General features: G+C 37.2%; 1 long non-coding RNA gene and 3 pseudogenes across 1 annotated transcript; all 4 read left to right on the forward strand.

Annotated features, from left to right (window-relative positions):
- The first annotated feature begins 50365 nt into the window (after nucleotides 1-50365).
- Nucleotides 50366-86528, forward strand: LINC03111 (long intergenic non-protein coding RNA 3111). The gene is made up of 3 exons (NR_186639.1): nucleotides 50366-50555; nucleotides 54833-54988; nucleotides 86304-86528. It is a non-coding gene; the product is annotated as a long intergenic non-protein coding RNA 3111 (long non-coding RNA).
- Nucleotides 74884-75740, forward strand: RPS3AP49 (RPS3A pseudogene 49; annotated as a pseudogene).
- On the forward strand, nucleotides 88900-89040 carry RNU4-17P (RNA, U4 small nuclear 17, pseudogene; annotated as a pseudogene).
- Nucleotides 121699-123804, forward strand: LOC342784 (general transcription factor IIH subunit 1 pseudogene; annotated as a pseudogene).

The raw sequence follows: 144179 nt of genomic DNA on the forward strand, positions 1-144179 counted from the left end.
TGTTTCTCTCTATATACACATTTGGCCCTCCATATCCACAGGATCCACATTAATGGATTCAACCTACTGCAGTTCAAACATATTTTTAAAAAACAATAAAATATATAACAATATAGGGGGCTTCAAGATAGGCGAATAGAGGGATCTGGTATTCGCCTCCTCCACAAACAAGAACCAAAATAGCAAGTAAAATAGCACTTTGAATGTGTCATCTAAGAGATAACATTGGAGTTCAACAGAGAAGTGACAAGAAACACCTAAGGAAAGGAAGGGGAGGGAAGCAAAGAAGCCTGGTTGGCTGGGATTAACTGGGAGCCTGGAGAGGTTCTCCAGTGTGGGGAAAAAGTAAGTGAGAGATCCCCAGCTGTGTACACCCCCAGCACAGACTCCTGCAATCCTAGCTACAGGAAAGTCCCTTGACCCTTGCAGGCTCTGAGACTAACATAAGGTGCTGCCTGGAGACCACACAAAAGCATTGCTGCAGACAGAGAACCCATGTTGGGTCTCACCCCTACCCTTAAGACCAAGCAGCTACAGCATGGCACCATGTTGAGAGCCAAGCCCCAACAGACTGTGTCCTGCCCTGGGGCCCAACAGCCCCTGCATCTCCATATCCCTGGAGCTCCATTGACATCCCTCACTCATAGCTGCTGCTGGCTACTGCCACTGGGACTGAAACAGAGCCACTGAATGTGACCCCATGGCCCCCAGAAATGGGGCTGCTGTGCCTTTTCACACTCCCTGAGAGCAAGCCCCCCTACTCATAGTCATCACTTCTGCTGCTGGCTGCTGCCCCAGGGCAGAAGCACAAGTTGCTGGCAACAACACCACCCTCTCCAGCAGCAGGGCAGCAGCACACTTGCACATGTACTGTGGGAAGCCTCCCCTCACCCATTGCTGCCACTGCCAGCCCCACTCAAGCACTCTGTTAGGGGTCTGAGACCTCTGCCCACCACAGCCAGTGCCCAAATGCACCAGCAGGGGGCCCGAGGAGAGGCCTGGCTTTGCCTCCCTCCCCATCTCCAGTGCCCAGGCCTGTCATCCAGGGACCTGCGGATTGCCCTCTCTACTACCATTGGCACCTGAGCACTCCTCCCAGGGGCCTGGGGATGGCTCTGCTCAGCCTGCCACTATTATCACAGCTGGCACCCACCAGCGCACACCACCTGTGGGCATGGGACTAGCCCATCCAGCCCCTTTCAAACACTGCCAACACCAGCATGAACCACCTGGGAGCCAGAGGGTTGTCCTCTCAATGATACTGCCATCGTCTATACCATGTCCACTTCCCAAGGGTGTACGAACCCATCTGCTCACTTGGACAACCCCTGCCACTGCCAGCACCCAACCAAGTTGCCTGGAGGCCCAAGAATTTGTCCACCTGAACCTGTAAACACTGGTGCCAGCATGTGCCACTGTGGGGCCCAAGGAAAGGCAAGCTTGGCCTACTGCTGCCAATACTGAGAAGACTGGCCCACATGGCATCCTCATCCCCAGCCAAACTTCATCACAGCTTCCACTAACAACTACATCCTAAGCCACCAAAGAAATCACAGACATTACTGATGTTGCTTACAACCAAATAAATTATACAGAGACTACACTACTGTGTGCACCCAAAAACAGAATAGAAGTGCCCCATCCAAACAACACTATAGCTGTATCTTCAGAAAAATGATGTCCCATGTGAAACAAATTCAAAAAAATGGAAGAAGCAACTGGTATACCAGATCTGCTTATGTCAACGTAAGAACACAAGAAACATGAAAAACAAGAAAATATGATACCTTCAAAGAAATATAATAATTCTCCAGCAACTGACTCCAGTGAAAAAGAAATTTATAAATGCCAGAAATAAAAACACCAATAGTAAAGAAGCTCAGTGAGATATAAGAGAGCACAAATAAACAATACAAAGAAATCAGACATGGAGTGAGGATATGAATGATAAATTTAGCAAAAATGATAGATATCCTAAAAAAGAACCAAACAGAACTGAAGAATTTATTAAATAAAATGAAAACTAGGCCAGTCAACAATATACTATATCAAGCAGAATAAGAAATTTCAGAACTTGAAGACATATCTTTTGAAATAACCCAGACAAAAATAAAAAAGAATGAACAAAGTATACGTCACATATGGGACATGATAAAGCAATGATTATATTTGAATTTTCAGTGACCCAGAAGGTGAAGAGAAGAGCAAAGGGATAGAAAACCAATTTGACAAAATAATAGCTGAAAACTTCCCAAGTCTATCAAGAGATTTAGATATCCAGATACGGGAAGCCTAGTTATCCCCAAATAGACACAACCTAAAAAGGCCTTCTCCATGGTACGTTAGAGTCAAACTGCTAAATGTCAAAGACAAAGACAGAATTCTAGAAACAGTAAGAGAAAAGCATCTAATCACTTACAAGAACCCTCATCAGACTAAAAGCAAGTTTCTCAGCAGGAATCTTACATCCCAAGAGAGAATGAGAAGATATATTCAAAGTGCTGAAAGAAAACAACTGCCAGCCAAGGATACCATAACCAGCAAAGTTATCTTTCATTAATGAAGGAGAAATAAAGTCTTTGACACACAAACAAAAGCTAAGGAAGTTCATCATCACTAGACCAGCCCCCCCGACAAAATGTTTATAGAAGTCCTATACCTGAAGCAAAAGGATGATGTTTACCATCAGGAAAACATATGAAAGTATAAAACCCACTGGTAGAGCTGACACACAAATAAGGAAGAGAAAGGACTCAAATGTTACCACTACAGAAACCACCAAACAACAATGGTAAAGAAAAAGAAAGGAAAAAAGACATACAAGCAATCATAAGTCAACTAATAAAATGACATGAATAAGCCCTCATATCACAGATTGAATGCATACAGATTAAACTTACCACTTAAAAGATATAAAATGGGTGAATGTATTTAAAAATGACTCAACTACAAGAAACTCCTCTCATATATAAAGACTCATATAGACTAAAGGTAAAGGATGGAAAAAGACATACTATGCAAATGGAAACCAAAATTGCACAGGAATAGCTATACTTCTATAGACAAAACAGATTTTAAGTCAAAAATAGTAAAAAAAAAAAGACAGAAATGATCATTATACAATGATGAAGGGACCAATTTAGCAAGAGGATATAACAATTCTAAACACAATTGCACTCAACACCAGATCACCCAGATATATAAAGCAAATATTATTAAATCTAAAGGGAGAGATAGACTTCAATAGAATAAGAGTTGGGGACTTCAACACCCAACTTTCAGCGTTAGACAGATCATCTAGACAAACAATTAACAAGGAAACATTGGATTTAAACTGTACTTTAGACCAAATGGACCTAACCGGTATCTACAGAACATTTTGCCCAACAGCTGCAGAATACACATTCTTCTCATGAGCACAAGGAACATTCTCCAGGATAGACTATATTATAAGCCACAAAAAGTCGCAACAAATTAAAAAAATTTGAAATCATGTCAAGTATCTATTCAGAACACAATGGAATGAAACTAGAAATTGGTAACAAGAGAAACATTGGAAACTGCATGGAAACTAAACAACATGCTCCTGAATGACCACTGGGTCAATGAAGAAATTAAATAAAAAATAAAAAAATTTCTTAGAACAAATGAAAATCAAAACACATATACTAAAACCTGTGGGATACAGGAAAAGCAGTGCTAAGAGGGAAGTTTACAGCAATAAATGCCTACCTCGAAAAAGTGGAAAGATTTCAAATAGAGAATCTAACAATACAACTAAAGGAACTAAAATATGAAGAACAAACAAAACTCCAAATTATAGAAGGAAAGAAATTGTAAGCATTAGAACAGAACTAAATGAAATTCAGGCTACAAAGTACAAAGGAGCAACAAAATGAAAAGTTGTTTTTCTTAAAAGATAAATGAAATTGATAAATCACTAACTAGATCAACCAAGAAAAAAGAAGGAAGACCTAAATAAATAAAATCAGAAATAAAAAAGAACATATTACAACTGATATCACAAAAATACAAAAGATCATCAGAGACTATTATGAACAACTACATGCTAACAATCTGGAAAATTAAGAAGAAGTAGATACAGTCCCGCTCACATACAACCTACCAAGATTGAATCTGGAAGAAATAGAAAACATGAACGGATCAGTAATGAGCAATGAGATTGAATCAGTGATAAATCTCTCAACAAAGAAAAGTTCAGGACTGTATGGCTTCACTGACATATTCTACCAAACTTACAAAGAAGAGCTAACACCACAATTCTCCTCAAACTTTTCCAAAATATTGATTAGGAGGAAATTATTCCTAACTCATGCTATGAGGCCAGCCTTACCCTGATACCAAAACTAGACAAGCATGCAACAACAACAAAAACATCTACAGGCCAGTATCTGATGAACATCAATGCAAAAATTCTCAACAAAATGCTAGCAAACTGAATCCAACAGCATATCAAAAAGATAATACACCATGATCAAGTGGGATTTTCCCAGGGATACAAGGATGGTTCAATATGCAAAACAATAAATGTTAATCACCATATCGACAGAATAAAGAACAAAACACAGGTGATCATCTCAATAGTTGTAGAAAAAACGCTTGATAACATTTAACATCCCTTCCTTATAAGAACTTTGAACAAATTTGGCATAGTAGGAACAAACCTCAAGATAATAAAGTCCATTTATGACAAACCAACAGCTAACATCATACTGAATGGGGAAAAGCTGAAAGACTTTCCTCTAAGAACTGGAGCAAAACAAGGATGCCCACTTTTACCACTCCTATTCAACATACCACTGGAAGTTCTAGCCAGAGCAATCGGGCAAGAGAAAAAAATAAAAGGCATTCAAATTGCAAAAGAAGAAGTCTAATTGCCCTTCTTTGCAGATGACTGATCTTGTATCTAGGAAAAACCTAAAGATTCCACCAAAATCTCTCATATCTGATACATAAATTCAGTAAAGTTGTAGAGTATAAAATCAAAATACAAAAATTGGTAGCATTTCTATACACAAATAGTGAACCAGCTGAGAAAGAAAACTAGAAATGTATCCCACTTATGATAGCTACAAAACAACCAAAAAAACCATAAGAATAAATTTAACCAAGGGGGTGAAAGACCTTAAAAAAAACTACAAAACACCGATGAAGGAAATTAAAGAGGACACAAAGAAATGTAAAGGCATCCCATGCTCTTGGATTGGAAAAATTAATGTGCTTAAAATGATTATACTACCCAAAGCAATCTACAGATTCAATGCAATTTCTATCAAATTTCCAAAGTCATTTTTGTCACAAAAATAGAAACACAATCCTAAAATTCGTATGGAATTAAAATGGAGCCCAAATAAACAAAGCAACCCTGAGCAAAGAGAACGAAGCTGGAGACATCACACTACCCAACTTCAAAATATATTACAATGCTATAGTAACCAAAATAGCATGGTACTGCTATAAAAATAGACACATAAACCAATGGAACAGAGACACTCCAGAAATAAATGCATGTATTTATAGCTGATTTTTTGACATAGATTTCTAGAACATACATCAGGGAAAGGAATCCCTGTTCAATAAATGGTGCTGGGGAAACTGGATATTCATATGCAGAAGAATGAAACTGGATCATTATCTCTCACCACACACAAAAATCAACTCAAGATGGATTAAAGACTTAAACATAAGACTCAAACTCATAAAATTATTAGAAGAAAACAGAGAAAACATTTGAAGACATTGATCTAGGCAAAAATTTTATGGTTAAGACCTCAAAAGCACAGGTAACAAAAAAAAAGTAGACAAATGGTACCATGCAAAACCAAACAGCTTCTGCACAACAAAGGAAATTATCAAAAGGGTGAAGAGACAACATGTTGAATTGGAGAAAATATTTGCAAACTATCCAACGAGGAACTAATAATCAGAATATACAAGCAACTCAAACTACTCAACAGGAAAAATAATCACATTAAAAAGTGGGCAAAGGACATGAATAAACATTTCTCAAAAGAAGACATACAACTGGCCAACAGGTATATGAAAAAATGCTCGACATTATTAATAATCAGGGAAATGGAAATCATAATCACAATGAGATATAATCTTACCTTAGCTAGAATGGCTATTATTAAAAAGTCAAAAAGTAACTGATGCTATTCAGGATGTGAGAGAAGGGAACTCATGCACTTTTGGTGGGAGTGTAAATTATTATAGCTACTATGAAAAACAGTATGGAGATTTCTCAGAAATGAAATCAGTATATCAAAAGGATACCTGCCTCCCTGTGTTTATTGCAGCACTATTCACAACAGCAAAGATATGGAGTCAACGTATCCTTCAATGAACAAATGGACAAAGAAAATGTAATATATAAACACGATGGCATACTATTCAACCACAGAAAAGAAAGAAATTGTGTCATTTAGAGCAAAATGAATGAAATTGAAATCTCATGTTAAATTAAGTAAGTCAGGCACAGAAAAACAAGTATCTCATGTTTTTACCATATGTGGGAATTTAAAGAGTTGATTTCATGAAAATTGAGAGTAAAATTTAGGTACCCGAGTCTGGGATGGATGTGTGGGTGAGTGGTGGGGTGGGAGCCTTGAAGAGAGACTGGTTAATGGGTACTATGGCAGAGTGGGGTGACTGTAGTTAATAACAATGTATTGTGCATTTCAAATTAGCTAGAAGAGAAGACTTGAAATGTTCCCAATACATAGAAATGATAAATACTTGAGGTGATGGATACACCAATACCCTGGCTTGATCATTACATATTCTATTAATGTAACCAAATATCACATGTACCCCATAAATATGCACAAATATTATGTATCAAAAATTAAAATCTCAAAAATTTTAGTATCCAAAGTGTATAAGACATATGTGTCATATGGAAGAAGAAACAGTAAATCTTAGCCAAAATAATAATTTGTAAGCTTCTTTTGGATAGGAATATTTTGTATTTTTCAAATCACAAACCTTCTAAGTCTCAATTTTCTCATTTAAAAAACATATGCTTGACTTAAATTTGCAAATTCTTTAATATTTAAAATACTATAAAAGAAAACAAATGTATAAAATTTCAAGCCAATTATCTCTATGGAAATTTATGTGGATGCCGCACACAGAAGGAACAAATCGAAGAAAAATCTTACAAGTAAAATTTCACTTATGTAATTTCCTAATTTCCTAAAACAAGCAGTTAAAATAGACATGAAATATCTTAATTTTCAATCCACAGAATAAATAAAACAATATAATTTTATTTTATAACCAAACAATTTTAATTTCCCTATTTTCTTCACATAATATTGTATTTGAAATGAACTTTTTCTATCATATGTAGTGCAAACACATAAGCGTACTTATTCAAGTGCACAGATGTTGTTTCTAGCAGGATTTAAAATTGCTATTATTGGGCAAACTAACATAAAAATGGACCTTAATGTTTGTATGTTGATTCAACAGGATAGAATTTAATGTTGCAAAAAGAAATGATAAGCAGCAGATGAAACAAGTTATTATCTTTGCCTGTATTGCCACATTAATCGTTTATTATTAGAACTAAAATTTTAAGCTTTTTTTTGTTAATATTAGTCATTATCATACATATGCATATACTTTCGTATAAACAACACAACTAATGTATTAGTGCCAGTTATTATCTGTGTGGCTATTAGCAAGTCATATAGTTTTCCTCATTAACAAATAGGCTACCTAAACCTCTGGTTTCTCATTTACAACAGGCAACAGAGTTTTTGAAGAAAAACAATTGGTGTTAATGCCTGGCATGGGCTTAGCACACAAATTCTCAATAAATGGTAACTTATTAACAGTTGATAGGTATTTGTATCTATTGTCAGTGAATTTCAGTATTTTTAAATTTTAAGACAATACTTAAATTTTGCCTTGTTTATAAAAGGAAAAGCCAATTTGTAATAAATTCTCAGAATCGTCTTAAGCTTAACATCTACTTTTCTTTGTTTTCTTTTATGATGAACTACAGCATCTGAATTGGCTTAATTAATTAGCAAATAACATTTTCTAGATTTATAAAGATAAATTAGTCCAAGTCATTTTTTCTTTAAAGGATATCCATTTTTCAACTATTTTTTGCATGGGGACTTTAGATTTTGGGAAAAGCCTTTTTGAGAAGTAGTATTTTAGATTCTATGATTTCTTAGACATACTGCTGGTAAATGGTTTTCTTTCATCTGTGCATGCTACATTGGGTTTCTGTGGGCAACAATCATGCCTTCTGTGGTTTTTGCACTCAGTAACTCTACCCCTTAGTGTGATCTTGCTTCGGTATTAGAGAGACTCAGGGCTGGAAGAGAATATCTGATGTTCTACCCAGCATGCAGTCCTCACCAAGTATCTCTTACAGATTCAAATCTTTTGGTATAACTCTCCTCCCACACACAAGGGATTCACTCTTTTTCAAGTAGACCTTGGTAAGTATATGACCCTTCAAAGATTGTAATAATCTAATTTATGATTTTTATTTAATAACTTGTTTGTTTATAAAGTTTTCTATTGTTTGAAGACACATTTAACTAAGATCTGTCTTCCTACAAGTTTTTACTGATTGATTGCAATTCTGCTCTCTCGCATTTAACAGAATTAAGTTTGGTTCAATTTTTCCCAAAGCTAATCCTTTAAATATTTAAGGAATCTATCATCTCACTATATATATTGTATTTTCTAAGCTGAACATTTCCAGTTTCTGTAGGTGGTCTTTCATATGATGAAATTTCTGAATTCTTCTTCATTCTGGGTGTTATTAGGTTTACCAACGTCCTTCTTGAAATGTGGTGTAAGAATTGAACAATCTTTTTTATTTATTTATTTTTTTTTTAACATTCTTTAGTTAAGATTTTTAACACTCTGAAGAGGCCTGAGCCTAGGGCTTTATTCTTTTGTTTGTTCAAGCTACACAGTTATATTAAGGCATTCTATCTTTATTGGTTAACAATGCAAGCATTTGTTACTCACTTTTTGTGAGTGTATGTGACTGCTGTTTGAAATCCGTTGTGATGTTGGCAAAGTGTCTTAATCATGCACAAACATAAGTAAGAATACTTTTGTTTTTCATAAAGTCATCAATATTCATTTAATTGTCTCTTAAATGTCCTAAACAATATGATTTTTGAGATGGAAAAAAATCTCATAATTATTTATTAAGAGCAATTAGATATTTAAGTTGGAGTAATGTTAACAAATTTTCTAGCATAGTAGTACATAAATGCTTTTTGAAAACATTTCCCTTAATTTAAAAAAATGGTATCTCCAGTTCTAAATCACACATTTACCCATGTAACAAACCTGCACATTCTGTAAATGTACCCTGGAACTTAAAAAAAATTAATTATTAAAAAAACTAAAAACAAAACAAAACAAAAAAATGGGGTGATTCAAACAAAGGTCACATGGTTTGTTATGCCATGTTGCCAATTAATCCATATTAATTATGGGTTATTAATTATGGGTTATTTCCTTGACTGAAAAAGGCTCCTGGCCAAGGGGATTTGCAAAAATAAACTTCTTTGATAGTATAATTCCTACTCGAGGGTATTTCTCCCTTTAGCCTGTGACTTTCATTGTTTGTTTATTAAATTCATGATGAAAATTATTCAGAGGCAGTAGTTCAAGCTTGCAGACATTCTGTAAAAATGGGTCAGCAAATGTTGAGACATACGATGTTTAAATAACTTCCTTAAAATCCAAAATAAAATCATTTCTCACTTTATGTTAATTGTAATGTAAAAATCATGAAGATTGATAAGGGTATTATTCTAACTTGCGTGGCAAATAAATTTAAACATTTATTGGCTCCAACAAGTAATCTAGACTCTGCAGTAGTTACTTTTTCTATCCAAAGTTACATTCACACTTACCACTTTAGGAGATTCACCATTCAGTGAGTAACCACATTTTAAACACCAGATCAAGGGAGAATGTTTTTTTTAAATCAGAAACTAATTTCATGCAGAACAGTGATTCTCAAACTTTAATGAGCATATGAATCCCCTGAGAATCTCGCTAGAATGTATGTCCTGATGGTGAGTCCGGCATGAAGCCTGAGATTTTTGCATTTCTAACATCTCCAGGTGATGCCAATTCTGTTGGTCCCTGGACAACAGTTCAGCTAAATGTTCCAAATTTTGATTTACCATCTCCTTACAGTCATTATTTCGTGTTGAAGCCCTTCACACTTACTTATAAACAGTTATCTTTTTATTGTAATTATTTTTATGTAACCAACCCCTTAGACTGTAAACCACTTCAGGAGTAAGAAGTTTTCATTTGAGCAGAGCTTACGTCGGTAAATAGCATATAAGAAAGAACTCAATACAAGTTTTTCACTGTATTAATAAAGTCATCTGCATTCACTACCATGGTATTTATATTACATAATTTAAAAAATGTTGTGTTAACACAAATCAACATAGAAAATGCTTTAATGTCATCAGTTTTTTAAGCTTGTTATTATCTATATGAATTTGATGAAATGTGCTTAGACTAAGTTTTTTGATAACTTACAAATGAATTGTAAGATAACTTACAAATTGACATTAATTTTAGTTTTACAAATATAGTCTTAAAATTATTTGCACAATGTTAAAAAATAAAATTACAGAAAAGTAAAATTAAAAAAGTGAAAGTCTTTCCTCAATTATTATTCTTTCAAGAATATCACTGCTAACAACTGGTATGTATCTGAATGGCAGATGCACCTGACAGCCATAACTTAAGCACACCTTGAGAATGACTCTATAGTCTAAGAAGAATGTGTGTTCGGAATTCTGAGCTAAGAAATCTGGGAGTGGCCACCCGGAGAGTCATTGCTTACCTAAGAGAAACATTTGAACTCATGGCCCATCCTGTGGAACACACACCATATAGGGAATCAAGGCCCTGTGTTTTGGGTTAAATGAAGGTGGCCAGGTGGAGACTGCTAGAAGGAGAGTGCTAAGTGAAAATGCTATGTAAACTGCATGCTTTTTATAAATGGTAGTTGTTGCTCTGTCCAGCCCACCACCACTGTGCTGCCCTGTATGTAAGTCCCCTCAATAAACCCTCTGTCTCATTTGCTGGCTCCAGGTCTCTTCTTTGGCCTCTTGAACATGGTGCCACTCCTATTGAAATCAATAAGGGTCCAGCACGACAGTATCTTCAAAGCCTTTTCTTCTAGATATACAGTGGTTTTCTTAGGCATAGACACATAGAGGCATACTTTATTTTTTTATTTCTTCCTAAAATTCAGATCATTCTGTAATACTCTTCTGTTTGCCTTAAAAAAACTTTCATGGCATGTTTATAGCTTAATACTTAGTGATTCTGTTTTTAGTACTTGGCATAGTTTTCAACACACGGTAAAACTACTCAATAAATATTGAAAACTACTGAATAAATATGCATTTGATAAGTATTGAATGAATGCTAAATCTAATTTCTGATCTCTGGATCCAAAAAAATTACAATTTGCTTGTTGAAAACTGTTAGCTTCTCACCTCCTCCAATGTTTAGCTACTACAAACATTGTTACAATAAGCTTTTTTTCATCTTTGGCTTTCGTGCACAAGTAATACAATTTCATATAAATAAAGTGACTGGGTCAGACTCTATGAGTTTTGACAATATTATCAAACTACCCTTCAAAAAGGGAGTAGCGTCCTATTCATTATTGCCAGTTGTCTAGGATGACTCTCTTGCTCAGACCCTTACCATCGCTAGAGACTAACAGTCTTTTTAATACGTGAAAAATACATATAATAACAATAAATTTTTATTTTGCTTTTTAATCAAAGTATCACTTAAAATAAAATGCATAAATCTTAAGAGCTGAATGAATTTTTTACATAAACACACACATGCATAATCACCACAAAGCTCAAGCTATAAAATATTTCTACAGAACATGAGTCTTTTGTCTGTCTCCTTAATAGAATGTCAGCTCCCAAGGTCAGAAATTCTTTTTTGCTCACTGGTGTTCTCCAATGCTTAGAAGAGTGCCTGACCCAAGGGAGGCACTCAGTAAATACTTGTTGAGGGAATTTGAACCTTCTCAGCGTGGGGTGGGCACAGCTTCAGGCTCCTATGCACTGTTCATGCTTTGACTTCGGTCCAGGTCTGCAGTAGGGTTGACGGGAGCTCTTCCACATCTCTGCAGTCTCTTCCACATCTCTTCAGTCCCTTCCCACTCTTTGTCTTGGGTCCCGAGGACTCCCTTGCCCCATGCTGTCATGGGAATCCATGGTGAGGTATAAGCTTCAGGCCCTGGACAACCTAATGTATTACAGTGTCAAGATATTAAGGATGTCTAGGATCAAGGTAGTCAAATTTAATGTTCCCCGAATTTTACAAAGGCATCATAGCTATGCTAGCTATATTGACTACAGCCATGACCACATCATCCAGCAAGGCCACGAGTGAATTTCAGGGCTAATCCGCCGGACTCAGGGATTACAGAGTGAGGCTGATGTTGTGTGTCTCCACGGAGAGCACGTTGTACCAGCTGAAAACGCTGATGGCCAGGGAAAGGAGGATGGATGCAAACCTGTAGTAATTCATGTTCAAATCTTAGCTGCTGGCACCTGTGACTGGATTCATAGACCTCCCAAGTCCAGCCTCTTGGGCCATACTTCAAGGTTCCCAAGTCAGGAGTGCGCCTTGCCATGTTGACATAATTATTTTTAACTTGCTTTTCTTGTCAGAGTTTGAACATCTTTTTATGGTTTACATCAGTCATATTTTCTCTCTATGATTTGCTAATTTAGATCCTTTGCATACCTTCCATTGTATAGTTTGCTTTTTTTCTTCTAAATTTCTTTTAATATATAGAGATATTACTTTGGATATTAATTCTATTATATAATACATTAAAATATTTTCTCCTAATTTCTGACTTATCTTTTAACTTTTTTTATTTATAAATCCAAATCTGTATTTCTTTTTATGACACACGGTTTCTATGCCATGCTTTGCAGCATCCCAATCTCTCCTCAAAAATTTCCATATTTGTTTCTCCCTTATGGCATTTACTTTTCTGTGTAGTTTTAAAAAATTATTTGAAATATGTTGGGGCTGTTATATGAGGCAGAGGTCTTTCTCTTTTATATTGGATAAGCTATTAGCCCTATTACATATTTTTCCACACTGATTTGAAAGGTCACACTTAATCTAAACGAAATTTTCTTATATTCAAAGCACTGGTTTTGGATTGTTATATCCACTGATTTATTTAAGTATTCCTATTATTATAACAAGCCTAACTATTAATAGTGTAGGTTCATTAACATCTTTCAACTATTTATGAAAGCTTTAATGTAATTATATTTGTAGCCTTTGATTTTTTTTAACCTCTTTTCCATTTTCTTTACATAGAAAAACAGTTCGATAGTTTCATCATGGCATCTAATTTATTCAAATTAACTGTTACAATGAATGTAGTGGCTTCTAGGTTTGAGGGGTATTTCAGAGTTTTTATTTGTGGGACCAAGTTCCAGTATCTCAAGAACTGAACTTTTCATTATCTCAATAAGGTTATTATTTTATCATTTATTTTACAAATAAATTGTTTCATTTAGCTTTCAATCACCTGCTCAGCAGTTGACGTCTCTGAATCCTAAGAAGCCCTGATAATTATAGCTTTCACTTTCAAATCTTTAATGATTTATTTGATTTTTATTGGCGGTAAGGCCACCTGGCACAGTTAGATGCTTTTGCAGGTTTGTGATGCCTGTCACTTTTCTCTGTGAAGTTCCATTTTGATGTCATTCAGTTTTCAGCTTATGAACCTCGGCTTAAGATTTATTATGATCCATGTGGAGCAAAAGGCAAATGACTGATTTCTTCTCCCAGGATTTGTGATTTTAAAATTTTGTATATTTTCTTTCTTTCTTTGGACTGCAAATTACATGAGTGCAGGGACTTCCGTTTGGTTCATTGCTTATGGCAATGACACAGTAAGCTCTCAATAAATATTTGTCACATGGATGAATGAATGAATATACTAAATCTATGACATTGGTAACATAATTAGGCTAGTGAATTTATCTCAAAGCAAAGTGGTAACAGAACTGTCAAATATAATTTTCACAAAGTTAAATAAAAAATCATTACTCTCCTAGATATAGAGAATGAGCGCATGTCAAACATTTATTTCATTTATTAAAAAGAGAATCAGCAGGATGATAATGTTGGTAAAAATGATAAGGAACATTATAAAGGACTGACTGTTAATAGGCATTTGATTTAAAATTTAAAATAAGTTTACTCAGTTAGATACTAAACTGGTTGCTGTCTTGTAGGCAATGTAATATTTGGGGTTATCTGTTCTATTGGACAGAAATCATTTGCATTTCTAATGGACAAAAAATTATTTAAAAACATAACTTCACAATCTGGGCCTCTGATCAATAGCAGATAAGGAATCCAACAATGACACACTTTCATAGATGATTAAATAATCCTGAAGTGCTCCTGTTAAACAAAGCACTTTGGGAGGCTGAGGCAGGTGGATCACGAGGTCAGGAGTTCAAGACCAGCCTGACCAATATGGTGAAACCCCATCTCTACTAAAAATACAAAAATTAGCCGGGCATGGTGGCGTGCGCCTTCAGTCCCAGCTACTTGGCAAGCTGAGACAGGAGAATCACTTGAACCCAGGAGGCGGACGTTGCAGTGAGCCGAGTTTGTGCCACTGCACTCCAGCCTAGGCAACAGAGCAAGACTCTGTCTCAAAAACAAACAAAAAACAACAACAAAAAAACAATGCTCCAATATATGAAAAGGACACACTACCCTCCGTTTGCCTTATTTCAAAATGTTGCATATTTTTCTTAAAGAATAAATGAGTAAACTGGAAATACTCAATTATTTTAAGTCTGGCCCTTGATTTGATAGCATTTTCTCCAGTCAGAAGTCACTGAAGTGATGTCATTTTTGCTTATTGTCCTCTTCTACATACAGGAATTTTCATATCTTTCTATCCAAAGCTAAAATTTCTGATAATGGTTAAAACATTAAAGACAACTTGGCATATAAATGCATCAGAACTTTTATATGCCTCTTTATATGTCTCTTGATAGTGCTTAAATCCGTAGTAAGATCTTAAGTGTTAGGAAAGAAAAATCTTCATTATGTTTAGAACTTTGAAATAAAAGGCAAAATTTACACCCACCTGATGAGGCATTGGCAAAGGCAGTTGTGGCCTCAGAAGAAATAGCAGGAACCTTCCACTGGTCAAGACTAGATTGGGTCCATTTGGACAAAATAAGAAATTCCTAGAGGAAGATATGGTTTGGAAATAAGAGAACAGACCTTCTAGACCAGATTAGCCACCTATAAGTGTAAATTTGGATTAGGCATAATCCCAATATTAGGTTAGACATTTGGAAGAGATAAAATGGATTCCAACTGTGAATATATTTAACTAAACAAGGAAATGCTTTTTAACGTGAATTTGTGTAAGGAAGTTTTTGAAATGTAAACAAATATTTTTGGCGACATGGTATAGATTATGACTTACATATTGCTATCAGTGAACTCATTACACACACACACACACACACACACACACACACTCCAATTTATAATGTTAATACGTGTATTTTGTTTTGGATCCTAAAAGGGTATTCTAATTTCCTGTAGAGGTCGCTTTTGGTATAACCAACACATTGAAGGAGCAGGACTCTGGGTGAAGTAAAGGGAACGTGTTTTCTCATTAACGCCGCTGCGAACCAACTCTGTGCAGTTGTTCTTCTTTTGCCCTTGGATAAAATTCTGCAAAGGCCCTGCTGCTTAGCTGATTGTTTTCAGATAATGGAAATACCTTTGAGCACTTTGTTTTCAGATAATGGAAATATCTTTAAGTACTTTGGTTCTCCAAAAATAGTCTGAGTTCCATAATTAATATGTCTATTTAAAACTCCTTTCCACCCGCCCGGAGCTCAAGGCTTCTGCGAGTGAGAAGCTTCATTGGAGAAGGGGGATGTGGTTGGCCTCATTTGTTTTTAACAACACTCCTTCTCGATGTGGGAAGCTGAGACTTCCAACTTCTCTGTGGTTGAACAGGGGAATGGGGAGAACTAATGGAAATGAAAATTTCTTCCTGACTGGAGGTGACTTTTTGTTGTTGCTTTTTTTTCTCCTTGGCAGTGAAACGGACTTAGGGCATTTTGTGTGTTTCTCAGAGACCCCACGTCACTGGGGGTTTCTCACCTCTGGTTTCCTGATACAGCCTGGTCCCTTAGACTCACCCCTTAGACTGCAAAAGACTCTCTGTTGGGATCCCATCACCTCTCCAAATGGTTTTCAGAGGCAAAATCTTCTTAAGATAGTTCCTGTTGAACCCTGTTCTATTTTTCTCTGCTACCACTTCTTATCCAACAGACATAGAATAATTATAAATTATTTCAGGGGCTATTTTTACTTTTTGGGGAAATATGTATTAAAAACATGAAAACATGACCATATAAACTCTCAAGGTCCTGGGGTATCCTATTTTGTAACCATCAGTACAGGGAACTGCTTGAGTATTAAGACACATTCCTATCAAAGGCTCAGGCAAGCCTCATTTCTAGAGTATACTATACGGCCTACAACAGGCACCCTCTGGGCTCAAGATCTAGAGGCCAAAGGAAGGGAGCATTAGAGCTTGCATCCCAGATCATGATCTACAAAAGGGGTCCTAAGATGGTAGAATGCCAGTTAATAAAGAGTGTCACTCTTGGCCTAGATTCTTCTCACAGGGCATGGCAGTGGGCTCACTGAGAATCTCACTATTGTCCACTTGCAATCTAACATTCACAGTGGAAATTTTATTGATTATTTTATTAGCAAGCATTCTTTTATCACTTGTTATTTGTCTAGGTCATGAAACACACAATTTACTGTAATAAAGGATATAACATACATTTAGGGGGGCAAGATGCATACAGAAGTTCCTTAATTCACACTGGGATTATGTTTACCTAAACTCATAGTAAGTTGAAAATATCATAGGTTGAAAATGCATTTAATACATCTAACAAAATGTCACAGCTTAGCCTTCCCTACCTGACACATGCTCACAACACTTAGATTAGCCTACAGTTGGGCAAAATCATCCAACACAAAGCCTATTTGATGGAACAGTGTTGAGTATCTCATGCAATTTATTACAAGCTGGACTGAAAGTGAAAAACAGAATCATTGTATGAGCACTTGAAGTATGATTTTTACTGAATGCATATTGATTTTGCAGCATTGTAAAGTTGAAAAACCATAAGTTGAACCGTCATAAGTCTGAGGCCACCTGTAATTATAAACTAATTATGATTTTACAATATGAATATTAAAGATGCTACTATAAGAAAGTGCTAAATTGTGTAATATGGATTATAAGTTGTGCATGAGTTCAGGGAAATTGTGGAAGATCAAGAAGACTCTAGCAAATGGCACTTTTCTGAAACTGTTCCACCAAAGCCTATAATTGCTTTCTGGTTGCAAAATACACATTCTTCCATATTCCCTTGTGGAAATATGTGGTTGGCTTCATTTGTTTTTAACAACACTCCTTCCTGAAGTGAAACTTGTGTTCTTGGCAATATTTGACACAACTGACCACTCCCTTCTTCAAACACTCAGCTTCCCTTGGTTTTGACTCTCCTGCCTCTGCCATTCCTCAGAAGCTTCTCATTCCTCTTTATGGACAGCTCTTTTTCCTCCCTCCCTTCCTTCCTTCCTTCCTCCCTCCCTCCCTCCCTCCCTCCCTTCCTTCCTTCCTTTCTCTCTCTCTCTCTCCCCCTCCCTCCCTCCCTCCCTCTCTCTCTCTTTTTGGCAGGGTCTCACTCTGTTGCCCAGGTTGGAGTGCAGTGGTGCAATCATAGTTCACTGCAGCTTTTAACTCCTGGGCTCAAGTGACCCTCCTACCCTTTCACCTCAGCCTCCCAAGTAGCCAGAACTACGTGTGTGTCACCATGTCCCATGTCCCAGCTCAATATATATATATAATGTTTGTTTGTTTGTTTGGTTTTGTAGGGTCTCACTATGTAGCCTAGGCTGGTCTCAAACTCCTGGCCTCATCTGATTCTCCCACATTGGCCTTCCAAATTCTTTTTTTGTTTTATGAATTGGTATGTTTCAGGATTCCACCACCACCTGCTTACCTTATCAGTCTGCACATTCTCCAAGGGCAGTCTCATTCACTAGCATTTATGCTGGTGGTTCAGATTTAAATCCTTTCTCCTGAAATTCTAAGCTTTCCCTCCAGATCTACTCACCTGGTCCTCTGCTGAACACTTCCATTTGGAAGTCTCACAGGAAAAAACAAACAAGAAACCCTACTCATTACATCCTAAACAGAACTTGTCACATTCTTCCCACCATATCTTTTCCTTATTCTCCTGTGGTTCTTTTCTGTTTAAGTGAAGTAAATGCTTGTTTTCTGGTGTAATTTGAATTTAAAAACCCTACTTGCTTTCAAATGTTTATCTTATTTTCAAACTTATACAGCTCTTAAAATTTTCAGCCTTGATCAATTTCTTTGGTTTACATTATTTTAGCCAGAGATTCTTTCTTAAAATATGTCACCTTCAGAGATAGAATTAGGTCCAGCAGCACCTATTTACAAAGAACAAAGCACACTAATCTAATTAAATATCAACTAATAATAATCATGATTTATTGAGTACTTACAGTGTTCCATGCATTTCACTAAGGGATTTTCATTGTATTTATTTCTCATAATAAATAAGTAGTTACTGCCATGTTAAACAAATAAGGAAGCTGAAGCATATGAAGTCTAAACAACTTTACCAATCTCTACTGGCTGAACTACATGGTGAAGAAATAACTAAAATGCAGATCCTCTGACTCCAAAACTCATGCCCATAACCATTTACTGTACTGAGTACACTGTCCTGGCAAGGAGAAAAACTTCAACAGAAAGTGAGTTAGGGCAGGTACATATTTTGAGACAAGAAGGCTATACAATGGCTTAGGTTCCAGGATGCTGGCCAATACCTTGTAAAGAAGAGAGATACAAGAGCTCTATGAAGCCAAGAGCAGGAGGGCATCTGTCTTAGTCTGTTTTTTGTTGCTATGACAGAATACCTGAGACTGTGCAATTTATGAAGAAAAGAGGTTTATTTTGGCTCATAGTTCTGGAGGCTGGGAAGTCCAAGATCAGGTGGCCACATCTGGTCAGCTTCCTGTGAGGGCCTTGTGCTGTGATATAATGTGGCAGAGAAGTGACAGAGAAAGTAAGCATGGGAGAAAGGATCAAAACACAAGGGGTGATCTCACTTTATAACAACCCACTCTCACAGTAATGAATCCAGTCCCGTGAGAATGAGAAATCACTCACTTCTGAGAGATGGCATTAATTCCATCATAAGAGTGGATTCCTCATGATCCCAGTGCCTCCCAAAGGTCTCACCACCTTTCAACATCATCACATTGGGGGCCAAACTTCAATATGAGCTTGGTGGGGACAAAATATTCAAACTATAGTAGCACTGAAGTCATATGAATGGTCAGAACTCTTGATATTTAAATGGTCTTTTTGAGGCAGGACCAATTAATTTAAAAATTAAGTAGGCATTAAGAACATTAGTAGTCCAGGGTTGTAAAGCTTGATAACACATTTAACTGTTTTCTATAGCTAAGAAGGAATACTGGTTTGATAACATTTTTATTTTAATTATATTGATGACATGATTAATAACATTAATATGTGCTAGGTAATTATAGTGCTAAACCTCATATTAGTGTAAGAGAATAGTAAATTTTAATGCGTTGGAGAATAAGAAGGCTGAAAGAACATTGCATAGGCAATTAATTATAGTCAATAATAGGTATATGACTGCATTAATAGATCATGATTAACTCTTTAAGGTTCATCTGAGAGTGTTTGAAGGATATAGTGAGAGCAGAAGAACCTGTGTGTTAGTCTGCTCAGGGTGCCATAACCAAATACCACAATCTGGATGGCTTAAACAACAGAGATTTATTTTCTCACAGTTCTGTAGGCCAGACGTTTAAGATCAAGGTGCTGTCAGGGTTGGTCTCTGCTGAGGCCTCTCTTCCTGGCTTACAGATGGCTGCCTTCTCACTGTGTCCTCACATGGTAAAAAGGGACAGAGTTTTAGTGTCTTTTCTTTTTCTTATGAAGATACCAGTGTTACTGGATTAGGATCTCACCCTTATGGCCTTATTTAACCTTAGTTACCTCTTTAAAGGCCCTGTATCAAAATACAGCTACCTTAAGGGGTTAGGGCTTCAACACGTGAATTTTTGAACGGATAAAGTTCAGTCCCTGATAAACTGAAATTCACAGATAAGCCAAGACTTCGCCTGTGCATTGGAGTCATTAGAAGCTAGGGCTCTAGGGCTAGACTGTCTGGATCCCAGTTCCACAAGAGAGAGTGCTACTGAAACTCCTCCCCTCCTCGGTCTTTTTTTTAGACAGAGTCTGTCACTCAAGCTGGAGTGTTGTGGTGCAATCAGGGCTCTCTGTAGCCTTGAACTCCTGACTCTAGGGATTCTCTTGATTCAGTGTCTTGAGTAGCTAGGACTACATTGTGCATCACCATGCCCAGCTAAGTTTTTAATTTTTTGTAGAAAGGGTCTCTCTGTGTTGCCCAGGCTGGTCTGCAACTCCTGGACTCAAACGGTCCTCTCCTCTAGGCCTCCCAAAGTGTTGGGATTACAGGTGTGAGCCACCTGGCCTGGCCTGAAACTTTCCTTCTTAAACACTCTCATGGGCTTTTACATGGAGGTGTTAATGACTGTGTCTATCTCACAGGATTGCTGTGATGATTAAAAGAATGAAAACATATAAAGCACATAACACAATGCCTTGCACTTGGGCAGGCTCAGAAAATGTTAGTTATTATTTTTATTGTTGTTGAATAGGTTTTAGATTTTGTCTAAATTAGGCAATGTGTTTTATATTAGAATTTGAAAAAATAATATAAAGCATTATTACAGGAAGGTGAAATTGACATCTGAGATATTAGAAACTTCTTGTGGAACAAAGAATTTATTTAAAGCATAAAGGTCAACTTGTTTACCTCTTTGTTCCTAAGAAGTAAAAATAAATTGTTAAATAATGTGAGAAAAAATTGACTGTGCTCATAGCTGCTTGTTTGAAAAATGTCAACCTTATGAAAAATTTACAAGGATACAATGACAATACATTAATTATATCTTGAAACATGCAAATAGAGGTCAATGTTTAAAAGTGTGAAATTTGCAATGAAGTAGAACTTTCTCATGAAAATAATATATTATTGTAATTTTTCATGAAAACTACAAAAATGCAATGGATATAAAAGCAAAATTTAAGAAAAACTAAAGTTATGGTATTGTAATCTGGTTTCTGATATTGTTCAAATCACAATAAGCTTCTACAGTAAGTTAATACTCTCTAATGAGGGAGATCATTAGAATATTCCTAGGAATGAGTTAAATGATTTGCAGGAAGGAAATATATTAACATAATATTAATATTATGTGAATGATTGAAGAGAATGAGGTGAAAGCCACAATGTCATCTGTGACCTTACTTTGAAGGTTATATACCATTACTTCTGTGATATTCTTTTTATTAGATGTGGGTCACTAATTCTAGCTTACACTCAAGAAGAGGGAATTTGACTCTGTCTTTTGAGAACAAGACTGTCAAAGGAATTTGCAGACCTATTTTAAAATCACCACAACATGAATTAACTTTTCTTATCATGCCCAATCTTTATCCCCTCAACAGCATAGTGTAAGAGTTAATGTATTATATTTTCAATAGAACAGTGCTCCAATAAGACATTGATTTAGGAAGTGGAAACAGGATAGAAGGAAGCTTGCAGAATCTGAATTCCTAGAGATCAACAGGGTGTGTATGTGTGTATGCATAGAGGAATGGGTGGGGACATGGATGATGTAAGGGAGGTAGGTGGGAACTGGATGCAGGAAGTTAAAAAAGAAACTAACTAGACAGCATCTCTCTCTGTCTTCAGAATTGGTATACTTCTAGTCACTGAACAAGTTCAAGTTAAATCCTATGATTTTAAGGGTCGTTGGTCTTTTCAGCTTTGTTTTGGCCCCAAGGTACATAAAATCTTCTTTATGTTGAGGTGCTCATATTGAATAGATTTGTTGGAAGAAACCAATTGCTTTTTTAGTGCTAGAATATACTCTTAGCTAAAGCCATAAGTCAGTATTTATTATTAGGGCTGAGAAGAGACTCAATAAAAGGAAAAGTTCAGTTTAATAATAGAACTAGAAATGTGTTTTGATGGTGACTGTGGGTTGATACTCATGAAGTATCTGATTTGCTGAATAAAACTGGACCTTCTCTTTTTGGGGAAGTGAGTAATGAGTTGTTACTGTGTGATAAGGCTTATGCAGGGCAATTAAGAGGGCTTGGCTTTTCATGGGCAGTTATTAGTTCAAATTTTCTCTCTTATCGTTCTCTTAATTACAAACCTATCAGACTTTGCATACTTAAAACATTTTATTTTTTAATTATTAAGGATACATAGTTGTATGTATTTATGGGGTACATGTGATATTTTGATACAAGCATGCAATGTGTAATGATCAAATTAAGGTTATTAGCATATCCATACCTCATTTATCATTTTTTTGTGTTAGGAACATTCTATTTTCACTCTTTTAGTTATTTTGAAACATACAATAAATTATTGCTAACTACAATTGCTCTATTATGCCTCTGAACATTAGATCTTATTTCTCCTACCTAACCATATTTTTGTACCTATTAATCTTATCCTCTTTATCGCTCACTCTTCACAACCCTTCCCAGACTCTGGTAACCATCATTCTACTCTCTAACTTCATGACATATATATATATATATATATATATCTCCCATATATGAGTGAAACATGCAATACTTCTCTTTCTGTGCCTGGCTTATTTCACTTAACATAGTGTCCTCCAGTTCCACTCATGATGTTGCAAATGATAGGATTTTATTCTTTTTTATGGCTGTATTGATTTGGGAAATATTGTCACTTTGATCTCTTGTGTTCCTTTTATCACACCTCGTTGAATTTTCAGTGTCTGCTGACTCTATAACAACATTGTTAAAGTCTTTTCACTGAGGCATGTACAATGAAGAATCAAAGGGCTTTTATTAATTAATATAAAAATATTTGTAAAACAAATGTTAATGTTTGTTGCTATGGAGCAGATATTTTCTTCTTGGTAGAAAGCAGAACATGGCCCTGGTAAAAATGGTGAGCATCTTGACTGCATGTGTGTTCCCTCATATCCCTGTGCCTTTCTTAACTCGTGCTGCTCTCTAGCTTTCCAAAGCCTACATTTCATTTTGCCATTTCAAACTGCGTGTTACTTTAAGTACCATCTGTCCCCAAATATTTCTCTTAGTCTACCATCTAGGGATTACCATCCCCTTCAACACCATCTTATAGCTTGATGTTAGGAGAAAGACAACACAGTTAAAGCAATTCACGAAGAATATGTATGATTAATAGCCTGCCACATCTTAAAAGTGGGTTTGCATTTGAAATAAATGCAGCAGCAAAACCAGTTGACCCAGATTAATCTCTTGATGATAGATTGCAGGCTTTGGGAAAAGTAATAAAGAAAAGTAATGAAATTCAAATCATGTAGATGACATGTTTGAAGTAAGAGTGGAGAATTAGAAAGAGTTTTTATCCTCCTCAATTTTATAGTTCAAAGTATTTTCTAGTCTATTGGATAGGTTTTCCTATTCTACTGCTTGCAGGCAGACTGCAAAGTTAGAATTAGAGAAATGAACTAAATGTTCCCGTCATTCACCCACCTGCTTAGGACAGAAACTTTGGAGTTTCATCTTTGATTCTTTACATCCTCCCGCATCCCATACTGAATTTGTCACAACCCTGTAGACTCATCTTTCCTGATGCATCCAAGTCAGACCACTGTGCCCCTCCCACAACTTCTACCCCTAGTACGAGGCACCATCCTTAAAACTCACTTTCCACTATGCTCTTTTGCTCACCACGTTCCAACTATGTCAGCCTTTCTGCAATGCCTGGAACATGCATTTTCCTGTGTCTAGGCATTTCGTTTTGCCATTCCTTCTTCCTCCTCCTTCCTCTTCCTCTTGGAGGGATATCTTTCCCCCAATATTGACATGCACCCTACCTCTTTTCAGCCAGATCTTTCCTCAAATGTCACATCACAGAATATCCTAAACATCCTATTTAACAAATCATTGCCCTCACTCTCAGCTATCTCCTTGCCCTGATTAATTTGTTCATAACCAACCCCCAACATTTGTTTACTGTCTTTCTACCTCCCTAGAGCCTATGCTTCCTGTGGCCAAGGACTTTGTGTTTTATTTATTGCTGTATTCCCAGGACCTACACACACAGTGCTTGATATATAGTAGCTGTTTGCTAAATATATTTGAATAAATAAATAAATGACCTTTTAAAAGTAAGCATGTTATATTTATATTTTTTGATAGAGAATAATAAAGTGAATGTGTATTTAATTACATTATTATTTTGTTATTTGAGGTGAAAAATCAGGACCTAGTGACCTAGAAATTACAGAAAGTAAGAAATAGCAAAAACCTATTGTTAAGGAGTTTATAAATAGGAGGAAATAAAAAGAGTATTGCCAATTCCGATAATGCCAAGTACTATGGTCTATATTTTAACCTTGACGTGTACCAGGATTTTCACACAATAGGATGAAAAATTATTAAAAAAATAACACAAGGCAAAAGAAACTGAAGAAAAATCAGGTAGTGATTGGATATTGATTATTCAGAGTTCTTTAGTTGATTTTTTATATATATAAACTTTTTCTGTCTGGGTAGAAAATGTACTGCTGAATTTGTTGAAATATCATTTCTCCACAGTTTCACTCATTTCTCTTGGTACAGTACTGATTTTTTTTCTCAGTATTCAATATTATTATTCCTCTTCGATCTCTGTCTCCCAGTAGTACAATGCTTCTTGAGGTCTGGCTGTTACAAATGCTAGTGGAGTATTAAAATGTTGAATATTTTAGGTTGTGAGCTCATTACAGCTGTCCTCTCAGAAGGTTGATTGCTCTAAAGTAACAACAACAAAAATGGTAATGGCTAATTTTCTAGAAATCTGAGAAGGTACAGCCAGGACAGGTGATGTTCCTGTCATCAGCTGCTCCAGGCAGTCCCATTTCTCCAAGCAATGGCATAAGTGATTTTAAAGAGGGAATACGGCAGTTCTATAATACAGGATGCATTATTCCACTAATGCTGAGGCTCAGGGCCACAAAAGAGAAATCCTTTTTTTTTTTTTTAACAATTCTAGCTGCTGAAAGCACTGGAAAGAATCAATTCAAGTCTATAGGAAATTCTTATGTGACCCTGAGGCGGTGTGATAAAGGGCTCCCTTTGTCATAAATGTCCCCATTTTAATTGCAAAATTGCTTCATTAAAAACATGTTGTATTTCATTTGCTTTCTTCCAGTCAATATATGTGACAAAAATCATATCATCGTATCACTTATGATATTCCTGAGTTAATGTTTTCAAAGTTGTTGTGAAAGAAAATGACAGCAGTTTTTTGCCTATTTGTTCATCTTTCTGCCACATTTCTGTTACTTCAACAAAGAGCAGCTGGCCCATTAAAACCAGCCATGAAAAATGGTGTTATATTTGATCCTGTGTTTATGCTATTTTTTCTTTTTCTGACTTTTTTTATATCTCTGCTTCACTATAAGTCCAAATGTAGAATTATATATACATACATATTTATTTTTTTCTATTCCACGAGTATTTGAATATCTATTCTTTGTTTAGGATTGTTGTAGTTACAAAGGAAGTACACATACCATTTTCATTGGTAGGCTATGACATTGCACACACACGAGAAAGGATCAGAAGAAAATATAAGAAAGTTGGTGGCTGAAAGACAAAGTAATGAAGATTGATAGATTTTTTTCACATAGGATGAGATATGTGTGAGATAAATATGGACCTACATAATTCAGTAAAGTTCTGTTGAGATTTCAGAAGTTAAGAAAAACCTTGAATGTAGCTAATAAATCATTTACATTGAGCTTTACTCTTTTATGCACATTATCTTGTTTGATCCTCACTAATACTTTATGATAAGTAAAGACAGTCATGGTTATTTTAAATATTACTTTGCAAAGAAGTTCAGCAATTTGCCTGAGTTAGTAAGTGACAGAAGTAGAACCCAGATCTCGGTCTCCTGTGTTGAAATGCTGAATGCTCTCCATTATACCAAAGTGAGCAGTAGAGGGACGTTGGGCAGTTTGCATTAGAGAACCAGTAGAGAGGCAGAAGTGATTGCGACATGCCTAGGATAAAGTGGATGTAATAAGATACTATGCTGGGCACTAGAGAATAATGTTAATATTCCAAAATAACCCATTTATTCAGCAGCCATAATAAATGACTCTTTATCCAGAATGGCTGGCTCTTTTAGATGAACAGTGTTCTCAGAATTAGGCCGGGATGTTGTATGTCTACACAATTTCTATTCAATACTTCAAATTCTTGCCTTTAAAAGTAATACCATCATCAAAGTCACACATTAATAACAAAAGCATAACAATGTCCTTGAAACTGTCTGTTACTATCCACACCAGCTTAACTGTGTCACCAGATGGACACCACGACATCATCAATGGGTCACTTAGAGCCATGTATAATTGTATATTTAGAAAACCCCATCATCTCTGCCCCAAATCTCCTTAAGCTGATAAGCAAGTTCAGCAAAGTCTCAGGATATAAAATCAATGTGCAAAAATCACAAGCATTCCTATACACCAATAATAGCCAAATCATGAGTAAACTCCCATTCACAATTGCTACAAAAGAATAAAATATCTAGGAATACAACTTACAAGGGATGTGAAGGACCTCTTCAAGGGGAACTACAAACCACTGCTCAAGGAAATAAGAAAGGACAGAAACAAATGGAAGAACGTTTCATGCTCATGGATAGGAAGAATCAATATCGTGAAAATGGCCATACTACCCAAAGTAATTTATAGATTCAATGCTATCTGCATCAAGCTACTACTGACTTTCTTCAGAGAATTAGAAAAAACTACCTTAAATTTCATATGGAACCAAAAAAGACCCACATAGCCAAGACAATCCTAAGCCAAAAGAACAAAGCTGGAGGCATCATGCTACCTGACTTCAAACTATACTACAAGGTTACAGTAATCACAACAGCAGTATACTGGTACCAAAACAGATATATAGACCAATGGAACAGAACAGAGGCCTCAGAAATAATGCCACACATCTGCAACCATCTGATCTTTGACAAACCTGACAAAAACAAGCAATAGGGAAAGGATTAAAGACTCAAGATGGATTAAAGACTTAACGTAAGACCTAAAACCATAAAAACCCTGGAAGAAAACCTAGGCCATACCATTCAGGACACAGGCATGGGCAAGGACTTCATGACTAAAACACCAAAAGCAATGGCAACAAAAGCCAAAATTGACACATGAGATCTAATTAAACTAAAGAGCTTCTGCACAGCAAAAGAAACCATCATCAGAGTGAACAGGCAACCTACAGAATGGGAGAAAATTTTTGCCATCTATCCGTCTGACAAAGGGCTAATATCCAGAATCTACAAATAACTTAAACAAATTTACAAGAAAAAACCCCATCAAAAAGTGGGCAAAGGATATGGACAGACACTTCTCAAAAGAAGACATTTATGTGGCCAACAAACATGAAAAAACCTCATCATCACTGGTCATTAGAGAAATGCAAATCAAAACCACGATTAGATACCATCTCATGCCAGTTAGAAAAAGTCAGGAAACAACAGATGCTGGAGAGGATGTGGAGAAACAGGAACGTTTTTATACTGTTGGTGGGAGTGTAAATAAGTTAAACCATTGTGGAAGACAGTGTGGTGGATTCCTCAAGGATCTAGAACCAGAAATATCATTTGACCCAGCAATCCCATTACTGGGTATATACCGAAAGGATTATAGATCATTCTACCATAAAGACACATGCACATGTATGTTTATTGCAGCACTATTCACAATAGCAAAGACTTGGAAGCAACCCAAATGCCCATCAGTGAGTAACATCTTCTTGGAGGAGGACAAGAGTGGTTCAGTTTGCCCATAGTTGGTCTAAGAATACAAAGGGGGACATAAGCCCTGTTCTCAGAGGACTTACCTTTTAGAGAAACGTGTTTAGCAATGTGCAGCAATGTCCTCTCAGAGTAAAGAGGTTTGTGTCAGTATTTTAAGGCCCTGTGGAAATAGTGAAATGCCCAGTACCATGTGGTGCTCGTTCATTCCAGGAGGGTAAGCCTTTCCGTAAACCTCTTTAGCCTTCTCGGAGATGTGTTTTTGCTTTGAATCCTTACCCCTGGCTTATTTCTCACAGTTTTCCTTGCTGCATCATTTGGATCAATGAGGCTCTCACTGCTCTTTGGATGAGTCCTGGCTCTTCACCCTGCCAATGTTCTTTGATGGGTGCAGTGCAGCGCCTGGAGTGTTGGTATAGACCTCTTTTAACCTCCACTTCCAACCTTTCTGATTTATATCCTGGGGCAAGTTATTTTCCCCCGGTCCAGTATCTTCATTTGCTGTAAAATGTAGGTTATCGTGTGTTTTCAAAGTTATTTGGAAAAATAAAAAAGAATAATCATTAGAAGCATTGCCTCCCTGTTCTATGCTCCAACTCCGCACAGCCTGATTTTAAGTCCCTATTTACTTTAACAGCTGCTGCTGCTTTTAGTAATGGTAAAGGATGCAAGAAAAAATGCCTATTGAAAGCAAGAATTTTTTTTAAAAAATCGGGTCTTCTGAATTATCCAGAATGCTCCTATTTAAATGTTTCATCTTAAGTATCACTTTTTATTTAATAGAGGTGGTCTCATTCTTTTGCACAGACTGGCCTTGAACTCCTGACCTCATGCAATCCTCTCAACCTTCCCACTTCTGCAGCAGCTGGGACTACAAGTGTGCACTACTATGCTGGGCTTACCTTTTTTTTTTTTTTAATTTTACTCAAGGTATGTTAGGGTTTATATATTCATCTGCAGTTGCCACTTTGAAATTCCAATGATAGCTACAGACCACAATAACTTCCTGTCCTGGCCAAGGTATGAACTTTCATGGTATCCATCGGGTGGTTAGGCAGTGGGTTCTTCTTGTGGGAAGGGATATACTATTTGGAAGTGTTACTTTCCAATGGACTTCTCTGGTGGTGATTACTGATAATCATTAAAACGTAGACAAACCTAAACTCCAACACAACTAGTGAGTTTTGACATATTGTCAGCTGCTATCCTCGCTGGGGTTATGGGTTGTGCCTGAGGAAGTGGATGGGGTGGGTGATGGGAAGTCGTTTGTGGAAGCAGTGATAGGGAGGGGGTGTAAAAAAGTCTAACCTAAAATATACATTATAGACTTTAACTCATGATATCCTTTTAATAAAGATAATATTGTCCACATTTTAAAGATGAGAAAATTGAATTTTAGAGAGCTTAGTTACTCAAAATCACACAACTGGATTCCTATTCAGGCCAGTCTGACTCCAAAATCCTTAAATACTGGGGCAGGGTGTGATTATGTCCAGCTGGTGAGGCCCACTTGGTCAAGGACTCTGACTTGGTCCTAGATCAAGTGGGCCTCAACCAGCTGGATATAATCTGTTCAGATTCTGACCCTTGCTCTTATACTCATTTTGGATGTCACATTCTCTCATTCTTATAATTCTCACTCAGGACTGTACAAACATGTGGTTTCTAACATGGCTCTCTTGGCCCACCCTTGACTCACTAGCCTAGAGCTGCCATGCATAGTGACCAGCGCTGAGCATTGCACATGGCACTAGCCAAGGCTCACCTCTCATCAAAATGCTTATGCAGAGAGGGTACTTCTAATACTCACAAAAATATTCTAATACACACAAAAATAGTTTTTCATATTCACTGACATAGCTCTTTCTACTCTGGAAGAGGCTAATGGTGGCCCAGAGGACTATTAGTTGTGTTGGAGTTTAGGTTTCTCTCTCTTTTAATGAATGAATTAGGGATGGCCGTTTACATAGTGGATATAGAAGAATTAGAAGAAAAGTTGCTGTCCGTAGACCTCCTCCTCTGCATTCATTAGGTAATGAGAATACAGACATCTTATCCAGAAAAAAAGGTTGTTTATGAGTAATTGCAACAATTCAGAGGGCTGGGGTTCTTAAAGTTGTCCCAGGACCAAGCAGCCTTGTTGTCACCTGGAACTTGTAAGAAATGCAAACTTCAGGGGCCCAGACCTACAGAATCAGAAACTCTGGAGTGAGGACCCAGTGATTTGGTTTAACAAGCCCTTCAGGTGATGCTGCTACCTGTTCAATGCAAGACCATGAGCCAGTTGATGAGATACTACTTAAGTTCTGATGTGTTTAACCTGTGTCAGGACTTGGACATCTTCTAGAGTAGTATCTACAGAAACAACATGTTGTGAACTTTGAAACTGTCATTGTCATACAGGAATAGTTTTAAGTAAGAATCCATATCTGTGGATGCCTTATACTTAGGCAACACTGTCAAAAATGAAATAAAATGAAATATCTGTACTTTGGAGCAGAAAGTATGATTCAATGTTAGTTACAGCCAGGGCTACTTACCAATCTTGGTCTTTTATCATACTTCACTACTTCTATCATACTTCACTACTAGGGATTTGGTAGTGAAGTCCACAAGTTGTGTGGCTTAGAACCATAGAAAAATTTATTGTTTCACAGTTCTAGAGGCTGAAAATCCAACATCAAGGTATTGGCAGGGTTGGTTCCTTCTGAGGGCTATAAAGAAGCATCTGTTCCCTGTTCCTTCCTTAGCTTCTTTGGTTTTCTGGCTGTATTTGGCATTCCTAAGCTTTTAGATGTATTACCTTTATACTCTGACTTCATCTTCACCTGGCGTCCTCCCTGTGTGTATATCTGTGTGCAAATTTCCTCTTTTTAAGAACAAAGCTGGAGGCATCATATTACCAGACTTCAAACTATATTACAAGGCTACAGTAACCGAAACAGCATGAGGCTGGTACCAAAACAGACACTAGACCAGTGCAACGGAATGAAAAGCCCAGAAGTAAGGCCACATACCTACAACCATCTGATCTTTGACAAAGTTGACAAAAACAAGCAATGGGGAAAGGACTCCCTATTCAAAAAATGGTGTTGAGATAACTGGCTAGCCATCTGCAAAAGATTGAAACTGAACCCCTTTCTTACACCATACACAAAAATTAACTCAAGATGGAGTCAAGACTTAAAACCTAAAACTATAAAAACCCTGAAAGGTAATCTAGGAAATACCATTCTGGACATAAGACCAGGCAACGATTTCATGACAAAGACACCAAAAACAATTGCAACAAAAACAAAAATTGACAAGTGGGACCTAATTAAACTAAAGAGCTTCTGCACAGCAAAATAAACTATGAACAGAGTAAACAGAAAACTACAGAGTAGGGGAAAATATTTGCAAACTATACATCCGATGAAGGTCAAATATCCAGAATCTATAAGGAACTTAAACAAATTTACAAGCAACAAAAAAAAATAGCCCCATTAAAAAATGGACAAAGGACATGAATGGACACTTTTCAAAAGAAGATATACAAGTGACCAACAAGCATATGAAAAAAGGGCCAACATCACTAATTATTAGAGAAATGCAAATTAAAATCACAATGAGATACCATCTTACACCAGTCAGAATGGCTACTACTAAAATTAAAAAAAAAAAAAAAAACGATGCTGGCAAGGTTGCAGAGAAAAAGGAATGCTTATACACTGCTGGTGGGTATGTAAATTAGTTCAGCTATTGTGGAAAGCAGTGTGGCAATTTCTTAAAGAACCTAAAACAGAATTACCATTCAACCCAACAATCTCAGTATTAGGTATATACTCAAAGTAATACAAATTGTTCTATCAAAAAGACACATGAACATGAGTACACAAGTGTCACACTATTCACAATAGCAAAGATATGGAATCAACCTAAATGCTCATCAGTGTTAGACTATATAAAGAACACATGATACAAAAAAGAATATGATCATGTCCTTTACAGCAACATGAATGGAGCTGGAGGCCATTATCCTAAGTAAAGGAACAGGAAACCAAATACTGGATGTTCTCACTTATAAGTGAGAGCTAAACATCAAGTTCATATGGACACTAAGAAGAGAACAATAAGCACTGGGGCCTACTTGAGGGTGGAAGGTGGGAGGAGAGTGAGGATTGAAAAACTACCTATCAGGTACTTTGCTTATTACCTGGTTGATTAAGTAATCTGTACACCGAACTCCCACAACAGGCAATTTACCTACAAAACAAACATGCCTGTGTACCCCTGAAGCTAAAATAAAAGTTAAAAAAAATAAAAATAAAAAAAAAACCCAAACCCCATTTCCTCTTTTTGGGAGGAGTCTGGTCATATTGAATTAGGGATCACCCTAATGATCTTGTTTTGATTATCTCTGTAAAGATGCTATTTCCAAATAAGGCCATATTCTGAGATATGGGTGGGGGGTAGGGCTTCAGTATATGTTTTTTGGGGGAAACAGTTCTACTCATAATATACCTACCCAATTGAAAACAGGGAGATGATTGTGAGCATAGTGCTGATAGTCAAGGTAAAGAACACTATAGACATTTTCCTAGAAGTGTTAGTCCAGAATTAGGTGACACTAATTAATAAGCAAAGTGCACTCATATTTAGAACCAGGCTCATAACCAGTATGACATCACTCATCAGTAAGGGGCAAGAATAATAAAGCCTTCGAGCTTTGGTCTACAATTATCTGGGAGCATGTTGCACGGAAGGAGTTGCTATGTGTGCATTAGCTTTCACCTGGGGCTGATACCAATCTGTTGGTGGTGACTACCTGGAGTACTGTCTTGTGGAGATCTGTGGCTCCTCCCAGACTCCATGGATATACTATTGATTTGAATTAATTTGAATTTGAATTAATCTATAATAGCTCAGAGGAGTGAGAGATGGCCTGGTGCTAGAATGGATATAGTTTCTTGTCTCAATAATTTGAGTCATTGATTTTTTTGTCTTGGCCTCAGGAAGGAAACTGGCAGAGAAAATTCAATTTATTAAACAATTGTATGCAAGGAACTCTGATAGGCATTGTTAACATGAAGACTCTGCTCTTGGCTTTTCTATTTTCATTGTTTTGGTTGGATACCTAAATTCTGGGTTTGATCTTAGGATGCAGCCATCATTTTTCATTGCTTGTGCCTGACTTGACTCTCATGAGATGGTCCATGCCTTTATTTCCTTCCCAGCGACCCATTTCTTTCTGAATTGGAATCTTATTTTTGGGCTTTGCACCCTATTCAGGAGATGTAGGACCTCAAAATCTGAGGCTGGGTCTCTGTGCCCTTCTGCCATTATCTCTCCATCATTCCAAGCTTCCTTCTGCCTTTCCCCAAGACTCTGTCTGCGATTTAGCATTAACCATCTGGAACGGCAACTGCCTGACTGCTGGGCTTCCTCATGTTTCCTGTTCTTTAGACTTTCTTGGCCCTTTTGTCTAGGCCCAGTGGGTCTGCTTGTCCTGACCCAATAATTCCTTATTGGGCCAAGCCTGCCACAAAACAAACCCTCGTTCTCACATAAAACCATCGGAGAAATTAAGAAATTAGGAGTTCTCAACTATCTTTAGCAAGATTAGATCACAATCACTTCAAACAAATCTTACACTAAATGCTATAACACATCGGACCTAATTATATTCTCACAGAACAATGGTAAGTAGTGAAAGTAATTTGGAAAAAGCAATGTCGGAGAGTTTTTTAAGAGAGAGAACATATGAGGTCACAAATCTGTGGACATGTCCAAGGGCAGTCTGCAGGTTGCAGGTTAGACAGGCAAGTAAACAATTAGAGAAGCAGAGCTTATAATGGTTGGAAATAATAAAGAATTTGTTCCTTTCCTATTATGACACTAGCTTAGAAAGCTTTGGTTTATAAAAATGAAACTCAAGCACTTTTTGTTCTGATGTCGTAACTTCGTCTATCATCTATCTTTAGGCTCTCAAATACTTTATATATTAGTTCCTCTCTGTTTCTTTGCTACAGTTAAATTGGAATGTTTTCCTGCTCTACTCTAATTCATATTGGGAGCCATGTAGAACACTTACAAAAGGCTTTAAAAATAATGTGTTGGAGAAATGCAAAGTCTTAAATAGAAAGTTTTTTTTTGTTTGTTTTGTTTCTGGTGTTTCCACCATATTTTAGTGACAGATATTCCAGGACAAAGATGCATTATTTACCCTTTTAGGATTATTATGTTTACTTCATTAGAAGGAAGTTTATACATGGATAAATAAGTACACTAACCTCTTAACCATTCATGTTACTATTAGTTAACATCATGGTGATTTTTTACAAGTTACTGAGATATGGCAATGAACAAATGATTGAATGTTATTTTCAGAACTTATCCAGAAGGCGGCTATCATCCTAGGTATCTGTTTAACATGTAATGCTAGACATAAATATACATGTCATTGGGGCAAATAGCAATATGTGGAATATACAAACAGAATTGTTAAAGAAAGTTGGATATCATAAAGTAAATCTATTGAGTAGACACATGAGAATTTCAGAGACTTTGAGTATTAGAATAAACATTTCCTAAAGGAAAAATACAACAGATTTTCAGTTTGTCAAATGCTTGAGCTGTGAAAAAGCCAGGCCAGAATAATCATATTATCTCAGATCAGCACAGATCCAGTAGAGGGGCTAACTGCTTTCCACTATGGTGCTACAAAAGCGAGAGTCATTTAATTTTCTTCTCCATTTGTTCACTTTTATTTTTTTAAAAATAAATTTTATTGTGTATATATTTTTTGAAAATCAATTTTATTGTGTATATTGTGTATATTTGTATATATTTGTGTTGACAACATGATGTGATGGGGTACATTTCTTTAGTAAAATGGTTGCTATAGTGACGAGTTAACATATATATAATTTCACATAGTTACTTTTCTGTGTGTCACAAGAACAGCTAAAATCTACTTATTTAATAAAAGTTCCTAATACAACACGATTGTATTAACTTTAGTCCTCATGTCGTACATTAGAGCTCTAAACTTGTTCATCCTACATATGTTATTTTGTATTCTTTGACCTATACTTTACCATTTCTTCTCCCCCATTTTAATTTTTTAAAAGCTTAGTTTAAGCTCAAAATTTTTCCATGTATTTTGCTTGTTAGTAGCAGTTTTAGTAGCAAGCTATAATTTAAGATAAAATTAGTAATTTCTTGCATATGGGCATATGGGATTTTGGCATTTTTGCAAATATTTTTACATTATTTTCTTGTCACAACACCAGTGTGAAGTATGAAAAGCATCATTATTCTTTTTGTTTGTTTGTTTTTTTGAGATGGAGTTTTGCTCTTGTTGCCCAGGCTGGAGTGCAGTGGTGTGATTTTGGGTCACTGCAACCTCCACCTCCTGGGTTCAAGCGATTCTCCTGCGTCAGCCTCCCGAGTAGCTGGGATTACAGACATGCACCACCACGTCTGGCTAATTTTGTATTTTTAGTAGAGACGGGGTTTCTCCATGTTGGTCAGGCTGGTCTCAAACTCCGGACCTCAGGTGATCTGCCCGCCTCAGCCTCCCAAAGTTCTGGGATTACAGGCGTGAGCCACTGCGCCCGGCCAGCATCATTATTCTTGTCATAAAACGAAGGAAACAGAGAATGGATTGTTCTAAGTTGTTTGTAGGTAAGTACATGAATCTGGGCTCCTCTGTCTGATCTTGGCTTTTGATGACTTCCCCAGGTTGAGGAAGCCATCTGAGGACAATAAAGAGGGAAAGGTTAACAAAAACATCCAAAAACAATCCACAAAACTTGGCCTGATTAGAATTGGGTTCTAGGGAATAGACCAAAGCCCAGCCAACTGCAGAGTCAGTGCTGCTCAGCTGATGTCCAGGTCGTGCCCTTGAGTGAGCATCCTCATTCACAGGCAAAACAAGGTATCTGCTTCTGTTTCTGACTTGAGTACCATCAAAAGCCATTTTACCTGTAAAAACAAACGAACAAAACCCCACAAAAAAATCACTGTTTTCTATCCTAGCATATTTTTATTCTTCATGTTATTCATTCCTTTGATTTATCCCACTATGGGTTAATGCCAAAATAACACTTTAGGAGTAAGAGATGAGAAATATAAAATTGTCACCAGATTCAGCAACTTGGCATGAATTAACGTTCAACATCAGAACTGAACAAGTTTATCTCATTCTATAACCAGTCACTCTCTAGGACACCCATAGAATGGGACATAAGGCAGGATGTTTAGAAAAGAAAGGGGAAGAAAGGCCAAAGTTGGAAGCAAGGGCATTACAGAGCAGAACCAGCTGGGGAGTTTAGGAAAAAAAAAAAAAAGAAAATTATCTGAAATCTGAACTAAAACAAACATGAAGTTGCTTAGTTTTGTCCAGACTCTGATTCCATTTGTTGTTTTCTAAAAAGCTACCATTTTCTTCCATCATCTGGCAAAGTGAAAAGAAAATGGGAAGTTTATATCTGTAAAGTCTAGGTATTCATTGTATAATATCAAGGAGTATGTTTTGTGTTGTTGCCGTAATTATAGTAGTTAAATAACTGTTTAATTATATTCATATACAATTAAATGATAAGCAAATATTTAGGAGTACAAATAATTTTAATATTTTACCATTACATACTTATTGAAGCATTGGTTTTATTAAACTTTCAAAGTAATATGGCAAAAAGGTGGCCACATACCAAATAGTATCATACATTTCTTAGAATCTCTCCTAGCAAATAAACCTACAATTAAATTTAGAGTATGAGTCAGTTGAAAAGACAATTTAATTTTTTTGCCATAGAATTAAAATATTTCTGAGAAGTCAGAGTGCTTTGCAATGTTTGGTGAATAATTTACATAATTCCGGAATAATGTCTCACTTATGGAGAATACACCTACCACTTCCTTCGGTAAACAGAAATAGAGTCTATGGTTTCTAGAATCACTTTGTTTTATCCTTTTTCATTCCTTTGCAAATTGAGCAAACCTGAATAAACAGTAGGTTCTTTCATAGTGCTTCATTTACAGATTTATGTGATATATATTTTCATCACATTGTAAAAACTGGAGAATATCTCATCTGTATATAGAACATAATTATCTGAGAGAATCTAAAGATCACAGCCTAACCTTATTTTTACAGGGTAATACTTCCTCTGACATCTTAAAGTTTGCTTCTGTGTCTAGGAAACTCAATTAATATAACTCCTGGATTCTCTTCACTCATTCCAGGATCATTTATTTTATTAGCAAATTTGGGAAAGAATAATTAGAGTTGTATATCATGTATTTAATGTTATATTTGAGAATATTTAATTTTGCACCAAAAACAAAACCCAGAAAAGTAATGGGATGGATGAAACTGATAGTCTCCATTTGTTACAAATTGTGAAGTTGGAAGCTTGTATAACCTGTCTAAGACAAAATAAGTGAAAGATGTGGGTCGAACATAGATGAAGAATGGAACAAATGAGAGTGCCGCCTGTAGATAGAAATGGAAGAACCAAGTAAATATTAAATATTAGCAAAGCACAGAACATGTTACGTCTACAGTGACAACCAAATCATTCCTAAATCAACCATTTATTGGTGACACAAAGTCTGGCCCCAACTGTATGCTGATGCGGAAATTCAGAAATAAGGCCTGGCTGCTCGGTAGGTTGTAGATAGCTACAGCTGTGGCCAAGCATACTTGCGTCCTCATTTCTCCAATACCACAAGCACGTGTTGGCTCCAGGCACTATCTACCTGTTGGGACCTGTTGTTCAGTCTCAACCCTGGTCTTTGTAATCACAGCATCAGCAGGAAAGGCTGATGTGGAGAGAAATAGGACATATGAACGTTGCATAATCCTGGACTCAGTAGTGTGGTCCTTCCATATCCACCATATCTTATCCCATCTTGTTCCTCTGCTTGTTTCTATATGTTTTAAAATTGATTTAATACATTGCATGAGTTGAGCATCTTAACATGATACATAAGACTTGTTGTTCTGTAACTTTTTAGATAGTTTGTGTGGTATTGTACTTGGAGACTACCATTAGGCAAGGTAAAATTTCTCCTAATACAGGTAGCTCACTCAGTCACGCTTTTCTTACTTTGGGGATCTAGCTGCTCAGAGAGAACAGATGTTCCACAGCTGTCCCCAGGAACAAGCTCTTCTGCTGCAACAGGGAGGCCTGCCAGACTTGACCCCTGAATAGGGAAGTCTGTCTAGTCCTTGCTCGTTTCATTCTCACACCAGCTAGGCCCTCTGACTTAAGCTTTATAGATAATAAAGATAATATTTTGACCTCCCACCTGTCACTATTTAATTTTGTTTTTCAATTTATTCAGCACGTGGGTACAAAAAAGCAATAACATTTGTTGGACCCATTTAGGCTTTCCAAGCTTTCCTCACCTTAGAATTGGGGTCACTGAGGCCAAAGTAGGCCAAGGAACATTTAGACTGTCCTTGTTACCAGGGCGGGTATAGTAGCATTCTTGTTTCTTTAAGATCAAACATGGAGGTATGGGCTCCTGCTGGGACTCTCTGTTGCTCTGTTGTGTTTCAGGTGGGCTGCATCAAATTGGGGCCTTAGTGGTCGCTCTTGTCCTGTATCCTCTGGATGTGGAAGGCTCATGCCCAACACATCTAAAGGACCTAACCCATGGGCCCCAGGTTATCCTGTCCTGGGCTTAATTATCTTCTCCAGTCTGCTCATGTGTCCTATGGCCAATTATGGCTGTATTTCCATCCAGACTTATGGAAGCTTATTTTTTTCTACCTCCTACATTATGTGAACACTGGCTCTGAGTTAATCCTGAGATTAACTGAGGCTGAGTCAAACCAGTGCCTTGTTTCTTCAGGAGCCAGCAGTATAATCCTTTGACATTTTCCTGTAGTTATGTAATCCCTTGACATCTCTCTTGTAGGTCAGTTTTATGCTAAGATGATAACACTTCACTTGTTTTCAAGTACATGGTCTCTCCTAGACTGCTTTCAAAATCTTAGTTTCCTGACTTTAAGATGCTATCCTCTCTGCTCTTTCTTCATTCCATTTCCTTCCACTCAAGGAAGTGGTAGAATTTTACTCCTGAGTTTTCTAGGAAAAAGCAGCTTTCCAAATAAAATGCTTAAAACAGTTTATTTACTAGTAACAAGGAAATTAGTACCTTCTCTTACCTTTAATTTCAGATCTATCAGTTACTCACCTCCAACATTACCCAATTTCTTTGTCCTTAAAGTGTTCATTTTACTTCAAAACCTGTTGCTATCAGTGAGAATAATGACTGCATTTTGCTTATTTATGGCTTCTAGGGCCTAGCACAATTCCTGGCTTAGTAAGGAGGAAATATATCATAGTGATTAAGAGCTGTTAGAGAAAATATATACCTATATATTTGTCACTCAATTTCTATTTTTCTTTTTCTAAAACAGCATCCCAATGTTTCTCTATGGGAAATACTATTGTCCCTGTTAAATATCATCTATTAGGGCTGTTATTCCTGGTGCCCAAGGTATGGTGTGTGCTAGGTCAGCTGTACACTCTCTCCCTGAATTTCAGAGATTTTAAAACCCCTGAAATTTGTTGGAGGTGATTGGTCACAGAGACAACACCCTATAGAGACAGTATACTAGTTCTTTTTCAACTTCATTGAGGTAAAATTTACATAATATGCAACTAACTATTGTAAAGTGAATAATTCAGTAGTATTTAGTGCATTCACAATGTTGTGTAACCACCACCTATCTCTAGTTTCAAAACTTTTTCATCACCCCAGAAGGTGACACTGCCTATTGGGCAATCACTTCTGATTATTTATTTCAGCAGTTCTTCACCTGTTGTTATTTCTGGTTCTTCTGTGTTCCCTCCACTGCTGTGAACTGCTCCAAATCCTTATGACAATTCCTCTTCTACTTAAGCTATTCAAAATCACCTTCTCTTGCTTGCAACAAAATAATTCTAACGAACATGAGATTATAGGTTTTGGAATCAGACAAGTTTCTTCAATGTAAATTGTAATTTTCAGGATTAAATGAGGTAATTTATGTAAGGCAGGTGGAATAGCCATAACGTAGAGTATATACTAAATAAATGATAGGTATAGGTATTAATATTATTATTATTAGGTACTAGATGGCCATTTAATAAATAAATTATGACTCAATAAAGTGATCTTCCCTATGGTGCAGTTACAGTAACTGAATTTGATCAAATCTAGATTGGGTAGGTAACAGGACTAGGCAGACCAGATATAAAAGTACTTGTGCTTGGCAAGGAAGATGAAGAAAGTGATAAAGAAATAAATACTACAGTATTTTTAAAGTTTCAGGTCTTACATTTAAGTCCTTAATCCATCTTGAGTTATTCTTATGTATAGTGAGAGATAGGGGTCCTGTTATTTTCTTTTGCATGTGCCAATTCAATTTTCCCAGCTGTTTATTGAATAGGTATCCTTTCGTTGTGTATATTTTTGTTGACTTTGTCTAAGATCAGTAAGCTGTAGGTATGTGGTTTATTTCTGGGTTCTCTATTCTGTTCCAGTGATCGATGTGTTCTTTTTTTTTTTTTTTTTTTTTTTTTGACGGAGTTTCGCTCTTGTTGCCCAGGTTGGAGTGCAATGGTGCGATCTCGGCTCACTGCAACCTCCACCTCCTGGGTTCAAGCGATTTTCCTACCTCAACCTCCTGAGTAGTTGGGATTACAGGCATGTGCCACCACACCCAGTTAATTTTTTGTAGAGATGGGGGTTTCACCACGCTGGCCAGGCTGGTCTCGAATTCCTGACCTCAGGTGATCCACTTGCCTTGGCCTCCTAAAGTGCTGGGATTACAGGGGTGAGCCACCGCATCCGGCATGTTTCATTTTCATACCAGTAACGTGCTGTTTGGGTTACTATTGCCTTGTCATATAGTTTGAAGCCAGGTAATGTGATCCCTCCAGGTTTGCCAGCTTTGTTCTTTTTGCTTGCGATTGCTTTGGTGACACAGGGTCTGTTTTGGTTCCATATGAATTCTATTTCTGTGAAAAATGACATTGGTATTTTGATAAGAATTGCATTGTGTCTGTAGAGTACTTTGGGCAGTATGGTCATTTTAACAATATTGATTCTTCCAATCCATGAGCATAGGATGTTATCCCATTTGTTTGTGTCATCTGCAGTTACTTTCTTCAGCAATTTGCAGTTTTCCTTGTAGAGATCTTTCACATCCTTGGCTAAATATATTACAAGATTTTTTTTTTTTTGTAGCTATCGTAGATGGAATTAACTTCTTGATTCAGTTCTCAGCTTGATTGTTATTGGTGTATAAAACTGCTACTTAGGAAAAGCTCTTCTGGACATTGGCCTTGGCAAAGAATTCATGACTAAGACCTTAAAAGCAAATGCAGCAAAACTGGACAAGTAGGACGTAATTAAACTATAAAGCTTTAGCACAGCAAAATAAATTGTCAATAGAGTTAACAGACATCTTGAAGAATGGGAGAAAATATTTGCAAACTGTGCATCTAGTAAAGGACTAATATCCAGACTCTAGAAGGAACTCAAACATTTCAACAACAAACAACAAAAAACAAACAAATAACCCCATTGAAAAGTGGGTAAAGGACGTGAATAGACATTTTTCAAAGGAAGACATACAAAATGACTAAGAAGCGTATGAAAAATGGTCTATATGACCAATAATCAGAGAAATTAAATTTAAAACTACAATGAGATACGATCTCATACCAGTCAGAATGGCTATTATTAAAAAGACAAAAAAGAGATGTTGGTGAGGATGCAGAGAAAAGGGAAGGCTTATACACCGGGAATGGTTGGTGGGAATGGAAAGTAGCACAACCTCAATGGAAAACCATATGGAGACTTCTCAACTAAAAATACAACTACTACTCAATCCAGTAATCTCATTACTGGAGATCTACCCAGAGAAAAAGAAATTATTATACCAAAAAGATACCTGTACTCATATGTTTATCACAGCATAATTCACAATAGCAAAGATATGGAATTATCCTAAGTGTCCATTAATGGATGACTAGATAAAGAAAATGTCCTATGTGCATATATATATATATATATGAAAGTTGGAGATATATATATATATGAAAGTTGGAGATATATATATATATTCCACACTATGGAATACTATTTGGCCATAAAAAAGAATGAAGTCATGTCTTTTGCGGCAACCTGGGTGGAACTAGAGGTCATTATTTAAGTGAAATAACTCAGAAACAGAAAAAGTCAAATTCTGCATGCTCTCATGTATAAGTGGGAGCTAAATAATGTAACACGTGGACATAGAGTGTGGAATAATAGACACTGGAGGCTGGGAGGGGTGGGACAGTGAGAAGGGGGTGAGGGATGAGAAATTACTTAATGGGTACAATGTTGACTATTTGGATGATGGCTTCACCACTATGCAATATGTCCACGTGAAAAAGCTACACTTGCTCCCCCTAAATTTACAATAAAAAAGAAAGAAAGAAAGAAAAAAGATATAAATACTCCAAAAAGTGTTGGGGAGTGTTGAGCATTTGTTTCTCCACTCCTGATGTTTATTTCCAAGTGAAGGGATATCAAATCCCTCCTGACGTCTCTCTGCCTGGTCTTTATTTAGCTGATAAGTTTAACAGCAGAAAGTGAGCATGCCATCGTCTACCTCTTCCTCTTCCTTTATCTTGGAAATGAGTTGCCTGTAGGAAGCAAAGGTCCTGCCCTGATGGTGGTGCGATTTGGGAATGTGGGAAGAACTGCCGTGGTCCAGAGGTGCTATGCTGAACGGGTGGTCTCCTTGTTGTACTACTGGATTCCTTCGGGTTCCTTATGACTGTATTACTTGTTTCATTCTTCTTATCTGGGGGATGTTTTAATCAGTAACTAGAGAAGAAAGATACTACTAAGACAAGGAGGAGATTGCAAGGTTGAGAGATAAGAAGAATAAGATTGGAGAGGACAAGGATGCTACTTTTCACCCAGTCACTGGGTCCTTGGGTGTTTATTTGCTGGAGTATTGATGTGAAAGCCATGTGCAGGTGAACCATGGAAAAACATACCTTTGTATAATTTAGGAAAGATAATTGAAGCAACTATATTTACCTGCATTTCTTGGAAGTACCAGAATTAATTTATGAAGCTATTACTACAGACTGAAGCTTAACTTTCTTGATAGTTTGATTTAGAGGCAATGGTTTAGTGCTTCTGCATGGCAAATTAAATAAAGTCAGCCTAGCTCTGATCCATTATTTCTCAAGCTACATTATTTTCTTACCAGAGAAAATCATTTATTAAACTAATGGGAAATAATTGTCCAAGTATATTAGAAGAGACATAATTTCTCCCAGAGCTAATACTTTGTTTAGGATTCAGTTTCAGTTGGTAAGCCTAACTTGAAGCACTAAGTAGGGGATAGGTCAAAAGAGGAAGCTATTCACTTAGAAAAAGTGGGTTTTGCAGAATAGAATCAATATGATGGTGATAATAGCATAGATAAACATAGTAATATATAACATCTTCACATCAGCTTTCTTGGAAAAGAATTATTTGGCTTCGGTAATACTTTAAGTAAGACTAATCACTCTTGTAGAGAAGGAAGTCTTTTTAACTCAACCAGTATGTAAGGAAAGTAAGCAAGAGCTGGAGAAAGACAATCATAAGTTGACATAGTACCTAGCATATCAATACACTCTCATATTGGAATCAATATACACATAGAATATATTAAATAAAAATTGAGCAAGGTATTGAATATACCTAGAATAAAGCCATAAGCATGGCTTTATTTCTCTGCATCTAATCCATAAGTTACTCTTTCCACTGTTTCCACACAGATACAAATTATGTCATTTGTTGTACAAAATGAAAAATTGTTCTTTATGGCTCTTACAAGAACGGTGCTAGTTTTAAAGAGCCGATAAATGTTGGTGACAAAAAAGAAATGCATGATGTAATTCAAGGTGAGTGAAAGACTAGAGACTTCACAGACTAAATTCTGGGCACACAGAGGGGGAATCAGACCTCACGTTGATTTCCTGGTGTTTTCTTGTCAACAGAAAGCCCAGAATCAGACAAGGCTTCCCAGTCCCAGGAGGCTCCTTGCTGCTGCTCATACATGCCCTGTGCTTGTCTGTGCAGCACTTGTAGTTTATGCTGTTCAATAGACTGAGAAGAGTTCTGGGCATTCAGTTTATTTAAATATTGGCCAGCATTTAAGACAAAGATAAAAGAATACCTCTTCCACGGAATCTTCCCTGAGCACCCCAGCAAGAAGGAATTGTTTCATCCTTTGATTGATTAGTTGTTTACACCGTTAGATTATTTACTGAATTTCATGTTATATTAAAGATATATGATTGTCCATATTGGGTCTTCAGCCTGAGTTTTCCGGAGTGACAGCCATAGTTTACTTGTCTTTGTATACACTAAAAATTCTTAGTGGTGTAATGTAAGTGTCATAGTCATTCAATAGGTGTTTCTCGAATGAGATTCTAGTATGAGTGAACAGTGTCAATTATAAGAGAGCAAGAATTTGTTTTTGTGAATAAAAGAAAAAGTATTACTCAGTGTTGGCAAAGATATGGAGGACCAGATGCTCTCCTAGAATGTTGGTGATATCTAAATCATTGCATCCTTTTTGGAAGGCAATTTTGCATTAGTCATTCAAATTTGTAGCACATAAACATTTTGATCCAGTAACATAACTTTGTATGAATAAGAAGAGTAAGACTTATTAGAGTATGTATACACATGAAAATGTTTCTTCCTATAATGTTTATAATAAAAAACACAAACTACCTAACAAACAAAAAATAAATCAATATCTATGTGGGGACATGAATAAGACTTTAACTTTCTATGTATATATCTGCACCATTTGATTTTTAATAATGAACACATAAAAATATATGAAAATAGAGAAAAAAAACTCAGTTGTTTTGTTCTCACCAAAGGAGCTGCTATTCTTTGGGAAGAATCATTCTGAAATAGAGATGCATCTGCCTTCCATCTTATTCTCCCATTTTATTTTCACATGGAAGGCAAGAATAATCTCAGTATATTGTTTGTAGCATTTCTTTTTCTAAGTACTCTACATATCCACCCAGTGTTTTTCAAGAGTTACCCCCAAGTTAAAGCTGTCAATAGCCCTTTATTTCCCACAGGATAAAATCTGAACATATAGACTTTATGCACAAAGTCCCTCATGATTTATTCTATTCATCTTTCCTCTCTGCCTCTATTTTTTCGCTGGAGCTTCTCTCGTACATTTAAGGTTGGTGAAAAAGTCATTGCAGTTTTTGCCATTACTTTTAATAGAATGAGTCATTGCACCAACTGTTGTCTGAAACTCTCCTTCTATTTCAGGCTTTCATGATTTTGACATTTGTTCCTTTCTTTTAGAATGCGTGCCTACCTGGTAGTTTCTTCCTTTTCTTCTGTGAAGCCTCTTCTCATGTGTCACCTTCCCTGTGATGGTCTCTCTGACTATTCAGGTGTCAGGAAATCCTCCATTCCTGTTGCTCTCACACCCCTATCTCCCATCTCCCTCTAATGCTATTGTTGCTCTCACACCCCATCCCCCATCTCCCTCTAATGCTATCACATGTTTATAGGTGTGTCTTATCCACTTGATGAATAACCACTGGGGACAAAGGCTTATTCATCTTTATATTCCCAGCTGGCGATGTTTGCATGAACTTTGTAGTTGATAACATGCTATCAGTGGAAATTATGTTTTGCTTTGAAATGATTATAAAATAGTGATCATGGGCTATTGTCTCATTAAATAACTTTTGCTTTACCATGATTTTAACCATTGTGGTGCAAAGGCAAAGACACGGTTCTCTCCCTTAGTTAGGAAGCTGATTCATCATATTTAGATATACGTCATGCCCTTTACTTTGAAGCACGTTCTTTCCTTACCCAGCGATTTTGAAATACAACATAAATCCTGTTTTAGCTCTTTTTCATGAGGACTTTTTCAGGCCATTCTCTAGACCATCACATCGTTTCTTTCATGCTCTCCTGGACACATCACCACTTGTTTTGCTCCAGGCAGTTCTTTACCAGCTCCCACCCCTTGGCTAGCCCCATGGCATACAGGACTAGATTAAAACCTTTAGAAAAGCTGAAAGAATCATTGTGTCCCTATATGTAATATCAATTAAAAAATTACTAAGTAGGGAAGGGAGTGGTGGCTCAAGCCTGTAATCCCAACACTTTGGGAGGCCGAGGCGGGCAGATCATGAGGTCAGGAGTTCGAGTCCAGCATGGCCAACACGGTGAAACCCTGTCTCTACTAAAAAATACAAAAATTAGCTGGGCATCATGGCGCATGCCTGTAGTCCCAGCTACTCGGGAGGCTGAGGCAGGAGAATCACTTGAACCCAGGAGGTGGAGGTTGTGGTGAGCTGAGATCATGCCATTGTACTCCAGCCTGAGCGACAGAGCAAGACTCTGTCTCAAAAAAAAAAAAAAATTACTAAGTAGTAAAGCTCAAACTTACATATATGCCAAAATGAAAACAACTTCTTCAAAATTCTCTGATCACAAAAATTAACGGAAGAGCAACTTATTTTTCTCCTATGGCTTTGCTTTCAAAAGTCCTAACACATATCCTAGTCTCCACAGTGATAGTCTCGTATCATTGGTAGAGTATCCTGTTGCAACAGAGGGTTTTGTGGAATTTCCTTTAATATTAGACATTTAAACATTTTCATAATTCTAGAAGAGGAGAGGGTCTATTAATATTCAATGGTTGCCATAGGTTTATATAATTTTGGTTTTGAAAGAGACCTTAATGATCATCATTTCAGCCCATGGATTACACAGCTTCACTGAGGCAAAGAACTTTTTTTAAAAATTAAAAAATTAATTGACACATAATTGTACATATTTGTGGGGTTTATAGTGATATTTCAACACATATAATGTGTAGTTATCAAATCAAACTAATTAGTATATCCATCACCTCACACATTTATCATTTCTTTGTGTTGGGAACTTTCAAAATTGAGGTGAAATATTATACTTTAAACAAGCAATACAGAGTGTGGACCAGATGGAGCTGGAATTTAAATATTGGGTTAGTTTTGTTTCTATCACCCCACACTGTCTATGTTGTTTATTTCTGTTTTCTGGAGTGTAGGATTGCCAGATTTAGAAAATAAAAATGCATGCAACATTTGGGACCTACCCATGCTAAGAAATTATTTGTTGTTTTTCTGAAATTCAGATTTTACTGGGTGTCCTATATTTTAACAGGCAGACTTATCTGGGAGTAGAGAGAAAAAAATTCTAATATTTAATGAGCACTGAGCTAGTTGCTTTTACTAATATTTCCCTGAGTTCTAACCATACCTCTGCAATTTTTAAGATTATTTTTATATTTTAATATAAATATCGATGTGTTTTTGTGTTTTTATAAAAGTGGACAAAGAAATTAAGCTTGGAGAGGTCACACTCTCTGTACCAAGAATAGAGCAGAGAAATTAAACTCTGGAGCCAGGAATAGATGAGTTCAAATGTGATTTTCTTTTTGATACTTTGGAATTCTCTTGGGTTTCTTTTGTTGCAATATTTGTTTCATTTCCTCATCTTGAGGAGAAAAAAAATCCCCTCCTTTTTTGTGTGCCAAGTATCTTAAAGAAAATCTAGGTTTTAAGCAGGAACTACAGGAGGAAGGCAAAGCCCCTATAGTAAAACAGGGTAGAGTTTGCAAAGAAGTAGAGTGAGATGAGGAGGGTGGTCAGGCAGGAGGTGACTTAGAGGTTTCCTGGGCAGACTGTGAGGATGCTGAGTCAAATCTAGTAGTCCCTTCCTTTCTTATCTTCTCCTTTCAATGTCTAGTCTTTCCTGATTTTAGTAGATGTTCCTCAATTTCCACCAGCCTGAGCAAATACAAGTCAAGTCATACTGGTCAGAATGGTAAAAAGAAATTGTTGTCACATCTTTCCTTCAAGGTATGGGGAAAGACATTTTTTGGAGTTTAAATAGACTCTTCTCATCTTTCTTCAGGGAAGATGATCTATTTTTGTCTGCTTTTTAGGTGGTGAAGCTTCCTTCCTTTCACTCCATGCCCCATACTTACTTCTTGGAATTGCCGACTGCTCATTCAATCCTCAAGAACCTTTTCATCTCACCTCTTTCTTGTGTTACTGTGTGTGTGTGTGTGTGTGTGTGTGTGTGTGTGGTATGGTTACTTGATTCTGCCCTTGGTAGTTACTGAGACGAGGCTTATTAACCTCCAGATGTCTCCAGGTATTTTTCTCTCTTTTTCTCATCACATGAATTATATCAAAGAAGGAAGGACTCCCCATCAAAGAAACAATATCCTTCTAACCAAACAATCGCAGCCCTACAGAATAGATTTCCAGCTCCCACCATGATGCTACAGATTTTGGGATGCTTCCAGGATATATTTGAATCTGCCCATTGTGGTTTGTTTTTCAGAGTCAGGGCCTTCTCTAAAAGTCATTGTTTGGAACTTGGGCTGCAGCTCTTAACTCTCCCTGTCCCCAAGCCTGTGGAAGACAGTACTTTCTGGTTTTGCTCCATTTTAAACTCAAGATTAAACTCTTAAGCACTTATCTTTGCAGAAGGACCTCCACCTCTGCCTTTTGAAATACTTACTCTCCTAGTTCTTACAGGGAAAATTTAAATCCCCAAGCTTTCAGTCTCTAGGCTTCTTGAGGATCATCTTGTAGGGGGCACAAATTATTAGTTTTCCACTTTTTCTCCTTCAGGGATGCCATATTCTAATTGCCGAGGCCTTGAAGTCATTACCTACAGACCCTGCAGCCTGGAAGTACAGACCTTGAAAGACAAGAGTTCTTACTCAGAAACTATTAAAGCTTAAAGTATGAGAATAGAGTGTTATGCAAATGATTTCAAGTGTGCATCTAATCAATTTTTTCTTCCACAAAGCACTTTTCAATTCTCTTGTACAAATTGAATTTTTCAGCTAAATAATCATTCCACAGACAGGCAGTTATGGTTATTTTCTTCTTTTCTAATAAAGTTTTCCAACTCAGAAAGTATTGTACATACTGCCTGAAGGTATGTATTTCTTTCATTTTTACATTTAGAATAGGAGAACAATCACCCCCCTATTTTTTTTTTCTTCAATTGATGCAACTCAGTAATTTGTATTGCAACTGGAAGACAATACATCACAGAAACTTTATGGTAGGTCTGGGGAAAAGTGTTATTTACAATAAATGATGAAATAGTTTGTCTTTGGCAATATGATTACATACTAAGAATGCAAAATGCAGCTATGGATGCCTTCCAAGCAACACCATCAAGTCCCTAGAGTTCGGCTGATCGCGCCTGCCTCCACATTGTTTCTTTAGGTTCACACGAACATAACAGAACATCACGTTCTTTCTCCTTTATGGTTCTCCCTTTCTATTCATGACATTGGCAGTTTCATACAGAAAATACAGAAAAAAAATTGGCTTTTGAAAAATTGTTACTCTCTTAAATTAATTTGGCCGTGTAGGTCTATTGGCCAGCCAAGGTCAGATGACCCTAAGCATCAATAGTAAACCTCTTGGTCTTCTGATTGCTTTATCACTTTTTTTTTCTGTAAAACAAAACAAAACTCAGAAATGTTACAGAATCAGAGTATTAAAAAATGTACAAGTGTATATGCTTCCCAGACACAGAAGGATATATTTTTCCTCCACATTTTCACCATGGCAGTATTAAGTAGTGAATGACACAGCATGAAACTGGTTACTGAATCAGCTATGAGCTCAGATGGCCTCAATATACATACTCAAGAAATGTTGCATGTTTAAATAACTGAGAGTGTGCTAAATCTCATCTAAAAAAAGTAGGAGAGGGGCTGGGGAACTCAGGCCACAGTCATGAAAGGATGAATACAATTTCTAGGTTGAATAGATTCACCATATTAAAGTCTTTGAGAATCCAATATGGAATATATCAATTATTTTGCAAAAGGTAGAGAAAGCAGTTCTCAACTTTTGCAAATGAAATACAGTGGAAAAACACTGTTGTATATATTCCAAAGAAATAGTCTTGATTTCAATTCTAACAAAACAACAGGAAAGGTACTCGTGAGCATCTCACGGTTAAGTCAGAAATGATCGTTCACACAGGTCTGATTTCAGAAGTACAACAGCAAGATGCCGCACCATAGACACATCGGTTTAGGCTGTTAAAAGATGGATCATTTTAAAAACTGTGTTTTCCTTCCTTAATTTTTGGTCATTGAAGCTAGCACTTGTTTGCTGAACTGTGGAAGAACTGCAAGGTCACGCACATTATTCATGATAAAGCAACTGAGCTGACAAGTCTGTGCTTAATTCAAGAATAACCAGTAGGAGAGAGAGAAAACACAAGGAGTTAACCACCATCGCCGGTGCTCTCTCAAAGGAAGAGGGGTTAACAGATGAATTCGCAAAGGTAGGCAGATCTATACAGAACACTGAATGCCATGTGTAAATCCTCATGAAACTCCAGAAACAGGAACACCACACAATGTATATACTTTGATTTACACATTCCGTTACAAAAGAAAAAAAGACACCATTACAACTTTGTAACTGCAATCACCCCCCTATTTAATACCTGTTGGGTATAATCAGCACTATATTTGGTCTGGGGAGTTTGGAAAACGGAAAGGCTATTTCAGCTTTCTTAAATGATTTAGGAGTGATGCAGAGTATAAAATCTCAAATTAAAAGTGAAGCTGAGTCATTCCTGGGTCTGGAGATGCCTACTATCAGATTGAAGAAATCAAGAGTACTGCAGACCACTGGGACCTGCCTAGGTGGAACTCAGCATGACTCTGGTGCAGCTGGAAAGAAACATTTGGGAACATTCAGATTCATAGTTTTTGGGTGTAACTTGGAGGATATTTGAAAGTACTTCAACGGAATTGAACACTCAGGAGGTAGGGGACAGATGTTTACAGGCCAATGTTAGATGGAGGGGAAGTAAAAACCAGGGTTAGACTCTCTGGCCAGAACTTGAAATATTTTCCTGGTTATTGGCTTGTCCAGTACTTTCTGTTCAAATGTTCAAGGGTCAAACTTGATGTGTCCTCATGTCTTTTCCTGACTTTGGACTTATGTGGATGCAGGAGCCTTGTCCTTATTTCTTCTCTTCTGTCCCAGTGGTTGAAATCAGGCTTTGTAATTTTAAAAATTGGTTATATCAAAGAGATGGGCCAGCAACTTTTGGTCAAGTAAGTACTCCATTTGACTTTCAAACAACTTCTTTGAAACAGATTATCTCAGATCTCTCTTTTAGTGTAGTAAGTATTTTATGAACCAGGATTAATTCGATCAGGGTCAGTTAAAGTTTCATCACTTCTTTGAGGTTGCTTAATATTTGACTTTGTGTGATCCTACAACATTATTTTTGCTTGAAAAAGGCTTATCTGAGTACTTGAAGCACAGAAGAAAATGAATAGTTTCTTAACATGGGCATACACATAAATTATATAGCATAATTACAAAGAAACTTACATACCCAGGTGAGGGTGAACTTTGGTGGAGTAATTGCATATCTGCGATGCTAAAAGCAATATTTAATCAATATTTAATGAGTAGCTTATTTCTTAATTTCTTTTTCTTAAAGTGTCTTTTTGGAGACAGAGTCTTGCTCTGTTGCCCATGCTGGAGTGCAGTGGTGCAATCTTGGATCACTGCAACCTCCACTTCCCAGGTTCAAACAATTCTCCTGCCTCAGCCTCCCAAGTAGCTGAATTACAGGTGTGTGCCACCATGCCCAGCTTTTTTTTTTTTTTTAATTTTAGTAGAGACAGGGTTTCACCACATTGGCCAGGTGGGTCTTGAACTCCTGAACTCAAGTGATCCGCCCGCCTTGGCCTCCCAAAGTGCTGGGATGAGGCATGAGACACCCTGCCAGGCTTTATTTCTTAAATTCGTAAGGATGATGATTAACATTTTAGGCAGAACAAGTCTTAATTTTGAGAATATCACAGTTAGAAGCTCTTATTCCTAGGCACTAACATCTAAGCTTAATCAAAACCACTTGTATATTTTTTTCCAAATGCTCCCTAAGGGGTAGATAAAGTCCCAGTGTGAGAGTGCAGGATTCTGCCTACAGGGTTATGATTGAGCTGGAATGCCAATTTAAATATTCCCACTACAAAGCCCGTTTTCTTTTTATTATATGGTAATATGATTCTTCTTCCTAGAAGTCTGATAACCAGGTGGCAGATGGAACCAAACTGTCTGAAAATGACAAATGAATGAATAGATGAATGAATAAACACAGATAGCCATGAAGTTCAGGTATCAATTTAAAGCTACAAAATTGAAAGGTAGAAAGGGTATTTGTCTATATTCTTTTTATAATATGCCATTTTCAATCTATTTTGAATGGCAGAAATTCTTATGAAACAGTTGTATTTATTGCAGAGGTTATAATTTAGAATTAAGAAAAACTGTAGATTTTATTTATTTGGTTTATGTATTACTCTTTTGTGAAGGCATTTGTATAGAAATTGTCTGTAATACTACATAGAGAAAATAATAGCATAACACTAAACGTTGTTGTGTTAGGCTGTTCTCACACTGCTGTAAATAAATGCTTGAGACTGGGCAATTTACAAAGAAAAGAGGCTTAAATGGCTCACGGTTTCACAGCCTGTACAGGAAGCATGATGCTGGCATCTGCTCAGCTTCTGGGGAGGCCTCAGGAAACTTTCAGTCATGGTGGAAGGCAAAGGTGAAGCAGGCAACCTCTTCTATGGCTGGAGCGGGAGGAAGAGAGAGAGGGAGACAGGTTGCAGACACTTTTAAACAGCCAGATGTCATAAGAAGTCTGTCACGAGAACAGCACCAAAAAGATGGTGCTAAACTATTCGTGAGAACTCCATCCTTATGATCCAGTCACCTCCCAACAGGCTCCACCTCCAACAATGGGGATTACTATTTGACCTGAGGTTTGAGCAGGGACACAGATCCAAACCATATCAGCTGTCATGATTTTGCAATATTTGCCAACATTCTGAATTGCTTAATATGAAACCCTTAAAAATTAGATTGTTTATTATTTGTCATAATCCCATTGAGTCTAGGATAAACGCAGGATAGTTTCAAAGTACATTATTTATGAATGTATATGTACAGTAAAGCGTTACTATAAACTATATGTGTATATACATATCTCCATTTGATAATAGCCATTTTTTGCTATTTAAATATATTGAATTCACAGCTTTGAAAATAGGTCTGTTTACATTTAGAACTAATGTAATAGAATTATAGTATTCAATAATATTAAGTAATGGCAAAATAGGGTAGCCTTTGATTAAATGGCAAATCAGGTAAATAAATATGCATTAGAAAAATGAGAAATGGAGGTAGGGAGGAAGAGAAGAACAGAGAGAGAGACTGACTCCTATAATGAGTTAGAATAGAGGGACTTGTTAATGACAGTGCTAATGATGGTGTTGATGAAATGTTTAATAACAAGTAATTATTAGTGACAATTATTTTATAGTGCATGTTATTTAGCAAAATTATAAGAGAATTTGTTCTATTCCTGAAATTAAAAAAAATAAAATTTAGTGTATATTATAACTTGACATAAGATTCATTTAGTTTGCTTTTGTATTGAGCTTTAAAGAAATTTCCCTAAAATATAAAAACTCTAAATGTTTACTTATTAAGAAAATTATCAGTTCCAAAGGTAGTTTTTCAATGTTTCATTTTAAAAAAGTTAAAAGTACTTTCATTTCTCCTAAAATTTAACAACATTGATGGGAAACGAAGCAATAGAGAGAACTGGACCTCCAACATTTAACAGAATGTAAATCATTTGAAGATCATTCAGTGGAATTTTTCTGTAAAGCCATAATTTCTTTCTTTGTTTTTAAAGACAGGATCTCACTCTGTTACCCAGGCTAGAGTTTAGTGGTACAATCACAGCTCACTGCAGCCTTGAGCTCAAATAAGTCTCCCTCCTCAGCCTCCCAAGTAGCTGGGACTACAGGTGCACACCACCACACTCAGCAATTTTTTTTTTCTTTTAGAGCCTGGATCTCGCTTTGTTGCCCCTGCCTGGTTTTGAACTCCTGACCTTAAGCAATCCTCCCACCTTAGCCTCCCAAAGTGCTAGGATCATAGATGTGAGCCACTATGTCCAACCATACTTTCTCTTGAGAAGTGATTCATTATCAGTGATTTTAAAAAAGAGATAGTAATTAGGTATGACCAAAATTTTACTAAAGATTTAGAGTATTCTTTCTCTCTCTCCCCAACCCCTCCTCTTTCTTTCACTCTCATTCCTTTGTTTTCCTTTCTTTTTTTCTTTTTCTTTTTCCCTTTATTTCTTTGAAAAAGTATTCATCATGTGTGTTATACGTAGCAGTTATTGAATGAATGAAAACATGTAAAGGAGAAATAAATGTGGGTCAGAACTAGTAAGTATTTTGTGGAAAATTATCTTGGGACTCATCAAAGATAATTTAGAAATGGTCATAAAAATCATTTTAAATTCTACTATTTTCTAGTCATTTTATTCTATAAGTTGTTGAAAAACCAAAATCTTACAATTGGATTTCATGTGAAATTATCTTATGCTGTTGTCTCTCTTTCAAATGCAAAGTTTATGTGTTCTGTGCATGTTAATGCCAATTTTTCATCATCCCACCACGTTAAGAAATTTTCTGTCCCGAATATCTTTGTCATATGTACATATTTTAGACAGCTCTTCTGGCCAAGAATATGGATCATTTGCAGCACAGAGGCAAGTTGATATATGTAGCATCATGACAGTGAAGCAAATTCCACAAAAACTGCTAATGGACGGAGAAATTTCATGGAGAAAAGCTAGCAGACAGAGCTGGAATAAAACAATGGGTAAGTCTGTAAGTGAAAGTTAACTGTTGGCATTTTATTTTCAGGACAGTTGTTCCAATACAGCCTTGTCAGTAATAAAATAATGTTTCATTTTGCTATTCAAATTCTGATTCATCATGAACTGATTCTTTTTTTGCTTTAATCTCAGTAATGAATTTGAACAATATTAATTCAGCATCCTTCAGAGAATACTGTGTTTATGTACATTTTGTATTTCTGTCTTACTTTTGACAAGAGAAGTCTATTAAGTACTTTATCGTAGAGATCTTCCTTTTTTTGGTGAAATGGCACCAGTATCTGCCCAGCTGCCGAAACCTGAAAACAAAGGTCATACTGAATTATTCACTCTCTTTTATTAATACTTCCATTCATCCAATCATCTCTAGGCCAGGTTACCTACCTCTGAATTCCTCCAGTCCTCATCTTTCCCTTCCCCTGTCACTGTCACTATACCAGGGCAGGTTATCTTTATATCTATATCGATATCAATATCAATATCTATATCTTCTATATCTATATTGAGAGAAAGTGCAACAACCCCTTTGTTGACTTGCTAGCAATCAAGTCTTTGATTTGCCAACAAAGTATTCCTTTCAATGCGCAGATTTAATTCATATAGCATTTTCCTATTCACATTTCTTCCACTGCTTGCTGTCACTGGATAAAATGTAAAGTTTCCTTGCATTGCAAAGGGGCCTCATGATCTGGCCCTTTTCACTTCAGCATCTGCTTCTTCCTATTCTCTGTCCCATCACCAGCTGAGCAGAACATCTCATGTTTCAGCCTTCCTCCAAGAAGCTCTCTTACCCACCTCCCCATCCAGGAAACATAAGCTTATCTTTCAAGTCAGGTTATTGTACTCAAGACTCCTCCACACACTTAAAGGCTACACTTTCTGTGACCCTAATGTACCCTGGACTTATTCATCTTATGTTATTACTTTTTTATCTCTACATCAGACATGAATTCATTGAAGCAGAAACATCTATCATTTCTGTCTTGAGTCCCCAGTTCTCTGCATTGTGAGGATAACATAGTATATGTTCAATAAATATTTGTTGAATAAATGAATGAATCAACTACTCTGTGATACATATATATGCATGGATGACTGCAGACAACCTAAGATCTTCATGTTAAAAATTAGCTCATCATTTCTTTTCTTGATTTTCTTGTCTTAGAGTTACGCATCCATTCTCTAAAGTGAAAAGACTGTGAGTAACCTGGTTTCTCTCTCTCTCTCCCTCCCTCCTACCTTTAATAAAAAAGAGATCAGAGTCATATGAACTTAAAATTTACCAAATTTCCCTCAAGTTAATTATATGGCTAATATTTAACTTATATCTTTGTTCCAGGCTCTTTTCATTCCAATTCATTCTCCAAACTACTGCCAGATTTATCTTTTCTGAGATCCCATCTGCATCTCCTCTATTTGAAAATTTTCACTAATTCTCATTGCCTGTAAGTATGGTAGCCTGAATTGTAAGACTCTGCCATATCACCGCAGCATGTCTTTTGTTTACCATTTGACGATAAAACCAATTCTATGTATACCCTATACAATAGTTACACCAAATATTTTGTCTTTCCCAAAATACGCTATATTCACAGGTATCTTAAGATATTTAAACATGCTCATCACTGCTTGGGTCAGTGAACTCCTATATTTAAGACTCAAAGTTGGATGAAAGTTGGATGAAAAGAAATGCATCAGACCTTACAAGATCTTACTCTCTACCCTAATACTCCATTTATTTATTTATTTATTTATTCACTGATTTCTCAAACTTTATTTTTACACTAATTTTAGGTTAGGCCTTATTTTAGGTACCAGAGTGTTAAAAGATTAAAAATAAAAGTTAAATCCTGTTATTAATAATATTCACACACTTGAGGTAAAATAAATAGCATAATATAATTTTTTTGAAAAATGTACTAACAATTTGTTTGATTTTTCTTACAAAACTCTCTAATTATATGCTTTATAGACTATAACATTACAGTTTTTTAAATTGCCAGAAATATCCTCTTTTGACTCCCTGCCTTCCTTTACTTCTCATCATCAGTCTCTGAGACGTATCTTATTTTCTCTTCAGTTTCTCGATGATAATTCTCAATCTCCATTAAGATGGAAGTCTTTGAAATGTCCATAAATCTTGTATATTACTGTAGTGTTGGAGAGAACACTGGAAACGTACTGTTCTCTGAGGTGTTTTTAGTTGTCAGTCATGCTCCTTGAATCCTATTTTTCAGGGACTGCATTTTAATCATGGTTCCCATGCACTGTTAACTATTTAGTTGACTATCTCTCCTGTCATTTGTGAATTTCTTGAGGGAAGGAGCTTATCTTGTTCATTTTTAGAATTCCAGCTCTGCACAATGTTGGGTACATAATACTCAAACATTTTTTGAAAAAATAAGTGAATGAATGAATGAATGACTATTGCCATTTCACTCTTGACTTAGGAGATAGACCCCAAATATTTGTTGACAGGCAGTAGCATTGGTTGCTGACAGAGAATGTTCTTTTCTCTATTTGCTTTTTTCTCTATTTGCTTCACTAATAGTTCAGAGACACTCCAAAAATCCTTTTGGGGATGTAAATGCTACATTTTTATTCTTTGATATTAATGGCATAGATACTCTCTTCAGCAAACACCTCTGAAGGAATTCTTTAGATTAATTGACACTCCCCATCACCTGTCCAGAATGTGCTAGCTCCATTACATGCATTGTCTCATTTAATCCTCATTCACCCCATCTTTTTAAAAAATTGATGTGTAGTAGATGTACCTCGTTTTAGGATACATGTGATAATTTAATACATTCAACTTCTGGGCACCCCTTTAATAGGCCTGCAAACCTCTGCTTTTCTCACTTGACTTGTATGCTTGCTGACAGTCAGGTTCTGTTTGTTCCAAAACCTGTTAGTGCCAGCTGTAGTTAATATGAAAATTATGTCATTTAATTAAGATTGTATAAACTTGCTAATGTTAAATATCAAAAACAAGAAGGTTATTTTTTTCTGGGAAAACTAAGTTGATTCTTTCAAAAGATGTAACGAAAAAGAATTGCTAGAAAACTGCTTTCAAATTAACTTTGGGGAGGTCTCTATAAAAGACTGAGAGGAATATGTAATCATATAACTTCAGATATAGTCTTGGATTCTAGCTCCATTTATTTATTTATTTATTTATTTATTTATTTATTTATTTAAAGATGGAGTCTCGCTCTGTCACCCAAGCTGGGGTGCAAAGGCGCGATCTCAGCTCACTGCAACCTCCACCTCCCGGGTTCAAGTGATTCTCCTCTCTCAGCCTCCCGAGTAGCTGGATTACAGGTGCATGCTGCCACACCTGGCTAATTTTTTGTATTTTAATAGAGATGGGGTTTTACCGTATTGCCCAGGCTGGTCTTTTACTCCATTTATTTTTTTAAAACAACCTTAAGCAAATGCATCATAAGTATAAAGATGAAGCAGAACCCGAGGATTCATATCCAGGAAAAGGCCTAGGTTTTTCTAAGTTAAAAGATCAGCAAATAAATGTACATTTAAATGTTCTAAGCTGAAATAAAATGTTGAAGGTAAATATTTATCGTTTTAATGATTACCCACATTAACTTACTTTTTGATCATTTGATCATGGTTTTGGTTGCTTGGGTAAGATTGCTTCTTATGGATTTACAATCTTCTTTCTAAAATGCTGTATTTATTTTTATTTTTGATAGTAGTCATAATCACATCTAGTAAGAAATTAGTGTGTGGCAGGCTCTGTGCTAGGTCCATTAAATGCGTTGTCTCATTTAATCCTCATTATCCCCATCTTTTTTATTGATACATACTAGATGTTCATAGTTTGGGAGTACATGTGATAACTTAATAACTTTGGATAATTTGTAAAGATCAAATCAGTGTACTTGGGCTATCTGTCACCTTAAACAGTTGTCTTTTGTTTATGCTAGGACAATTTGAATGCTTCTTTTCTAGCTATTTTGAAATATACGATAGAGTGTTGTAAACTATAGTCACCCTAGTTGTCTGTCTAATACTAGCTCTTATTTCTTCTATCAAAAAGTATATTTGTACCCATTAATCAGCCTCTCATCCCACCTCCCTAGTACCCTTCCAGGCTCTGGTAATCACTGATCTACTCTCTATCTTCATGAGATTCACTTTTTTTTTTAGCTCCCACATGTGAGTGAGAATGTGATATTTGACTTTCTGTGCTTGGCTTGACAGTGTGGTGATTCCTCAAGGATCTAGAACTAGAAATACCATTTGACCCAGCCATCCCATTATTGGGTATATATACCCAAAGGATTATAAATCATTCTACTATAAAGACACATGCACACGTATGTTTGTTGCTGCACTATTCACAATAGCAAAGAGTTGGAACCAACTCAAATGTCCATCAATGATAGACTGGATTAAGAAAATGTGGCACATATACATCATGGAATACTATGCAGCCATAAAAAAGGATGAGTTCATGTCCTTTGTAGGGACATAGATGAAGCTGGAAACCATCATTCTGAGCAAACTATCGCAAGGACAGAAAACCAAACACCGCATGTTCTCACTTATAGGTGGGAATTGAACAATGAGAACACTTGGACACAGGGTGGGGAACTTCACACACCAGGGCCTGTCATGGGGTGGTGGGAGCGGGGAGGGATAGCATTAGGAGAAATACCTAATATAAATGATGAGTTAATGGGTACAGCACACCAACATGGCACATGTATACATATGTAACAAAGCTGCATGTTGTGCACATGTACCCTAGAACTGAAAGTATAAAAAAAAAAAAAAAAAAACAATTACTCCAGTTCCCTCCTAACACAAAAACAAAAACAAAAACAAAAACAAAAACCATGCACCTTGATCCAATTACTTTTAGTCACTTTCTACTGAAACATTTGAGTAGATTTTGGTTTCCTAAAAATTATTTTACAGTATCCAAGGGGAAGTATCTCTTCTTCATCATAGCACAGGGCCCTAAGTTGTTGTTTTTTTCAGCATGTGACTATCTTTAGAAAGCCCTCAATTCTCATGGAAACCATTCATAATACAAGGATACTCATGGGCCCAGACAAATTAGTATAGAAAAGTGCCTTACCCTTCACTACAGAACAAGTTAGGAAGGTCAACTGTGGGCAGATGTGCAGGGTCTTGAATTAATGCTTCAGAAGCATAACTAAAATTTTACTTTTCTTTCCTGTATCATCCAAACCAGTGATATAACCCTTCTGAGACTCATGATAGACAAAACAGTTCTCGTGTACCAGATTGCTTTGTATGGGACCATATGTCTAAATCCTTAACCAAAAGTCTGAGATTTAAGAAAAACATAATCCCCAGACACAGTTATTAGGTATTCCAAATCCTGTTAGGCTGTGAGTTTAACTGCTTATGCAAAGTGGATTTGGTCCCTCATACACTGTAGCATTGACATTGGAGAAAAAGAGGCACAACCAGGAGGTGGAACAATAATGTGTTAATTTAATGTTCCACCAAGTTGTTGAGGGGTCAGTGATCTGAATAAACAATGAAGCAAGTTTATAAAATTAACTATGGTACTCCAAAGAACAGATATTTTAAGTGTTTTGTTCAGTTTATTTTTCACAAATGTTATTAAATTTTTATTTTAGTGCATGCATATGTTACGTATCAGAGCTCATAGTTGAACAAAGGAGGGAATAAATTAGCAATTTGGGGAATGTTGAAAATTAGAATGTTGGGTCTTGGCTGGGCGCGGTGGCTCTCTTATGAACTTGAATACAGGTTCATAAAAGTAAAAGGGAAAACTGTGCCTGGGAGAGGCACCAGAGAAGAGAGGAGTCTGATAGTCTGGAGATGAAGTTCTCTGAGAACTCCCACTGCAATTAGGTAAGAATCCACTCTCATGACCATGGTTTCTCAAACTGCTCAAAGTGCTGGTGCAATCCCAGCACTTTGGGAGGCAGAGTCGGGCAGATTACTTGAGGTCAAAAGTTCGAGACCAGGCTGGCCAACATGGTGAAACCCTGTCTCTACTAAAAATACAGAAATTAACTGGGTGTGGTGATGCGCACCTGTAATCCCAGCTACTGGGGAAGCTGAGGCAGGAGAATCGCTTGAACCTGGAGGTGGAGGTTGCAGTGAGCCGAGATTGTGCCACTGCACTCCAGCCTGGGGTGACAGAGCGAGACTCTGTCTTTAAAAAAAAAAAAAAGTTGGGTCTACAGAACGTCATTAAACTCAGTTTGCAAAGTAGAGCCCAGGATATAAAGAGAAAAATTAAGATAGGAGAGCACAACTTGAATACAGGTTCATAAAATTACAAGGGAAAACTGTGCTGGGAGAGGCAACAGAGAAGAGAGGAGTCTGAGAGTCCGGAGATGAAGTTCTCTGAGAACTCCCACTGCAATTAGGTAAGAATCCACTCTCATGACCATGGTTTCTCAAACTGCTAGGTGCTGCCCCCTCTCTGGAATCTTGTACTTTCTAGTTCACCATTCCCAGCTATATCAGCAGCTATTTTTTTTCTTATTTGACACCTCCCTCAGCTTTTCATCCTTGCTGTCCCATTTTTTTCCTTGGGGGTGGGGAATGCTCTCCCTGAATCCTCACATGAATGGCTCCTTCTTGCCACTTTTATCTTCCTTCAAATATTACTTGTTCCAACCCATGTTCCATGACCACCTGCCTAAGGTGGGCACCCACACTCCCATCCCTCTTGCCATCTTCTCTCATCTACCTGTTCTATTACCTTATAGCACCTACTGGTTTCGAAATTATTCTTACTCATTAGTTTACTTGTTTGTTTGTTTTTATTTGTATCTGTCCAGTTTGGTCAGAATATGACCTCTTTGAGGTTAGACATTTGTTTGTTATGGTATTCTCCGTGTTCATAGTAGTGAAGGTAGGCTGAGCATGGTGGCTTACGCCTGTAATCTCAGCACTTTGGGAGGCCAAAGTGGGTGGATCACTGGAGGCCAGGAGTTTGAGACCAGCTTCGGCAAGATCGCAAGACCTCATCTCTACCCAAAATAAAAATTAGCTGAGCGTGGTGGCACAAATCTGTAGTCCTAGTTATTCAGGAGGCTGAGGTGGGGGCATTTTTTGAGCCCAGGAGTCCTAGCCTTCAGTGAGCTGTGATCATGCCACTGCACTCCCATCTAGATGATAGGGCAAGATCCTATTTAAAAAAAAAAATGAAAGAAAGAAAAAAAAGAACACACACACACATATATATATACACACACGCACACACACTCACATATAGGATAGTGAAGGTACTTAATAAATAATCATTAAATAAATAAATGTGTATTGACATAAAAAACACTAACAAGAGATATATGCTATGTTTCCAGTGGTTAAAACAGAAACAGCCTATATACGGTTTTAAAAAAGCCTCTATTTGCACAGGAAAAAGTCTCCTGAAATAAATATATTAAAATATTATTATGATTTTTTCATCTTGTGGGGGGAAAATTTTACTACAGTCTCTATATTAATATAATAAATAACAATTAGCAAATTTATATGCTTATGATTACTTACATGATAAAGTGAAAATATAAGAGAAAAATGTTCGAAAAAGTTGACATCAGTAGAAATTGTGCAAGCAGCACTTTCAAGATGGCGTAGAATGGTTAGCAAACAGCTCTCCTTTGTGTTTCAGCATTTAAAAATAAAGCAAGAAGTTTTATTTTTTTCCTGATTTGATTAAGTGGAGAGAATAAAAGAAGGGCAGCTAGCATATGGAGCCACAGAACTTCTGGCCAATAAAGAGTGTAGAACAACAACAACCAAAAATATAAACTCTTTACTTGTCTAATTGTTTAATTAAGGAGAGTAGTTTGCAGGTAGATGATGGAGAGTAGGTTCTGAAAGTCAGATGGATGAGGATAAAAACCTCCAAAAGAGCATTTGAGTGTAAACTGGCCTTATCTCCAGCAGGACATTCAAAGTAAATCTACCCACTCAGAGCCCTCAGAAGAAGGCTATCTTTGGGACTCTGTTCATATTATCCCACAACCAGATGTGATTCTTATTCTACTTCCATCTCTACCTGACTCTAGTGACACTTTTTGTATGCATGACTTCTGCTGATATGTTTCTTTGAGGGTTGCATGTTTGATATACTTTTGAGTACCCCCTCCAAACCAATACACTGCTTAAGCCATGATATACACTAAATAATTGTTTGTTGCATAAATAAATTCAAAGTATGCAATTTAGGCCAGAATTGACTGACTGTGCATGATCAGTTGAGTGTTTATTAGTAGTAATACAAATGCTACATCATATATCAACATCCATTTCTCAAAAAGTATATTCTTAGTTTGGAAGTGCTAATAAAAACAGTATTTGTTAAACATTTGCCAGATCTTCTTGAGGAGAAACTAACTGCATTGCTTTTACAGCCCTGATCTCTACAGTTCTTAGAACAATGACCATAGCATTCTGAGTCCTTCAAGATTTTCAGGTCAATGAAGGATTTAGACATAGGCAGTGAGTGTGTGGATTTTTTCTGAGAAATTTCTTTGGATACTTAGATGGAAAGAATTTGTTGCGTCCTTAAGTTAGGTCTCCCATGCTCAGCAACTAGGAAGTAAATAGAACTTGCAAAGTTAAAATCCCATTACATGGAATTCTGTAGTTAAATAGGCATGGCAGTATGAGAGAAAAAATGTTAAATAAGTATGACCATGCTTATTTGAGGTTTTGACTATTACTGACACGTGTAATGGTTCTTAATAATAATAGGTCTCTTCTGAAAAAAACTTCAGAAAAAAAGAAAAACAGGAAAAATAAAAATCTTTATTAGAAACAATTCATAGTCATCTAAATCTCATAGACTATTATATATATTGGGATAAGTTAGAATAGAATATAAAAATGCTGTATAGTAATCCATAAGCTAAAACCTTAACAAAATGAAAATGAAGAAATATAAAATAACTCAAGTTTCATAATCTCTACAATGGACTTTCTTAGCATTTTTGGGTTGATGGTCTAATATATCCTTTTCCTGAATGTTATGATCAATGTATTCATGATAAATGTTTTCAGTGAAGATTTTGATCTTTAAGTTATAAAATGTTTGTTAGGAAACCATTAGCGCTACCCATTAGATCTACGAGGTTGGAGGAAGAGGGCTTGACTGGGTGTACACAGCTTTCTTCTCATGGCTCTGTTTGGGGAAGAAGAGATGTCCTGCTCCCCATTGGCACCAGACTCTTCTCATTACATCCTGGGCAGTGCACACAGGAGAAAGAGAAGCCCAAAGCTGGTACAGGTGCAAAGGTGGTGAAATCATTGATGCTATGCTGTGAGAACTCTACCATCAATCAACTAGCACCAGTGGGAAGCTCATCAGAGGAAAAAACCTTTTCTTGTTCATAAGTCGGGACACATGTCCTCTAACGAAACTGTCAGTGTGTAGCTATTGCCGTTACAGCCATTTTCCTTTTCCTACTATGTAGAAAAAGCCCAGAGGGAAAGAAAATATCCCAGAGAAGGCAAGACCCTACAGGGCTGTGAATCGCCTCTCCAAGGTCTGGTGGGAGAATGCTGTCAGTCACATTGCTTCCCAGAGATTAAGTCTATGGTCACTTTGATAATGGCTTGCTCAATTTAAAAACTGTTACTTGAGAGAAAAACACAGCTAGAACATAGTACACCCAACCTCAACTGGCTTTTCTACTATCTCAGGATCAAAATGTACCCTGTTTTCACTCTGCTAATCAAGTATTTGTATGAATATGCACTGTATTCATAAACCCAGTCTACTACTTACCAGATATATTGATGGAGGGTTTGCCTGTCCTTCTCATTTACCGAAGGGCAGAATGTCCCATTTATTTCTCTTGAGCTAAAAGCTCCATTTACCCTTATAAGACAAGAAATTAGCTCAAGCTTCAGCTGGTGATTCCTAGCTAAGTTTTTGAATACAAAATAAAATAATGCCATAATGGAGCTCTTCCTCTAGTTCTCAAGTTTTTGCTTTTTTTTTTTCAAAGCCTAATTCAAGAGAGCCAAAATGCTACATTTCTATGAATCAATCTTTGAACAGTTTAATTTCCTGCTTCCTTGGAAAAGTAAGTTTGTAAAATAAGTTATCTGGTAGATCTCAAAGACTAAAATATCATCATTACTTTGCTTTATTAATGACAGGTTCTTGACAACGTGTCCCTGGACTATGGTGCTGGGGCTAAGAGTCATCCAAACACCCCCAAAACTGTATGGAAAGTGTTTGGTCTGTGCATATTTGTGCTTCTTTTAGGAAAATTATTAGAATAGGCTGCATTGCCTTCATTATAGTCTCAAGATATCCTCAATACCAAAAAAGGTTAAGAAGAACTGATTTGTCAGACATTGTAGAAGTAATATTAGAATATACTCTTTGAAGGGCCAGGCGCAGTGGCTCACGCCTGTAATCCCAGCACTTTGGGAGGCCGAGGGGGGCAGATCACAAGGTCAGGAGATCGAGACCATCCTGGCTAACACAGTGAAACCCCGTCTCTACTAAAAATACAAACAAAATTAGCCAGGCATGGTGGTGGGCACCTGTAGTCCCAGCTACTTGGGAGGCTGAGGCAGGAGAATGGTGTGAACCCGGGAAGCAGAGCTTGCAGTGAGCCGAGATTGCACCACTGTACTCCAGCCTGGGGGACAGAGTGAGACTCCATCTCAAAAAAAAAAAAAAAAAAAAAAAAGAATATACTCTTTGAGACAACAGAAAATATCTTGGACGGCTACCAATTCAAACTATTCCCTCCTGATGTCACTTTTTAAACCAGGATACAGGAATTAATTCAAAGGAAACTAAAATGGATTGATAATTATTTTTAAAGTGTGATATTTAGCCTTTGTAGTGTTGAATATGGGATATTCTCTTTGGCAAACTCCATGAATGAAAATACCCCAGTAAGACAGGCTACATTTAGTTTTACCTTCAAGGGTGCTTTCCTATGGAAATAGATGTTTTTTAATAGTAGCCAACTTCTGAGCATATAATGGGCAACTCATATGAGTTGTCAGTAGTTTTCTTTAAGTTGAAACTGTTTTCCTGAGAAAAATGAGAGACACATTAAAGAATTAATTTTTTTTGAGACAATATCTGCTTTGTTGCCCAGGCTGAAGTGCCTTGGCGTGACTACGGCTCACTGCAGCCTTGACCTCCCAAGTTCAAATGATCCTGCCACCTCAGCCTCCCAAGTAGCTGAGACTACAAGCATGTGCCACCACACTCAGCTAATTTTTGTATTTTTTGTAGAGACAGGGGTCTCACTATGTTGCCGGGGCTGGTCTCAAACTCCTGAACTCAAGATATCCTCCCACTTTGGTCTCTCAACGTGCTGGAATTACAGGTGTGAGCCATCACGCTCAGTCAAGGAATTTAATCTTTTTTTTTTTTTTGAGACAGAGTCTCACTCTGTCTCCCAGGCTGGAGTGCAGTGGCCCGGTCTTGGCTCACTACAACCTCCGCCTCCCAGGTTCAAGCAATTCTGCTGCCTCAGCCTCCCGAGTAGCTGGGACTACAGGCATCCACCACCACTCCTGGCTAATTTTTGTATTTTTAGTAGAGACGGGGTTTCACCATATTGGCCAGGCTGGTCTCGAACTCTTGACCTTGTGATCTGCCTGCCTCAGCCTCCCAAAGTGCTGAGATTACAGGCGTGAGCCACCACGCCCGGCCAAGGAATTTAATTTTAACATAATCCTTAAACTTGTGTCTGTGTTCATTTTGTATTAGATAAACTGTTGGTAACAATTACCTTGGCTATCCTTTTAGCTAAACAATTTAAAGATTAAGATATATAAAAATAATATGATAAAATTGGAGGATATTTGGTAGGTGGGTTCATCTCATTTTCAAAATGTATTTTAAACATTAAATTGCAATTTTTTTTTCTAATACAAATTTCAAGCAGTTATTCACCAAATTTTGTTAAGCACACACTACATACCAGGCACTTGTCTAGATGATGAGGACATAGCAGTGAACAAAAAAGACAAAGTTCCTGTTGTTATGGAGTTTATATTCTGGGGGAAGAAATACGATAAATGAATAAGCACATGAAGTTCAACACCAGATACACAAGATTTGCATGAAGAAAAATAAAATAGGATAAGCACACAAAAGCTATTTAGCAAGTGTAGATGAGAAAGTGGAGGAATTGGAACGTTTGTACACAGTAGGAATGAAAAATGGTGCAGCCTCTATGGAAAGCGATATGGAGGTTCCTTAAAAAATTAGAAATAGAATTACCTACTTCTGGGCATTTATCTAAAAGAATCAAAAGTAGGATCTCAAACAATATTTATATCCCATGTTCATTACAGCATTATTAACAATAGCCAAGATGCAGAAACAATCTAAATATCCATCAGTGAATGAATGGATAAAGAAAATGTGGTATATATTGGTATATATAGTGGTATTTATAAATATGGAATATTTTTCAGCCTTAATAAAGCAGGATATCCTGACATATGTGACAACATAGATGAACCTGGAGGACATTATGCTAAGTGAAATAACCCAGTGATCGAAGGGCAAATACTGCACAAATACCACTTATGTGAGGTACATAAAATAGTCAAACACATAGAACCAGGAAGTAGAATAGTGGTTTCCAGGAGCTGGGGGAAGGGGAAAATGGGAAGCTGCTATTCAACAGGTATAAAGTTTCAGTTATACAAAATGACCAAGTTCCAGAAATCTATTGCAAAACATTGTGCCTATAAGTTAGCATTACTGTACTTTACACCTAAAATTTTGTTAAGAGGGTAAATCTCATGTTGTGTTCTTACTGCAATTGAAAAGCCACAAACAAACCAAAACAAAAGATAATTCCTCCTTGGTTTTTGCTCTAGAACCAGGAAACTTCAGTAAGTTGAAGTCATATGAACAAAAGTATGTGGACAGCCCTATTAGTAGCTTTTATAATGTTTTAAAGAGTATTAATTCTTCCTTTTTTCTAAGAAAAATTTTCGTAAACACATGTAAGAACAAGTGTGATTAATAGTTTTGTACTGTCCTTTATATTTTATATTTCATATTTTATTTACATTAGAAGTCACAAATTATTTCTCACTAAGGCTAAAACCTCTACGAGCTATGCCAGTTGTGACCACTTTTTCTGAGGTTCTCTCAACTGTTGGTAAATCTCCTTCGCTAGGTCAGATACTTCTTCCTCTTCTTGGAGTTATCTCTTGGGTCTCTCTTTTCCCTCCTCATCATCTTGCATCTGTCAGCCATACCAATGGTAGGACTACAGATTTGGCGGAGCTTGCAGTGAGCTGAGATCATGCCACTGCACTCCAGCCTGGGCGACAGAGCGAGACTCCATCTCCAAAAAAAAAGAAATGCTTTGCAAGAAAGCATCGGTGATTTCTTCACTTCATCTTCCTTAGTTACTATGGCAACAGTCAGAAGAAAAATAACCCCAAAACTCATCAAACATGGTCATCGGAACTCTTCCTCAGCTGCCCATCTTCCCATAGGCATTAAATGAATCTTGTGCCCTGGTAGCAGACCTTTATTACTGACTCTCAGCAAGTGATTACTCTGCAAAATAAAATGAAAAAAAAAAAAAGACAAAGAATGAAATTGATTAGTTACAACATATTTCTAGGCTTCAGCATTTTCCATGGAAAAAATAAAAAAATGTATGATAGTGTTCTAATGCCTTGAAGTCAACAACTTCCAAATTTGGGTGAAATGAGTCATTTTGTGAAATTATTTAATACAAATTACTTAAAATTTGGACATTTATAAAAATCAACTTTTAAATATATGAGCTGGGAGGAGGCTATGGTTTAGAAACGATTGTAAAGTATGTGGCTGTTTGTATGTTATTTTTTCCTACCTTCTCTTAGGTATTTCCATGCTGTTTTGTGGTAATAGTGAGGAAAACCAGGTGTTAACTGTCAGGCTATTCCAAGTCATTTTGCCTTTTTGATTTAAATAAAACAATTTAACTATCACCCTACAAAAAGCAGAAACCTGAGTCTCTTCCAAAAGTCGTGGGGGCTCTGGAAGTGATACTTTTCCTCACTGCCTCCAGCCATGTCTTCCCTTTGCCTGAGGTCTTGTCTATTGCAGGTATTTTCCCCTTAGTGCCGTCCACCGTTGACCGACATCCAGATTCTTTCATCATCCAAATGACCACACGCATGCTGAGAGTCTGTAATGGATTTTAATAAAATTTAGGGCTTAGGTGGGTGATGTATTACACAGCATTATGCAACAAGTGAGTTAAAATTGAATAACAGAACTGGGCTGGGTGTGGTGGCTCGTGCCTGTAATCCCAGCACTTTGGGAGGCTGAGGTGGGTGAATCACCTGAGGTCAGGAGTTTGAGACCAGCCTGGCCAACATGGTGAAACCCTCTCTCTACTAAAAATACAAAAATTAGCCAGGCGTGGTGGCGCACCTCTTTGATCCCAGCTACTCGAGAGGCTGAGGCAGGGGATTCACTTGAACTTGGGAGGCGGAGGTTGCAGTGAGCTGAGATCACACTACAGCACTCCAGCCTGGGAAACAGAGCGAGACTCCATCTCAAAATAAATAAATAAATAAATAAATAAATAAATAAATAAATAAATAAAATAAAATATAAAATAAAATGAAAAACAGGGCCGGGCATGGTGGCTCATGCCTATAATCCCAGCACTTTGGGAGGCTGATCCGGGCAGATCACTCACACTGCACTCCAGCCTGGGCAACAGAATGAGACTGTCTCAAAAAATAAAATAAAATAAGTAACATAACTTGCCTACTAAAGTCACTTGGCCATTTTCCCTGAACATCTCACCGTGTAGAGCCCTGGCTCCTGGCCATCTTGCTGGGCCCCTCCTTCTTTTCTCTGCAGGTCCTTGAATTCCCTGTGTCTCTCTCTTAAGCTGTTGGAGAACCTCCAAATTCCTCTTAATGTAGTGTATTGTACAAATTTATTTCTCTTTATTTCGTTTTTCCCCTTGCAGATTATCATTTTTACATTTCCTTTTCAAATCTAAAACTACCGTTAATAGTTTTGCTTAAATAAAGAGCCACTTATCCTAGAGAGAAATAACGTTGCTTACATAGGAAGTACAATTCCTCTAGTCAGTTTTGGCCCTGAATAACAGTTTAATTTTCTTTCACAGAGAATTTAGGGTAGAAATGTGTATTTGTACAAGATACTAATTTTATGTGGATTATGCTGCACATTTCAATAATTGTAACTAATTGATTGGTTTTAGTGATACATTATCTTCTCAGTTTTAAAGGTGAGAAAGATGAGGGGCATGGATATTGTCACTTATTTAAAATCACAAAGCCAGCAAGTGAACAGAAGCAGAATTTGGTCCCAGGCCTTTGAATTTCTATGCCAGGATTCTTTACATTATACCAGTTGACACCAGTATACATTAATATGAAGGCTGCATATAGAAACCCCAACATAATACTTGAAAATTGTCCTCTCACAGTAGTGTCTGAGGTGCTGGCTTAAACTAAGGAAATGGAAAATGTTATAGAAAGGTCAGAGAAGAGCCACTGACTATTAAACAATGGGAAATTGGACTTTGTGGAGAAGACTAGAAAATGTGATCAGATTAATAGTCTGCCACGCTATGATTATGCCATGACAGTGTCTTTAAGGCAGGTTTTATGAAAGGACATGTTTGTGTTCTGTGACATTGACTTCAAAAGGTTATGGTTGTAGCTGAAAAAATTTCTAACTTCCCTTAGTTGATTTGTGGAATCGTGTGAATTCAACTAAACTCTTCAAAGACCTACTTTTTGTTCTTGTTTTTTTTAATCGACAATGTTTGGATTTCATAAATATACTCTATAAAGTAATATTTTTGTATATTAAAAACACCCTTTAAAAACTTCCTGATGGGATAAATGTATCCTGTCATCGTGGCATACTAAATAATGAAGTACAAACTTAACACATAAGTCAAAATTTACACACTACAGTCAGGCAAAAAATAGTTACTATCTACCTATAACTGATCTCATCTTGTTCAGGAGTCTCCATTTATACTGAAGCTGGACTGAGGCTGTCCAGCAGTGGAATTAAACATGCCAATTAAAGAACAATAACCCAGTTCTTTTTCCACTTAAGACAATTTCTTTCAGATTAATTCAGTATTATTTGAGTAAATAGACAATTCAGGGCTTAATTCTCTGCCAGGTAAGTTTCTTCCCTCTCTTGCAGGCCTCTCTCTTCCCTCTTCCTTGTTAAGAAGGGATCAGGTGCTGGAAGATCCCAGATATCCCCCTGGCGTTCATGGCAATAGTGCTTAACTCCAGTGGAGCTCTCTTATCCTGCTGTCTCTGTATAGAGGCCTCTGACCTCACTGCTGTGTCTTGTGCTCTGTTCTCAGGGCATGGGCAATACATGGTGATCGCTCCAGGGTTTTAAACCAGGCTCCCTCCTCTGTTCTCAGCTGGGACTCCCAGGTGATTTCTTCTGATTTTCCTTCACTACATTACCCAGCTAGTGGCTCACTTTACCCTGTTGGGAGACAATTTCCCATGGCTATCTGACATTTCTGCATGTTTTGTGAGCAATGAATGGATAGCTCTTTGTTTTGGACTGTCATTTCGAGGATCTCAACAGTCTCAGGAGGTAGAGATACTGTCTTCTTTGGAGCACAGAGCAGGGATGTTTACTGCCCGTATGAAAGAGCTGGGTTCCTTAACCCGCGTGCAGCCGTCATTCAGTCTTCTTTCTGTTTCCCTGTGGGACTGGGGCTTGCAGAAGGAGCATGAGAGGTACTGATAGCCAGACCATGGTGGTTACTCTGACTCATCAACCTGACCTTCATCTCTGTCCCAGGGGTCTGATGATTTCTTCCAGGATCTATGAAACAGTGGCAGTCTAACTTATTAGCTGGCAAGTAGGGTAAAGTTGCAGACTCTTCTCAGTTTTCGGCACACCCCTCAAGAACATAGCCAGCACCTTCACCTTTCTCCTGAGTTTCACATGGTTCGAGGGACACTTGGGAAATTCACAGTCCCTTCTGCACCGTTCACAGGCCGTGAAGAACTGGAGAGTGCAGTCTCAAGGTCCTTCCCTGCCTAAAGATGCTACACCTCCCTTTCCACGCTACCATGAGTGACTCCCCTGTGCTGGCGCCCCATGACAGGGCCTCCTGAGACAGAGCCAATGGGAAGTAAGGCTTCTGGCTCACTCACTAATCTTGATTCTTGATCTATAAAAAGAAGTTCTGTTGTTTATAAACCCTCTTTTTCCTTTCCACAAAGTCTCCTTTTCAAGGTTGTAGCATGACTTTGTGTCTCAAGGTACCAAGTTGTAAGTCAAAAGCTGTAACTGACTCATTTTATGTGTATTCTTGCTCAAAAGATCCTAATTCTCCTTTCAGCCATGTGTGACCTTGGCTAGATAGAGGACAAATAATTTTGATATGATTCCAAATATTATTCCTGTAGCACCTAGACATATTTGCAAATATGGATAATGAATAGACACATACAGGCTTCTTTAACTTGCCTTGGAACATGAGAGTAAATAACAAAAAATCAATTCAAAAGTATGCATTTGCAAACCTTTCAGGCTATAATTACTTTAGTCCATTCTGTTGATTTATATTAGTCAATGGAGTCGGGAATCTATTGATTCAACAGTATTTAATATAAATGCTGCTAATCTTTTTCTTCATTTGAAACCAGATATGAAAACGAAACAAAGCAGTCCTGGAGTAGAATTGTTTTTATTTCCCTGGAAAAGAAAATTCTCAGGGATGAGCTATTATATTTTTTCAAATACAGTTCAGCTTTAAGAGAAAACAGGTTTAAACTGTCACATAACCGCAGCACATGTACTGTGGGTTTGCAAAGCCACTTGAAGTCAGGGGCCGTTCCTCATGGTGTTCTCAGAGGCTTCTTGAGATGTATGCTCAAGGGGGTGCTGAGGAAGTAAAGAAACGTTTTTTCACAGTTTCGGCATGGAAGCCAGCTAAAATGAGCTTGCAGAGTTTTTTACCTGGAATATCAACATCTGTATCTATGCCTATCTCTGTATTTGTCTATATTATTCACTCAACTGATGCTTTAATGATTTTAAAACTTACTTTAAGCTGGAAAATGATTGTACTTGAGAAGTTGATAGATTAGATTTATTTTATTATTATTTTTAAAATGTATATAAACTCAACGGGTACAAGTGCAGGTTTGTTACATGGATATGTTGTGTAATGGTGAAGTTTGGGTGTTTAGTGTAGCTATCACACAAATTGTGTGTATTGTACCCATTAAGTAATTTACCATCCCTCAACCCACTTTCGCTGTCCCACCTTCTGAGTCTCCAATGACTATTTCAGCCCATATCCATGTGTACACATTATTAGCTTCCACCTATACATGAGTACATAAGGTATTTGACTTTGTTTCTCAGTTGTTTCACTGAAGATAATGACCTGCAGTTCCATCAATCATTTTAAAATAATAAAGTCTACCCTTCTAAAGGCACTGTAATGTTATCTTAATAATGATCTTAAGTAACTCTCTTAAATTAATAATAACAATTTTCTTAAAATAGGATTTTCAGTAATGTTAAATAAATGCTTGAAATGAGGGAGTTAAGCTAATCTCATAGTTTGCCTCCAGCTCTGACGAGCTGTGAATCCACAGTGCTGCAAAATACAGATAATATTTCAGAACCTCTTTATTGGGTGACATTGTTCTAAGTGTCATTCATAATTAATTTCATTTAAAATTTGGTGCCCACAGTTTCAGAATTTTGCCCAAATGTTTGGATTAAAAACAAAGTACCTTTGCAATTTTTTATTATATCAGTACTATTAAATTCATTTTGAAATAGCATATGAATCTAAAATATAGAAGGTTCAAAATATCTATGATTTACCTAGTGTACCTTTTAACTCAAGGATAGGACTATTGATTCATCTGTCACTCATATTGGGCTGGCACTAAGCTAAGGGGCAACATTGAGACATTTTGGCCTCTTTTTTCTAAATTGTTCACCTCACTTTTTGGCTTCTCTCTGTCTTTCCATTTCCTTTTCTCTGAAGGTAGGGATGGATATTTTCTGTTTTTTCAGGATTTTCCATTGTCTGCTTGGGCTTCCATAATAACATAACACAGACTGGGTGGCTTAAACAACAGACATTTATTTGGCCACATTTTGGGAGGCTATACATCCGAGATCAAGGTGCTGCAGGGTTAGTGAGGTCTCCATTTCTGTGTTGTTGATAGCCACCTTCTTGCTGTGTCTGCACATGGCCTTTCCCCTGAACTCACGTACTCAGGGCTGGTGTCGGGGCTGAGAATGGGTGAGCTCTGATGTCTTTCCTCTTCTTGTAAGGACACTAGTCCTATTGGATTAGGGCCCCACTGTTATGACCTCATTTAACTGTAATTACCTTCCTAAAAGCTCTGTCTTCAAATACAGTCACATTGAAGATTAGGGTTTCAATATGTGAATTTTGGTAAGACACATTTAGTCCCTAACAGCTGTCATCAGGCTCTTCTCATGCTGTGAAGTTTTTTCTCATCCTCTGCCTTTAGCTCTCCTCAAAGTGTATCTGTCTTCACTCTCAGTATTCTTTCTTTGCTCATCAAATGAAATAGTTTTTAGTGACTACTAATGAGCCCAGACATTAACTAGAGTGCAAGATGATATATTTGTATTTTAAAAGAAAAGTTCCACAAAAACTACCTTACTGCAAGTTACAGAAGATAAAGATACACAGTTGCTACAGGTGACAATTTTAGCCACACATAAGTAGAAAACATAAAGGCTTTTAGCATTGCACCCTTAGGTCATTCTGTTAGAACTCTGCTTTGCCTGTGGATAGAGACAACTGTAGGCTCCTGGCAGGTTGCCCATATTAAAAAGGGAAATTACAGACTTCTGCCCTTTTGGCTCTCTGACCAGCACCATGGTGGTGGGCAAGAACAAGCACCTTACGAAAGGCGGCAAAAAGGGAGCCAAGAAGAAAGTGGTTGATCCATTTTCTAAGAAAGATTGGTTTGACGCGAAAGCACCTACTACGTTCAATATAAGAAATATTGGAAAGACGCTCATCACCAGGACCCAGGGAACCAAAATTGCATCTGATGGTCTCAAGGGTCGTGTGTTTGAAGTGAGTCTTGCTGATTTGCAGAATGATGAAGTTGCATTTAGAAAATTCAGCTGATTACTGAAGATGTTCAGGGCAAAAACTGCCTAACTTCCATGGCATGGATCTTACCCATGACAAAATGTGTTCCATGGTCAAAAAATGGCAGACAATGATTGAAGCTCATGTTGATGTCAAGACTACCGATGGTTACTTGCTTCGTCTTTTCTGTGTTGGTTTTACTAAAAAACGCAGCAATCAGATACGGAAGACCTCTTATGCTCAGCAACAACAGGTCCGCCAAATCCGGAAGAAGATGATGGAAATCATGACTCGAGAGGTGCAGACAAATGACGTGAAAGAAGTGGTCAATAAATTGATTCCAGACAGCATTGGAAAAGACATAGAAAAGACTTGCCAATCTATTTATCCTCTCTATGATGTCTTCGTTAGAAAAGTAAAAATGTTGAAGAAGCCCAAGTTTGAACTGGGAAAGCTCATGGAGCTTCATGGTGAAGGCAGTAGTTCTGGAAAAGCTGCTGGGGACGAGACAGGTGCTAAAGTTGAATGAGCTGATGGATATGAACCACCAGTCCAAGAATCTGTTTAAAGTTCAGACTTCAAATAGTGGCAAATAAAAAGTGCTATTTGTAAAAAAAATAAAAAATAAAAAAAAATAAAAAGGGAAATTACAAACAAAATATCTCCAGTTAATCGGCCCTAATAAAAAATGAACAGCACTTTGGTTATTCTAATGTACTATCAAATACCAGTAAAAAATGCTACAAGATAGGTGAATTGGAGGATTAAACAAACATTCAAAACCATGTAAGGAAAGACTTTTCTTGACCTAGTGACCTTGGAGAATGGATCTTGAAAAGCTACTTCCATCAAAATAAGGATTGTTGTCACGAACATATCCACTTCAGTGGAGGACTTTAAGGAATTTCCTGGCACCCAGCATCCCAGGATGCTTTGAACTTTTGTTCTTCTAGCTGCTGATTTGCAGAGACCTTGTTTGAAATAATGTTTCTGGTTTCCTTGATACAACGATAATCCTACTAATTCTCTATAGTTAGGCTTTGTTAAAAAATAATATGAACTGGCTTTCAGCTCTGCCTGTGGATTTACTCCTAATGGAAGAGCTTTATATTAAGCTTATAATTTTGAACCCGCCAAATTTTTCAAAAGGGCTATTTTTTGTCTTAGTATCCAGAAACACACTCACAATTGAGGAATCTTGCTTTTCAAAAACAACTTATCTGGTGAGTAACAATACCTGTGACTTCAGAAAAGGCAATATATCTCTCACAACACTAATAACACGATGTTTGGAAGAAAAGCATTATGGCTGCTATTTACATGTGGAGAGATCTATTTGTGCACCCCATCTTTCTGTTCATTATAAGCACATTACAGTCTCCCATTCACCTTAATTATTGTTTCAGAACCCAATAGTTGTTGAAATTTGTGTGTCTCATGAGCTAGATGGAAATAGATAATTCTTGAACAAATGGAAGATTTCAATGCAACAGATTTGGCCTCTGACATTCAGAGGCCTTGATAATTTGGTTAAAGTCACTGGGTAGATTTTAGGCAGACAATATTTGCCCAGTGGCTCAGAGAGCTGGATTGTGTTGGGGCTAAAGGAAAGCAAGAGAAGTCTTTATGTGATCTTAGAGCATGCTTAGGGGATTCTGTTTTACTGATCATCAGTAGGACATCATCCTAGTTGACAAAGAAATCATCACAAGAATATATTTGGATTAAGTGCGGATCTTGAACATCAAATAAGGTCAGGCTAACAGCTTTTATGAGAACTTTTTCTTTGTTTGCTGACTCTGAGATCATAGGTCAGTATGAGTAATACTCACCAATTTTTTAAGTACCCATAGATAGTGCCTTGCTAATTTTGTAGGTTGTAAGAATAAAGAAGATGTTTAGGAAGGAAAAGCAATCTTCCTAAGTATCCTTGGAAGTTGCAGACTTCTATTATTACTCTAAAAGAGTTTAATTGTGTGGAAAGTTGAAAGAGAATGTTTGTTGTATGCATTGTTTTCCTGGATGTTACCTGCCAAATGGAGGCACAGACTCTGATAATGTCCATTAACTTGATTTCTTTCTATGTTCATTTTTTTTCCTTTTTGTGGAGATGAAGGTCTCACTATGTTGCTAAGGCTGGTCTCAAACTCCTGGGCTCAAGTGATCCTCCTGCCTTGGCCTTCCAAAATGCTGGGATTACAGGCATGAGACACCGTGCTTGGCCTCTATGTTCATTTTAATTCTGGCCTAATGGTCTGATTTGCTGCTATCTCTGAGAACATTATTATAGAAATTTATACTGTTGATTGTTGAAAGACGCTACATCTAAAATTTAAAAACCAAAGAATCTGGCTTCAAACCTGAAGTTAAGGCACAGGGAGGAGTCTGTTTGTATATTCTAATCTGTTCTTCTGACACGCTTTGTTCTTTTTCTGTGGAAGCTCAACAACAGATATGTGCAGAGCTTATTAGTTTGTTGTGTTTCAGCTCAAATCTTTCCTGGAATCATTAATCTTAAACTTGACCATGATAGATACTTCAGGCTGTATGCTTCAACTGCCTTTGTCAAAATAGGCATTTGCATTATAATAGGAAAGTATATGAAATTGCCCTGTTTGTTAGACATTTTGCACCGTCTGATTTTTTTTTCCAGAAGTAGCACTGTGGCTTCTGTTCAGAGCAGGTATGTTTACTCTATTTATGTTTAAATAGCATTGCTTAGGCCTTGAGTATGTTGGGTTAGCAGGTAGAATGCTCCACTGCAAGTAACAGAATAGCTGACTGAAATAGAATTAAATGATATGGCTTGATTCTTTTTTCATGTAACAAAAAGTCCAGAAGTTAGTGTGTTCCAGTTTGTTTTAGGCATTCAATAATAATACACAAGACCCAATTTCCTTCCATCTGTAAGCTCTGTCATCCTCAATATGTCAGTGATGTCATGTCTATATCTACGGACTCAAGATAGTTGTAAAAGATTGTAGGATCATGTCCTCATAACACTCTTTTGAAGTCAGGAGAAAGGGCAGGGTTAAAAGCGATGCAGTGGAAAATTTCAGCAAAGAGTGCTCCTCATGTTGGTTTCTTTTTATTCCTAGTTGAATAAAAGCAAGCAAAACAACTATCAGCCATTTTAGCCTGTCTCTAGAATCTGGCCCTTCCTATACGGAGGAAGGGTGGCGGGCATAGCTGTGGGATAGTGAGCCAGTGCTGCCTTGCTCTCGGGCAGTTGCCCCACTATCTCTGGTGCTATCCTTCCTCTTCTTGGTGTTTCCCATAAGGAGACCCAGGCCACAAATCCCCGCCTACCATCTGGAGGAGAAAAGGACATGTCCCAGAAAAACTTTCGGCCCACTTTCCATAGATAAAGCAAGACCATATATGAAACTCATTCTCTCTGCTATGTTCAGTAATCTTAGAGAAGAAACTTAGGTTTTTGTGTCTTCTAAAATGCTATAAGATTTGTCATTGTTTACTAATAGCTACCTTCTTCTTGAAAGCCAGTTGAGGAGAGTTTTGGGGCAACATTTTCTGTTGGTTTTCTTCTGATTTCTTTTGTTATTTCTTCCAGCTTTTTCCTCCTATATGTCTGGGGTTCACTGGGTTCCTGACATACATCTCTTTGCATGCTACTCCTCTTCATTGTGCAATCTTATGTGCTCCTTTGGCAGCAAGTATAGCCTAAATGAGTTGATGACTTCCAAGCCTGGATCTCCAGCTTGCATTTCTTTATTGCGCTCCAGTTCCATACACCCAGTTATTACTGCATAAACATTTTTATTGGCTGTCTCGTTGGTATTTTGAACTCAGATATTACAGACTGAATTAAACTTTTTTCCTCTTTGCACTGACCCCTCCCCTGGCTTGCTTCACTTCCTTCATTTCTGTATCACTGAATGGCCCCTCAGATATACCCGGTGGTCCAAGTCCTCTTTCTCTTCTCTTGAATCCAACCTCCCCCAAAATCCTGTTGACTGTGCCTCCTAGATATTTTTGTAATCAGTCTCCTTTTGTCCACTTCTACTGACACTGCCTGAGTTCAGTCGCTTCTCTTGTTTTACCTTGATTATTCATTGCAGACCCTCATAACAGCTGTCAGCATCCCTCCTTTCTGACCCACAGCTTTCCTTTCTGTAACCCCAAATCAGGCTGATTGTACTTGAAACTCACATCTGAATAAAAGATTTCCCTGTTTAAAATCTTTAGATAGCTTCACATAACCTTCAGGATAAAAATCCAGACTCATAACATGTCAACATGAGATCTTCAGTGGACTTTAACATTTTTTGGTTCACAGACATCTTTTTTTTATTGAAGTGTTTTTTTTTTTTTAATTTTTGGTTTTTTATTTTACTTTAAGTTCTGGGATACATGTGCAGAATGTGCAGGTTTGTTACATAGGTATACATGTGCCGTGGTGGTTTGCTGCACCTATCAACCCGTCATTTAGGTTTTAAGCCCCGCATGCGTTAGGTATTTGTCCTAATGCTCTCCCTCCCCTTGCCCCCAACTCTCCAACAGGCCCCAGTGTATGATGTTCCCCTCCCTGTGTCCATGTGTTCTCATTGTTAAACTCCCACTTATAAGTGAGAATATGCAGTGTTTGGGTTTGTGTTCCTGTGTTAGTTTGCTGAGAACGATGGCTTCCAGCTTCATCAATCTCCCTGCAAACGACATGAACTCATTCTTTTTTATGGCTGCATAGTATTCCATGGTGTATATGTGCCACATTTTATTCATCCAGTCTATCATTGTTGGATATTTGGGTTGGTTCCACATCTTTGCTATTGTAAATGGTGCTGCAATAAACATGTGTGCATGTGTCTTTATAGTAGAATGATTTATAATCCTTTGGGTATATACTCAGTAATGGGCTTGTTGGGTCAAATGGTATTTCTGGGTCTAGATCCTTGAGGAATCGCCATACTGTCTTCATTTATGAGGAAAAGTATGAAACCTTTCTGCCTGCTTTAGTGTTAAATGCTAAGTTTCTGTTCACAGGCCTGTCTCTGCATTTTTGGGGCAAGAACTTTAAAAACATGGTCTAGTCCTTTGTAGCTGTAGTTTATAACATGTCTGATACATTGCCGCCATTTAAAAAGTGATGAATTATTAATTGAAAACGTCTTTCTCTTTAAATGTGTGTGTTTATGGTCAATAGTGTAAGCAATCTGAATACGTATATTACTTTAGGGACTATGTCTGTTTCTGTATTTCAATGGTGCCCCATTTTTTTCATTTAATTGGGATTCTCATTATCTTATTTTTCCCTTCAGTGGAATTATCTGACAATCTGACATGATTGTAGGCTGACTCCAGTCCTCAAAATTTCTATTACAAAATCTATTCAGAATGGAATAATAATTACTTGGTATTGGCAGAGTAAGTACCCAGAAGAGGATCACTAATACTCTCAGTTCTTGATGATGTTTCATAAAAAGGGATAAATTAACCTCCATCCCAATTCTATTTCTTTAAGATATTGAGGCAGAGGCACAGGATGTAGGTTGTGTCACTTCTCTTTTCTTTTTAACCATTTTCTTTATTAACATGTCTCCAGAAATCCTCTTTCTCTCTTGACCAATGCATTCACTGATTACACATTTTACCCTCTGAAGCCAACTCCGTGGTTTAAATCATTTTAGGCTAGCAAGAAAATTACACAGACAAATTCAGTATCGAGCTGAACTAGATACTTAAATGAAAATAGTTGGAATGATATTCAGAAAACATCCTGTGTAAACAAATGGCAAATACAGTTTTAAGAAAGATTATAAATGCACTGCATTTAAATAATTACATGAAAATGTGTATTTTGAACATGACAGAATAAAACATAAATGGATGTTGAATAAAAGCTCAAAAGCATAGGCAACAAAAGCAAAAATAGACAAATGGGACACATCACATTGAAAAGCTTCTGCACAGCAAAGGAAACAATCAATAGAGTGAAGAGACAACCTACAGAATGGGAGAGGGTATTTGTAAACTATGCAGTTGACAAAGGGTTAATATCAGGACTATCTAAGGAACTCAAACAACCCAGTGCCAATACAAACAAATAATCCCATTTAAAAATGGGCAAATGACCCGAATAAACATTTCCTTAAAAAGACATACAAATAGGCTGGGTGTGGTGGCTCACGCCTGTAATCCCAGCACTTTGGGAGGCCGAGGCGGGTGGATCACGAGGTCAGGAGTTTGAGACCAGCCTGACCAATATGGTGAAACCCCGTCTCTACTAAAATTACAAAAATTAGCCAGGCGTGGTGGTGCACACCTGTAATCCTAGCTAATCTGGAGTCTGAGGTAGGAGAATCACTTGAACCCGGGAGGCAGGCAAAGGTTGCAGTGAGCTGAGATTACACCACTCCACTCCAGCCTGGGTGACAGAGTGAGACTCCATCTCAAAAAAAAAAAAAAAAAAAAAAAAAGACAAAGACATACAAATAGCCAATATGAAAAAATGCTCAACATCACGAATCATTAGAGAAATGCAAATCAAAACCACAACGAGGTATCACTTCACCCCCGTTAGAATAGTTATTACCAAAAAGACAAAAAACAACAAATACTGGTGATGTTGTGGCTAAGGGGGAACTCTAATGCACTGTTGGTAGGAATGTAAATCAGTACAGCCACTATGGAAACAGTGTGGAAGTTTCTCAAAAAACTAAAAATAGAACCACTGTATGATCCAGCAACCCCATTACTGGGTTTATATCCAACGACAATGAAATCATTGGTCAGGTGCGGTGGCTTATGCCTGTAATCTCAGCATTTTGGGAGGCTGAGGCGGGTGGACCACTTGGGGCTGGGAGTTTGAGACCAGCCTGGCCAACATGGTGAAACCCTGTCTCTACTAAAAATACAAAAATTAGCCAGACATGGTAGCACATGCCTGTAATCCCAGTTACTCAGGAGGCCAAGGCAGGACAATTGCTTGAACCCGGGAGGTGGATGTTGTAGTGAGCCGAAATCATGCCACTGCACTCAAGCCTGGGCAACAGAGCAAGACTCCATTTCAAAAAAAAAAAAACAAAAAAACTGAAATCAGCATGGTGACAAGATACTTGCACTCCTATGTTTATTGCAGCACTATTCACAATAGCCAAGATATGAAACCAACCTAAATGTCCATCAACAGATGAATGGATAAAGAAAGTGTTGTATATATATATAATCACATTTAATAATAGTATTCTATTACATATACGTGTATGTACACATACATATATGTATATTACATACTTGTTTTAGAAATACATACGTAATAGACATACATGTCTATTACATATATGTATTTATACATATATGCATATGTATACACACACATATGTAATAGAATACCATTCAGCCATAAAGCAGGATAAGATCCTGCCTGTCATTTGCAGCAACATGGATGAACCAGGAAGTTATTATGTTAAGTGAAATAAGCCAGGCACAATAAAACAATCTCCATATGATCTCACTCATATGTGGAATCTAAAAGAGTTGATTTCATAGAAATAGAGAGTAGAATGGTTACCAGAGACTGAGAAGGGAAGGGGAGAAAGGACAGGACATGGAGAGGTTGGTCAACAGACACAGAGTTACGGTTAGACAGGAAGAATAAGTTCTAGTGTTTTATTACACAGTAGGGTGACTATAGCAAATTAACAATGCAGTGTATATATCAAGATAGCAAGAAGAGATTTTGAATGTTACCACCACAAAGAAATAAATGATCAGTGTTTAAAGTATGGATATGATAACTACCCTGATTTAATCATCATACAACATACACAAGCATTGAAACATCGCACTGTACCCTATAAATATGCACAATTACGTATCAATACAAATAATTAAAAAATAGATATTCACAAGTGAAAAGGCAGCTGTGGAGGCCTTTTCTAATCACAGAAAATTGTGCCTTTTAAAAAACTTTCTTGCACAAGTAACAGCCGTAATTTCTTCAGAATACTTACCATGCATGTTGATTTAATCTAATAGGACAGGCATACTTCTTCTGTATATGGTAGAGTGACCTGGTTTTAAAAACTGTCACATGAATGGCTAGAGTGAAATTATAAAGAGCATGCATTGTAGTGCTTGAGTGCCTGCCTCCAAATTCCAGTTCTGCAATTTACGTGCTGTGTAAATCTTGGCAAGTCACTCAATCATTTTGTACCCCAGCTTCCTCTTATGTAAGCTGGGAATAATAATAGTGCTTGAAAGGGGTAACATGAGAATTCAATGAGTATATTTGTCATGTGCTCAGAACCACATCTGGTACTCTGTACATGAGGTCTAAAAGGCGGGGGGGTGGCCATTATTGTCAAGGACACCCAGTCTTCATTGAGCCCATTAAAGATGCCAGCACAATCTGTCTACCTTGTATGCATCGTATCATTTAATCTTAAAATACCTCTTTAAGGTAGGTTTTTTAAAACTGCATTTTACAAATGAGGAAACTGAGGCTTAGTGGTTAAACACTTGCCCCAGCTTAGTAAATGACCATGCTGGGATCCAGTTCACTGTCCTACCATAATAGGGCTCTAAGGAATTTGCTTAAGAAAATGGCTTATTTTAACATCTGATATCAAATTGAAAAAATAAAGTTATCCAGATTATCATAAAGATGTCTTTTCAGAAATCATGGTAAGATGATAAGAGAAGGTATTTACTTTTACTCAGGTATGTTTCTTGTGTTGTTGCCTGCCCTAGTTTATTAGACCCTTGATATGACAAAAAATATGCATGTAAAATCTAATTAGAAAGTACCCCTTGACTTTGAAACCAGCACATACACAGTTTTCTGAGTCCAATAAAAGAAAATAAGAGGGCTTATTGTGAGGCAACTACAAGTGAAATGACCTTCAATAGGTGCTACTGTACAGAAAAAATGTATCAGTAATTATTCTGAATTTGAGATAATAGAAAACAATGAAAGATAAATGATCTAAACTTTAGTCTCTTCAATATTACATTAAATATCACTATAATATTTGTGTCATATTTTAACATATATGAAAATCATTCATAACGATATGTCTCTAATTGGAGCTAACAATTCCTCATGATAAGCACTACCCTAGTACTTTGTAAGTCATGCTCATAGCATCGATAGTCTTTATTCATATGTGTATATATCCCACAGTGTGTGAGGTCCTACTGTATGTGGGACCCTGTGCTATGTGGGCTGAGAAGACCATGATGAGTAAAACAGACTGCTATGACTCTTGCCAACACAGAGCACATAGTGTAATGAGGAAGAATAATTAAAAGAGTAAAATAGTACATTTTCATTCTAAATCATCTGCTTTTCAGTTAATGGTGACTTTATTCCCCCATAAGAATGTGTGAATATTTATTTTATATTTGTTCACCTAAGGAGGTTACTTGAATTGTTTTGTTAAAATTAAGGCCTATTTTAAAGGTAAATTAAATTTTTCCCAAAAGAAAAAAAAAAGACTTTCCACCTGCAATATGTAATGTTTCCAAACTGTGCTCCTAGATTTAGGTCTTGCAAGGGTTACCCCATTTCACAGTGACACTGACTTGGTTTGCTTTCTAATATTATCTTCTTTGATAGAAATTTTACGATCTTCAAGTTTCTTGAGGTACTCCCTTTCTTTTTAAGATCTTGTATTTTCTTATTTGAAAAATACTTACATTTAGACTGCATCACGCTTCACATCAGTTTTGTTTTCCCTTAAAGCACCATTATGCTTAGCCATTTATTTACCCAAGCCAGCTTAAGGCTCCAAGGGAAGGGCGGCCACAGTGTTGAGTACTGACTCGCTCTCCTCTGTTGTGATTGTACCCAGAGAACTAAGAGCATGCTGAGAACCCAGAGAATTAAGAGCATGCTTCCCTCTATAATGAGGAGGAAGAGGAGACTAGAGTTAGCTGAGAGGTGGAGTGGTGGTGGCGACGGGGGACAGCGGGTGGAAAGGGAGAATGCAAGCAGGTAGCAGGCAAATTTCTTGGGGAGTAGCACTGAGTGTTTCAGCCTTCTCCTAATGACAAACAGCAGTGGCCATGAAGCTGTAAGAATGGCTGAGTCCTATTTCTTGGATATGCAGCAGATGCAGGAATGCCATGGAGCATTCTTTATCTCTACAATATCAGAAATATATATTTGTAATTGGAGCAAAAAAAGCACAACATTTACCAAAGGTAGTTATATTGCTGCCTGACACAATGAAGGATTCTTAGTAAGTGCTTTTATGAGTCAATACTCAGATCAAATGTCTTGAGCCTGTGCAGTTATCAAAAATTTAGTTACATGTCATGCCACTTCCTGAAGAAGATTGTCAATAACAAAAGAGCCATTTAATAATGGTTGCTCTCTTTACATTGTTTATCTGATTAGTTATGGTTAGTTATGGTGCCTCTCTATATTGAGTGCAACTAGCTCTGTTTATTCCTCTTCCTCCAAGCTAGAAGTATCACCTTCAACAACATTTCTCCAGGATATTCGACCGGGGGACACTGTTGTACATTATAATGAACCAAGGGCACACCAGTGGGAGCTGCTGAGCTATAATACACACTTGCAATGAGGTTATCGAAAAATATCCAATATTAGAAATACATATTGTAATTGGAGCAAAAAAAGCACATTCACCAAAGGTAACTATATTGCTGCCTGACAAAATGAAGGATTCTTAGTAAGTGTTTTTGATGAGTCAATACTCAGATCAAATGTCTTGAGCTGTGCAATTATCAAAAATTTAGTTACATGTCATACCACTTCCTGAAGAGGCAGATTGTCATATAACAAAATAAACATTTAATAATTATATATTTACATATACACCCACATATAATTGTAAATATGAATTACATGTATTTAAATATTTATACATTGTTAGCATTAATTTTTTTTACAAGCAATTCCTATTCGCATCTCATAGAATACCACCTTCTCAGGAAACACATCTTCAGCCATGCTGATACTAAGAAACAGGCAATTGTGTTTATGCTGCTTTCTTGTCTCTGTGATATTAGCTAAACTTACAGTTGAATAAAATTACATGTTGGGGTGAGAATTTGGAAAATTACTTGGTTAAGATGGCCTGAGTTCTAGGCATGGCTCTGCCAGAGGTCAGTGAGAAATTCTACAGGCTATGTCAATGTACTTGCTTGTCCTCCTGACTTTCCTTTCTGGTATAAATTTCCCTAGCAGTGTTCCTTGCTCAAAGAAGCAGTCCCGGGCTGTTCTTTGCCCAGGGATATCTTCCCAAGATGACCAGAAATGGCTTCATGACCTAAGGGTGGACAGCAGTGTTCTATTGTACCCACATCATCATCGTCTCACACGGAAGAGATGAGGCCTGTCATCAATCCATCAGATTACTCTTTTGATAGTGCAAATTGGAATTACAGAAAGGTTTCTTTTTGGAGAAGGGCCGAACGAAACAAATACGCAGAATGTAGGTAGGTATATCTTAAGTAAGATAGAATTTGTCTTGAGTGATTTTTACTGGCTTCCTTTTAGGAATCTTATCTTAGTCTATTTTTTTAAAATAATCAAATGAAATAGTTCTTACTTTTCTTCTTTATTGCTGTGTGAATTTTTAAAAAATACTTTTTCTTAACAGCTGCATGTTTGTCTCGGATATTTTGTATGTTGTGATTATTTTAAGGGAGACAATTTAGACACTTACTATAAAATTATTGGGTAAAAAAAGCCAACATAAAACTGGAAACTTTAAATTGTACCCAGTCTTTTTTTTCTAAAAAATGGAAACCAATAGTCTATAAATGTACATTGTGGTTATTATTCTTTTATAGTTTTCCACTGACTCTTCTTATTGATTCAAAAATATTTCAAGAAGTTATTTTTTAGAGCTACTTTTTGGAGTGATCACCAAAGAAATTGAAGAGATCACCTGTCAGCCATCAACACCCTACTGCCCCTGGATAGGTCTCCCTGCCATTATGTAATTCCCTTGAGGGAGGGAACCTGGAGGAGGATGAGAAGAAAAATAATCAAAGAAACAAAACAAGCATGAATTTAAAAGAAAAGCTTTCTGTCAGCTTTCTTCTTATTTTTCTTCTTCTTTTTCAAACACAGGAGTGATTGAATCACAGCCTGCCCTAATGGTATTTTATTGAGTTTCTAACTGCCAAGTCATGTCTGAGCTGCCAGTTTAAGTTTCAAACTTTTAGAAAAAGAACTGTTCCATATCCAGTCATTTGTTCCTATTCAATTTTGCAAAATAAAGAGATCACTTAAAGAACTCTGGGGAAGAGGATATTTGAGTTTTAGGGCCCAAACCCCTTGGCTTAACTTTCTACCATGTTGTCCATTAAAATATCTGAAGAAGGGGAAATTTTTCACCAAAAATTTATATTAAGAATTGAGCAGATGTGGGGTTCAGATAGGAGTTTTTATGGACAACAATACAGGAAACAGGATTAAGAAATAGCATTGGCCTATTTCTTTATTCTACAGTTCCGAGTCTGAAGTGGCACAGCTTTGATGTTCTGTTTGTCATTCTGTGCTGTGGCACTTTAAAAGTAAGAAAAATCATTAATGTATTACAGCAGTGATTCCTAAACCTTTGCGTGCATCTGAATCACCTGAAGGACTTGTTAAAACACAATTGTTGGGTCCTACTTCCAGAGTTTCTAATGCAGTGGGGTGGGACCTGAGAATTGGCATCTAACAAGTTCTCAAATAATTTTGTTGCTGCTGGTTTGGGGACCAAGTTTTGAGAACTACTTTATTACAAGGTCTCTCTTCTCCATGGCAGCTGAGAGGAAATTAAGGGTGTTATTCTGAACTACCTAAAATTAGGAAGTTAACTGTGGTTAGTGGTTCTCAGTCTTGGGTATTTTTTTATGAATCACTTGAGGAGAATTGTAAAAAATACTGATGTCATTATCTTTGTGATAGAAGTAGGACATTGATAATTTTTGAAAGATCCCTAGGTGTTTCCAATATGTACACAGAGTTGAGAATTCTTCATCATTTCCTAATTAGATATCAAGGATTTTCACCTACTCTAAATGAACAGTGTTGGTAGTACCTGGGCAAACTCTGAGAGGCAGAAGAGGAGAATTAGTGAAAAATCCTCTCACAGTAACTTCTAATGCAAGGCTTAGAGTAAGTATAACTTGATAAATCATGAGTCTCTAACACACACAAACAAATGAAAGATTTTTTTCAGCATATGAAACTTTGATGGAGTCTTTTCCTGTTCTGAGTGAAAAGATGGGGTCGTACACCTAAAAGGAAGCCAAATTTTTCTAAGGCCTTCTATTTTTGGGGGGGAATATGGTAGGCATTCTACCTTATAGCATATCCTCCAGCATGTGAACTGAGAGGTTGACTTGTCCACAAGGAGAGAAATTTGAGAACTCATGCTATATTCTAATACTAAGCTTGGCCAAATTGCATTCTGCTCAAGAATGAGTCAACTGAGAAAATCGGATCAAAGCTCATAAAACAGTCTGCAGCCCAAGAGAAGAACATTTCTCTAAGTGTTCAATAGAACATCTTTCTTGCCAAATAGAATTACTAAATGACAAGGAAAGAAAAAACATTTAAAATACCTGCCTGATGGCCTAATTTGTTTTAGGAAAACATTATTTGTAACAATAAATAGGTCAAGATAAATAGAGACTAGCTTGTGATAAGAAGAAAATGGAAGGAATCAAATGGTTCCAGAAGCAATAATAGAAAAGACATATTGCAGGAAATTGAATTATTTATACCATATCTGTATTTTAATAAATTAGCACTAGAAGAATAATAACAATAAGTTAGTTTAAGCTTTGTGCAGTGGCACTATTGTAGCTACTGAGGTTCCTCCAAGGTGTGATTATTGCTAATTAAAAACATTTCCCAATACCACGGTGTGATGACTTGCATTAGAATGGGCATTGGCAATTTTTGACAGTCTCTACAGAGACCGAATTTAAAAAAAGAAAAAAGAGAATTCATTTTTAACCATAATGTGCAAATACTGTATTTGATGTATCCTGTACTCTGTCACTTGTCTTCGAGTGCCAAGCTTGGGTGCTTGGGACCACAAGGGAAGTGCTGTGGTTGGGAGACACTTGATTATTAACCAGGTCACCTGTCTCAAGTCCTTGCTTGAGTTTCTGCTTTCTTGGCAAGAGGGAAATCTCCAGATTTTTTTTTGTCCTTATTCCTGGGAAATCTCGACATAGAGTCCATTCAAATCTGCCGGCTACTTGCTGTGAACCCTAACCCCTAATCTAGTCCCTCTTAGCTTTGAGGGATCCCACAATCACCAAGAGAAATAGAAGTTTCCAAAATGAGACAGTCAAATTAACAATTACCACAAATGATTCCAAAGTGGAGAGAAATGTTTACTTGGGTGAGTCAATGGTCTTTCTCTCTGTCCCACAAAAGAGAAGGTGCCCATACTACACTGCTGGGATAGGGGAGCCACCAAAGAAAAGAGCTCTGGAGGCTTACTGCCAGTGAATTACACACATGCAGATCTGTGGCCTCTTCTCCTTATGATTGGTGGGGTGGGGGTGGGACCCCAGCAGCCCTATTTCAACAGGAAGCAGGTAGGCACCGATCTTCCTAAGAACCATTAGAACGTCACCCCCAACTGAAAATATAGGCAGATTTCCATGGTGATTTAAGCACTTGAAGGGTAAGTACATATTAAAATGTGCCCCCACAAGATACAGGCCTTTGGAAGTGCTCTGTGTGGATGTACCCTCACTTTCTAACATCAACTCCTAATTTTCTCTCCTACTCTGCCTTAGTATTCCATTTCCTGGAATACTCATCTACGTAAGAGATGGAGATTCTGGCCATCTTTTTTTCCCTGTGCCCTGCAAACTCTATCATCTTTGGCTTAGAACGAATGTTGTGGTAGGCTTTCTTTGGACCATGCTTCTACTGGTTGTCAAATCAGAAGGCTCTTGTATCATGAGGTGGAAGAATATAGTACCAATTCCATTCAATTTCCTCCTCCAGGGACGGCATCAGAAACTTTTCCCTTTGATTAGGGCAAACACAGCTTATCAACTTGAGTATGTTAAGTTTCTTTTTTTTAATTTTATTTTATTATTATTATACTTTAAGTTTTAGGGTACATGTGCACAATGTGCAGGTTGGTTACATATGTATACATGTGCCATGCTGGTGTGCTGCACCCATTAACTCGTCATTTAGCATTAGGTATATCTCCTAAAGCTATCCCTCCCCCCTCCCCCCACCCCACAACTTTGGTTTAAAGCAAGTGACACCAATCAGGCTTGGAAGAGATAGAAACTGGGCAACTCTAAGTCACTTTTTGAAAGAAACTTCTAGATTGTCTCACCTACTTTCACAGAATAAATGATCTCTAAACATTTTCTCTCATTGTTGTGTGACCTCTCGGAGGGTTGAAACTGCCTTTGCAAAAACTATAACTGAGACAATTATTACAGTGAAAGAGATCTGACCTAACTGACTCCATCTTGCTTCTAACCTTCATGCTGTCCTTGTTCATTTTTGGGTGGAGGCTGAACTAACTCTGGGATGAACTTACTTTATGGTTTAGCTTTGAAACGGTGATGGTAACAGCCCTTTCTCAAAACAAACCCCCTTCCTACCTAGGGACTAGACTGCCTTTGCAGGACTAACAAATTAGCCACAAGATTAGAAATTATGGTTTAGGAGTCATGCAGCTGGAGGCTGTAAGATTCTAAACTTCCTCAAATTGCTCCTGGGGATAACGTCACTATTGTAAACCCTAATACCAGCACTTGAGACATTTTGCAGACCCTGCATTCGAAGGATCAGTTGGTACCACCTAAATTGATAAACTGGCTCATTTGGTCTTTTGGCCCCACCCTGCCACCCCCCTACCCAGGAAATGACTTTGCAAGAGGACAGCTTCAACTCCCTGTGATTTCATCTCTGACATGACCAATCAGAACTCCCAACTCACTGGCCCCCTACCTACCAAATTATCCTTAAAAAATCAGATCCCCAAATGCTCGGGAAGACTGATTTCAGTAATAATAAAACTCCGGTCTCCCACACAGCCAGCTTTGCATGAATTACCCTTTCCTCCCAACTCACTGGCCCCCTACCCACCAAATTATCCTTAAAAAATCAGATCCCCAAATGCTCGGGAAGACTGATTTCAGTAATAATAAAACTCCAGTCTCCCACACAGCCAGCTTTGTATGAATTACCCTTTCTCTACTGCAATTCTCTGGTCTTGATAAATCGGCTCTGTCTAGGCAACAGGCAAGATAAACCCATTGGGTGGTTGTAGGGTCCACACCTAAGGAAAGAAACAGTGATCAATTGGCTGAACTTGGATCATGTGGCTACTGTCGATCTAGGTACCAAGAGAAAGGATCTTGTAGAAAGAGCTCTAAGACCACTTTAGCCTTATAATGGTAGCTCAAGGCTCTTTGAATATAGAATTTTATTACGCTTCTGCATGATAAAAATACTTCAGTCTTCATATAGAAAAATGAAAAGCCTGTGGGAAAAAGTAATGGATGCAGTGTAGCCCTAAATTGACAATTGTTCTGTACAAGAACAACTAATTTTATTCCAAAGACAGTGCAGCTTATGTTCATCTGAAAATAGTATATTGATTTTATTGTATAACATTGATTCTACTTCTTATAAAACATAACTCTTTTTTATTGTGCTAAAGAAGTTTTCTCCTTCTTCTTGGCTCCTCTTTCATCACAAAGAGCCTCTTTTTAACCCTTTTATTATCATCTCAGATCGCTTGCAAAATTTCTCAGCTCCTAATCCTTTGATGTTCTCACAGGGAGAGAAAATAGGAAAAGGACAAGAGTGCCAGTGACCTCCTTTGTCCTCAGAGTGAGGTGATGTTCTGCTTAAGGACTGAACTATTCATGTCAGTGGTGTCCTTTTATTGCTTATAGGGATGTACAGATTCATTTCCCAACCATCTCAAAGGTTTTCTCTCCTGTGAACTCCAGTAGCCCTCTGTCTATACTTGTGGTCTTTCCCACCCATCTTCAGACTATTTTATTCTCTGAATTGTTAGTATTTTAGAACCACAGTCAGTCTGATGATAAAGGGCTTTCAAAAAATGGTCCACCTTCCATGAGACCACATATCATCAATTTAAGTATAAAGAGTAAGCATATAATTTATTACCCAAATTAGAACACTTTTGAAAGTAAAAGGAAACAATAGAAATCACATTATGTCATTGGCTTTAAACTAGGATTTCTCACAAAATGTTGAATTTTTTTTGACTTGTGGATATATAACTTACAAGGTTAAGAAAATTTGATATATCTTTCATGAAACCATAGGTTCTCTCAATTTCTCCTGCACATTGAACCTTGCCATATCTGATTGTATTCCTCTATTTTTAGTTGCTTTCTACTTCTTGAATCTGGTTTAGATATACATATATTTCAAGCTTGTTATTTTTTCAGCTGTATCCCTCTATCCACCCTTTCACATCTGTACTTCCCCATCATTTTAATCCTTCATCTACATGAGGGTAGATGGAAAGGTGCATTGAAACATACATGAAAAGACATGGGCTGGGCATGGTGGCTCACACCTGTAATCCATGAACTTTGGTAGGCCACAGTGGGAGAATCATTTGAGGCCAGGAGTTCAAGATCAGCCTGGGAAACAGTGAGACTCTGTCCCTAAGAAAAAATTAAAAATTAGCTGGGTATGTCAATATTCACTTGCAGTCCTAGGTTCTTGGGGTTAGGGGAGTGATGAGGTGGGAGAATCACCTGGGCCCAGGGGTTCAAGGCTGTAGTGAGCTACGATGGCACTATTCACTCTATCTTGGGTGACAGAGTGAGACCTAGTCTTAAAAAAAGAAGACACAGATGTATTTAACTGTGAATTTGAGTTATTTAACCTCATTGGCCTCAATTTCTTCATTTGTTAAAGGAGATGACAGTAGTTGCTTAGCCTGCCTATTTAAAATAACAACACACTGCAAAAAAAAAATCATCATAAAGTTCATATTATGATCATAGCATATATCATAATAACTAATGTTTGTTGAACACTTACAATGTTCCAGGGCAGATCTGGTATTTAACCATATATTAAAGTATAAAACTCACCTACTGATTGGTAGGTAGCCAATGTCCTCTACTTACATGGCCATCCTTGTTCCTTCTCCAGGGCCAAGGGGGAAGGGATTCTAGACCTCCTCTCTAGTCCAGCAACAGAAGAAGTAATGCCTGGCACCTCAGCAGATCCCTAGCACCCCATTCCAGTATTACTTTCAGATTGGTTATTGCCAGACAAATTGGTGCCTCCAAAGTCTTGAATTTTTGGCCTCTTTTTTTTTTTTTTGGATTTCCTCTTCCTCTTTTCTTAGAGGGCTGGCCTATATCTTGAACATGGATTTGGCCTGTCCTTGAAGAGGCCCATTGGGCACTGTCTAGGACTCTTCTACCTGCCAAACCACCAGGTAGGCCACTGGGGCTCTTGTGTGTGGCCCCTACCCTTGAGGGTCCCTGGACCATGATAGTAGATCCGGCACCCAGTAGGCAAACATCTGGTCCCACCTGGCTCTCTGAGGTTGTGGCTGTCTGCTGCTGGCCAGTACTTCCCCTCTTAAGGCTGTCTGTGGGAACTTCACCCATCATTGGATTTAGTCTGTAGGATCCTGGAGGAGACACCTAGTGAACTGGTGAGGAGGCCACAATGGAGTCTCTCTCAGACATAGACAAGGTGCTGCTGGCTCTGCTGACATAGTAGGTATCCCTGCGGCAGGAGTGTCTTAGTCCATTTCTTCTGCTGTAATAAAATACGATCATGAGATGCATAATGTTTTGGTCAACAGACTGCGTATGTGACTGTAGTCCTATAAGATTATAATGGAACTGAAAAATTCCTATCACCTAGCGATGTCATAGCCATCATAATGTCGTAGTGCAATTACTTTATTTTTATAAAAATAAATTCAGTGTAGCCTAAGTGTAGCATGTTTACAAAGCCTACAGTGTTTACAAAGTCTACAGTAGTGTGCAGTAATGTCCTAGGCCTTCAGCTTCGCTCACCACTCACTCACTGTCTCACCCAGAGCAACTTCCAGGCCTGCAAGCTCCATTCGTGGTAAGTGTCTGTACACCTGTAAAGGTGTACTATTTTTTTCTCTCTCATACCTCAGTTTTACTGTATCTTTTCTGTGTTTAGATACACAAATACTTACCATTGTGGTACAGTTGCCTATGGTACTCAGTATAGTAAGATACTGTCCAGATTTGTAGCCCAGGAGGAATAGGCTTTGCCATCGAGCCCAGGTGTGTAGTAGGTTACAGCATTTAGGTTTGTGTAAGTGCACTCTGTGATGTTCACACAACAAGGAAATCACCTAACAACGCATTTCTCAGAATGTATCCCCACACTGTCTTTTTTTTTTTTTTTTTGAAACAGAGTCTCACTCTGTTGCCGAGGCTGGAGTGCAGTGGTGCGATCTTGGCTCACTGCAACCTCCGCCTCCCATGTTCAAGTGATTCTCCTGCCTCAGCCTGAGTAGCTGGGGTTACAGGCATGTGCCACCAGCCCGGCCAACTGTATTTTCATATCTTTAGTAGAGATAGAGTTTCGCCATGTTGGCCAGGCTGGTCTTGAACTCCCGACCTCAGGTGATCTGCCCGCTTTGGCCTCCCAAAGTGCTGGGCTATCACAGGCATGAGCCACCACGCCCGGCCATCCCTACATTGTTAAGTGACATGTGATTGTACCTTAGACCAGGTAATTTATAAAGACCACAGTTTTATTTTTCACAGTTCTAGACACTGAGAAGTTCAAGATCAAGGTGTCTGCAGGTGTGGTTGTCTGGTGAGGGCTTCTCTCTGCTTTTGAGATTGTTCCTTGTGGCTGCATGCTATCCCCTTTTTCATCTTCTTCTTAGTGGGATGAACGCTGTGTCCTTGTGTGTGGCAGAAGTCAGAGGACAAGAGAGTCAAACACTGTGTATCAGGGCCTTCATCCTGTTCATGAGAGAGGAGTTCTCACAGCCTAATCACTTCAAATAAAGGCCCCCCTTCTTAATACTCTCACACTGACCATTAAGTGTCAACAATTTTGGAGGGAACACATTTAAACCATAGTGAAGAGGGAGGACAGGGATAAGTGTGGCCTGTGGGACAACTTCAGGGCTAAAAGATACCCAGGATGTGGGGGACCTTTTCACTATCTTTTGAAGTGTGATTCCATTCAGTGGCACAAGTCCTTTAAAATGCACTGAATGCCTGCTTATACCAACATTCAATACTAACGTTATTAATAAGTTATCAATAGTAAATTATCAAATATATAATTCCCATACACATTTCTGTGTTATATAAAGCGAAGTAATTACTTGTGAGATCATGTCCAATAGTAAGCATTATCAGCTCATAAAGCAACCCTTTAGCCCTTTAACTTAAGTGTTTAAAGAAACTGATTTTTATGGAACAGAGGAATTATTAATAAGATTTTAACATACCTGTTATAGTTAGAGCAGTCTCTGGAATATCTCAAAGATGTTAGCATAATTGAAGTACTGATTTTTTTTTTCATGTCCCTAATTTATTCTTTAAGGGAAAAAGGGACTTCGGAATATTAGGATAGGTATTCTACTAAAAGCATGATTATTGATCACTGTCGTTGAAAATGCACTGTATTAGTAGTAGACATGCACCTGGTTGTGATCTGTTTCTAGTGCTTTCACAACCACTCACTAGTTATGTAACTAGGAAAATGTATGACTAGAAAGCAGTGACACTAGCATTTTCTCTGCTAGTAAAAAATACTAGAATCTCTCTAAACCCTTTTAGTTCTAACATGTATGATTAGATCACATTGTTGTAACTGGAAAGAAAGTTTTAAATACTAGTGAAGGTTTGACTTAAACTTCTCTACCTGATGTTGCTTTTGGTCAACAAGGTGTATAGCAGGCTGTCATCTCTGAGACAGACGAAAGAATCACCAGTATAACATGAACTCTAAAAGAAATAAAATGAATATATTCACCAAAGAAACGTTATCTCAATTTTAAAAATTTTCTTTGTGTTGAAAAATTTTTGACACAGCTGAGAACCAAAGTCGCTGTGACTTATTTTACACAGAACCATTGCAGTGCTAAAACTTGTTATTATTCCAATAAATTAAATGGCAATGTATTGTCTTTTAGGTTAAATACTATGTGCGCTTGCATTGTGACTATTCCATGTGATTTTCATTGTGGCAAATAAGTCACATACTTGCTTGTAAGTTTTTCTTACTACTACTAATAAACATTTGGATGCTCAATTGTGAGTGAATATTATATATATATAATATTCCTTGATTATTTCAATGTATATCACACTCCAAATTAACCACTAAAATATACTTTACCACATAAAATGCAGTACTTACAAAAAGGTAGTACAAGTTGACATGTGCTACCTTTATTAGTCCAAATTTCAAAGGGCTGGATATCTACATGTAAAGTAATGAATTTGAACCCTTGCTTATATCATTTACAGAAATTAACTGAGAATGGCTTAAAGATCTAAATAATGGAGGTAAAACTCTTAGAAGAAAACATATAGGAATAAATCATCATAACCTTGGATTTGGCAATGGTTTCTTGGGTATGACACCAAAAACATAAGCAACAAAAGAAAAAAATAGATAAATTGGACTCGAGTATGAAACTTTTTACATCAAAGGACACTACCAAGAAAGTAAAAAAGAATTGGAGCAAATCTTTGCAAGTCGTTTAGCTGATAAGGATCTAGTATTCAGACTACATAAAGAGTTCCTAGAACTCAATAACAAAGAGAAAATCGAATGCAATAATGGCCCAAGGATTTGAGTACACATTTTCCCAGAGAATATTTACAAATGGCCAAGAAACCCATGAAAATACACTCAACATCATTAGTCATTAGGGAAATACAAATCAAAACCACAATGAGATACCTTTTCATACCCACAAAGATGGCTATGATCAAAAACGGAAAATAAACATTGGTGAGGACATGGAGTGACTAGAACCCTTGACCATTTCCAGCGGGAATGTAAAATGTGCAGCCATTGTGGGAAACAGTTTGTTGGTTCCTCAAAAAGCTAAACATAGAGTTACTATATAACCCAGCAATTCCACTTCTGGGAATATACCTAAAAGATTGAAAACAGGAGCTCAAAAAAAAAATAACTCATACATGAATGTTCATAGCAATAATGTTCATAATGGTCAAAAGGTGAAAACAATACAGATATTCATCAACTGATTAAGGGGTAAACAAAATGTGGTCTATCCATAGAATGAAATATTCTTCAGCCATAAAAGAATGAAGTACTGATATACGTTACAGCATGAATGAGCTTTGATAGTAATAAACTAAATGAAAAAAGCCAGACACAAAAAGCCATGTATTGTATGTTTCTATTTATATGAAATATCCAGAACAGACAAATTCATAATGATATAAAACAGATTACTGATTGCCAGGGGCTGGGGGTGAGGCTGGAGGGAATGGTGAGTGATTGCTTAATGGGTATAAAGTTTCCTTTTGGAGTGATAAAAATGTTCTGGAACTAAATAGTGGTGATGGTTACAAAACACTGTGAATGTATTGTGTGCCACTGAATTATATAAACTTTAAGATGATTACAACAGTGATTTTATGTTTTCTGAATTTTATCGCAATAAAAAAGAAGAAATGAAAGGACTGTTTTAAAAAATAAAGTCTATTTTATAAGTTCAAAATGATCAAGTTAAAAGTCTGAAATTTGAGTTGCAGCTTTAAGTGACCTATGACCCGATGTTTGTGTAAAATTTATCCATAAGTCTCGTCTATCCAATTTCTTCTTATTTGGCATTGTGGTAATCCAGATTTAAATGAAATGAGAAAAGATTATGGAATCCATTGACCTGTAGTGGTATATGAAAAAGTAATTTAATCTTCATATAATTGAATCAAGGAGGCTCAGATATGATGTTTCACTTAGTGAAAATCCCCTCTTGCTAAATTATAAATAGTCAGAGTTTCCACTGTATTTTCTTGTGAACTTCCTGAAAAGCTCTTAGAAGCTACATGGTGGTGGTAGTGGTGATGATGGTGGTGGTGGTCTGTGTATTTTATTATAATTTTTTAGAAGAATTTTCCTAGGTCTATGTAAGGCACCTGAAATTTAACTTTACCATAGAATTTTCAGATCATTACTGGAAGAATGATGCTACTTCCCATGTTGTTTAAATTACGGAAGTGACTATGTTGTCTTAAATATAATTCTAATATTTATTTTACCTCATTCATTCTTTGATTAGTGGATTAGTCCATTCTCATGCTGCTAATAAAGACATACCCAAGACTGAGTAATTTATAAAGGAAAGAGGTTTAATTTACTCACCGTTCTGTAGGGCTGGGGAGGCCTCAGAAAACTTACAATTACGGGGGAAGGGGAAGCAAACATGTCCTTCTTCATAGGGCAGCAGCAAGGAGAAGTGCTGAGCAAAGGGGGAAAAGCCCCTTATAAGACGGTCAGATCTCATGAGAACTCACTATCATGAGAACAGCATAAGGGTAACTGCCCCCATGATTAAATTACCTCCCACCAGGTCCCTCCTATGACATGTGGGTATTATGGGAACTATAATTCAAGATGTGATTTGGGTGGGGACACAGCCAAACCATATCAGTTAGGTAATAGGGCACATTGTACAAATACAAGAGTTGTGAGAAGCCTTACTTCAGAGGACATTCTCCCTCCTGCCACGAGCTCTCATTCATTCAGTTCTCTTCCCCAGATTCTTGAGGACTCTTCTGGAGATTTCAGTGCACGTACAATAAAATAAGTATGTTTTACACAAATGACATCTATTACGTAACAATCTTCTGAACTTTAAACAAATTTAATATATGTTTTTGTAGGTTGTTACATACCTGCTTTTATAGATCTCACTAAAAAAGGGAAGGAATGGCAATGTTATGCTTGAATATTTGTTAAATCTCAAAACATTTAATTTGACTTCAGATATAACTTTTGCTACTTAGTTATTAAGAACAAAGGTCATTATGCTATCCCTGTAATGTTGTCTAACATTTTGGCACCTTTTGCTCTTAAACATTTGTGTTTCTGAATAATTTTTGTGTGATTGTAGTTTGAGATTCGGGCTTTGTCTATATAAAGCCAAAATAAGCACTCAGTTAACAAATGCTCTTTTTTCTGTGATGCTAGCTAGGTAACCCTACCTTTTATTTTAAATGATGGACTTTTATTGCCATTGTGTAGCCCTGGCCTTATATATTTGTTCAAACACTTTTTCCAGGTTTTCATCCTTCCCCTAAGTACACTCTATTTTGCCCTAAACTAATACTCATTTTTGAAAATTTTCATTATAAGTGACATAACTGCTAAAAGAGTCATGCTTTTACTTGAATCCAAATGTTTAATTTTAAGAATATTGGTCAGTAGCCAAAAACCTGTGAAATAGAAAAGTGGCAAAATAACGTGAGCCATTTTTCTCTAAAGAAATTATGCTGAAAGTCAAGGATGACTTAAATTCTTCACAAGGCTCCTAACACACTCTGTAGTTTTATTCACATGTATAAAAAACAAAGCAAAAGAATTATACTTTCTAAGAAAAACCTGACAAAATAACAAAATGCCTGATATTAGTATAATAAATTGATATAAATTAGTATTCAAGAGATTGCACTTCTTCAAGGTATAAATTGACTCCCACAAATAAGAGCCAAAGAGTTGTCTTGAGGCTCTTTTGTTGATTTACATATTAATCTTCCTGTAACTGAATATAATTTAATTTAGCATCATTTAAAAACATATGCAAAATGGCATACTTTATAACTAAATGATTATTTTAAAATGTTTTATTCCAATTGACATAATTCTACGACACTCTTTTGAATGTGGAGAAATCATTTAGTCTTGGTAAAATGCACCAATTTTCTAGCATCATAGTTTAGTTTTTCCCATTTATTATAGTTATTGCTACTGTGCAGAGTCATGCAAATAAAAACAAAAATGAAAGATAATTTTAAACAATAGTAATAGTTAACTTTTATTGAGCATTTGTTATGTGCATGCTACTATAAGGTAAATTTACTATAAGGTAAATTCTGAGATACTGGGCATTAGGACTTTGGCATAGGAATATTGGGCAAATACAACTCCACACATAATAATTGTTAAAGTAAATTAAAATGGAGCTCAGTCCTGAACACTCCTGAGCCCACAAAGCCAGTTAGGTAGGCCTCAGAAGTGACCTTAACCTTGCTCAATTTGCAAACGTAAGCAAAACTTAAGGTACTTCTCATAAATGCCTATGTAAAAGAAAAATAAAACTTAAGGATAACCAATCAAAAGTTACCAAATAGTTCATATAAGTAGGAATTTTCCAGCAGGATAGACTAAATAAGGCAACTATGCGACTATAACCAATCAAATATTTTCTTTGCTTTACATCCATGTTCATCCAATAAAAGCCTTCCCCTTGTGTTCCTTTGCAGAGTCCAAAACCAAGTTTGGTTTAGTGCTTCCTGATTCATGAGTCGCTGTTTGCTCAAACAAACTAAAATTGATTGTGCCTCAGTGTGCCTTTTAACACAACAGTCAACCCAACTCTATAAGACAGCATCTTTGTCTTTTTGGGCTGCCATAACAAACCATAAACTGGGTGGGTGGCTTATAAACAACAGAAATTTATTTTTCATAGTTACGAATGCTGGAAGTCCAAGATCAAGGAAGATTAGGTGTCTGGTGAGGGCCTGCTTTCTGGTTCATAGATGGCACCTTCTTGCTGTGTCCTTACATACTGGAGGGAGCAAGGAAGCTCTCTAGGGTCACTTTTATAAGGGCACTAGTAGATTAAATAAGGTAGCCATGTGACTATAACCAATCAAATTGGTTACAGCCTATCACTTCCCAACACTCACTATCCCCCACCAATACTATCACGCTGGGGGTTAGGATTTCAGCGTGTGAATTTTTTTTGGGGGGGGGTTGGTGCACGAACATTGAGGCTATAGCAGGGAGGTATATTTGTTTTCTCCAATAATTAGACGGGAAAACTAAGGTAGAGAGAGACTCAGTCGCTTGCCCAAGCTAGAGGAAAAAGCAACAGTGCTGGAATTTGAATACAGGCAGTCGAGCTTCAGAGCCTACAGTGTCTCTATTTTATTATTCTTTTAAAGTGCTTCAGGATTTATTTTAATATTTTTTACTTTCGCATTAATACTCAAATGAGTTTATTCTATCTAAGATCAATTTTCCACTTGATCACTGGATTTTTTTTTTAACCTCAAAGTCTTTTGGAGTTTACTTTTTACCACTAACTACATGTTCCTCTTAATGCTATCAAAAATTCATGGCAGTCTTGCTTTGCTTATGATCTTGGTAACAATTTATGTATTTATTTTAGAAGCCTAATTGACTAACTTATCTAAAATATCAAATCAAGTTGATCTAAATTGAATCAAATGTATGAAGTTGCATCAAACCAGTACTCTAGGTCACAACCTACTTGTGCTGTTCTTGAAGACATTTTGAAAAGAAACAAAGAGCAAACACTATACATCTTCTGCTCCTCTACTTGATATGTGAATGAGAATTCACATTATTCTTCCAAGAAGGCAAAAGCTGCTGAGACACACTCTACAAACAGGCAGGACTTTGTGCATGCTGTAGAAATAAACTTCCTCACTCTTGGGAGTTTCAATGTAAAAACTGTCAGGGGATTGGATGGTAGAGTTGGCAGTCGGTCAAAGGATACAAAATTTCAGTTAAGGGGAAAGAATTCAAAAGACCTATTGTTCCACTATTGTGGCTATAGTTAATAACAATGTATTGTATGCTTGGAAATTGCTAAGAGAGTAGATTGTAAGAGTTCTCACACAAAAAAAACAAAACAAAACAAAACAAAAAACCCCAAACGCCCAACCTGTCAAAAGTACAGAGGGGAAGTAATTGATGGAGTTGCTGTTTCAAACACCAGCAGAATATATTAGATAATGAACAGTGGTTTTGTCAGGAAAAGAGGCCACCCCTGCATCCCAAGTTAGAGCTATTGGCTACAACCTCCACATTCCAACCTGCAGAAAGCGGGATGGGAAGGGTTAACACAACCTGGAAGTTGCACAGGTTCCTTTTGCTCACATCTTATTAGCAAAAGCTTTGTCATATGGCTACACCTAGTTGCAGGAGAAGGCAGGAGAATTCTAAGTTGAAAATTTTATTAATAGGAAAGAAGAGAACACGAATATTGAGAGAGGTGAATAGCAACGTCTACCGTAAATATGATCAAAATAGGCCCTGTGGCAATACAATTTCACAATAAAGGAGTGCTGTACTTTGAATGGAAAGAAACAATCTGTCATTTGTAATAAAACGTAGTAAACCTTTCAAGTACACACACCATTTTTTAAAAATGATATAATACATTCAAGTACCCATTACTCATCTTTAAAAATTATTAGTTCTGACATAAGTTCATCTTTCCCCCACTCAAATGTAAGCCCCTTCTCTCCACTGTTTTGGAGCAAGTTCCTGGCATTGTATAATTTTATCCATAAATAGATAAGTATATATTTCCATAAGACTGGTGTATTTTAAAAAACACAATCACAATACCATTGCTGTATTTCTAAAATATTAAAGATAATAATTTAATAAAATCAAATATCTATTCAGTGGTCAAATTTCCCTGATTCGTTTCATAAATGTTTTCTTATTTTTATAGTTATTTGTTCAAATTAGGATCTAAATGAAGTATGCAATTTGGTGGACATAGCTTACCTTTTAACCTGCAAATTGTGCTTTCATTTCTTTTTCTTTTCTCTCAGTTTCTTTTGTTGAAAAATGTTATTTGATATAGAATTTCTTATATTCTGGACTTTTCTGATAGCATTCCTGCAGTGTTTCTCAATGTATTTCTCCCTCCCTTATTTCCATAGATTAGTAGTATATAATATGTGGTTGTTTCTTCATGTATTATTAGCAGTCATTGACAATCATCACCTAGATCCACTAAGCATTTGATATTGCACAGGAGCAATATTCTAATTTTTGTTTTTAATTAGAGACAGGGTCTCACTGTGTCACCCAGGCTGAAGTACAGTGATGTGATCACAGTGTGTCCAGAATTAGTTCCTTCCAGTGGGTTCTTGGTCTCACTGACTTCAAGAATGACGCTGTGGACCCTTGCGGTGAGTGTTAAAGTTCTTAAAGATGGTGTGTCCGGAGTTTGTTCCTTCAGATGTTCAGATGTGTCCAGAGTTTCTTCCTTCTGGTGGGTTCGTGGTCTTGATGACTGCAGGAGTGAAGCCGCACACCTTCGCAGTGAGCGTTACAGCTCTTAAAGGCTGTGTGTCCAGAGTTGTTCGTTCCTCCCAGTGGGTTCGTGGTCTCACTGGCTTCAGGAGTGAAACCGCAGACCTTTGCGGTGAGTGTTACAGCTTACAAAGGTACTGCGGCCCCAAAGAGTAAGCAGCAGCAAGATTGATTGCAAAGGGCAAAAGAACAAAGCTTCCACAGCATGGAAGGGGACCTAGAGGGTTGCGGCTGCTGGCTGCGGTGGCCAGCGTTTATTCCCTCACTTGGCCCTGCCCACATCCTGCTGATTGGTCCATTTTGCAGAGTGCTGATTGGTCCATTTTACAAAGTGCTGATTGGTCCGTTTTTAAAGAGTGCTGATTGGTGTGTTTACAAACCTTTAGCTAACACAGAGTGCTGATTGGTGCATTTACAATCCTTTAGCTAGACAGAAAATTCTCCAAGTCCCCACCCAATTGGTGCGTTTACAAACCTTTAGCTAGACACAGAGCGCTGATTGGTGCATTTACAATCCTTTAACTAGACAGAAAAGTTCTCCAAGTCCCCACCTGACCCAGATGCCCAGCCGGCTTCACCTTTCAACAGCTCACTACCTTCTTGACCTCTTGGGCTCAAATGATACTTTCATCTCAGCCTTCCAAGTAGCTGGACCTACAGGCGTGTGCCACCATGCCTGGCTAATTTTTTTTTACTTTTTATAGAGTCAGGGTTTTGCTATGTTGCATAGGTTGATTTCAAACTCCTGAGCTCAAGTGATCCTCCTGCCTCGGCCTACCAAAGTGTTGAGATTACAGGCGTGAGCCACAGTGCCTAGCTTGGTAACCTAATTCTATCACTCTTCATTTGTTAGCCATAGTGCTTCTATAAAAATACTTCTCTATGTGTTTATATATTCTATATTTAAAATTTATTTAAATATATATATCTTCTATATATTTAAATAAATACAAATATACATAACATATAAATGTATAAATATATATTTATATATTTAAATACATTTTAACTTTATATATTTAAGTATATTAATCTTTTGATTACCCCAAATTATATTCTATATAGAAAAGAGAATAAATTCTTAATTTCCCTTATGTGCCAGCTCAGAAAATAATCAGTTGGTTTCCTAATATTGTCCAAAGGTAATCAATGAGTTTCATTTTTCTTTTGGAATATTATGGACATAGATGTAAATATATTTGATATTTTTAAGTCCATTGTAGATATGCTTATAGATACCCAAATTTTAAACTTTTGCAGGGAAAGAGTCTCTTGTAGAATTACTTCAGAGTCCTATAAAGACCTTCATAACGTGCAGATGCTTCTTGGCTTTTTGATATGACAAAACGTTTCAGGCTTATCTTGTACATTTTCTGTTCTCCATTTAAAAATAAATGAATGAATGGGATCAAACTTTTGTATGTTACTTACTGAAATGCTCTACACATTTCTTATTAAATATCTCATAATGTATTTTTTCTAGAACATTATTTTAATATTTGCATAGTAGTCCCATTGTATGATATAATTTATTTAAATAACTCTATTGTTTATTTCCAGTTCAGAATTATAAATAACACTGAGTGAATACCCATGTGTTAAATATTTGCATGTATCAATACTGATACGATTGCTAAGAAAACAGTATGAACAGCTTAAAGGTTTTTGATACATATTGCCAAAGTATTTTCCAGAATATTTGTGTTAATTTGCATTTCAACCATCGTTAAAAATCTTTGAAAAAATTAAATGTTGGCATACCATTTCACTACACCACATGGATAATTTTCATTTAAAAATTCTGGCCAATGCAATAAACACAAATTTTATTCCTTTTATTACCAGTCAGATGAAATGTTTTCATTATCTTTTGAATAATCAATTTATTCTTTTGTGAATTGTCAATTTATACCTCTCTAGGGTTTTTTTGTACTGGGTTTTTTTATTTCAGTAGTTATTTATGAGCCCTAAATTTATTAACTCTTGGTCCATTTTGTGGTTTGCTAACATTTTTCCCAGTTTTTAATTTGATTTTTAATTTTACTTTTCATAATTTTGACATCCAATAGCTTTAAATGTTCATATATTTATCAATTTTTATCTTTATTATATTAGTCTTTTGTTTGGAACTTAAAAAGATCTCAACCCAACACAATTCCTGATAATTCTTAAACAACTCACTTCAAAGTAACACACTTTCAGTGACATTTACCTTATATTGTCATTGCTTGAAGGCAGCTGTACAAATTTTTCTTTATACTCGATATATTCTTCAACTCAGGATAAAAACCACTCAGAGATGTATAACCCAGATATTTTATGGACAGTTCTAAACAAACTTTCCTTCAAGGCATGACAAATTACACAGAATACCAGTTTCTCTTAATATTTTCTACTGGAATATTTCAAAAGCAAAGGAAAGTGATTGTATACATCCAGCAGAAGTGTCAGCAGAGCCTTAGCCAAGTATAACAAGCAAAATGATTCTTTGAATTTTTATTTTAAAGCATAAACACTTATGAAAAGTTTACCTTTCACTTCCAAAGACATCTGTTTGTTTGTCTTTTAATTAAAAGTCGGGTTTATTGTGGTATGATTTATATACAGAAGAAATTATCCTTTTTAGTTGTATAGTTTCATGAATTTTGACTAACGTATATAGTCATACACATTCACCATAATCCAGACATAGAATATTTTTTTATCATCCCTGGAAGTTCCTTTACACCCTTTTTAAACGGTAACCTATCCTCACCTCCAGCCCTCGGCAACCAGTGGTCTGATTTCTCTCTCTGTGGCTTTGCCTTTATCTGAATGTCACACAGGGACACAAAGAGGGGAACAACAGACACTGGAGCCTACTTGAGGGTGGAAGGTAGGAGGAGGGAGAGGATCAGAAAAAACAACTGTTGGGTACTAGGCTTTGTACCTAAGTACTAATAATCTGTACCACAAGCCCCGTGACATGAGTTCACCTATATAACAAAACTGCACGTGCCTCTGAACATAAAAGTTTAAAGAACAAAACTAAAAAATTTAAAAAAATAAAATCGTTACTCATTAAAAAAAAAGTGAAATCCTATAGTATGTAGCTTTTCATCCAGCTTTTTTCCCCTTAGCATAAATGGTTTTGAGAGTCATCCATGCTGTTGTGTGTATCAGCTGCTTGTTCATTTTTATTGCTGAGTAGCACTCCATTACATAGCTGGTATATCTGCTCCCCATTGACATTTGACTTGTTTCCTGTTTTTAGCTATTATAAACAAAAATACTGTGAGCATTTGTGTACAGGTCTATGATCGGACATATATTTTCATGTGTCTTGGCTAAATGGTAGGGATAACATTATGATTAGTATGACAACAGTTTGTTTAACTTTATACAAAATTGTCAACATATTTTCCAAGTTCCTTCACCATTTTTCATCTCTGTGAGCAATGTGTGAAAGTTTTATTTGTTCCATATTCTTGCCTGTCAGTCAGATTTAGGAGTTTTAGCCATTCCAATAGGTGTGTAGTACCATCTTATTGTGGTTTTAATTTGTACTTTCCCAATAACTAATGATATTGAACATCCTTTTTTTGTGTGTTTATATGTCATCTGTATCTGTTCTTTGTTTAAATATTCTGTCTATTTCTTTTGGGTTGTTTTCTTATTAATAACTTCTGAGGGTTTTTATACATTTAGATATAACTTCTTTATTATATGTATGTTTTGCAAATATTTTATCACATTCTGTGGCTTATATTTCTATTTCTATAATTGTATCGTTCAAAGTGCAGGAGTTGCAAATTTTTTTCAATATACTTCTGATTTTGGAGAACATTCGGATTTACAGAAAAGTTACAGAGAGTTCCTCACCCAGTTTTTACCTGTTGTTAGAACTTTATATTGTCAGGGGACATTTGTTAAACTAGGCAACCAACGCTGGCACATTATTGTTAACTAAAGTTCAGGCTTTGTTTGGAGTACCTCAATAACTTTATTTAACGTTTGTTGTTTACACAATACACTGGTAACAAAGACTCTTAGAACTTACTTGTCTGAAAGTGCTTTATTTTACCTTTAATTCAGAAATTTATTTTCTATCTCAATATAAAATTATTGGTTAACTATTTCTTTCGGATATTGTTCCATTGTCTTCTAGCTGGCAAAGTTTCTAAAAATAAGTTTCTGATAATTCTTTTATTTCTTCCTTTAGGTGATGTAACCTTTTTTCCCCTATTTTTTCACACTGTATCTTACAAGAATTTCTCTTTATTATGCCAGTAGGGGCAGGAGCTGCTGCTAGGGAGGTTTCACCAGCTCCAATTGTGTAGATGCCCCAGATTGTGGGGTTGGCCAGTGTCTTGATAAATGAGATAAAGGGCGGGGGCTGGCAATATTAATCTGTTTACTTCTGTTTTAGAAAAGTGAAGAGTGACTCTGGGATTGCTCAGATGTGGATAATAAATAATTTGTTTCCTGTATTGTTTTTGTCAGTTCTCTAGGTTTCACTTTTAATCTGAGAAAATTTTGTCTTTATGAGGATTGCTAAAGAATCTAAGTTCAAATAAACATTGTACTTTTTCACCTTAAGCTATTCTGTGCTTTTCTACACATTTGATTTTTACTGAGCTGTTGTTCATCAAGGAAAGGAAAACTTATTTAGCTGATGCATGACATTCACCACTAAAATTTTGTTTTCATAATAAAATAATCATTAAGTTTAATTTACCAGTTTTATTTGTCAAAATCTCTTTGTTAATTTGTAAGTCTGATGTTTGAATTGCAATGTTAAAGCCATTTAAATATTGATGAGCTTTACTTTATTCATGTTTTCTTTTAAAGCTCATTTTTTGGGTATATTTTGGAGATTCTTATTGGTTTCTTCTTTAGTGAGCATTTCTTAAGTTCATTAATATTTACTTTAAAATAGATTTTTCATGATTGCTTTTTATTATCCTAGGACAGTAACATAATTATCTCTGTAAGATCATCTCAGTATGTCAGTGGGTGACTTCAAAAACTATTTATAAATTATGATCATAGAGGTTCATTCAATATAGAGCATTAGAAAGGCTCAAGAAATTTAGGAAAATACTGTATGTAGAGCTTTAACTCACCATAATTTTGGTATAATGTGGAAATAATAATAACATATATCTATAATAGCTAAAATAAATAATTCATTTACTATATATTTACCCATTCACTAATTCTTACCCATATCATAACACTCACGATGATAAGAAATAAGAAGACATGTATTAAAAAATTATTCTATCCTCAAAGGGCTTATAGTTTTGACTATGAGATTAAAAAATTATGGTCAATAAGTATTATCATGAAATCAAAAGTGATGAGTTGCATCAGAGACTCACATAGATTTTATATATGTCAGGAAAGGTTAGCTTGTGCTAAGATAACAAACAGCCCCCAAGTCATAATGGCCTGTAATGGCATGTGTTTATTTTTCATGCATATTATGTGCCTGTTCTGGGGCCACTGGAGGCTCTGCTCTGTGTCTCTTTACACTTGCACCCAGCCTAAGGGAGACTCCACCACCTGGAATGTTACTGTTGTGTGCCAGAGGAAACAGCAGGGATAGGGGAAACATGAAAATCCACTGGCTTTTCTAGTCTTCTCTCCACATGCTATTGGTTTAAGACAAGTCAAGTGGGTTACTGATTTTAAGGGCATAAGCAAGTTCTACCTACCATGTTCTTGGAAGCAGGAAAACCAGAATATATGTGAGCATCTTTAATGACTACAACATTATAGAAGTTTAAAGCAGGAGAGATTGTATCCTGATGGAAATGACAAGAAAAGCTTCAGGGGGAAGGTGACATTTAAGTTGGAATATTATTGAGGAGTATCATTTTAGCATCTGGGATTGAGGTAGCTTTGTGAAAATCATGTATCTTGTAAAACTAACTAAATTTTGAAAACAAATGTTACTTGAATATAGTTGACTCTTTTTATGAACCTGTCTCAGCATGATATTACCATTCAAAGAATCATTAGTCCTACATGGAAAAAATATTAAAGACTTTTGTGTGGTGCAAGTATGGGAGATTCTTTTCAGAGAACACATTTTAAAAACTTAGCAATTTTTCTTGTTTTCTCTCTCTCACTCAAAAAGCACAGAACCTGCCTCCAGAAGGTCATTTGCCCGCTCTTTCGGCTGACTCCACGCTGCATCAGGGTGATTCCACATTGTGTTGATTACTCCGCACCTCCCCTCCTCTTTCAGGATTCCAATCTGTTTTCCTGAGCCTGTCTCCCTATTTCAGCGTAAATAAGTCAAGCCTTTCTGGATCTTTTTCAATTCTCCTGGCTATTGGTTTTGTAGATAGTCTCACCAAAACATGCCAAGCCCGGTAGTTCTCAAACAAACACTCCTTTCTTTTGGAAGGTGGGGAGGGGACAAGGACGCGAACACACCTATATTGATATCTTGATGTGTTTTACACAATGTCATGTGTGTGACTGTGCTGTTTTCACAGAAATATGCCTCCTAAGGCTGGATAGAATCTTAGGTTATCAGCTGGTCCTGCTCTTTGCTTTCAAATCATTGAGGCATTATCACTGTCACATTACTGTGAGACCTGAAGAGGTGGTTTGATAGGCTAAGGGTCATGGATTTATGTAATGAATCATGGATAAACTCCCAGTCACTGACATCCTGACGTTTTTACCACACTGCACTATCTGAAATTTTACGCTTTCTGTTTTTTCAGATTGTCATTCTTCAATAATTAAATTTCAATATACATCAATTAATATCTAACTAGCAAACAGCCTGCCAAATTCTGAATCTCTTACTTAAGAGCTAGGGATGAAAAGAGCTGATTTCTATATGGTCATGGTCCCGACCTTCAAGGCATTCACAGTCTAGCGAAGAGGCAAATCTTCACTCCTGTTCTCACACGATTTAGTGAACAGATGATTAGAAGAATAAAGAAAATGGAACAGGAAAACCAAGGACAAGATTCTATCTGAACATGGAGCAATAATAGTCATAAAGGTGGTCTGTCACATTTCTGATATATACAAATAGAGCCCTTGGAGTAGCAATTGGAAGGTCCACTTTCAAGTCATGGTAATGCCACTGTCTCAGCAATGGCACTCTATTTTGTAATCTTAAGCATATCTCATTATTTTTCCATTGTTTAGTTTCTTCATCAGTAAAATGGGAGAGTGTGAAGGTCCTTCCTGAAAGGCCTTCTGTGACATTTTAAATAAAAAGCAATCTATGAGTTTGAATTTGAGATTCTGAGAGATAAGATTGATTTCAGTGACACCCCACAGTTTGTTGACAGCCAGACTAAGAAGTCTTCTCTTTACTCAGGTGCTGCTTCTGAAAAATAATATGATTTTATTAATCAAAAAAGGGCTTTATGAAAGCATGTACTCAAAAACTCTATTAACTGAGTTTAGGATAATTTTTCTTTCTGAAAATACTGCAAATGCATTCTTTAAAAAATATAATAGCTAATGTAGTCAGGCAAAAAAGAAATAAAAGGCATTCAAATTGGAAAAAGATAAACAAAAATGGCTCTGATATGATAGACACTGCAGAAAAGCCAAAACATGTCCGATAAAAGCTCTGGATCAATAAATGAGCTTAGCAAGATCACACGATACATGGTTAATATAAGAATGTCAACTGTATTTCTATATGCTAGCAATGAATAAGTAGAATTTCAAATGTTAAGAAATGCATTTAACAACAGCACAAAAATAGTAATGAATCCAGCAAAATACATGTGTAACCTATATGTTGACATACTGCAATGTGCTGATAAAGGAAATCAAACAAGGCTAAAGAAATGGAGAGATAAGCTGTGTTCATGAATTGAAAGACTCAATATTGTTAAGATGTCAATTCTTAACAAAACTGACAAGCGATATTGATAGAAAAACTGGTGAAATCTGAATAAAGTCCCTTGTTTAGTTACAAAGAGAGCAAAACAAAAATTGGCTCATTTCTTCTAGTTAGAGAAAGTGTACATAATATCAGAATACACATCAATAATAAGTAAACTGCATGATATTTGCTTCAATTATTTAATTGATAGAATAAATTATATAAAGTAAATAGAGATATGTTGTGCTGTGCTTTGTCCCTGATACAGATTCAGCATTCCCATCAAGGCAAATTAATTTCTTGAAGAATCACAGTTAAATTTACTTGTATGAAGCACTAAGTATGCCCAAATTACAAATAAAATACTGAAAACTTATGTAAAAGATGGCATTTTACACCAATAAATAATTGTTGATCTGCAATTCATGTTAAAATGCAATGGTCAAAATATTTAACCTCAGGTACAGTACAATTTGGTGGTTTCATTTTTCCCTTAAGTAATGCATTTAATTGCTCATGGTATATGAAATATTTGTGCAATCAGAAAAAATCAAATAAAAAACAGGACTTCAAAGGACTTAGTTTTCTAATAAAGCAACAAACATAAAAGGTATGGTGTTTCCCTACTGGGTGTTAGAAGCAATGCTTGGCACCTATAGGAGATTAAAAAGTGAGGAGGGTAATTTACAGTCCATTGCCCCCTTCCCCAAATCAAATAGTTATATTTCATATTCTTGCTGAAGGAATAAAGCACGTATATATGAACAAGTAGGAAATGGTCATAAAAACAGATACTAAATACGGTTTCCACTGTACAGATACTTTCTGATAATGATAATACCTACCTTGAGAGTTAATCATGAAAGTTAATTAAATGACATTTATATTAAATCACTACATAAATTGCTATGAGTGTTGCAAATGTTATGTTATTTCATTATTATTAGGAATATTATTATATGAGGGAGTAGCATAATGGAGAAAGAGCATGGACTTTGATGTTACACACACTTGGCAAAGTTTGGCTCTAATGCATGCTAGATGGGTGATTAAAGTTACTTTATTTCTTTGAGCCTCAATTTCCCCCTATGTGAAATGGAATAACTTTTTACCTAATAGGGTTGTACAGATGATGACATGATATGCTCTACGTTTGGTGCTTGTCACTGAATCTTGCATATCGTAATAGAAGTTCAAGGAATGTTAACCTCCTTTCTCTTTCTTGTTATTATAAGTGATTCATTACTAATTTGTTATGAAGACATTGCCATTCCCCTTGTCTGCTTTATTTTTAACCCATTTTCTCAGAGGGTAAACAGGCTAGCTAAACGTAAAGAATCATTAGGGAAATAACCTCAAAATCTTTTTTTCTTTTTTGGACATGAGCAGGATATTTTAAAAAGTAGCCTCTGGGATTTACCCAGCCCCTACATTTCTATTTATCTCTCTACCCTCCTTAGAGTTGTCCCATCCCGGGCTGATGGTGGCTCAGCTACCTTGGCCTTTTCAATGGTGTCTTAGCTGCTGAGGTCCTGCAAATGGTGCTTCCTCATTTTGAGCCTATGGAAACATTTTTAAACTTCTCATTGTAATGATTGCACATTGGGATTAGGGGATAAGGAAAGCAAAAACATATATAAGCCTGCATAAAGAAATTTCTGAAGAATTTTGTCCTGGATAGCAATAGCAAGTCTAGGATTAGGTATGGTGCATGCTTTGTTTGTAAATGTAAAATAAATGAGAAATGAAATTATGCTAGCCAGCGGGTCCTGGCTACAAGAAGACTTTTAATTTCTAAATGTTAGTTAATTCTTCTTCTCTCTAAGATAAAATATTTAAACTAGTGATAATTGGAACTTCACTTCTCTGGCCATGTCTTAGGAACCAATGAAAGATAAGTCAGTTCTTTTGGGAGGCTGAGGCAGGTGGATCACCTGAGATCAGGAGTTTGAGCCAGACTGGCCAAGGTGGCAAAACCTCATCTCTACTAAAAATACAAAAAAATTTAGCTGGGTGTGGTGGCACCTGTAGTCCCAGCTACTTGGGAGGCTGAGGCAGGAGAATCGCTGGAACCGGGGAGGTGGAGTTTGCAGTGAGCCAAGATCGCACCACTGCACTCCAGCCTGGGTGACAGAGCAAGACTCTGTCTCAAAGAAAACCGAAAAAAAAAACAAAACACAAAAAAGGGTAAGTCAGTTCTGATATAACTACTTTTGGATGAGGTGATACAGCTGGGAGCTGGCTTTGCTCCCGTAGATGGGAGCCACAGGATGGTGAGGGATTGCGGTGGGAAGTGGGGAAGAGGGGTTAGGGAGCATGGCTTTCTAAAAGGGGTGAGCCCTGGTCACAAACTGGGGTGGTTGCAATTATTGGTACAAACATCCCCTTTCAGATGATGGCCTGAATATTTTTCCTACTGTTCTCAATCCTCCTCTGAATAAAAATGTTGAATAAAAATCAGGTTTTGTTTTTCCTTAACCTCTAATCCCAGTATGCAATCATTATGATATGGTTTGGCTGTTTCCTTACTCAAATCTCACCTTTAATTGTAATAGTCTCCAGGTGTGATGGGTGGGGCCAGGTGGAGATAATTGAATCACGAGGCAGCTTCCTTCATACTGTTCTTGTGGCAGTGAATAAGTCTCACGAGATCTGATGGTTATATAAATGGGGCTTCCCTTTTACAAGCTCTCTTGGACCTGCAGCTACGTGAGGCATGGCTTTGTTGTTCCTTCTCCTTCTGCCATGATTGTGAGGCCTCCCCAGCCATGTGGAACTGTGAGTCAATTAAACATTTTTCCTTTATAAGTTACCCAGTCTCAGGTATGTCTTCATTAGCAGCATGAGAACAGACTAATACATACTACAATGAGAAATTAAACATTTTTTTACATAGGTTCAAAACAAGGAAGCACTGTGCAGGACCTCAGCAGCTAGAACACCCTTGAAAAGGCCAAGATAGCTGAGCCACATCAGCCTGGGGCAAGACCACTGTTCCCCTCTAAGGAGCGTAGAGAGAGAAATAGAAATGCAGGGGCTGGGAACATCCCAGGGGTGATTTTAAAAAATATCCTGCTTATGTCCAAAAAAAAAATGTATGTCCCCCCCACAAAAAACCAATGACTATTTAGTCTTAGCTAGCCTGTTTACCCTCTGAGAAAATTGGCTAGAAATAAAGCTTCAGACTTCCCTAGAGGTCTCGAAGGAGTCATTAATATTGCATTTTCAGAGTTACATCCGTGCCAGGGGAAAGTATGCCAGGACACTTGGCTAGCTATGCTCTGGGCCAAGATCAGAGAATGAGAATGGGGTTAATCCTTCGTTTCCCAGACCAGTGAGGAGGATCTCTTTTTAAAGCACCCTATGCAGAAAGGGTATAGCTAAATTAGGAAAAACTGAAACATACGATTTTTCTATATTTAAAATAAGCTGTTTTACATCAATTTAGGTCAGAACCCCTCTTCAACACTGAATAACATTCATGTCTAACTGCATGTATGTGCTGTCTCTTGGTTTTGGTGTTTCTCAGAAAGAATCACAGGCAGATGGGAAGCAGGTAGAACATGAGAGAAGCAGACAAGCAAGAATAGAGGGAGAATGTGTGGCTGCCATGCTGCATTTGTGACTTCTAATTTTCTGATTTAATGAAAGATATCAGTGCCCATTTGTTTCATTTGCGTGTCAAAACTGTAACCCCTCTTCCCACGTCAAGGCATCTAAGGGCAAGGAATGTGACTACTGCTGAAATCAGACATCACAAGAACTAGCCTCAACCTTTAAAGCTGAAAGAAACTTTCAGCATTTTCACAAATATCTCTATCAACTTTTTTCTGTAACTAAACTGTGTTTTTCTTAAGCAGCAGCATTTAGTTTTAAAAAGAAACTCATACAGTTAGTTCTATTAATTTTTTTTAAGGTTTGCATTGGGCCTGACAATACAGCAAAAACCTGCTTATTTTCTTTAAAAGGGCGTGCTTGCATTCATTTGTGTAGCACCACTGCCAGCGGGGAGAATTCCAGATGTTTTCCACTTTATTGGTTAAGTGGGTCTGTGAGAGGCAGACACAAATCTACCATTGTTTCTATAGAAAATTGTGCTTCATGTTCCCAACAGCTGATCTGCTGGCAAAGTTTTGATGCCAACAAAATATTGAATTAAAAGGTTTTGTTTATAGTTAAATACTGTATTACTCCATATAGATATGAGAGATGACATGAGAATGACTAGGAATTCAGGCAGGCTGGAATGTCAGCAGAAGTCTTTATGGAGTGTAATGGTTTCATGTGACCCTTGAAGGATAATTGTAGTTTAAAAATATTTACATGATTTAGATGAGAAGCTTGAAGAGGATTTTTTGTTTTGTTTTGTTTTGTTTTTTGCAGCTGGGAGAGACGAGATTAAAGGCAGACAATTAGAATGAACATCTTGTTGAAATTGAGGAAAAACTCACTGACTAGACTGAAAAATTCTTATTTGGAAAAAGAATTTGGGAACAAGCTTTGGGATAGAAGGTTGGGGTTTGGATAGATTATGGTAAGGATTTGCACTCAGAGCGAGTCTGAATTTTTTTTTTTGAGACAGTCTTGCTCTGTCACCCAGGCCGGAGTGCAGTGGCGCAATCTCGCTCACTGCAAGCTCCGCCTACCGGGTTCATGCCATTCTCCTGCCTCAGCCTCCCGAGTAGCTGGGATTACAGGCGCCCGCCACCACGCCCAGCTAATTTTTTGTATTTTTAGTAGAGACGGGATTTCACCGTGTTACCCAGGATGGTCTCGATCTCCTGACATCATGATCCACCCTCCTCGGCCTCCCAAAGTGCTGGGATTACAGGCATGAGCCACCACGCCCGGCCGGAGTCTGAATTTTTTATGTTAAATATGAAATGGTCTGTTTCTGCATAGAGAAGTGACATAAAAATGTGATTAGGAAGAGTAATCATTTTTAAGGTTCTTTCAGGGAAAAATTGGAGAGGGACGAGATTAGTGTCTGATAAATCAACTTATTCTGCAGCTTGGCTTGAGCAGTTCTTTTTTTTTTTTTTTTTTTTTAAACAATTTCAGGGAAAAATCCCTAAAGCAGCCATTACACACCATCCATTTATACCACAAACTCTCAGTTCGGACTCTTGACTTCTGGAAGATTACCTCATCTTTTTTTTTTTTTTTTAATTGAAAAGATAAAAACTGTAAATTATGAACTCCCTCTTTTTTTTTTTTTTTACTACTCTTACTGCAATGTACCTTTTTTTCTTTATGGTCTGAAGGATGTGTATTTTAAATTTTCCCTCCCCTCTCCTCCCTCCCTCCTTCTTTCCCTCCCTCCCTCCCTTGTATCTCTGTCTATCATCTGTCTAATTCATCTCAATCATCTGTTTTCCCTAAGCTCTCTCCTTCACCTGTATGTATTCTAGATATTCTTCCCCACTTTTTGAGGCAATTTTCTTGCTTCCATGTCTCCCTTTAACTCATCTGACAGAGACTGTTTAACTTCTATTTGCCATGTAGTTATAATTTCTTTTGTATCTTTTTAATTCCTGAAGTTCTTGATAATTACTCTATTTTTTCTCACCATTCCTGCCTTCAGTGACTCTAGATAAATCAAAAAGTCATCTCTCTGTTCATCTTATTCTTTATTTTTACTTGACATAAACCAATGCATAATCACTCCTTTTTTGTGTTTTTAAAAATTAGGATTTTTTTGTCAGTTGTTTTGAAAACTCAAAACGTTATCCAGTATGTCTCCCTATATTTAGAGTTATTCTTTGTCAGCTTAAAAAAAAATCCCTCTTATTCTCCCCATGCCCTAACTCTAGCGGTGAGTTCAGTATTCCCAAATCTTCTCTGTCTACATACAGAAGACTTAAGAGATCAGTATGTCCCAAACTAGTTGGAGTAAGGATAATATCAAAGGTAGAAAAAAAAGATAAGCTTTTTGGCTATGGGATAAAATACAAGTAAACGTTAACAGTGGTCCTTCTTGCTTCCCACCTTCTTCCCAAAGTTCCCAAGTCTTAGGAGAAAAAGAAAAATCCCTACCTATGTGTGATGTGGAGTGCAAGTTTTATTTCTCACTAACCCAGGCAGAATGCAGAGTGTACTGATTGTGAAGAGAAGCTGGTGAGTTAGTTGTTTTAGCAGCCAATGATTCCCCAAGGATACTTACTGAGTCCTTTCTGTTCCTGCTGGAGGAAGACGTCATTTCCATGCTGTTAGCATGTGAAACAATAGTGGGGCTGACAACGGAAGTGCCTTCGTTTGTTGGTTAACTGACTTATACTTCTGACTTTAATTGAGAGTGGTCAGGCATTTATTGGCTTAGAAAGCTCACACATAAGGAACTCACATGTCCTCTAAAATGGTAATGTAGCTGCTTTTATTTTTCAAACATAGATTTGACACCTAGACACAAACCATGTCATTATAATCAAATTGCAATAGTCAACTTTATATTTAAGGCATTCAAACTCCCACTAATTTAGTAGATAGTCTGATGACCAAGGAAAGACCATCTCATTACAAAATGGTGTTTACTTAAAAATGTGAACTGCCCAAAAGATATTGTCCCTAAAATTTCTACTGACACTGTCATTCAGCTTTCTCCAGAGAAACAGAACCAATAAGATATATCTCCTATATCACTAGTATATTTAGTTCTTACTTATTTTAGAGATCAAAAAATTGGCTTATGAGATTACAGAGGCTGCGAAGTCCAAAATTTGTAGGACAGGCTGGTAGGCTGAAGATTCAGATAGGAGCTGATGTTTCAGTTTTAAAGCCAAATGTCTTCCTCCCCAGGGGTACCTCAGTCTTGCTTTTAAGGCTTTCCCAACTGATTGAATGAGGCCTACTCCTATTACTGAGAATAATCTTTACCTAAAGTAAACTGAGCGTAGATAACCACATCTACAAAATTCCTTTGCAGCAACATTTAGATTAGTGTTGGATTGAATCACTGGGCACTGTAGTCAAGTTGACACATAAAGCTTACCAGGACACATTTTCCTCAGGAACAAACTCTACTTTCCAATCTTTACATTTCCAAGATTTGAGAATTCTTAATGTTAAACTCGATGTGAAATAATTTGTTGAACGTTCTTGTTTATTTTTTCGTTCCCCAAATGTCTCTAGATTTATTCACTCTAACAGACATATTGTAAGTGACTACTATATACTTGGCACTGGCAAGGTGTAAGGCCACACATACACCGGGAACTGTGCCTGTCTTCCAGGAGCTGTCTACCATCATCCTTGTGTAGGTTCTCCAGCCTGATGTTGAAATTATTGCAATAAAACCATTCATTTGATGTTGCTTCTCCCTTGCCCTCTTCCTTGTGTTGTCTGGCGGGGAATGATTGCATGTCTTAATAGGCTGTCAAAAACCAGTATTAGTTTGTACATGATTGATCTGAATCATAATTCCTTTTTTTTTTTTTGCCTGAGATTTGTCTGTGTAAGTAAACTTGCTACCGAGGAACACATACACAATTACTTAGCAGTTTAAATTCATATTAATATTTATAGCATTTATTCTTGCTGGAATGAACATATAGTTTGTATTCCTACATGTAAGAATATTATTGGAAAAAAGTAAATTTGCATGAACCAATCTAAGAGCAAACATACATCTTCATCTACTTGTTGCTACCCTAGTCTTCCTTAGCTCTCAAAAATCTAGTAGTTAATAAACCCAAAAACACATACACGAGTTAATTTTTTAAATTGGTACATAATATTTGTATGTATTTATGGAGTATCTGTGATATTTTGTTACATGCATAGAATGAATAATGATCAAGTTAGGATATGTATGGTATCCATTCTCTTCAGTATGTATTATTTCTATGTGTTAGGAACATTTCAAGTCCTGTATAATTATTTTGAAATGTGCAATACATTGTTGTCAACTGTAGTCAGTCACCCTATATGACACTTCATCTGGAAATCCTTCCTGATTTAATTCTAAGAATCTGAGTTGCTTTTCACTACAATTTCCTAAGTCCAGACATCAGTGACTTCCTCGGGGGCTAATTTGCAAGGGAAATAATGAGGAACAGCAGGACTCTTAGGAGCTGCAAAGGTAATTTGCTTATTTAACTATTACTAAGGGCAGGAGGAACAGCCAGGCCAAAATGGCCTGTGCTTTTGCATAGCATCATGGCTATTAGAATAGGGGCCTACCATCCCATTTTAAAAAGTGGTGAAGAAATAAAACAGGATAAAAGACAAGTAAAGAAAACCTGAAATTGAGCAGCATCCTTAAGACAGTTATGAAAACAGAATAGTTACTGACATAGAAAAATCCTATTCATTTCATTGCTTTTTCTTTAAAACATTTTCTACTGTGGTAAAATAATATAACAATTTCTGTTCTCCCTTTATTATCTAGCTATTTGGTAATACGGAATGTCTTTGTATATAGAAAATGATAATATAAAAATCATATAGCCAGTCTCTGGTCCCAGATGCTGTTCTTCTCCATCCATTTCTTTTTCTTCTAAGAGATGTGCAGTCCATTAATCTGATATTTAGGAATGGCCTATTGTGAATGTTCACAAGTGATTGTGGTGAATCTAATCTTTATTAGTTTGAAACTCTTTTACATATTATATAATTAGTAAGCATTTATTATTTCTGTATCCTGGTGGATAAATTCAATATTAATTTCTTTGATAGTTACAATGCATTCTTTACAGTGAATAATTCTGGGCAATACGTTCTTTTTCTAGGCACTCTCTATGAAGCAGCTGCAGATTGTATATTATTTTATTAGTCATGGTGACCTTAACTGAGATGAAACATTTCGGAATTTATGTCCTGAACCAAGTAACAGTGTTTAAATTACTTAACTCTCCAATATTTCAAACAATGCAACCATCCATCAAAGCTAAATGTTATTAATATAAAACTAATGCCTTGAGGGAAAAAAGGGAATAGGAGTACTAGGTACGAGACAGTCTTTGGTTCTCTCTTGGCAAGTTTATATGCATATTTTTAAACTTTTAAAAAATTTTGGATCCGGTTTGCTTCAGTGTTTAGAATATTTTAGTTGAAAGTATATATTTTTAAAAATTGTACTCATCTCTACAAAATTAAATGACAGAAGAGCTATTTGGGGGTCATTATACTAGAATAGCAATGGGTACAAATCGCAGAGTTAAGTTGAAAAACTATAGCACATGTTAATTGAGTTTACATAAACTCAATTCTGATCCTGCACCCATTGAATAGGTTCCTTTTTTGGAGTTTCTTCTCTCAGAGTCATCCTAAGCTCCTGGGGCTAAGGAAGGGCCACAGTTTCAGGGAAGCATCTCAGGGCCTTACTGATCACTGATGAGATACCTGCATTTCTCTGCCTGTTGAGTTGGGTTTTGTGGCCCTTCTTGTTGTAAAGCCTGCTCTCATCTTTGGCGAGACTAGGAATCTGGCTGCCCAGCACTGATTCTTACGAGGTGCTCCATAGACCCATACCACTGAGGGCCTCAGGAGGGGATGGGAGTGGAGACAGAGCAGAAGCCCAGATTGCTCCCTGCAGTCAGAGTCCTCCTCCCCTGAGAGCCTCAGACTTGGATTTCTCTGGGGCCCCTGGAGCATCTCTTCACTTCTTGTAGGCTTCAGAGGTACCCACCCTCTCTCCAATAAAATGACTTACAGTCTTTTAAAAAGGCTTTCCAGCTGGGCATGGTGGCTCATGCCTGTAATCCCAGCACTTTGGGAGGCTGAGGCAGGTGGATCACTTGAAGTTAGGAGTTAGAGACCAGCCTGGCCAACATGGCAAAACCCTGTCTCTACTAAAAATACAAAAATTAGGCGGGCGTGGTGGCATTCACCTATAATCCCAGCTACTCGGGAGGCTGAGGCAGGAGAATTGCTTGAACCCAGGAGGTGGAGTTTGCAGTGAGCCGAGATTGTGCCACCGCACTTCAGCCTGGGCAGCAGAGTAAGACTGTCTCAAAAAAAAAAAAAAAAAACTTTCCAAAGACCTAGATATACACATATATATACACATATTTACACATATATTCACATACACACATATATATATATATATATATACACATATATATATATATATTTTTTTTTTTTTTTGAGATGGAGTTTTATTCTTGTTGCCCAGGCCGGAGTGCAATGGCTGATCTCAACTCATCGTAGCCTCGCCTCCTGGGTTCAAGTGATTCTCCTGCCTCAGCCTCCCGAGTAGCTGGGATTACAGGCATGTGCCACCACGCCCAGCTATTTTTTTTTGTATTTTTAGTAGAGACGGGGTTTCACCATGTTAGCCAGGATGGTCTTGATCTCCCAACCTCAGGTGATCCACCCACCTCGGCTTCCCAAAGTGCTGGGATTACAGGCATGAGCCACTGTGCCCGGCCCAAGACCTAGATATTAAAACAAAACAAAACAAAACACACAAAAAAACTGTGTTCCCAGTCACATGCCCTCAGACTCCTCACAGCCAGCGATGGAAGTGAGACCCCCCCCAGTAACAGAGGGGGTGGCGACTGCTGTGGCCACTGGATTTCAGCCTCTTTCCAGCAGCGACTCTAAGAAGCGCAGCGAAACTCAACCGTATCCAATCCAGTTAGTTACTGGCCCAGAATTATAGCTTCCACCTGCACCTTCTAGCCACCATGGCAACCTCCTCTGAAGAAGTTTTGCTGATTGTAAAGAAAGTGCGTCAAAAGAAGCAGGATGGAGCTCTATACCTCATGGCAGAAAGAATTGCTTGGGCACCTGAAGGCAAAAATAGATTTACAGTCAGCCGTATGTATGTAGATGTTAAATGTCAGAAAATTAGTCCAGAAGGCAAAGCTACAATTCAGCATCAGCTGGACCTACATGAAGGAGATACAATTAACTTCCGTTTTCCCAGTGAAAACACAGCAGTGAAAGAGCAAGATGCAGTAAAGGACCTTCAGCAGCTGCTTCCCAAATTCAAGAGGAAAGCAAATAAAGAACTGGAAGAGAAGAACAGAATGCTGCAAGAAGATCCTGTTTTGTTTCAGCTTTATAAAGATCTTGTTGTGAGCCAAGTGATGAGTGCTGAGGAATTCTGGGCCAATCATTTAAATGGGAATGCAACAGAAAATTCTTCCACATCCAATCATAAGCAGGATGTTGGCATTTCTGCTGCATATCTGGCTGATGTCTGGCCCGAAACCGATGGCTGTAACGGTCTGAAATATAATTTAACTTCTGATATCATTGAGTTCATATTTAGGACCTATCCAGCAGTGAAAATGAAATATGCAGAAAGTGTTCCCCACAACATGACAGAGAAGGGATTCTGGACACGTTTTTTCCAGTCCCATTATTTTCACAGGGATTGGCTGAATACAGGGTCAAAGGATCTCTCTGCAGAATGTGCCAAAATAGATGAAAAAGGCCTTAAAACAATGGTTTCATTAGGAGTGAAAAACCCACTACTAGAATTAACAGCTTTGGGAAATAAGCCATTAGATGAGGGCTATGGCATTTCCTCTGTGCCATCTGCTTCCAATTCTAAATCCATAGAAGAGAATAGTAATGCTGCCATCAAGAGATTTAACCATCACAGTGCCATGGTCCTGGCAGCTGGACTCAGGAAACAAGAAGCAGAAAATGAGCAAAATAGCCCAGCAGCATGGATGGAAATTCCAGAGATGCAGACTGCTTTCAGCCAGTAGTCAAAAGGGCGAAATCGCAAGAGTCCAGTGAATATGAAGACTTGGGGAAAGATAATTCTATAAAAATGATTGCACTAAACCTCAAGAAGTCAGGTAGGTATTATCATGGTCTAACTCCAGTCTAGTCACTACAGTATGCAACAATAAGGACATTATTCTTTTCAAAGTATTGGGCAAGAAATGGAAGCTTATATACCCAAGTTAATTGAGGTTCTCTTGAGTAGTGCTGCCAGTAGTACCATCATAGCACTGTCACCTGCAGGGGACCTTATGCAGGGAGGAACACAGCAAACCATAAACCAGATGGTGCCAAGTGATATTCAGTCTGAATTGAAACACTTGTATGTAGCTGTTGGAGAACTTCTATGGCATTTCTGGTCCTACTTTCCTGTTAATACACCATTCCTAGAAGAAAGGGTAGTGAAAATGAAAAGTAATTTGGAACGATTCCAAGTTAAGAAGATCTGCCCATTCCAAGAAAAGATTCGGAGGCAGTATTTAAGCACACATTTGGTAAGTCACATAGAGATACTCCAGGCAGCCTACAAGCTCCACACATGGCAATTATGGTGTCTGATGAAAGAAAATGTGAGGTGGCTATGATGCTCACAGCTTTTGTGAGATTGAGAGAACTAGGACCTGCAGCAACTCTGGAAACCCTGCCTGTCAGACAAGCAGATGACCTCACAGGAGTGATAAGAAACATCTGCTCCATGCTGACTCCCAGGGCTGATGCTATCCTGCTTGCACATTGGGGACTGAAAGTAAAGAAGGGACTAAATGCTGGCGAGGTAAATTAGGGCAGAACCAAATGAGCTAAGTTGCAAATATATACATGTATACACACACATACACATATATATGTAAATGTGTATGTACATATTTTAAAAGACTTTACTGCAGTTACTCAGGAACAGCTTTTCATTCACATTTGAGCTGCTTTCAGAAATTAAAACCACTTTTTTAAAGGGTGCATTGATAAAATCTGAGGTTTTTTGCTTGTTTTCTTCTGTGTAAACTTTTTTTCCTGTGTGGCACAGGGTAGACCTTAAGTATTTCTCCTCCATCCTTTATCCTCCACACTCCATTAGATCCTCAAGTTTTACTGAATTCCAATTATACCTTCCATCAGCAAGTTAAAAAGAGTACTTTAAAGCAAAGGGAGACTGCTGCTCAACCATCAGGAAACAGTTGTCAGAAGACATCATTGGTCCTGTGTTTCCTACAGAAATAAGAAACAATAAATATTGCACTGAATGTTTGTGGTTTGGAGTCCCTGAATAATAAAGAGGGAATATATTTGCAGAAAGTTGCATAGGGTTTTTTATGTAGAATTTTGTCAGAAGACAATGTTGCTGCATGTTTTTCTTTGAGTGCAAATGTACATGGCTAATTTTTAAGATGGCATTGCTTTGAAAAGACGATATTGCATTTTTAAGAGTTTAAAAATCTTATGAGTGAGAAATATAAAAAAATCTTATTTTCACCTCTTTAGAAGAAGTAAAAGATATTTCTCCTATCTCCTTTCCTCTAGTATTTGACTGTTACTGTCCTTGGCAAACCGATAATCATTGCATAGAGACTGAAAAGCTTAAGTGCAAAAAAAAAAAAAATTTTTGTTTCTGGAATTCATGTCATATTTTGTTCCTGATGGGATCAACTGACTGTTTAAGACTTTGGATGTCTTGTATTAAAAATTACACAAAAAAGTGTAACTTTTTATACTTACTCCTTTAACTCTTAAAAAAAAATCTGTGTTCCAAAATCCTGGAGGCAAGAAATTAGAAACTCATGCAACCTTGACGTGAGTGGGGATGTGTGGGAAGCATAATTTATGAATACTAAATTAATTACCATTTTAATATTAATAATTAATGTGTCAACATAGAATCCTGCTAAAAGGTTTTTTTTATCTGCACCTTAAAAGTGCAGGGGTGATTTTGTGGCTTTTCAACACTTCTAATGGCCTTCCTTCAATTTCAGCTTCTTCTTTCCCTGAACATGGCCTGCCATAGGAATCTGAACTGAAGTTAAAACAAGAAAGAATATCTCTTAGTACATTAACCAGATGCCTCTTTTCCAATTAAGGACTGAAGTGGGCATTATAAATGCAAATAACTCAATATACTTGTCATATAGACACGATAAGGCTTACCTGATAAGCATAAAATCCTTGAACCATAGACCCAAGAGAAGACAAAATAAAATGTTTTGATGGCCATAAAGCTGCATGAGAAGAGGATTGTGATGAAAAAACAAATGTGACAGCTCTGTGTAGAGGAGGCTTATGCTGAGGAGGACTGTTTCTGAATGTTGGGTTACATGACTTGGAATATTGATGTTTCTGCCTCTTATTTTGCATTCCTTATTAATTCAGAGCATGTTAATGCACTTGTACTCCTTACATTTATACAGACAAAAAAGAGGAAAAAACAAAATAAACCATATGTTAAAAAGTATACCTTCATATATTTTTCAATGATGCAAAGGGAGGTAGAGAATGAACCTTTGGTGAACATTTGCTATGTATTGGGCTCTCGCAAGTAACTTCAAATAACTTATTTAATCCTCACAATGAGGTATGTAGGAGGGATACATATTCCTATGTTACAGAAATGGCAAACAAGGCTCAGGTAGGATTAATAGATACTCCACACCGTATTGACGTTCAAAATGTAACAGTTTGACTTTGCTGTGTACTGAAAGCTTGCAGGTTTTTCAGTCCTGCCCATTCATTTGTAAAGTGAAAAATTGCGAAGTTATAGTGTGTTATGTACTTAACTCAGATGTTCCATACTTAAGTTTAATTTGTTGATTTATAATCCTAGAATGAGACTGAATTTCCCATTCATACCTGGCAGTAAAGATCATAAATATTAGTTGTGGTAGTTCCTAAAAATAGATATTTGGGGAAGACCTACTGAATCAGACCCTCCAGGTGATTCTTAGGATTGTCATCAGCAGACTAGTTTGCCTGTGCTGTGTTGGGTGCCAGGCTGAGTGCTACCAGGCAAGGGCCATGGTTATAATCCTGACACCTAAAGCCTCCCACCCTCACTCACCCAACTGATCCCTATACAGCTTCAATGGGCTAGTAAATGGCCTCATAAATGCTGTCTTAACACACTGAGTTTGCTGTTTCGAGTACGTGAAACCACAAACCTAGAACCTCTAATGTTTAGTTATGAGAAAGAGAATTTCTAGGTGAGTCTAGTGGTTTCCTTTGGGTTTCCTTTAGTTCATTGATCTAACACCACCTCTACCCCAAGAGAATCACCTGCTTCTCATTAGCAGGTGTTCCAAGTGGGAACTCTTTCCTCTCTTTTAAGATCAAGAACAACAGGGTGGGGCTTCCAAAATGGCTATTCTCATAAAAAGGAATGAGTTAATGGCATTTGCAGCGACCTGGATGACATTGGAGACTATTATTCTAAGTGAAGTAATCAGGGATGGAAAACCAGACATCATATGTTCTCACTCGTAAGTGGGAGCTAAGCTGTGAGGATGCAAAGGCATAAGAATGACACATGGACTTTGGGGACTCGGAAAGGGTCGAAAGGGGGTGAGGGACAGAAGACTACAAAAAGGGTGTAGTGTACACTGCTTGAGTGATGGGTGCACCAAAATCTCACTAATCACCACTAAAGAACTTACATAATCAAAAACCTCTGTTCCCCATAACCTATGGAAGTTAAAAAATTAAAGTGATAGTAAGGAATAAAAATGCTTTTTCATGAAAACAAAATGGCATTTCTAAAATCTAAGAACAAAAGGAGGTGGAGGGCTTGGAACAAGAGTATGTAGGAATAAAAGTATCTAGCATATACCATTAATAATGGAGGTATATACCAAAGTTCCATTTCCATTCAGTCCCACTAGATCATTCCCAGGACACGCAGAATTATTCCATTCCATACGCTGCCTACAACTTGAATTTTGAAGGGTGCTTACAACTTTCCTAGATTTCTTTTTTAGCCTAGCTTCCTACACTGTTTTATGACCCTGGGTTAGGAATGTGGTCAGCACCTTTTCACTTGGTGACCAAGACAAAGAGAGTCCTGGGGCCCTGGCTTTCTCACGTTGTGGACGACTCTGGACTGAGGCACATGTCTCATCCCCAGTTGACTTCCATGTGAAAAGTCTCATTCTCCAGGGGTGTGCCAGCCTCTTACATCTAAGATTTGTACTCTCCTTTGCTCAGATGTACAAAAACCTTAAAGGCACTGGAAGTACCATAAGTATAGTGCTATTAGACCCTGGGAGAGGGGAGAAGCATTCCTCCAGGGGTGCCTTCTTCCCTCCTGTTGATTATGGTGGTTTTGCTTCTGATTGTACCCTATGAAAGACCATCTATTCACTCTTTCCTCAGCAGCCTGGCTTCCTCAAGAGAAATTACCCTTGTACTGCTGAGGTTCTGGAATCTAACCTCCACATCGTCCATGAACTCTGAATAGTGCTACTGTCGAACTCCTCATTTAACAAAGCCATTTCTCTGCCTTTTCAAGGCTGTAGAACTAGTCACAGATGGTTTTCAACCGTCTTTCACTTAGGAGGTTTCCAATAAGTTGTCTGAGATTCTCATTAACCCAGTCTTCCCAGATTACTAACAAAGACCACAAAGTTGTGAGCTGTTAGCTGCTGCCCTGGCCCTGTGTTGCTGCACAAGAGAACCTTGCTGCCTCCTGTCCCATTCCTATTGCTTAACACCAAGGAAGGTTGACAGGTCCCAGGACCTTAGGGAACTGTGTTACCATTGTTGCTGCCTCTGCTGCAGCCCTGAGCCCTCCTATGCTGCCTGGTGGCTGTCAGAGCCATGGTCACTAAAGACCAGGGGAACTTTATCCTTTAAGAAATGACCTCTAAGTAAACAGTCACCCAGTTATACATCAGAGAAGTGACGGAGAAGTCCTTACTCCACATAAGTTTAACCTCAAATCAGCTTTGTGCCTGCATGCTCCTTGCTACCCTCTTGTCTGTTGTGGTCTCTCTCATTGCCCATTTGCTTCTACCGTCTAATTTTGCACCCTGGCTGATAAGGCTTCTCTGGTTCTTAGCCCCTGCTTCCCTTCCTTGCTTCTTCCCTATTTCATTAACTACTAAATCAATTTCTTCTATTCTTATTCTTTCAAATCTGTATTCTACACTATGACTGGTACAATTTTTCTGAACTTCAAATTTCCAAGTGTAAGCTCCTGTTCACAATATTTATATGACTCCCTTTTGCCTGCAAGGTGAAGCCAAAGCTCTTTTATGCATTGCACAGAGTCTTCCTGGTCTGGCCCCTCCCTAGTGCCCTGTCCTCTCCCTTCCATGCTAATGTGCGAGCCATCACTTCCTCTTGTGAGTTCTCACCACACATTATTGCCATTGCATGTGTTCTTGTCTCTTCCTAGAATGCCCATCTGTCTCCTGTCTTCCTGAAAACACTGTTCATGATTAAATCCCTGCTGAGGCATTACTTTTTACATGAAGTGCTCCCTGCCTTCCAGACTCCATTAATTGTTTTCTCCACTGTACCACTTGTGAATCTCACAGGCTTTTTGGCTTTTTTTGTGCATTGCATATCACAGTTTTATTTGTTTACAAATATTTTTAAAAGTCTTTTTAAACATCTATTTTGTGGGTACATAGGTGTACATATTTATGGGTACATGAGATGTTTTGATACAGGCAAACAATGCATAATCACATCAGGGTAAATGGGGTATCCATCTCTTCAAGCATTATCCTTTGTGTTATAAACAATTTTTAAAACTCTTTATTTTTAAATTACAATAAATTATTGACTGTAGTCACCCTGTTGTGCTATCAAATACTAGATCTTTTTTATCTAACTATATTTTTATACCAATTAGCCATTCCTCCTTACCCCTCCTGTCACCAACTACCCTTCCCAGCCTCTAGTAGTTATTCTATCTCCATGAGTTCAACTGTTTTAATTTTTAGCTCCCACAAACAAGTGAGAACATGCAAAGTTTGTCTTTCTGTGCCTGGCTTGTTTCACTTAACATAATGACCTCCAGTTCCATCCACATTGTTGGAAATGACAGGATCTCGTTTTACGGCTGAATAGTACTTCGTTGTTTATATTATGTTTACCACATTTTCTTTATTCATCTGTTGATGAACACTTAGGTTGCTTCTAAATCTTGCCTATTGTGAACAGTGCTGCAATAACCTTGGAAGTGCTGATATCTCTTCAATATACTGATTTCCTTTTTTCTTGGTATATACCTAGCAGTGAGATTGCTGGATCATATTACCATGTAATCTATTTTTAGTTTTTTGGGAAACCTCCAAACTTCTCCACAGCGATTGTCCTATTTGGTTGGTACAAAAGTAATCGTGGTTTTTTCCATTAAAAGTAATGTGTCAGCCTCTGCGATGTGTTGGTGAGCATTCAGAGGCATAAGTGAGAGAAGAGGAGTAAGCGTTGCATTTTCTGTTAGTTCTAGTACCCAACATTTAAGGAATTCTGGGGAGTGGTTGTCCAGCCCCATCCACTGCTTAGTATATATTGGCAAGAAGGAAGGAGGAGGTTTTTGCCATTAAAAGTCATGGCAAAAATTGCAGTAACATTTGCATCAACCTAATAATTTAGTCAGCAGTGTGTGCCGGTTCCCTTTTCTCCACATCCTTACCAGCATTTGTTATTGCCTGTCTTTTGGGTAAAAGCCATTTTAACTGGGGTGAGATGACAGCTCATTGCAGTAATATCTGTCTTTCTTATCAGACTTTGTCTATGAAAGTGGAAACTATGTCTACCTCAGCATGGTGCTGAGCAGGCTGTAGACACTGAACTAAACTTCAGTAGCTACTCCGTGTTGAACTGAATCCCAAGAAGAATGCCTGTTTTCCAGCCCTTGCTCTGGGCACTGAAACATCTCTCCTTTCCATTGTGACTTCAAGACCTGACCTCTAGCAGGCAGACCTGTGAGGTATCAATTGGCATTTCTCATTCTAACCCTCCTCCTTCCCTCTTGCCAACATATACTAAGCAGTAGACAGAGCTGGACAACCACTCCCGAGAATTCTTTAGATGTTGGGTACTAGAGCTATTAGAAAGTGAAATGCTTAATCCTCTTCTCTTACTTATGCCAATGAATGGTCACCAACACATCACAGAGACTGACACCACTGCCTTTATTCTCAACTGTTTTCAAATGCTATTATTTTTATGGACATTGTAACTCTATGTGTTTTGTACATCTATTTATGCTTCTCTGTAGATAAATATCCTACTGACAATTTCTGGGCAGAGCATTGCTGTCCATGGGCTTCACAAGGTGGTCTTGTGTTGTAAATCTATTACTTATATAAAAGTGGCTAGGAGGTATTGCAGCAATGTGGTCACTAGGACAGCTGGACTAAGAGCTCTCCTTTCTCTGGGCCCTTGAAGTAAAGCCACATATTTGTCAAGCCGGGTTAGAAGATTCACTGTGACTTTTTAGGGCTGTCTCTTTCCTCCTTTATGGAGTATTCTTAGCCTGTGTTCTTTTCTTTCCTTCTGTTCAAAATTCTGACAGCTCACCTCAAGCTTCACATTGACCTGCCAAATCACCCTAATGTCTACTTTGTGCTTTTGGTAACATCATGAACTCCTAGTTTTACCCTTTGCCTGTCATTTAGTTTCTTAATTTCCCAAAGCCTTTATAGAGACTGATATCACTGCTCAAAGTGTAAGCTCTCACAGATAACACATACAACTTAAAAAGTCTTCAATGCTTAATCCAAGAGAGTGTCTAGTGGTGGGACAGTGTCTAAGGTGGGAATACCTTGTGGGATGGGCAGATGTTGGGCAGCAGTTTTTGTTTTTTTTTGTAGGAAGTAAATTCTAATTACCTTTATATTATGGGGAATAAATCATTTCCCCTAAGCGTGTTTAGTTGTGGTACCAACAGAAAATGACATCATTTGCACATAACAGTGTGCAAACAATAATGATTTAATTTTATTAGTTTTCTTAGAAATGTGGGCAGCCATGTTATTTCATTTGTAGATTTTAGGGGAAAGATTTAGAAACATGTCTTACAAGAAATCTCTAAGTATGATCAACTTTGAAAAGAGAAAGGTCTAAAGCAAGATTTTATTATGGAACAAGATGATCTCTGAAAGGTAGTCATGGAATGAAGGGCGACAGATTCTTAGGGGTTGTTTTAGAAAACTGAGCTGGAACCAATGGTTTACAGTTATATAGAGAAAAAATATAGGCTGTATATATTTTTAAAAAAAGAACAGAAAAAAACTTGGAAGTGGACCAGGTTATCCTGGGGTAGTGAGGACCCCTTTATCTGAAATACTTATGAAGTAGCTGAAAGATTAACAGGGATTCTGAAGATAACTTACCCAAAGCATGTGTTTGGTTGATGTACATGATATCTAAGAGCTTCTATGATTCCATCAATTGTCATTTTAGTTTGGTGTATGTAACATAGCATATATTGATTGCTGATTGGTGGTGAGTTGTCTCATGTTTTATTTGCTAAATCATTTATTTGTAGATGTTTATGAAATCTACCAGTGTTTCTAAAGTTCAATCACCTTAGCGTTAGAGGATATATGAGAAGGAAAAGATGAGTTAGTGGTGACAAGAAACTGGAGAAAACATCATGAGAAAAATAAATAATAACAAATAGATTTTGAAAAGTAAGTGGTGCAAAAACAATGAGTTTTGTTAATTATATATTGACCAAAGGGAATGATGAGAGGAAAAACATTTTTATTTAAAAATTACATTTGTATATTTTATTTTTCAGTTGTCAAAAGTCATCTTCTGTAGAATTTCTACTGTTTGGTCAGCAACTATTATGATGTATCAAACATAAAAATATTGATCAAATGTCCTGGAGAAACAACATACATCTTAGTATACATGGTGAGCTGCACTGATGCATGGTTAGTTACAAGCACAGGTAAAAGAGAGCTTTCCAGAATGCGGGATGATTGAAGTAGGGCCTTTGTCTCTCCTGCTCACATGTGTATTTCTAAAGCCTAGCATAAGGTTTGAGATAGAGAATTGCTCAATAAATGTTTGTTGAACAGATAGGTAACACATGGTGTTCCTGTGTGCACAGGACAATTGAAAGAGCCTCCACTTATCTTTCCATAATTTCCACAGTTTGCACAACATCTTGTCTCCAGCAGAAATATTTTCCCAAGTTCCAGCTTGGGTTCTGCCTTTCCCTTGACTATCCTAATACTCATCGATCTCCTTCTTTGAATTCTTATGATATGCATGGCCTCAATTGTTTCGTTTAAATTTATCATATAGTTAACATTGTCTTATTTCATTGTCTTTGCCATGTTTGTATTGGACCCAGAACTAAATTATCATTGCCCTGTTGCTAATAATATCTTTTTTTTTTCCTGGTAACAGAGGACAGGGCATTGAGTAAATGCTTACTAAACATGTGTTCATTTGATGGCATTAAGAACCTAGAAGTATTTGGCAAAAAGGTAGGCTTACAGAAACCCCCATTCATTTTTTATTTTTATTTTATTTTTTGAAACAGGGTCTCACTCTGTTTCATCCAAGCTGTAGTGCAATGGCACGATCACAGCTCACTGCAACCTCCACCTCCTGGGCTCATGTGATCCTTCTACCTCGTCCTCCCAAGTAGCTGTGACTACAGGCACGTGACACTGCACATACCTGTAGTCAAACTTTAAATTTTTTTGTAGAAATGGGATTTTGCTATGTGGCCCAGGCTGGTCTCAAAGTCCTGCCCTCAAGTGATTCTCCCACCTTAGTTTCCCAAAATGGTGGGATTACAGGTCTGAGACACTGGGCCTGACTAATGCCCATTAATTTAAAACCACCATAGAAAACTTATTACCAGGCTTGCCACAGAGATTTGATGGATCTTTGATGTGAAAAGAGGAGATAAGAGTGGGAAGATGAGAAGAGAAATAATGGTGGGTTCTCCCCAGAAATCCTTTTCTGAAATAAGAGGTAACTTGCCCCCGCCCAATATCCATGGTGTTGATTTCATTCAAAATAAGGTGGCCGAAGTAAGCTTCCCGTCCCAATATCACCCCCAAAAGGCTTGAAGTTGACTGTATTTAGAGTATCTACTCTCCTACCGTAAGACAATTAGAAATCTTGAAGTTTCTTCCAATCCACATTCATCAGTCATTCCAGTGGAAGTGGAGCCTCCTCAGAAGCTGTGTAGCATGGTGGGTGTTAATGACACAGAAGAACAGTGCAAGGCAACAGGCCAAATAAAAAAAGATGATGCTTATGGCCTACTTTGCCTTTGTTAAATCTACTTTAGCCAGTCCCCTCTCTAAGGTCACTTGTGCCACCAGAAGCAAAGAAAGGCCCACTTTTCTAGAGAAAACATACTTCAGTAATTTAATATGCTTTCTATCTAGAGAAAATTCTGTGGCTGTGTCTGTGTTATAGATGCTGCTTTACTGGTTCAAGAATATTTAAAATCATAAAAAGTAGCTTCTTGTGACATATCATTAAGTGACAATAAATCAGGTGGATAAATAGTATGCACAGTATGATTCTAAATGAAACCTTTCTGCACAAACACACCTGCATAATTTATTTATTGTTGTGTATTTTTATTTAGACGAAAGCTGAAAGAACATGCATCAAACTTTAGTATTGATTATCTCTAGTGCTTTTAGTGTTCATCATAAACTTTTCCTGCATTCAGCCCATTTTTTATGTTTTCGCAACCAATAGACAACACTCTTCGCAAGTGGCTTTAGTCAGCAAGAAAACAGGGCTGGGGATAAATCAAAACTACAATTACTCTTGCTTTTTAAATGTAGAAACTGGAGATCAAGCCAGGGTCATCATTACAATGCAATAGGGAACAGGATATTCTAACTCCAGGGCACTCCAAACATGCAATAGATATGAACCAATTCTTTGGGTTTAATAAAGAAAGTAGGAACTGAGGGACATATAACAGAAGCTGTCTAGGAAATAAGTTTGTCTTGGTTTGGAACCAGGGAAGCTGTGGAGATAGAAAATCTTGCTCTACACTTGATATTTTCCTTATCCAGGGAGCTTCAACACTTCATGTGACATGGTAGAAACTTGAAGAATTCATAGGGAGTGATAGAAACTGAACTAGAGGTCACAGCTCTTGGAATGGGGAATGTGAAGGACTTGGGACAGCTCTGAGACCTGGAAGTCACTGGCACAAACAAGTGTGCCCCATAGATGCAGGTCAAGCCCAAATGATGAGAAGGGCTACGCAGACTGCAATAAAGGGGCTGGGTGTTTTTGCTTCCATTCTAGTTCAATCTTCTTTTCAATCCAGGGTTTTTGTGTGCGCGTGTGTGTGTTAACTTCTCACGAGAAGTCATTCACCTTTCATTTGAATATTTCTAAGATTGTTGTTTACTAATGCTAGATATAGCCTGTTATTTTGTTAGCTAGCCCATTAGATACTATTTCTCTTGTGAAAATTCCGCTCATTGCTTCTAATGCCCAGGTAAGTTCTATCTTCCTCCTCACAACCCTTTATGCTCTTGCAGTTGACTTTTTTTGCCCCTTCAACACTCAACTTCAACTTTCTTCTCTCTGGTTTGTGTCTACTGTCAAGACTGTAAGAGCTGAAGTCTTGATTTCCTGGTCTCCCTTGCAATTAGGGGTGCCCTTTGACATAGCTCTTGCCAACGAGATACATGTTGAAATTTATAATATAATCTCTTCCCTTTTCTTCTTCTTCCTGTGAATACAGAGCCCAAGCAGCTATCTGGAAACCACAGAGAAAGGTCATGATAACTTTGAGTTACTAAACCTAAGCAGACAACTGCTTACTTCCAGACTTCTTCATATGAGAACAAATCAACCTCTCTTTGCTTAAGCCACTATAATGAGGTTTTTCTTTTACTTGTAGGCAAACACAGTGGTAACTGATGAAGTTTCATGTTTGATGCCCCAACATTTTCTTATGTACTGTGGATGCTAACAAATCATGTCCCTCATCCCTGACAGGTCTTAGTGCTTTTCTGCTTCTGAGTAAACATACCCTTTTCTCTCTACCTGAAGGCTCTTCTCTCTTGACCAGAGTCTACTTATCCTTCACATCTTTCTTAGATGCAGATCCCCAGCTAACAATATTTTCTTATTTCTTACACTGAACTCCCTGCAGCTTTCTGAAGTGCCTCTCTCTTGCTACTTTCCCAATTCTGCCATAAAGCTTAGTTACTTGTATATTCATCTTCCTTATGCACTCCTGTGTTGAGATTAAAGCTGCTTTGATGCTGACTGTACCTCCTTTCTCTGTATCCTCCTATCTCTAAGTACAGGTTGAGCATCCCTAATTTAAAATCCAAAATCTGAAATGTTCCTTAATCCAAAGTGTTTTGAACACTGACATGACACCACAAGTAGAAAATTTCACACCTGACCTCATGCGATGGGCTGGAGTCAAAATGCAGTCAAGGAGAAAGGGAAACCCTCATATGCTATTGGTGGGAATGCAAATTAGCACAGTCACTGTGGAAAGCAGCATGGAGGTTCCTCAGAAAGCTTTGGTGAGTGTTTAGATTCAGACTAAATACTTGATTATACAAGAAATTTTATTTCCTTATTGTAAAAATGTTATTTAATTTGATTCTTCTGGGAACTAGACAATCTCAAGGGCAAGTCTTCAATATCATCCGAGTTTGATTAAACTGAGTACTCTTTAAAAATCAGGCTGTTTTTCTTGAGCTATTGTAATACTGAGATAAAACATACTTAAGGAGAAGGAGGGGAAGATGGGAAAAGAAGCAAACTGATAATGATACGAGGGGAGAAGTAGCTGCTTCTGCGTTTGGATATGTGCTCACTAAGGTAGAATATTAGAGCTGAACTGATTAGAAAACTCTGCTAATAAATTTTACAGTGAAATGTGTTATGTGGCTTAGGGGCTGAAATCTCCCCAATGCATAGCACTGTTGTTCTGTGAATCCTAATTCATTTCAATATTAATTAAAGTTCATTTGTTACCATTTATCTTAATATTTTAAATCCAAACTTAAACTTTTCAAGAGTTTTATTCAAAAAATAAAAGCAACTAGTACAGGTAGAGAATGAGATATGAAATAAATCAAGCAAATACAATACTGGAAACAAAAACATATAACTAAACCAATAGAGAAGGACTTCCGTTTGCTGTCTAATTATTTTGAATATACATTAAGTTGTGCAAGAATTAAAAGGAAAAGTTAATTTTATTTTACTGCTATCAAAGACATCGGTAGCTGCTATTTTCAAGTTTGACGTATTTATACCTGTCTAAACATGAAATATGAATAAACCATGATCTATAAAAATATAGTTTATCATCTCTTGGTATCAGGTGCTTTTAAAAATATTTTCGATTCTCTAATCAGATGTATAAACACAAACCATTTGAGTCAGTTGAGAAGTATTACATAGAAACATAACCATGTGTCTTCATGGTTTATGTATCTTTAATATATCTAATTTAGGACAATAATGAATATAGATGCGATTGTTGCTTTGGCCTAGAGGAATTCCTCTGATAGAAATAGCCATTGTAACTGCATCTGCATAAAATTAATCTCAGATTTGAGAGACTTGGCTGATTAAAATGTAATCACTGAGAGTTTAGAATACAAATTGTCTGGTTTACTTTAAAAAATAGTTGTAAATATTAACTGTTAAAAATTAACTATAAGGAAAAGGCATTATTTGAAAAGTAAGTAGGTAAAAAAATTTACTGTTTCATAAAATAACCAGGCAGTATTTTTACAGGATTTGAGGAGGTGGTAACCTGAAAAACCAGGTAAATAACACAAGAGGTTACATGACTGTATATAAATAAATGAGGAAAATTCTAGATGCTAAAGTGGCTAACGAGAATTTCAGAGCTCTGTAAAGACTGAGCATTTATAGCTAAACTGTAAACTTCTAAATAAAATGATTACTAAACACACACATTTACACAGACTAATATATTTTATTATGTACATATTTGATATATATTCTTTATCAGCTAATATTTTGAAACTTCAACATGTATACATACATATATGTATATGTATAAATTTATAAATTATATACAAGCTCTGTTATACTGATTTTATAAAAACACAAATAGAGACATTTTAAAAAGTATAGTGTAAAAATGGCAAAACCCCTGGTATTTAACTTTTCTTATTCATTTATGGTACAAAAATGATTTTTCTCCTACTCAGATCTTATTAGTGGTGTTCTGGTGGCTTCTTAAATGTCTTGCTCATACTGAGTCTCATACAACCATAGGCTACTTTTTTGGAGGCTGAATATGCATTTAGTGTGAAGCTTATCACTGGTTCTGCTGGAGGCGAATTTATACTATAGATAGTCTTCTTCTTATCAGAGATTGAGGATCTCACCTTTTCTCATTGGATGATTATAATTTTACCTTTGAATTGGGGTTCCGGGATGGTAAAAATAGCTTATTTTTTCAGTAGGAGAAATATCAGCTCTTATATTTTCTTGTTGATCACATGTACCTTACATTATAAATACTATCAACAACCTCTGCTTTCTTTGTATGCAGGTTTTTAAGCTGTGTGTCCATTTTGTTAGAGTTGAGTTAAGATAGTTCATATAATCTATAAATACTTTTTCCAGAAGTCTACTTTGTAATATTTTGATGACAAATAAGGAGTAAAAACTGCAACTTCAGTGAGTCTTCTGGTAGAACTCCACTCCTCCCTCAGATTTCTCCTGTGTCCTCCTTGACATTTGACTATATGATATATATCAATCCATATAGTAAATGTTAGTAAGGCCTAAATACATTCTTAATTTTCAAGAAGTCTACTACTAAAGCATTACTTTTCCCCATGGCCCAGTGGATTATCTTGGCACATCCTGGGATGAACACACTCATGGCACTTTGGAGGCTCTGATATGTACGTGTAATGGTAAGTAAATTAGCTTTCTGGGGAAAGACAGCTATTTGGGCTGCCTGTATGCAAATAGCATCTTTAATTTATCCTTTTTTTCTAAATAGAGACACACAAATATTTGTGAACTCAGGAGTCTTGTCTTGAGTAAGCACAGTACATCGAACACACTGACCATTGCTCAGACGAATGCTCTATATTAACACAGAGGACAAGGAAAGATCGTGATATGGTTTGGCTCTGTGTTCCCATTGAAATCTCATGTCAAATTGTAATCACCACATATTAGGTGAGGGAGCTGGTGGGAGGTGATTGAATCATGGGGGCAGACTTCCCCTTTGCTGTTCTCGCAATAGCGAACAAGTTCTCATGAAATCTGGTTGTTTAAAAGTGTGTAGTGCATCCCCCTTCGCCCTCTCTCTTCTGCCACCACGTGAAGGTACTTGCTTCCCTTTGTTCTTCTGCTATGATTGTAAGTTTCCTGAGGCCTCCCAAGCCATGCCTCCTGTACAGCCTGCAGAACTGTGAATCAATTAAACTTTTCTTCATAAATTACCCAGTCTCAGGTAGTTCTTTATAGCAGTGAGAGAACAGACTAATACAGCAATGATTGCTTGGCTGGATTCATACTTGGATACTCTGTGCTCTTCTATTTAGTAGAGTTCTACCACTCTATTTAGTTTAATTCTCTCTCCTTGGTTATCTCCAGTTCTGTACTTATTAGATTCAAAGGCAGATAGAATCTTGAAGTTTAAAGGCATCTAAGATAACTCTAATCTAACTCCTATTCAAAGCATAAATCCTCCCAACGAATGCCATAAAGATGGATATCCAGTTTCTGGGTTTCCACTTATAGCACGAGCTTCTTATTTCTTCAGTAAGTTTGGTGTAATGGCTCCCATTATGACTTCTAATCCTCTTAAGGCCAAATATTCCCAGTTCTTTAGTTGGGACAAAGATAACAAAAAGTTGCCAGTATACTGCCGTTTCTCTTTTAGTATCCTGTGGTTTACTTTGCCGGTATTTATAAAATAAATATGTGTGAAATAGACAGGAAATAATAACCAAAAATATTCCAAGGTTTTTGTACAGAATAAAGTGATTCTGTTAGGTCCTTTGATTTGGTCATTGTACTGCTATTAATGTAGACTAAAAACACACTTTTTTTTTGTAGGAGACAGAATTTGATGATTGTTCAAAATCCATTAATCCACCAAATATGTCTACTTTTCCTATTTTAAGAATTTTTATAAGCATTCCTGCTAAGAGGCATCCCTTTCTATTTGAGCATCTGACTTTTGGAAAGAATGAAATCTCAGAGCTTTTTTGTTTGTATCTGTCACTGTGGTCTAATTATGTGTTTTTGAATTTTTATTCTGGTCATGTGATGAATTAGCTCTATTTAGTTTTGTATCTGATTAGTTTTGTACCATGTTTATAACTTTTCCCCTCTGATTTGACTTTAAGTTTTCTTGTAAACAGAGACCTTAAATTATGCATATTTGGCCAGGTGCAATGGCTCATGCCTGTAATTCCAGCACTTTGGGAGGCTGAAGTGGGCAGATCACCTGAGGTCAGGAGTTCAAGACCAGCCTGGCCAACATGGTGAAACCCTGTCTCTACTAAACATACAAATTAGCCGGCCATGGTGGCATGTGCCTATAATCCCAGCTACTTGGGAGGCTGAGGCAGGAGAATCACTGAACCCAGGAGCTGGAGGTTGCAGAGAGCTGGGATCGCACCACTGTACTCCAGCCTGGTAGAGAGAACAAGACTCTCTATTAAAAAAAAAAAAAAGCCTGTTTGCCAAGACACATAGTATAATATTTTGTAATATTAGATTCTTAATTTGTCCCGATTTGGTTGTCAAAGTGATACAAAATTATGTTGCAGCAGGATTATCCTTTACTAATTTGAAATCAGGTAAGGCTGGCTGGCCACATGTTGCTAATAAAAGAGGGAAGTGTTGAAAGAGAACATGGGCAGCAGTTGTTACGATGACAGCATAGAATTGTGAAGAATTAAAGTCCAAGATGTAGGTAAAATTCCAGTCTGGAACAGCTAGTTCTGGTGGACTAGCATATTCTGAAAAAGACCTGTCTACATGGTCTTTGTACAGAGAATATTTGAATATTAGACTCATTGGACTTCTGTGCCTATGAGTACTTTCTTTTTTTCCTGTAGCATCTCTAACCCAAAGACTAGCCTATGCAGATATCACTTATGCTTAGAATTGCTGAAGAAGGGCTTATTCCCCAACACCATTGCCCACACATACATACAACTCTTACGCCTCCCTTGATATCTGCTAAGACACTCTATGGGCCTGGTGATAACATGGGTTTTGTTAGCTGTTTGAACCTTAGAGTGGATTAAATTGAGGTAGGTTTTCATTGATGAATCCCTAATTGTCCATGGGAATGCCACAGAGAAGGTGTGTATTATGGGAGTTTGGAGCCTCTCTAGCCCAATAATTGTGGTATTAATCTTTCTTCCTGGGGTCATCCTACCTATTAGAAACTTCCAGACTGATTATGAGGCCTGGGTAATCACTTCCTGCCTCTGTTTCAGAAGGGCACTTGAAGCTTTAAAAAAGTAAAAAGTTGGTCAGACCTCATCAGAAACGTAAGCATAAACCTTTTCCAAATGTTTCCAATAAACAACAGCAACAAAATGATAGAAAATGTAACATTATTCTACTTACAGAAATGGTTTTCAGAAAAATGTAGCTTTGTGTCTGCCTGTCTGTCATGCCAGGATTTACTGGGTGCCACCAGAGTTGTGGTGATCAAGGGCCAAACAGGCTGATCTTAGATTTGTTGCAGAAAGGTCAGGTTCAAATAATGTGAAGGGAGAGAAATCTGGGATTTTCTCTACAGAATCGCCACATAAGGCAATTCGGACTTACTTGATCATTCATCTTTTTGTCATTGCCAGGAACTGAGAGACAGTATTGGTCTGCTGTTGCTAGGAAGTCTGCCTACCGGTCTAAAATCTCAAAAATGTGGCAATCTTCTGTTCTGAGACAATATTATAATACTCCAGATTTGGTCAATACAGGTCATGTCTTAATTCTGTTGTCATTAGTTCCCGTTTGTTAAATGTTTACAGCGTGGCAGGTATACCAAGCACAGTTTCAGCAGAAACTGAGACCACAGGGTAGAGCTCATACATCCTCAAGACTCAGCTGCAGTCCCCAAAGTCCCCACACCATTTGACCAGTAGGGCTCCATTCTCTGAATTACGTGCTTCTTACTGTTGACATCACCATCCTGAAAAAGTGTTGTATTTATTAAGCTCCTACCAGGTACCAAGTGTTGTCCCAACTAAACAGATTATTTCATCTACTACCGTGAGTTAGCTACCATTATTATCACAAAACTATCATTATCACCATCTGAGGTTATCCTGGCCCAGAGGTATCAGGTCGCCTGTCCACACCCATATAGCTATTAGGTGGCAGAACCTGGAACAAAGTGAGTCTTCATGCAGCTCATGCTCCTTGCCATTCTGCTCCTACAAGTGTGCATAGGAACCTGGTGAAAAGAAACCATGACTAGGGAGATGTTTACTTCTAAAATGTATTTTAAACTTTTATGTGAAATATCCAAACACATTGTTGTGATAGTTGTTATGGCATAACAATTATTCAACTGCCTAAGAACTGTCATGGTTTAGCCCAAATCCTAGCAAGTGGTTAGGGAGATCAGCATGCAAAGCATGAATGGGTGATGTAAGACTTGAAGTTGAGAATTGATTCAGAGGGTTGCTGACTGTATAACCTTTGAAATAATGTATTCCTATATTTTATAATGCCTGTCAATGTTAAGAATATTGTCTTACAAGCTAACATATTTGTTTTGTTAATAAGTTTTTTTCTTGTCTATGCTCGTGGATTCATTTTGTGTCAGCATACTAAAAAGTTTTACCATGTACTGCAGTCAAATTAATTCAGAAAACATTAGTCTGTAACATATATTCTCACACAGGATTATTCATCAACCAACAATTATGAACTTAGAATCTAATATGTATTTATAGCTACACTAGATACACAGGAAGGTAAAAGATTTCCTATTTTGTTGGGAGCAGCAAATATTGTTCTCCACTTGTCTTTTACCCATACAATTTTCCCTGCTTTTGGAGTACAAGAATAGTATCTCCTACTGATTTATATTCCATAGCAATGGAGAATATACTATTGGAGATACAGTGAACATACAATAAGGATATTCTAATAAGAAGCTAAAATAAACAGAAATCAATCTATTTGCTTTTTAAAATTGCCAACCATTTATTCAGTGTGACTATGAAAATGAATTTTCAGCCACATTGAAATATTTTAATTAAGGCTCTGTCCTCCCTCCAGCCAGGTTGATAGTTCTGCCTAAATTGACTGAATCCAGTTAATCATGTATAGCCGCAGTTGGTGGCATTTTAATTTAGAATTACTTTGTAGAATTTGAATAATTTCTCACTAAGATTTGTACCCTGACTACTTAATTGCTTTTTACTGTTATCACGTCTTCTACCCTAACAGAGAATGAGAATCTTAAAAAATAAAGTACCTGTGGTTTGCTTTTTGCATTTGCGGTACTGATGAATTTTGTAGAATGCTTTTCACTCTTTCTTGTCAAAGGATATATTATAACTTAATGAATCCTTATTAAAATCTCAGCATGTCACATTACAGTGATAAAGGAGAAGAATAGTAAGAGTGAAGATTTGAGGGATGGAGAACAGAGAGAACAGAGCTGGTTTCTAAAATAGTTCCATGCTGGTCAGGTCATTGGAAGAGGCTTCCTGTTCTTTTATAAACATTCTAACATGGAGACTGGCAAAGCAGAGTTTTTGCGAGAAAAGAACTGATTTTAAAAAGGTGGCTTCTTAGATTGATGTGTTTTAACTTTGTCTGCTGAATCTAAAGAATAAGGAGAGATCATCGCAAAGTAAATGGAATTGGATATAGTTCTCTGAATTACTTGGGGTTAGTCCAGATTATTTCGGTTCTAAGCAACAGATACTGATACTGACTCTTACCAAACAAAGCATGAGCAAACAAAGATTTATCAGAAGGGTGCTTGTTAGTACCTGTATTCAAAGGGAGAACTAGTCAAACCTCAAAGGGGCAAGGCCAACCAGGACCAACCTAGCAGGGCAAGCATGTCTCCACACTGCCTATCTTCAGATGAGCATTTTTTTCCTTTAGGCAAGTTTTTCCAGGTGGTAGTGGGAATGACCAGGAGCAGCTCATGAGCTACATCTGTGATTCAGAGAGGATGGGACTCTTTCCCCAGCTCAGACTCAAACACTCCTCGAAGAGACTCTGACTGGCTTAGCTTTGGTCATATGTGCCTCCTTCATGGAGAACTCAGAGGGTTGTGGCTAAAAGCACAGGCTCTGGAGCTGGAGCACCTGCTTCCTACCTCTGTGGTCTTGGAAATGTTACTTAACCACTCTGCACTTCAATTTCTTTATCTGTAATATGGTGTTAATCATAAGCTTTTAAAATGAGGGAAATTTGTAGACCTGGGCAAAAGAGGTTCCTGTTCAGGTCTTACACTGAAGACGGTTATGATGGGCTGCATTGTGTCTCCTTCAAATTCATATGATGAAACCCTAAATCTTCCTACTTCAGAATGTAACTTTAACTGGAGACAGGGTCTTTAAAGAGGTGATTAGATTAAAATAAAGCTGTTAGGTTGAGCCCTAATCCAATTTGACTGGTGTCCTTTTAAGAAGAGGAAATCTGGACCCCTGAAGAAATGCCAAGGATGTGCAGGCATCAGGGAAAGATCGTGTTAGGACAAAGGGAAAACAGTTATCACAAGCCAAGAAGGGAGGCCTGAGAAAGAAAGCAACACTGTTGACTGACACCTCAACCTCAGACCTATGCCCTCCAGAACTATAAGAAAAAATGTCTGTTGTTTAAATTACATACGATATGGTTTGGCTCTGTGTCCCTACCCAAATCTCATTTTGAGCTCTAATCCCCATGTGTAGAGGGAGGGAGGGGGTTGATTGAATCATGGGGGTGGGCTCCCCCCATGCTGTTCTCATGATAGTGAGTTCTTACAAGATCTGATGATTTTAATAAATGGTAGCTTTTCCTGCACTCATATGCTCTGTCTCTCTTGCTGCCTTGTAAGATGTACCTGGTTTGCCCTCTGCCATGATTGTAAGTTTCCTGAAGCCTCCCCAGCCATGTGGAACTGTGAGTCAATGAAAACTCTTTCCTTTGTAAATTACCCAGTCTTGAGTTTCTTTACAGCAGTGTGAAAACAGATTAACACACCTAGTCTGAGGTATTTAGTCATGGGAATCCTAACAAGATAATACAAGAGCTTTGCAAATATCGAGCTTTGAAACTCTCTGGATTTTTGT

Source organism: Homo sapiens, chromosome 18, assembly GCF_000001405.40.
Source record: "Homo sapiens chromosome 18, GRCh38.p14 Primary Assembly".
NCBI classification, from domain to species: domain Eukaryota; kingdom Metazoa; phylum Chordata; class Mammalia; order Primates; family Hominidae; genus Homo; species Homo sapiens.